General features: G+C 36.5%; 8 protein-coding genes and 1 long non-coding RNA gene across 13 annotated transcripts; 3 read left to right on the forward strand and 6 right to left on the reverse strand.

Moving 5' to 3' along the window:
* Positions 1–11,513: 11,513 nt before the first annotated feature.
* On the reverse strand, positions 11,514–16,151 carry LOC115976323 (nudix hydrolase 13, mitochondrial-like). Of its 4 annotated transcripts, none has more exons than XM_031097533.1 (8): positions 15,867–16,150; positions 15,697–15,770; positions 15,469–15,572; positions 13,911–14,025; positions 13,740–13,823; positions 12,440–12,589; positions 12,054–12,264; positions 11,514–11,941 (listed from the first exon to the last, which is right to left on the reverse strand). In XM_031097533.1, exons 3-8 carry the CDS (start codon positions 15,549–15,551, stop codon positions 11,871–11,873), a joined length of 714 nt encoding a protein of 237 aa, XP_030953393.1. In that variant the 5' UTR covers positions 15,552–15,572; positions 15,697–15,770; positions 15,867–16,150; the 3' UTR covers positions 11,514–11,870. The 4 variants fall into 4 exon arrangements, with proteins under 4 accessions (XP_030953393.1, XP_030953395.1, XP_030953394.1 ...); XM_031097535.1 differs by having other exon boundaries at positions 15,693–15,770; XM_031097534.1 differs by having other exon boundaries at positions 11,514–12,264; positions 15,693–15,797; positions 15,867–16,151.
* A 15,239-nt stretch (positions 16,152–31,390) lies between these two features.
* Positions 31,391–32,875, reverse strand: LOC115976325 (40S ribosomal protein S27-2-like). The gene is made up of 4 exons (XM_031097536.1): positions 32,571–32,875; positions 32,249–32,350; positions 32,103–32,131; positions 31,391–31,808 (listed from the first exon to the last, which is right to left on the reverse strand). The coding sequence occupies exons 1-4, from the start codon at positions 32,571–32,573 to the stop codon at positions 31,682–31,684; spliced, it is 261 nt and encodes an 86-aa protein (XP_030953396.1). The 5' UTR covers positions 32,574–32,875; the 3' UTR covers positions 31,391–31,681.
* Positions 32,876–34,152: 1,277 nt separating this feature from the next.
* LOC115976326 (calcium-dependent mitochondrial ATP-magnesium/phosphate carrier protein 2-like) lies at positions 34,153–37,999 on the reverse strand. 2 transcript variants are annotated; one of them, XM_031097538.1, is made up of 5 exons: positions 37,825–37,999; positions 37,049–37,683; positions 35,200–35,988; positions 34,993–35,086; positions 34,153–34,886 (listed from the first exon to the last, which is right to left on the reverse strand). In XM_031097538.1, the coding sequence occupies exons 2-5, from the start codon at positions 37,446–37,448 to the stop codon at positions 34,694–34,696; spliced, it is 1,476 nt and encodes a 491-aa protein (XP_030953398.1). In that variant the 5' UTR covers positions 37,449–37,683; positions 37,825–37,999; the 3' UTR covers positions 34,153–34,693. The 2 variants fall into 2 exon arrangements, with proteins under 2 accessions (XP_030953398.1, XP_030953399.1); XM_031097539.1 differs by having other exon boundaries at positions 34,330–34,886; positions 37,049–37,458.
* A 4,731-nt stretch (positions 38,000–42,730) lies between these two features.
* On the reverse strand, positions 42,731–46,387 carry LOC115976327. The gene is made up of 5 exons (XM_031097540.1): positions 45,864–46,387; positions 45,604–45,756; positions 44,199–44,691; positions 43,910–44,023; positions 42,731–43,827 (listed from the first exon to the last, which is right to left on the reverse strand). The coding sequence occupies exons 1-5, from the start codon at positions 46,287–46,289 to the stop codon at positions 43,016–43,018; spliced, it is 1,998 nt and encodes a 665-aa protein (XP_030953400.1). The 5' UTR covers positions 46,290–46,387; the 3' UTR covers positions 42,731–43,015.
* Positions 46,388–63,235: 16,848 nt separating this feature from the next.
* Positions 63,236–74,499, reverse strand: LOC115976328. Its single transcript, XR_004088293.1, has 2 exons — positions 74,310–74,499; positions 63,236–63,587 (listed from the first exon to the last, which is right to left on the reverse strand). It is a non-coding gene; the product is annotated as an uncharacterized LOC115976328 (long non-coding RNA).
* A 944-nt stretch (positions 74,500–75,443) lies between these two features.
* Positions 75,444–81,348, forward strand: LOC115976329 (signal recognition particle receptor subunit alpha-like). Its single transcript, XM_031097541.1, has 10 exons — positions 75,444–75,549; positions 76,724–77,713; positions 78,398–78,482; positions 78,593–78,688; positions 78,797–78,949; positions 80,119–80,226; positions 80,345–80,464; positions 80,618–80,743; positions 80,849–80,932; positions 81,033–81,348. The coding sequence occupies exons 2-10, from the start codon at positions 76,743–76,745 to the stop codon at positions 81,156–81,158; spliced, it is 1,869 nt and encodes a 622-aa protein (XP_030953401.1). The 5' UTR covers positions 75,444–75,549; positions 76,724–76,742; the 3' UTR covers positions 81,159–81,348.
* Positions 81,226–82,706, reverse strand: LOC115976330 (early nodulin-like protein 1). The gene is made up of 2 exons (XM_031097542.1): positions 82,453–82,706; positions 81,226–82,344 (listed from the first exon to the last, which is right to left on the reverse strand). Exons 1-2 carry the CDS (start codon positions 82,631–82,633, stop codon positions 81,983–81,985), a joined length of 543 nt encoding a protein of 180 aa, XP_030953402.1. The 5' UTR covers positions 82,634–82,706; the 3' UTR covers positions 81,226–81,982.
* A 6,243-nt stretch (positions 82,707–88,949) lies between these two features.
* LOC115969340 lies at positions 88,950–89,680 on the forward strand. The gene is made up of 2 exons (XM_031088965.1): positions 88,950–89,039; positions 89,162–89,680. Exons 1-2 carry the CDS (start codon positions 88,950–88,952, stop codon positions 89,678–89,680), a joined length of 609 nt encoding a protein of 202 aa, XP_030944825.1.
* A 19,203-nt stretch (positions 89,681–108,883) lies between these two features.
* LOC115978198 (histidine biosynthesis bifunctional protein hisIE, chloroplastic-like) lies at positions 108,884–121,133 on the forward strand. Its single transcript, XM_031100215.1, has 5 exons — positions 108,884–109,009; positions 119,283–119,330; positions 119,426–119,521; positions 119,632–119,783; positions 119,966–121,133. The coding sequence occupies exons 1-5, from the start codon at positions 108,899–108,901 to the stop codon at positions 120,234–120,236; spliced, it is 678 nt and encodes a 225-aa protein (XP_030956075.1). The 5' UTR covers positions 108,884–108,898; the 3' UTR covers positions 120,237–121,133.
* The last annotated feature ends 13,607 nt before the right edge of the window (positions 121,134–134,740 follow it).

Below are 134,740 nucleotides of genomic sequence, written 5' to 3' on the forward strand. Positions count from 1 at the left end.
CTATTATATCATTACATACAAATCTCCCAAAAAATAGAAAACTAGATGAAAAATGAAGGACAACATAATCTGTCGATCCTCTGCCTAGCCAAAATAATAATAACCAATAATATCAATATCAATATATGAGTGTGTGTGTGTATATATATATATATATATATATATATATATATATATATATATAAACCCTCTTTTAAGAAATGAGTTTCAATTGATGGAGATGAAAAACAACAGAAAAACAAGTGGGTTGGCATGATTAGATATGTTAATGGCCATGATTTGCATGTTCTCCTAGATACTCTGCTTCATGATTATTCTCCAATCAAGGCTTACTTTATGCGAATTAATTACTATTTTCCATGGATGTCGACCTCTGAAACTTCACTACAGTCCAAAGTTATTACATGTGATCCTTCCTTTCAACCTTATAGAGTGTACATGAACGGGGAGCTAATCATGGACACTACATGCAATCTAATAAGAAATCAAATCCACTTTTTTTGAGTCTCATCCAAAACCACAAAGCTCACTATAAAAGTCTAAAACTGCAAATTCCTATGATCATTGTGGATGGGAGTACTTCCATTCCATGCCTGTGAGATATAATCAGGCCACATCATAGTGATATGATTGCACCAAACAATGCATAAAGAAAAAGAAAAAGAAAAAGGTTCGCTAATTATTATATGATGCATCTCTTAATAACTTATAATATCATCATCTGGGTCTGAATATTATTCTAGTTTTGGCAAAATAGTAGTTTTTTTTCTCAGCAAATAAAAAATCTGCAGACGTTTTATTAGTTACAATTAAAAGGACTACTACTGATCTTAATTAAAATTCAATCCCTGATATAGATCAGATTTTATGTCACTGACTCTTAAATTAGTTTACTTTATATACTAGATTTGCACATTGATTTGTAGCCTTTCTCCGGCCAAGAATATAGAAATAAGATCATGAAGGCTATCATTAGGGTAACATCTTCATAAATATCTCCCACATGCCCTAGATCAATATTCCAATAAATCTTGTTATAAGATAAACCGTTGAATGATTATATTAATTAACATGTTTAGCCAAATAGATTCCCTCTCGATCTGATGTTAGAGTATTTGCATTGGCTCGATCTAATGAACATTTGTTTCATGGTCTAAATCAAGAACATCAAGTAGGGCTAAGAAGGTTTTTCTGAAGAGTGGAGCTTGCACTGGACTAGAAAGTACTCTTGATATTTTACAAGTGTGATTATAGTGAAAACAGTTTCGAGGAGATGATTATTGGAGAGCTTTATACAAAGACAAACTCACATAAATATAGGTCCCACTTCCAGGTGCAAAACAAAAGATGAAACCTACCCTTTATATATATATAAGAGTAATTAATGTTATGTGTAATATTAATTCCAAATGCATTGAATAATTTTATACTATTATAGCCATTCTCATATTATGAATGATGGGGTATCACATGTAGAGTTGTTCATCAAATCATTTTTAAATTAGGGCAATCTATAACCCGTTGAGTAGCTTTCACTTTTGTGGTCACATTTGGTATTAAATATATTAAAGGTCTGTTTTGATATCACTTATTATTGAAAACTAAAAACACTGTATTAAAATAATTTTTAAATATGTGAATAGTGCCGTGAGACTCAGTTTTAATGAAAATTTTGGTGAAAAAAGTACTTGTGAGTCCTATGAACAATACACGGAACCCACACAAAAACACCAAATGCCAGCCATTGGAAACGCAGATGCTATCCAAACCAGTCCTAAGTTAAATAACTACCATGGGTAAGGTTCAATTTGGTCCCTCAATCATTATTTATATTGATTTAGTTCATCAACTTTTAAAATCAAGTTAATGTAAACTTTGGATTCCTCTCCCTCTAAATTTGAACAACATTAATAGTTGAAAATTTGAAACTAACTTGATTTTGAAAATTTTACACTTTTCACAATATCCTTTTAATGTATGCTCCATTTGCCACTCGATTAAAGATTTTAAATGGAGATGAGGTCTAAGGATGAAATTTACTTGATTTTAAATTTGAGAGACTAAATTAACACAATTAATAGTTGAGAGACCAAATTGAACTTTATCCCATAATGGAGAACTAAATTAGTTAGTTAACCTAAATACTATACTTAATGCATGCTTTTAATTAGGAGATTTGCTATGCAAATATATATATATATATATATATATTTTATACAAAATAGAAAATCTACTCTAACCTAGCCTAAGTATGTATGTATGTGAAGTTCTTTCTTGGAGACTTAAACTCCAGCCTTTTACCCCTCCTCTCTTCCATCTCATAAGAATTTTGTACTTATGGAGTAACCATCATGCAAAGGATGCGTGGTAGTTATATCTTCAATAGTCTCACATTTCTCTCTCCCTAGAATATACATGCTTGATTTGTCATTTGTGGATCCAAGGATGCCTAATGCCAATTGACACTGATTTATGCTATCAGAGAGATTTGATTGTGATTTAAATTTAATGGAATCTGATGTAATTTAATTATGGATTTATTTTATTTGCATGTTTAATGTAATTTGGGGACTATATTTAAAGGTCCATAGTTCACTTTCAGTACTATTGTAAGTAATTGATGAAGAACTTATAAAATTTGTATTTGAAGTTTTCATCCAATTCTTGGTGACTAGGGGCGGCGCCACTTTAAGGCCAAGGTGGTCCCAAGACCACCCTGACTTGAATTTTTTTTTAATATATATTTAATAAGTAATTTTTTTTTATTTGTCTACCTTTCAAAAAAAAATTTGGGAACACCCTCTGTTTTTTTTTTTTTTTTTTTATGCCAATAAAATTAAATTTTGCTCCATAATTTGTTATACATTCAGGGTATGTTTGGATACCGCCTATTTTGCTGAAACTGAAAAATTATTGCTGAAAGTACTGTAGATAAAGGTAAAAGTTAGTTGAAATAGTAGAGTAGAACCCATGAATAGTAGCAAAAATAAACTGAATAGTGAAATGATTTTAATTTTTAATCTTAACCCAAACGCACACTCACTGGATGGATGATTATTTAGTTGTGTATATTGAAAGAGATGTAGCTTGTAGAATTGATAATAAGACTATTAGGTAACGATTTTAAAATATGAAAATTCGTAGAAAGCAATTGTAAACTTTATGTATTTGTGAGTTTTTTTTTTTTATTGTTATTGTTGTCCATATATGAATTTCTCTTTTTATTAAATTGTATAATTTATGTTTCTTAAGAAATACTCTGAGAAAAATTCCTAGAGCCACCACTTTTGGTGACGAAACCTAAGTATTATTATTTTGCTTTGTTCTTCTTTTGTTTCCCAAATACAAATCTCTCACTTAGAGTTTATTATCGTACATCTGTATGTTTATAAGGATTTGTAGATCTTTCTCACCGTATAAATTGGAAAATACCAATTCTTTGAAAACCTATCACCTGACCTAGATTAGACTAATTTGAAGGTAGGGTGCGGTCAATTTCGACTGATCTGGCAATCCCCACTCCTTAGTGGGTCTATGACCCTGTTACTCGATGTGGTTGGTTTGAGGGTCATACGTAAATGAAACCTAATACGAAGTTTCTCGTGATCATCACTAGCTTTTGTCAAAAGCATTAATAATTTTGAATGTATTTACTATCACGTGCTGATGTACATATTACATAATTAAATTCATCAAGCTTTAGTTAAAAATACTAAAAGCATATTTGTAAATTACTTATAGACTTATACCAACCTTTTGTTGTACTCTTCAAACATGTCCCTATAGTTTATTTTGTGATGCTTACCTCCTTTTGCGACATTTTTTTTTTTGCTAATTTTAATAGAACTTGATGACATGACACAAGTGGCAACAACACCCATTGGGAAATATTTGAAAAAAAAAATATCGCTCTACTCTCATATTTCTTATTCTCTTTAACTTTTTCCTTCAATCTTCATTTGGGCTTGTGTGCTGTCCGTTCGCAAGGTATAGATTTAAGGTAGAACAATTTCTTTTCTTTATTTCTTTCCTAATGGGTGTTATTAGCACTCGCCACATTATTAAATTTTATTAAAATTAATATAAAAAATGCCTCATAAAGCAACCACATGGAGGTGTCACAAAATAAACTAAGGTAATTTCATATTTTTAGAGTACACCACAAAAATAGTACGATAAATTGCCTTCTTTTTCTGTTTTTTCTTTTTTTAATTTGTCATACACATAATGTGTAGGGCATTAATTGTATAGGTCAAAAGTTTAAGAACTAAATTGATACTTAACATAAAGTTCAAAAGTGATATTTATAAAAATTGTTTTTAAGTTAAAGTTCAAAAGTGATATTTACAAAAATTGTTTTTAAAAATGACTTGACAAAGGACTTTTAAATGTGGTGTCCCATCAATCATCAATTACAATAGGACGATGCCTTATCATAGTTACTTCCTGTATATACATTTTTATCACAATACCTAACCCTATATATATATATATGGAGTTTGTTAGGTGATGTGTTTAAGTAATATCATTGTTCAGCCATGTGCATCCAATTTGAACAAGAAAATCAATGATAGGCCTACATAGCCTTCTTCATCCAATCCAAAAAGCTTCATGTTACTGTTATCTATTCACCTCTTATTATTATTATTATTATTATTATTATTATTATTATCTGGTTATATATGTCCCTTTTCTCTAACTACAAGGGGAAATATAAAGGAATTTATAGATATGATGGGAAGCCATGTGGTTGTAACACATAGGCATGCCTTTCTTGAAGAGAACAAGGACTAGGCAATAGTTATGTATTGAAGAAAAATGCAAGACTTTGGACTTTGACCAAATGCCCCAAGATAAAGCCCATTATTATTATTATTATTTGCTCAATAAAAAAATGGGTATTTAGTGTGGATTCATCGACCCCACGCCACGTGACGGCAATAAGTAATATCATGTGTACCACACGAGCCTTACTGGGACTATCGTTCAAACCGCTCTTCTCTGGGTGCTAGAATAAGAATTCATACCATCAAGCTACACCTTGTGTGATGATAAAGCCCATTATTTAGGTTTCCTACAAAAAACTATAAAATATTAAATGATAAGTAGGTTAATTACCATATGTTAGTTAATATCATCTTTAAAAAAAGGCTCACAGACCACAGTCTCACTTTAAGATAAGCTAGATTTTCATAAAAATGTTTTGAATTTATTTGGATAAGAAAAGGAAACTTAGTATAAGATTCTCTTAAATATCATCAAAAGAGAGTTTTTTTTTTTTTTTTTTTGGCTGAGTATCTAAAGACAAATTTCATGCAGCAGAAATAGTCAAATAGGCTATGTTTTCTAATGAGGCGAGTGGGGAAAAACACATGATCATGGCTTGTCTGGTTTTTCGTCCTGTTCATGTTGGATTTACAAGATTGGAAAAAGCCTTTCATTTGCGAGTTATATGGAATAGTGCATTTTTGCGCAGAACCTTACAGCTTACATTTAAAAAAAAAATTTAAAATTAAACCTACATTTCTAATAGGAACTCTTGCTTCTATAATCCAAGTTTGGCTCAATTGTAACATTTTACTTTAGAAACCATGAAGTCATGGATCTTTTCTTTTTTTGAGTTAGAAATTCACTCTATCCTAATTGAAGTATATGTGTGTAAAATTTCTTTTTAAAACTTGAACCCTGGCCCTTATCCCCCCACCCCACAAACACTTATACTTGTAAAGTGATCATCACATTAAGGGTACGTTGTGATGAAGCCATGAATCTTTAAATAGTCATTAGAACTCACAAGGAATTACGCTTAATATTTTATTACTACTAACATTAGGGGAAAAAACAAAGGGTCCGAATTTGAGGAATGTTCATGCTTTTCATGAAGAGGGCACACTATTATATGTAGATGGGAATCCTGATGAACCCAAGGCACAATAGGTCAAAATCCTAAGAAAACTTGAAAAATGAAGGGAGTGTTGAAATGAAAATGAAATATAAAATTGTTGTAGAGAAATAAAGTATATGTAAGAAAAAATTGTAGAGTGGAAGCAAAAGAGAAATGAGAGAGGAAAAAGAACACAAAGAGAATTACATGTTTCGACTTAAGAGATTACGGCTATGTCCATAATATAAAACCTCATAGACTACATCTTGTTATATATTTTCTATGTATTTCAATGAACCCACATAAGATTTTGAACATACACTAATGAGGAAGTTGGGAGGAAGTTGCAAAGGTGGTGGTTGGGAGTTAAGAAAAATGGTAATTAGGGAGATAAATTAATAAGAAAAGATATAAATAAATATATATATATATATATATTATCATATTCTTATTGTTATTTTTTATCCTTATTATTACTATTCTCACTTTATGCACATCTAAGTTGATGAAAAGGATAAAAGTGAAATTAAGTTCCATTGGGATTTGGACTTATGGTGCTTGACACTATCCATAATTTTAGCTTTTTGAGATAATTGAGAAGTTTGTCCACTTTGATCGTTGTTTAGTTGGTGTCTACATGCACCCTAGTCAATGATTCCAAAGAGGATTAGTTTCCATATGCAACCATGTTTAATAATTCGAGACTCTATTCAAATGTCACACCAGAGAGAGAGAGAGAGAGATTTCCTGAATGATTCTTCATTAGTGGACTATGAAAACGAGAAGCTTAATTCGTCTTAATAAGAGAGTGAGTAAAATTGAATAGATAATCTGACACATTTTGTCTTAATCGAAAATTGAGCAGTACTAGAAGACATGATTAGGAAGAAGGTATCTCTTGGAGACACAACCTGAAGCTATGTGGGATTTCTTCAAACATTTTATTTATTTCGGTTCCTTCAATCATGAAGTCCCCCTTAATTTTCTTCACGTGCAGGCAAAGTGGGCTGCATTTTCTGGTTGGGCTCCATGTGTGGGAGACTATATGACTATGTAATTTGTAACCAAGTCCCTGAGTTCATTCTAAGTCAGCATTGGTACTAATTAGTAAACTATTGGATTAAAGAATATAAATGGAACAGTCTACTCCATTGGATTCTCAATTTTAAGTCAATTTTTTGGTGCAGGTGGAGCCCTGCCTGAAATTAATGAGGTATAATGGATTTAAGTACTGCCGGCCAAGTTTTACTAAAAGATGTGTAATTAGCTTCAAGGTATAATAATATGCCTAGGCTTCATTTAAAATATAAATAAATAATAAATAAAAAATCCTTCCCTTTGTGTTAGACTTCAAGTAATCACTGACAGCATGGGATGAGAGATATATATAAAAGATGAATTGCAAAGGGTTCTTTAATCTTTATCCAACCAATTAAATTAAATCATCTGTTGATAGAAAAATCTGATTTATACAAGGTCTGTTACTAGTCTGTTAGTAATCACATAGTACGGATTGTATTTGTTGATACAATAGTCTCACAAGTTTCATAAGAAAAATACCAGTAACAATTTCTATATGCGATTTTTGTTACTGGGGTTATACCAATATGATTTGCTTGTGAGTTGAATTTTGTTACATGCTCTTCCTGCAAGTCCTCCCACTTTTTTGGAGTTCCGGAAGTGCTAGGGGATGTTTGAATATAACTTATTTTACTAAAATTGAAAATTTATTGTTGGAAATATTGTAGATAAAGGTAAAAGTTAGTTGAAATAGTATAGTAAGGTCCATGAATAGTATTAAAAAGTGCAATAGGACTATAAATAATAACAAAAATAAGCTGAATAATAAAATAATTTTAATTTTTCATCCTAATCTAAACGCACACCTAGTATATAACTTGAAGAATAGCTATTTGGGAGGCTATTGGTAACTTAACAATAACAAGGACCAAAAATAGTAACAGTAGGTACTTCACTTGGTAGCTAGGCTTAGTGTGGTCTCTTTAATTACTCGTTGGAGTTCATTTATTTTTTGGGTCAAACATTGGCTTGGCCTTCCAAGAAAGGATTACTGTAGTTTTTGGGATGTGAAGTCACTTGTAGGTAAGTGGATGTTATCGTGTTTGAACTTTGAATTGCTTTTTCCAGGAATCCGGTAGGTCTCTCTGTCTGCCATTTCCTTCAACTTGGCAAATGAAGCTACTGAATTTCTGATTATAAACCTACACCATGTTTATCCATATTTTAAGTGTGTCCATTGTGCAAGTTATGATATGCAGCAATTCTAGTGTAAGTGTCAAAGCTCAGATACTAGATTGATTTTAAGAATTATTATGGGTTTAAGAAATATCTCAACAAAAAAAAAAAAAAAAATTGGCTGTAAGAATTATTATGGGCACACAATCAAACAAAAGAGAACAACAAAAATTTATGTGAATCAGCAAAAGTCTACATCCATAGGTAGGAAAGAATAAACTCACTATATTAAAAAGAGGTTGCATAGTTTTTAGATAGTTGTTAGTATCGTACGATACACGATACGTATCATATCGTGTACAAAGAGTTTATATCGTAAAAGCGTATCGTAAGTACTCATAAATCGTTCAATACATAGGTGCATATCGTATAAATCGTATCGTATAAGTGAATCGTACATATCATACAATACTTAGACATGTGGGCTTAAAAATGGTTTTTTGGTTAAAATTTGTGGTTTTATTTGATTTAAACAAGTTGTTAGACTTTTTTAACACAAAATTATTAGGGAACTTAATTGAGTCTAATAAAATAGCAAGTCCATGAGTGTTTTTCCTCCCTTCTCTCACTCCTACAAAATTTAGAATATACTTATAACATTTACTTTCATATGTGCAAATTTATTTCCTATGCTATTAATAATGTATTAAACGAAAATATAATTATTTATTTTATTTTGTTATTATTATTATGAGTCTAAAAAGCTAGAATGCGAAGAAAAAACATAAAGAAAAAATTATTAGAATAAAAAAAAAACCAAAAAAGAAGAAGTAAATGTTGATAATAATGAAGAAAGTGTTTATGAAAAAATAATTTTGCAAGATGCTAAACATAATGATAACATTGACTTAGATGGAGTTGATTAGCCAAGATGATGAAAAGATATTATTATTTTGGTTCATATATCATGTATTACTTCTAAGTTTAATCAATTTGAATGTTCATGTTATAAATATAAGTTAATTTGATTTATTTAGTTAGCTTGGTTAAATTTTATTACATAAGTAATGATTAAATTGGTCATTAATTGAATATATTTTGAATTTATAATGAATATAATTTTTATATATGTATATCTATAATTATTTTACAATTTTATTACGTGTTTGTGTATCTTACAATACATGATTCGATACGATACACAATATAGAAAAATAAAAAATCAATTAACGATACGATTCACGATTTGATAACTATTACACACTCACAAATGACTCACAAATAACAAAATCTCTCAAGGATTTTCTCAAACTAATTCAAAGTCTCACCCCAATTGCGATGAGCTTTGAGCAAAGCTAGCAAACTTTTTGTATTATTGTTTGTTTATAAGATTTCAATAATGATAGATTGGTGAACCAAAAATTGCTTTACTTGTTTAATTGTTTAAACAATAATTAGATTTTCTTTCCACACAATAAAAACCCAAACTATGTCAAATTAGAATTTGAAACAATTTTAACGAATCTCCACCTTGAGTCAAAATTCACAAAGCAATTTCTAAATCAAGTTGAAATCTACAACTATCAACCTTGGCGAAGTTTGCAGAGCACCAAATTCATCAAATTCCTCTCTCAACCTAGGCATTAATTGAGCTACCACATACAAATTCTTAACAAATCTCCACCTTTGTGAGACTTCTATCAAACCACAAATGTGTTAAATGCCAAAACCAAATTATAGTCCAACCAAAAACAAAGTGTCAAATCACCCTAAGCGACCTCCTAATGTGCCAATAAGCACCAAATGGATTGGTGTCAAACCCAAATTAGAGCCAAACCAAAAGGACAAAGTGCATATTTTCCCAAGCGACTGCCAAATGAGCCAATAGGTGCCCAATGCACCAGAATATGATACCATAGGACTATCTATCGATCTTTTCACAATCTTTCAATGACATATTTCTCCCTAATACTAAGATCCATGAACCAATCAACAAAATCGTGAAAGAGAGCAAATTTGAATGCCAAGGTAGCAAATCTTAGCTATAAAAAGACAAATCCAAATGCCTATGTTGTGAACTGTGGCTATGAAGAATAAATCTAAATGCCTAAGTAGTGAACATTGGCTTTGATACTAGTTAGTTGTAAAAGCAAAAGGTCAAGATTGATGGTGAAAATTAATATTAGTTTAAGAAATATTTGTAATAAAACAAAAAAAAATAAGAATGAAGAAAAAACCCAAAAGAAAAATAAACATAATCTTACAAAAGAGAACACTAAAGATTTTTGTGGTTCAATGATAGCTTACATTCACAAGTAGTAGCAGATGATTTCAGTGGCGGAGCCAGGAATTTATCTTTGGGGGGGCCATATATAATTTTTTTTTTTTTTTTTTTTTTTGTGTATGAAATGTAAAATAGTAATATACAATACTTCATAACTCAATTTTTTTTCCCTTTTATGTTCATTCTAAAGATAATGAATGTTTAATTATTGTAATTTGTTTACACATGTATTTATAGATTGCATTTTATTTAAATGAAAATTATATTTATTTTTAGACTTTCTTAAATATGTATGTATGTTATTAGGTATGGGAGGCAAAATAATAAGGTTATTTGAAAATTATCAAATTATTTAAGATATTTTCCAAAAAAAATTATTTTTTTCAAAAATTTTGGGGGGCCCAGGCCCCCCTTGGTCATCAAGTGGCTCCGCCACTGATGATTTGACATAATCAAAGAGTTTTGTTAAATTAATTCAAAGTCTCACTCAATATGGGATATGGGATGACCTTTAAGCAAAGCCACTAAACTCCTTGTATTGTTGTCTATTTATAAAACTTCAATATCCGTCGCCTTGGTGGACAAAAAATAATTTACTTGTTTAAAAATTATAAGACTTTTCTTCCACACTAGGAATTTGAGACAATTTCTAACAAATCTCCCATTGACTCAAATTCCACAAAGCAATCTTCTAAATTAAGTCAAATTTGGAGTTCAATCTTAATCCAAAAAGGTAAGAATTACAAATTGAACCAAAATCTACAACATAATCAAGTATAGCTTTTCCACATATTCCTCTTACACGTTGTTCTGTGCATGCAGACCAGTTCTGTTAAATCAATTTTTTGGATGGGTGCTCACTTTGAATGAAGAAGTTTGAAAGACGTATTAAGGAGTAATAGGGGCCCTTTGCTACATTGGATTGAGTCAGATGATAAGACTTAATTATTCAATGAAATTGAGTTATCTAATTAACGTTCATATATATCATGTTCTTTAACTAAAATACTAAACGATATGAGACGCAATGCATAACATTGTCGATTTTTAATTCTCATCCAAAATCCAGCCCTGTGGTTTCAATTCACATAGTTAAGCCCAGCAAGAGCCAGGTTTTCTTCACGACTCACTGAATATTGGAACAAGTAATGTCACATACCTTTGGGCCTTTTATTCAGAGTAAAAAAGGGAGCCTTACCAAAAATACACTAATAGATGACCAAATTTTTAGGTACGTTGCTCACATAAGGCTTCTTGATGGGTAGCTAACTTGTTGATGATCATTACAAACTAGTCTTTAAGGATGTAAGTCAGCTTTCTTAGCTTGATCAGGAATATTGTGATGTTGTACAAATCTTCGAGAAGAGGAAGATTTGAAACATCTACCATCATAGATTACACAATTTTGTTTCTAAGAACGAAAATTTAAAACTTCAACAGTCAATTAAGATGAAATGTAGATGGTTACATTAAACATTCTAGAAAGGAGTGAGAAAAACAAGTCTATCATTTCGCAGTTTGACCTATCTCCAATTTGAAGAAGTTGCTGGACGCTATTGATTCATTGCAGCAACCTACTGCACAATTTATAAAGGTAGAGACTGAACTCAGCAATACGTCAAAAACTCGTGTCAATGGTAACCTCTTGAGAGGCATATCCAAGATGGAATGAACTAATAGCATTCATACCATGGAGTTGGCCACTAGAGGAATTTACATAGCGGCTTGATGAAATAATTTGACAATCTGCCATGACATTTGACACTGGTGCGGAAGGAGTTTCCCCTATCTCTTCTGACATCTGGATTTTCTGGTCCTCTGCCATAACTCTAAGAAACTCCTCCAATGCCTCACACATCCATTCATACCGGCAGAGTCTAAATGCCTCTTTAATTTTTAGCTGTAGAGGCAAACAAAACATGTCATAGTTAAATATTGAACTGGCAATATATCATGTTTAATCAAAACATTGTTTATCATTCCTGCAGCATGCGATAGGAAGTACCAAAAATACTGGTGAATTTGTTCAACGTGATCTAGAGGATTCCAAAAAAAAAAATTCTAAGCATAATTACCCATTTTCTATCACGATTTTCCCTCTCTGGCCACGTGTCATGCTCCTCAGTGACCTCTAATGCAAACATGTATCCTTTGCAGCCTCCTTCCAGGCTGCAAATGTCCTGTTTGCTTTTGCTTCTGAACACCCACTCTCCCAGGGGTTTTTCCTAAACATAGGGAAAGTCAAATGATTAATTAAGAACCATATTGCCTGATAGCTTGACATCTCCATTATCAAAATCTCAAGAGAAACCAATCGTGTGACAAACAATTGATAACAATAGATATTAGAGAAGACAATATTGGGAAAATGGTTTCTAATTTCTATTACTTCTTGATAGGCAGTACCAACACATGATCTCACATTTATCAAGCATTTATAAGTATCTGATGTTTTTATCAGAAGAAATCAAACTACAAGGGGCTATTCGTACTCACATGCTTGACCTTCCCTCTGTTTAAAGAATATGTTTTATAATAGCAGCAACAACAACAACAACTTATGGAAGCAGGCAATAGAAAAGAGTTTGTATCAAATGCCTACAAAATCTTGGTTGTGGCTTTAACCAAGGATAATGTTTATACCCAACTAAAAGGAGTGCAAATATTCTAACTACTGAAGCCTTAAATGATCTCCAGCTTGATAGTCTAAAATTATCCAGAAACTTTTGGGTACCAAATTGTTAATTATACGAAGGGCAAGCCAACATACATGAAACTCAAAGTGCATGACCACTAATGTAAAATTCCAATCAAAGCATACATGCAATTGCTTATTGCATTTCAATACGTTCCAGCAGACATTGTGCACTTCTTACACAACAACCCCTTAGAGGAAGGACTAAGCAAGGAGGACAGCGGGTAGGAGAAATGGAGCTTTGGGCTCCAGAGGGGTTTGGTGTTTCTCATATTTTACAAGAGATGCTTACTTTTACATCCGATCATATTAGAGCTTGCCAAGAAATACTTGGTACTACCATCATTGGAAGAACTATACCTAAACCTAGAGATGCACCAAGAACTTTTCAATGAACAAGAGCACCATAGAAATCTGATGATTGTCTTTCATTATACTCTGCCTCTAGATACTTTGCAATCTCAAATATTGTCTGGAATATAAAGCTTTTTCTTAGCAGTGCAAGGACATTTTATTTCTATAGCTTAGCTATATGATGGAAGCTATGGCATGTCTACACAGAACACAAACTTTGGAAAGTTTATCCAATTTGTCCAATTAAAGAATTTCCCAATTCTGCTATATTTAATAACAAACAAGCATTTCAAAAAAAAGCTAATACTTTAATTCAGGGAACCTACTTTAAGTTTCCCTTTAACTCCTGCTTCCTCGAAGGCCTCACGGCAAGCAGCTTCTTCTTTTGTCTCATCATCCTCCCATCCACCCTGACAACAGAGCAAGGCAACATTTAGAATATAAGAAAGCATGATTTCATGCAGACAACAGTATAACAATGAAGAAAGCGAATGTACCTTTGGAAAAACTAGGTCATCACGATTTGGAGATGAAACCATGAGAACTTCTATACCATCTTCCTTCTCACCACTGTGCTCATTTTCTTCTTTTGACACCCTGTAAGGAATACACCTGTTGTATGCGTTTCATGAGTAAGCAACTGTAAATAAACCCTGGTGCTTAAAATCATTCAGAGAAATCAACTTTCATAACATCTATGGTTGCATTAAGCGCATAAAATGGTTGAAGAACTTGGCTTCAAAGGTTTTTCTTTGGGAGACTCTGAATCCAATGCTTAAAAAGTATATAAGTAATAATAAAAGAGTAGGGTTCTTGAAGAGAGATTAAAAGCCCACAATAGCAAGACTAAAAACTAATGCTAGTTTATTCTTGAGAAAAAATTTGGCACAAGTTCCTTCTAGTGAATTGACACGAACTGCCATGAAAAAAGAAAACAATCCATATTGTGTTCTGTTGCACTTCAAAATCCTAGTTGCAATATAAATTAGCTTCCACTCATTTCATGAACATACAAGCTATCACATTTTCAATCTTTAAATCAGAGGCCAAGTAATCATCTGTTAAACTCACATCATCTTGCTGTGATTAATTTGATTAGTGAAATCATTTTACATGTTACTTCTGCATACATGAGAGTTTGACAATATGCTGCCATTATCCCTCTTAATCTTGTTGAATTTATTCACAGCCATTTTCATATTAATTTCTCTTTCTGTTTTTCCTCCCATCTTTATTTGTGTTATAAGACCGGTTTCTGCAATGTTTCAATTCAAAGCAAACAATTCAGAAAGAAGGCCTTAGGCCTACCACAACCAGAGCCTAATCTCAGCCCTCAGATTTTCTGAACAGTGGAGAGTTTGAATATGTAGCTCACAGAAAAAGAGATGACATTGGGCCTCATCACAATTAGAAACTTAAAGTTACAATTTAAAATTGTTCCTGTTACTCTATCAGAGTGTTAATTTGGACCTTTGAGTCATGGTCCACCGTCAACATTTACTCCAATTAGGATAAATAAAACTCTGAAGCGGTTAATATATTAAAAATCCACATCCAAAACTTGTCTTTTTCTGTTAAAGAAAAGTCCGTAACAATGATGTAACCCTTAATATCATAATTAAATACTAATAAATACACAATAAAAATAAATAATTAAAATACTAACAAATACCATGAATAAGACAAGATGTATCACGCAAATCGTAAAAATTTACGTCTTTTTAAGTCAATGACGAGGCCCACTTTGGTAGGATTACTTTGATTGGTAAGTGTATGAATTAGAATGCAATTTCTAACATCAAAAACACCAATTATCTTCTAGAAATCTAGATGCTCCTGCTTCTGCTCCTTCATAAAAACATGTTGTTGTTTTGTTTTGGTTCACGCCAAGATTACTTCATATTCCAATCAATGAAAATTTTTAAAAGTTTAAGCAGTAGAGGCAAGCAAAATATCCCAAATTTTACTGCTAAAGTGATAAAACGAAGAATGTCAACAACCCAAGAAGGAAGACTAGGCAAAATCAAAGCTTGGTGTGTGAAAGAGAAGTCTTACCCAGAAACTAGTCGATAATTGCCTTCATAACGTTGCCGAAGTCGACCTGTTCGTGCGGGCTCAGAGGCCATGTCAGAGGCCATGATGTGTTACACAAAGTAAACCTTAAAAACACCCAAGTACACAAAAGTCAAAAACAAAACCAAACTCCAACCCACATAAGTAAAACCAGAGAGACAAAGGTTTCAGAAACAGAAAAAGGAGAAAAGAATAGCGTTGAATACCCACGTGAGGTGAGGTTAAACTTTGAAGTTGAGAGAAACAGAAGAGGCAGCTTCCTTCTCAACCATGCATGTAAGTAACTGAACAAGAAGAACAAGAAGAAGCAGCTGTTGAAGCTTTAAATACTGTGAGTCAGAGACAAACGACCGTATTTATGTATATAAAAAAATACTAACCAATAGAAAGACTCCGATTGGTGGACTAGCAATAAATAAAGGGTCCAGAACTGACAAGCTTTTAAAACATTATTAAACTTCTCATGCTCAGCTCTGTTAATTTCTTTCTCTGTCTTCTTTAACTTCAACGCTATATTTTGTGCAAAACCTCTTTTGTTATGAGAGAGAAGAAGAAGAAGAAGAAGAAGAAGAAGGAGGGAAACAGAACTGCCTGCGTTCCACAGAAACAGAGAGGGGAGAGATTTCAGCGGGGCCAGAACTCAAAGCAACGGCATCCATTTATCATGTAAAGGGTTAAAAAGTTAACGACTCATACAAATAGTAGTTTAAGAAATATTTTTGGAAAGTTTTAAACCTCCTTTTTCAGTTTGATTTTTTGAAAAAAAATTTATATTTTATATTAAAATTATATAAAAAATTTATTAAAATAGTCTATTAATAAATATTTTATAAAAATATATTAACTGAACATTTTTAGTTAATAATTGTTAATGATTATTTTATTTAATTTAAAGTGTTTTTTTTTAGAAGAGAATAGTTTTTTCTACATCAAAATCTCATAATATTTTAATAAATGTTTTAATTTTGAGTCATATGAATGGTAATTTTTATTTTATCTTATGATGATTTATGGTAGGTTCATACTTTTTTTTTAATTATGAAATTTTGTTGATGCACAAGAAGAGCTATTATAGGACAAAAAATTAAAAAAAAAAAATACTAAACTTTATTTTTTATAATAGAAACCCCCTTGTGACGTGTGGAGGTGCGGAACCATGCACCGGCCTGCCTCGAGGCCCGCCCAATGGCCGATGGGTTTTGAACGAAGTCAACCTTATGGGTGTATCTTAGTGGTTGGATTCTTTGATTATTTTTTCTTTTAAATTTCTTTCTCTATCATTAATTTTAGTACTAATGCATTTGGATGCTTTCCAAGAAAGTCTGCATTACTAATAGTCTAATACGTACTACTATTATTGTGGTTGTTATCATTAATCATTTTTATTTATTTATTTATTTCAATAATAACTTACTTAAAACTTGCATGTACTTTTAAAATTAGAAGAATATGTATAATGGAAGATCATGTGTGAATATATATATATATATATATATATTAAAACTTCATATTTAAGTTTGCAAGTCTTTATCTAAATGTATATTTAATAGGTGAAGCTCGATAAGGGATTCTATGATATAGATTTTTGTTTTTCATCATTTTAAAAGTATGTGGTTTCAAAAGCTATAAATTAAAAAAAGAAGAAGATGAAGTTTAAAAAGTTTTACTTTTTTTTTTTTTTTTGGTGGAAATAAAAAGTTTTACTTTGAAAAATTAAAGTTTCCAAATGGTATGCCAAACAGGTATTAGTGTCCAATGTGAGCATATATACTAAGTTGGAGGGTTAATATTGCAAGATTTTGTTATCCACATGCATATCTCATAGGTGAAGCTTTTCAAAAAAAATATATATATATCTCATAGGTGAAGCTCATTAAAGTGTCCAATGTGAGCGTGCCAAGCGGGTTAGAACATTCTCATTGTCCTTTAAAAACAAATGAAATGCAAAATAAATAACGATTTTAGTAAACGAGGGAAAAATCACCATTACATATCACGATGCACCATTGTACAAAATTTTCACATTGCTACAGTATCATTTTTTTTTCATAATGACCTTGTACACACACACAATACCAGTGTTTTGTAAAGGTAATGAGATTAGGTTTACCAACAAACCTTTTAACTTCAGGCATGTCAAGAACAGCACCAATACAAATATAAACAAATTTATAATCTAATAAATTTGAGCATAGCATCAAATCAACACAAATTATTTTATTAGTGCTTTAAAGTTAGTAGGATATCATTTAATTCTATCCCAACTCAATTGATAAATATAAGGGTAAATAATAAAATTATATAATATATTTTTAAAATATATCGATCCGTCAAAATTGATCTAATCCAACCCAACCTGCCAAGTTAAGTCGGCTTTTAGGGGTTTGTGAGTAGGATTGGATTATCAAAAAAAAATAAAAAATAAAAATTACAGTGGGTCGGGTTAGGTTCGGGATAGCAGATTCACGAATCCACCTATATTTAATATATATTTTAAAAATATATTAAATAATTTTATTATTTACCCTTATATTTATCAATTAAGTTGGGATAGAACTATATGATATCCTACTAACTTTGAAGCACTAAAAAAATATTATGTGTTGGTTTGATACTATGTACAAGTTTATTAGCTTATAAATTTGTTCATATTTGTATTGGTGTTGTTCTAATGCTCAATTAAAATTAAAAAACAAAAAATGTCCAACCCATGGTGAGTTGGATTGAAGAAACTCCTCAACTTGGTCCAACCCGACCTATCCACACTCTTACCATTGATCTAGCCTTGTAAGGTTTGTTGGCCATGTGGTGGTCATCGTTGTTGTTGGAATTGTTAATGGTTGCCACGATTGGGTTATTGTAGTTGTTGGTGGTTGTCGCAACTAGGTTGTTGTGGCTGTTTGATCTGTTGTTGGTGGTTGTTAGCATCATTGGTCATTGGGATGGGTGTTGCTGGGTTGGGGTTGGGTTTAGTTTTGGTGGCAACGGTGGCGATGGGTTTGGCCGTGAGTAGGAGTGGTGGGTTTAGTTGTTGTTGTTGGTATGGATAGAAAAATAGATTATTTTAATGGGACATATTATAAAATAAAAAATCAGATGTAAGGTGTATTGTAAAAATAGTTATGTAAAATAGATAAAGTGATTTTTTACAATGCAAAATGCATTTTTTTTTTTAAAGAACTGGTGGAAATGATCTTAGTTAAATTGCAAGATTTTGGTGTTAAATGCAATGTTTAAAAGAGAGAAATTAATCAATTATTTTATATTTATACTACTCAGTCATTTCACTTGAGTAAATTCCATAACACACACATACATCAATCCCCCCTCCTCTTCTTTCTTTCAACTATTACAATCCTCTCCCTATCCTATATTCCAAATCTTGTCAAATGGTGACACATGATCATTGGTTGTAGGATCTTGTAGCCTGTTAGATATATATATATATATATAGGAGAGCAAGCATAACTTAACAATGCAATAATTTCTCTATAATCACAACAACCATTCTCTCAAATTAAGGCGTTGATAGAATAAATTGATAGTATAGTTGCAAATTATAAATCGGGTTAAAGAATATAATGGAAGTTAAAAAAAAAAAAAAAAAAAAAAAAAAAAAAAAAGATAATTACAGTAAACCCACTTGTGGTATGGTCCATTTTCACTTTGTCTGCCCGTGGTTTAAAACTTACACTTTGCCTACTTGAGGTAACTTCCGTTAGCCTTCCATAACCTACCTCTCCGTTTGCCGTTAGAAAAACACATTTTTAGGCAAAAACAAATATAGCAAGAATCAAAAAGCTAGGGTTTCGACTAGACCCTTCACTGTTCAAGGATACAAAGTTCTGGCCCTTTGGAGAATGAACACTAATGTTTTTTGATAAAGCTGCTCTGTTAACACGCTTAGGAATCCTTAAACCACCTTTAAGAGCATCATTTGATATAGTGCCTTTTATCTCAACACCTTGTGAATGCAAAGGAGAAGTGCTTTCAAAAAAATTGAATAAAAATGTAAGGCAAATCTAGAATCAGATAATTTACTCTTGTTGGATCCATTAGAATTGGATAGAGCAGAATTATCTGGGGAATCACTTATTAACCCAATGGAGTCAAGAGTTCTACCCCAAAAATCAGAAGACACAGCATTTGAATCCCCTTGTGAGTGACTATTGCCCAAACTTGAACTACTAGTTGACACACTTTAACTCTCTCCTTCACTACAATCAGGTTTAATCTTATCTAGTTTACTTGATTTACTATGAACACCAACAGAATCGATTAAACTAGCAAACTTTGGAGATAACTTCTTGATTTGGTTCATGTTGTCAACACGAGTGGTCTCAAGCACATTGAGGCGATTATCAATAGACACATTTACATCCGATCACCTTCAATCATTGACACCACCTTAGCGACAAGCTCCTCCTCCTCAGCGGCGAGCTCCTCCATCGGACCTCCATGGTCGACCCTTCAAGCTCCCACAATAAATCTCACCGAGCCCTCTCTCTCACTCTGAACCCGAGCTCAGTCTCTCTAAGCTCTTGGCCTGAGCTCTCTCTAAACCCCTATTCTCTCATCTCTAAAACTCTCTCAAACGACTATGACTTCAATCCGCCTCTCTCTATGCTATCTTATTTTCTTTGCTATAAGTGTAGTAGGTCTGTGTTTGTGTTGCTAGGTGTGGTGGGTCTGGGTTTTGAAGAGGGGTTTGCTTTGGTTTTGGTTTGAGATTTGAGAGAGAATTAAGGTGAAGCCATGTATGATTTTTGTGAATGACTGAAAGGATTTTTGTGAAATTAGAGTAGAGAACTTTCAAGTGTAGGATTTTTGTAAATGTTTTTTTAGGATTTGTTCAAATATGAAAATTTTATTCAGATTGATTAGCTGTTCATACCAAGAGGAAGTGTGTTCTTGAACCCAAGCTACAAAACTCTCTCTTTGATCTTGTTTGTTTGAGTTTTCTCTGTTATTTTTTGTTTTTAGAGGAGAGAGACATAAAAGTGAAGGTAAAATACATTTTTACCCTTGATTTTCATATAGTTGGGTAACGAATGAGTAACAGATTGAAGTTCAGGTGGGAAAAGTGTAAAGTTTTAAACTACGGGTAAGCAAAGTGAACCTGTGGTATTACTGTAATTATCCAAAAAAAAAAAAATAGTTATGTTTCTTCCTACATTTTTTGACTATGCATTGAGTGGTCTTATCTTTTCTACATTCTTTTATGGTGATGATCACTTTACACGCGGCTGTGCATATTTGTTTTCTTTTTTTTGTGGAAAACTTCATCAAAAGGATGTCTATCTATGAACAGTCTAAGCACGCCATGACTCTATATATATAGTATGATAATAATATATACATAGTTTACCAAAAAAAAAAAAAAAAAACAAGATAATAATATATACATACGAATACGATGATTCACAAAAGTTTCTATTATAAAAAGTACGTATATCATTTGAGTAATGGGAGGAAAGCGAATCAAAAGGTAGACAAAAGTGGCTAAAGAAAATGATAGACGAAGCTTCTCTAGCAAATGCAGATTACAGGAACATGAAATTTTTTCAACGACCTGCAAATAAAATAATATGGGTTCATGACCTGCGAATAAGACTATTTTAAAGTAAATTCTATAATTTAGAGCCGTAATTATATGGTTTTAAATAAAGTTTTCCCTAACAATTTTTCTAACAAATCTGCATCATTAGGTACTAAGGATCTGCATCATTAGGTACTAAGGACCCGCCTATGGTTCAAAAATTCAAAGGCATAAACTTTATACAATTGCAAGCCCCTGCAGATATATAATATGGGCAAAGGGAATTTTTATTTTAGGAGACATCACATTTCACAAACCAATAATTTAACCCATTATTTATTAATTAAATTGAATCTTTTTTTTTTCTTGGGGGCAATAAATAGAATAGAAAAGAGAGAGATAGAAAAACAAGAATAGTACTATAAATGAGGCCCATGCATCATATTAAATGTGACAGAGACATTTCACAATCTTCACATGCATGCCGACATACGTGTCGCACCTGGACTCTTCACATGCTCAAATTAAGCACATACATTTTCTAATGTCTTGGTAGATTATTATTACTTGTTTTTATTATATTCTACCCTCGATTTTAAGAAATGCATGTTCTATATTTCTTTCTTTTCTTTTTTGGGGGTGGGTGGGTTAATCGGCATGTTCTCATCGCATAAAAAAAAAGGGGTAGTACACTGTTCGGCTGTTGTTTGCTTGGAATAAAAATTCCCGGCTGATATCTTGTTGCTTCAACAAACAGAATTGACTAAAACCGATCAAGAAACATTTGAGAGTTGAGAATGAGAGATATCAAATTTGAGGTTTGGCAATAATGGCAATTTGCAATGCATCACCCATGTGCGAGCTTTGGTAGCCACATTTATTAGTGGTCATGCATGTCATGAGATTACCCTACAAATGAAAGTAAAACAAGTGACTGGACCATGGGTTGCAGTTGCAGGGCCTCTATTTGTGTAAATTTGGGAGTAGCGATGTGTGACAACACTTTCGCAACAAACTTAGATAACAAGATACAATATTTAAGTTTACCACTGATATTATTTTTTATTTATCATTAATAACTTGTCATTTATGGTTTGTTGTTAAGATGTTGTGCCTGTAACCTAATTCAAAATTTATTGCTTATGTGTCTTAGTTGTTATTATTATTATTATTATTATTATTATTATGGAGAATGTTAACCAACACCGCTCGGTGCTAGTTAAGGGCAGAAAAGACAAAAAAAAAAAAATTGTCCGAAAAAGTCAAAAAAAAAAAAAATTCAAACAGTACCTACAAAACTGAAAGTTCACATAAACTGGAAAAAAAAAAAAAAAAAAAAAAACAAAAAAACAAAACTTGTGTCAGAAAAAAGTAAAATTTTTTGTGCTTAACGGGCACCGCCCCTTATAATGTCATGAATCAAGGTATATCAAAAACACGTGATTCAAGCATAATCAGTAACCCTTATAAGTCAACCATCCGTATACCCTATATTGCTTTTTATGATACATAATTCCAAATGATAAAAATTTAATCATTGTGGGCTTTCTGTGAACCACATAAGCCCTTACTTTTACTATTAATTTTCCTTCTCTGTCAAAATCTTTTATTTTCTGCCTTTTATATTTTAACATTTTCTAGAGCCACTTTCTCATGGCTTTCGACAGGGTTTAAGTATTCCACCATTGATCATCGCTTAACTCAGTCACTGCTAAGTTAGGACTGACTATCGTTCAAGTTAGCACCAATGACCCTCGTTCATCCGCATTCACTGTGCTAGCATCTTCTATAACTTCTTCTCTTCAAGCATGGCACTTTCCTAATAGGTTTTTTTTTTTTTTTTCTTTTGTGGCTCAGATTTCAATTTTGAGATATGTTTTTCCTTTTGAGGCTTCCAAGTTATACTAATTGGTGCATCATTCATTATTTTGGGGGTTCAATCTATGCGAAATCCACCATCCTCAAGCCATAGTAGCCAATTTTTGCTCATTGTTTTAGCCATTCTCTAGTTGCCAATCTTCTTTGTTTGTTGCTATGGCTAGCATTTTGCATGGTTCATTCCACATTGTACCCGATACATTATACATCCGATTTGATCATTGTCATGATTTCCTTCATGAGATTAGAATTTCAACCTTGAGTTTGAAAGGGTATCTCAGTATATGCACATGTTTTATATGACTTGACGTATATACTCTCTTTGTTTTATATTGTACATACTTTAGTCACGAACCCTTGTTATACCTTGAATCATGGCATATCAATTATCCTTAAGTCAAGCATAATCAATGGAATTGTACAGGTCAATCATTGTATGTGGATATACCTTATATCGGGTTCTTGTAATAAACATTTCAAATAATAAAAATGTAACCACTAAACATTTTCTATTGTGGACTTAAGTCATAAGGCCAAATTACACAAATCCATGCTTTCACTCTCTCCTTTTTCTCTACACCTTTTATTTTCTTCCTTTTGTTTTAGCAATATGGGACCATTACTAACACAACCATTTTTTTGGATAGATAGATAATGTGGAAAGGCAGGAGGTGGGATTCAAAACACAAATGTAGGACACTACAAAGAATATCACACTGGGCTATCACTTGAACCTCGTCACTAACACTGCTTTTATTATGTCATCTGTTGTTATACAATTTTTTTTTTCTTTTTGGTATCCCTATACATATTGTAAATTAATTCAGTTTTATTGCTTGCAGAGTTCCTCTCTTGCTTGCAAGTAGAATGATTAATCTATATCCCTATGGTTAGTCATCCCCCACTTTTCCCTCAAGAACCTAACCGATAATCTCGGTTTAAATTTTTAAGATGATAAATGTTGCCTACACTATAAATTGCAATTAGTCCCTTCTCTTTTCTTTTTTATGAGAAGAAATTGCAAATTACTATTTAATTCTTTCTCATCAAAGGAAAACAGCACGCGTACATGCTCCTTTGCAGGGTAACCCATAATGTCTTAGGATTATATCACTTTTGCTAAAGGTAAAATATATGGAACTGAATAAAGTTATAATAATACAAACAAAAATTCTTAAATTGACACGGTGCTACAATTTGCTAAATTTCTAGTCACAAATCTTTTTTTTTTTTTTTTTTTGGGGGTGCCAATAAGCCCTGTATGAAATCTTTTTGTACTCATCAAATAATTATATTGCCGTGGTGGAGAATTAATTCTAAAGCACTATAGTACTGCATGAAATGTAGGATTTCCATAAGTGTTACATGAATAATTCAACAATATCATTTCTATCTAAAGTCACTTTTTGGCATGACTTTATACGTTGCTTTGGCATCAATTCTCCATTTTTATAATCATGGGGCAACTTCCCTTTGCATCTTTTGAAGGGACTGGATGATTGTGGTCTTCCCTAAGAATCGTCTTTTTCATTATTGGTGGGAAATCAAATTATTTGAAAAGCAGTAATGCAATGGAAAAGAATAAAGAGAATAATTTTATAATATTTTTTGCTTTTTTTATTTGAGAGTTTTAATGGAGAGAATGAAAAGTTCATTCCCTTATTTGAGAATTTAAGTGAGAATGAATAAAATAGGTAGGATGAAACATTCATTCATCTTTATATTTCCTCAAAATCTCAAATTTTCATTCTCCAAAATTTGGAAGGAATTGGAGGGAATAGAATTTGATTTAATGAATTTTTTTACTAAAACTTCCAAAATACCCCTATATATTCAACCATTTTATTTTAAAATAAGAGTCTAATAGTAATATTGCCATAAAATGATTTCATTTCTTTTTCTCTATGTTAATCCCAAATAAAGTTACTCATCTTTCATTCTTTTCCATTCCTTTATTTTAAAACATCCAAATAAAAGTTACTTAATTTTATTACATTCCTTTCATTTCCATTCATTTCCCTTAATTAAATAGATTCCATTCCATTCTTTTATGATCAATTCATTCCATTCTTTTATAAACTCCCAAACGAGGGCTAAAGCACATACGCATTCTTTGAAGAGAGAGAAAGTTGTGCATAATATTGATCTTATAACAAATGACATTTGAACAAAAATAATATGGATAGGTTGTTGTTAAAGTAGTAATCCTCTTCTGAGAAATCACTTTGAATATCCGACTTCTATAAATCGTAGATCTTAAAGTTTTACATTTTGTATGGAAAAATTGGACACTTTGCAGTTTAATTTCATTCGAGAGTTTAATATTTTTTGTTCAAATGTTTAGGTGATTAAATAGACATTGAAGTAAAATTTTCTTTTAGCAAAACACTCTAATGCCAAGGTGTTAGTCCCTCGAGAGCAAGAGAGGGCCGTGTGGTGGCACTTTGCACTCATGCTAGCCACACAAACCATGGAAACGTCACAGTTTCAGTTTTTTTTTTTTTACCATGTGTAAGACAGTTTGTATAATAAATACAATCCCTTTTGGATTAGGCTATAACAACATTGCATGGACTTGGGCACGAGCAGGCTGTTGTAGATTGAGCGTGTCATGCTACTTGTGTGCAAGGCAAGGCAGGGTTACTTTGAGTGTAAGACATTGTTTCGAGAAAAGGGTCATGTTTATTACACACAATTTTACACACGCCCAATTTTTGAATTATAATTGTGACTTGAAATCATATTTTCTAACTTAGAACAATTCAAAAATGAGATATGTAAAATTGTGTGTAACAGCTTGTGTGCGACAAATATTACCTTAGAGAAAAATAATGTGACATGGATTGTGAAATGCTTGACAAGCATGGCTAGATGCATATGGATGTTGATTAAGCTGTGGGATGTGTGTCTAAGTTCTAAAGGTGGCATCTGCATGGACCAAACCCTCCATATGATGTGCATGGACTAGGAATTTGTGTCCTTAGGTAGTTTCCCATTTTTGTGCAACAAGTCCAAGAGGGAAGTTACTTGGTAATTGCCAATTGATAGCTATTTCCTGCAATATTATCCATAAGGTTGTTGGGGGTGTTAATAGCAAGTGAGATAGAAACAAAGAGAGTGGGTTGTGTGGGTGTAATCCATGAGTGAGTGTTTCGTGTTAAGGCACCTTTGTTGCCTTTGTACTTTGTTGAAAAGTAATAAAGTAATTAAGTAGAACTCTTGAAACAAAAGCAATTCTCAAAGTACTTTAAATTTGAAATTGTTTTTTCATTTTTAGTTAAAGATAAACAAAAAGAGTGATGTTAGATATATTATAAATTCTACTAAATAATCTTTATAAAATGATAACAAAAAAAATATTTATTGTGTTATTGGGAACCATTGATCATATTCATTGTCACGTTAGCATAATCTTGTTGTAAGTTCCATGCCATCTCTCCATTATAAAAATTGCAAAAATAACTCATTTGGAATATCTAAGACAACAAGTTACCAAACAACGTAGGTAGCATACCCTTTCATCAAAAAAACAAATTTAGGTAGCATAATACCCTTTTAAGGTGACAATGCCAGAATAATCATTTAGCAATTCGTATTGTCCATTTGAGACCTTCATCTACTTGTACTTATCCCTTGTAAGATGACAATTCCAAATTCTTTTTCTCAATCTACTTAACCTCACTATCTTATGTTGTATTTTATTTCATTTTTTATCTGTTTGTATAAATTAACATGCTTCAAATTTTCAAAGCACGCGAGGTCTGCCGCCTTTGGAACTTTTTCCATCCACATTGTGACAAAAGAATCCATACAAGCTCACAAGAGACAAATTCTACGGCAATGCCCATGCCAAAACATAGAAATAGAGATGCCACCATTTTTTTTTTCTTATAACAAATTAATTCTTAGTTTCATACCACAACTGGTCAAGAGTCCCTCGTCATATGTAGAGAGAGCCCAGTTCTAAATTAGCAACTTGGATGGTTTTTCTTAAGTTTATGTTGACTGTTGAGAAATAGTTAGTACCCCCCCCCCCCCCCCAAAAAAAAAAAAAGAGAGAGAGAAAGCATTGCCTTCATATTAATGAGAATAGACTGTCAAACAATTGTGAGTTTGTGATCATCCAAATAAAGCTGCTCATAAATCTCTTGCAATGACTTAAACATCAATTTGGTCTAAAGTATACAACTAAGAATCTAGAAACGTGAATGGTGTTCTAAAAGTTCGTTTGCAGTAAGGGCAAAGCTTAACCACTTGCAATGACAGACTTAAACATCAATTTGGCCTAAAGTTTACAACTAGAATCTAGAAATGTGAATGGTGTTCTAAAAGTTTGTTTGCAGCAAAGGCAAAACTTTAGTCCAACGTACGCAAACGAACCAAAGGTTCGTTTGCAGTAAGAGCAAAGTTTTGGTCCAGTGCACGTAAATGAAACCCTTTAGTGATGTAGTGCGCAATTGACATTGAGCCACAAAAGGCAACCACAAAGCACAAAAAACCTTTTGCTGAGTAGGAATAGAATGGGCTCCGTATGCTTTAAAATAAAGAATAAAGACTAACTTCCAACTTTGAGAGAACATTTCCACCGATTTCCATTGATATTATCTAATCTCTTTGGTACGGGAGGTAATAGCATGCATAAAAAATAGTGAAAAGGCTCTTACTTGGGCAATGGCTTTTGAAAGTTTCTCTCCCACAAAACAGGGAATCCGGCCATTGAATATTTTCTTTTTATTATTTGTCCAAAGACAAGAACATATGAAAGAAGAATCTTTAGAGTGATAATGTTAAAATTTTGTACCATTCACACAAACGTTTATGGAGAAATTTAATTCTTAGTCTCCAAACCCGTTAACATCAAATCAAAATTGAGAACCCAACACTCTTTGTGGACCATGTATTGGCGAAATTTTCATATGCGCCTATCTTATAAAGGACGTATAAAATTGACATAAAAAATATATTCCTCCTTATCTTACTTTTTCTCTTTTTTCTCTCTCCCCATCCCTCTTGTTTCTTTTTTTTTTTCTTTTTTTCTTTTTCCAGATCCTAATTGGGATCACTAGCCAACAAAAACCTCATTAAATAGAATTGATAGTGACAAAGGACTAATAAAAACCAATACTACACTAATGGAGTACTCAATATAAGAATCAAAATGATGTCTTAACTATACTAAATTATTGATGATTATAATCTTAATATTATAAATTTAATTATGGTAAAGAGATCACACGTTTGGAATAATCTTTAATTAAACGGAAATAAGAGTATAAGTTTATTGTTAAGCATCCAAAGCCAAACCCCAAAATTTTGAAACTAAAAAAATCGTACATAAATAAATAAATAAACTAATAAAGTGACGTTCAAATGTTTCAATCAAGGCATTATCTTGGATGTCTAAAGACTTGCAAATGGATGATGGGAGTGAAGAGTACGTAGTAGATTTTCATTTCTCAAAAAACAACCTAATAAAGTAATCAAATAAAACTAATCCAAACGCATTGATAGCGACGGGACATCAGGATGAAGCCCGAAGAGGATTAGCCGCAATCTCATTAGTCGTGACCATTTCCTCAATATTTTAAATGTGCGTGTTCGAATTGTTGATGCACTCCATTATCACAATTCATTATTCACAGTCTCACACCCTCCTTTCATCACTAATTTGAATTTCTCTTGACTTCATATACATGTGGTTAACAATCTAATGTATTTGCAAATCAGCCACATTTCTTTGACGAAGTATTCTTGTTCAAACACTCAGTTGCTGCTAGCAAGGAATGCTACAAACAGGAATTTCCGGGTTACCCATTGTCCATTGACTATCTATGTACATGTATATGGTCATGTGAAAGCTATCACCTAGTCTTCAACAAAGTGGTGGGCCTTTGGAATGCTTTATGTTGACGCCAAGTTTCGAAAAGAGTGGTGGGTGGGCCTTCGGAATGCTTCAACTTGGGACCAAGTTTAGAACAAAGTGGTGGGCCTTCAAGCATTCACTTATAGACTCCATTGCCTCTCTCTACTTACTTAACAAGTGGTGGGCCTTCTACCAGCATAAAATTTTATCCCTCCAACCCAAGAACTTAGCTTCTGGGCTTCCCCATGTGATCAACTACCTTTCTTTTTCTTTTTTAATAGAAAAGAGGTAGATTTTTTTCTTCTTGTGCATTTGCCATTTGTATTGGATACATCAGAAAATCTGGTGCCTCTTGTGACCAAACACGCGTATCCTCAACATTTCTGACATATCTAGCAACAAAATGTGGTCTTAATTTCCTATGTTTGGACCTAAGTGAATTCATTAGAGCATTCATACTGGATTATGCAAAATAGCACTTCAACTCAAATTTGCATAATAAACTTTTTTTTTTTAACACCTAAATTGAATTGGGAGTAATACTACTGTCACAAACTATTTTATAACATTTTTATAAACTGTTATTATGTCCAACTTTTTATTGATTTTTATCTAGATCCACCATTAACACCACTTTTTCATTTACCAATAATCACTCACCACATTAGTAATTTGTAAAACTTTTTTTACATTTACCAATAATCACTCACTACATCAGTAGTTTGTAAAAAAATTTGTAAAAAATTTTATATCTCTAGCATCAATGCATCACTCTTGAATTAGCAACTCGTTAGACTAAATAATATTTTGCAACGGTGCTTATTGGATAACATTATAGCTTAGAGAGGCGAATATTTTAACATTTCTTTCCTCTACAGCACTCTCTCTCCCCAATTTCTTTTCCTCTCACCATCGTGGTCCGCCACTGCATCAAACCCAACCCTTGAGGTCAAGAGGCTCGACCTTAGTGCCATCATCATAAGAAGTCAAGGATTTAGTGTGATTTGTGAGGGTTTTTGTCCCAATCTCAGTTTGCTGTGATTTTGGTGGGTTTATAGGCAAGCAAGGCTATGATTTGAGTGGGCTTTTGGTTGAAGAACAGAGGAGAGAAGAATGAGTAATTAAAAAAAAAAATGACAAAAATTGACCCCAAACATATTTGAAGCCCAAGTCTCCAACCACCATTAAAAAGATGACAATTGTCCTTATCATTTGCAATGCAAATTGACTCACTATTATCAGTTAGAGCCAAACATTTTCCTTCCGAAAGTTGTAAGAAATCATATTTTAATAAAATAAAGGCAAATTTTAATAGAAAATAATATTACTTTATTAATTAAATAGAAAGGAAAATATATAATTAGATGTGATGTGTTTTAAGATTGATTATGAAAAAAAAAAAGAGGCTTTTTAGGCTAAATTTGTTAAAAGTTTTGCCGTGTGAATGCTGTTTTTCATCAGAGCTCCCGGAGCCACCCCTTTTCATAGTACAGTGTGGCATATTGCTAGTCAGACAAATATACATTTTAGCGCCTACCGTCATACACAAGATAAACCTGCTGAGACAGTGCAAATGATTGAAACCGTAAAATATTGTCTAATCACATTTTTTTATCCGGCGAATCTTGAATCTTGACCCCACTCTCTATGTTGCTCTTCCAATCACTTGTTTCTACAAAAAGTTCCAGGATCTTTTCCATTAGATTTTATCCAACTTTCAATTCTCTAACCGAAGGGAAAGCTTGAGAGACATCTGATGCACGAAACTATGCTTCTCCGAGCAACTGATGAACTAAATTGATGACACTTTCTTCTCAAAAGGAAAAAAATAAATTGATTACACTATCTCCACATGTCCTCGAGCATTTATCTTGGAAAGGATTAACCTCACTGAGTGGCAGTGTCACATAGACACATCACCCATCCATACATAAGAGTAGAATTGAACAATAATAATAGGGACCCATTAGCTTTAACCCCAACAACTAAAACTCACATGTTTTAGCCGATCACAACTGCATAACTGCTTTCTTCAGCAATTTGAATGAACTTTATCATATGTATTACTATCGCAATAGCAAAGAGTCGTATTTTCTCTGCATTTCCAAAGAAAATACTAACATACAAATAACTATTGTATATAGGCAGAGTTTCTAATAAAACTAGCCACAACTGTGTCAACCATGTACCCCCAGACCTTGTGGTTTATCCTTAATCTTCAACCAAATCCCTTTAGGCCAGAAAAATCTCATCACAGAAAAACATTCTCATATTTCTTACTACTATATGTCCCTAATTAAAAACCATAAAAATGGAAATATACTCAACCAAAATTTTTTTAAGCCAGTGCATTTCAATTTCATGGGCATCCAATCATAACCTTTAACAAGGTCATTGACAATGAAGTTCCAATGAAGAATCACTTGATTCTTGAATGCTTCTGGATTGGAAGACTAGAACCAGGTAAAACACAATGTAAAACTACAGAATATGGTTCACCAATATAAGCCAATGGCAGTACACTGGAGCTGCGAAAAATAAAGAGTAGTGAAGTAGATAGGATAACTAATTTCATTCTTGGGTCTCTTGACCACAAATCCCAGATTAGTATTTGCAAGTCAAAATTGTGAATCACAAATATATCATTCAAGGATGTGAAACATGATTCAAAACAAATACAGCTCAAAACTGGTTAAAAATTATATCATCTTAAAACAAAACCATATCCAATACAGTTGGGAAAAACCAAAAGAGCAACATAAACTAGAACTTGCAAAGTGCCAAGAGTACTAACAAAACAAATATATCATAAGCAAAACAAAATGATGCCCCAATTTCGATACCGGAATCGCCAAGTGAAACCATTCTAATGTCATAATCATAATTGTGTAATGGGAAAAACAGAGCTAAAGCCCTCAGTCACCCTTTTTCCTGAAAGAGCAGCCCTCGGTGAGGCGAGCACGTCCACCAGTTGGCTGGCATAACACAGTCTGGCAGTTACCGCAAACCACCACAGTTTGGGAGTGGCTAAAAACAGTTGTGCTGCAATCCAACAAAACCAACATTGCACAATTTAACATACAAATCCACACCAAAATAACAAATACCTAAGTTCAGGGAAATCTTTTAGGATTCCCAGGACTCCTAAAAGCTAATTCACATGTTGGAAAAACAGTTCCTAAAAGATTCATAAGAATAAACCAAACATACGTCACATTTCCGGGAATCTTAGCAGATTCCTAATCAAACCAATACAGGGAATCCTAAACTCCCAGGCATAACATTAATGTAAACAAACTATTAATCAAAAATAGGAAAAATAACGAAACTACTTACATGTTGAAACAGCCTTGGCATTTCACATCCTAAAACAAAAGGCCAAAAAAGAAAAGAAAAAGACAGACAGAGTCAGAGCCTAAAGTAACTAGTTCAATAAAACTGCCACACATAAATAAAAATACTATATGAGTCGGAATTAGTACCATGAAAAATGAGTTGGGCGACTGAACAAGACGCTTAAGCTTGTGCTTCCTTTTCTCGAGCTCCGCCGGAGGGTTCAGCAAATCAATATCGTTCTGAAGAACCTGATCTCCCACAAAATTTTCATGTTTTTAATAACAAAAACAAAAAACCCATTTCACTAAAACGAAAATCCAAGCTATTCCTATCATCTAGAACATAATAAAAACAATATCAAAGTAAACAGAGAACAAAGTTTTTGGATCTGAAAATTATAGAAAAGCAAGAAAGAAAAACAAATGAAGGTGTTGAAGATGATGAAGAAGACGGGTTGAAGTGACTGACCATTTTGGAAGAAGCTTCGAGGAGAGAACTCGAGACACAGTGGAAAGAGCCGTATTCACAGTATTGCTGCTGCGGATATGGCGAGCAAAGAGTAGAGAGGAGAAACCCTAATAAAGGGTTTGATATATATAAAGCCCAAATGGGTTTCTCTCAGCCGTCCGATTAGTCTCCTTTACATCTTGGCCCCTCACCTTCTTTTCGTATTTAAAGTGTTGTCCACCCAAAACGGCGACGTATCGGTTCTGCCCAGCCACCCATAAATAACCAAACACAACAAAATAGAAAAAATTTTGAAATTGTGAAATCGATTTTCGACGTTAATATAATTTTGTCTAAATTTGACATATTTTTATTATTATGGTATTAGCGGGTAGGTGTTTTATTTATTTTTAAATTAGGAAAATATTTAGAATGTGCATCGTGAATTATAAAAATTTTGTGATGAATAACCTCGTGTGAGAATAATCTACTCATTGATATGAATATGATAATTTCAACACTAATTTTTTTTAATCTATGAATATGGACATTTCAGATTAGTTTCAAATAAAATAATTTAGTTTAAGGCGTATATTTACTCTCTCTTTTTTTTCTTTTTTTTTTTGAGAAAGTATATTTACTAATTTGTCATGGTTTATGATTAATAGTTGAAGTTGCCAATAATTTTAAACTTAACCCAAACAAATAAATAAATAGACCAAATGACTCAAGCTGAAAGGGGAAAAATCTAGTAATTTATTCCTAGCTCTAGTATGGCCATTTCATTAAGTTTAATAAGAAATGCTCCCTATAAAGCCCTCTCACTAACTCACTTATAATCCCCCCGTCCTTATTACAACTCGAGGACTACAATATCACACAAATAGCATATAAGAACATACTTCTCATCACATACAGTGTTCAATTGTTAGATGCATATTTAAATATATGTTAAATTGTTGGGCTTTTATATATATATAATTTTAACTTATATTATAGGCTGTATAATAATTGCTATTTATGAATATTATCAACTAAACTAACTGAAACCCACAATATATGAATTCAAATTCATGTGGTAAAATCAAAGCTTTGGGATAATAATAAAAAAAAAAATTTAGAGTTTTTTTGTTGTCCAAATGGAGAATAGAAACCTTGTTAATTTACATGGAAAATAAGAAACCTTGTTAATTTACATTTACATTCTTATCAACCGTCATAGTCTTATTAACTACCACCCAAATTAGAATCTCAATTTATAGTTTGTTTGGATTGAGGGAGAGAGACTAGAACAAAGTAAAGTAGATTTGATCTAAAATTAGCCTATTTTCAGCCAAGTTTACTATACTCCCCTTCACTCCCTCTCCATCCCCTCAATCCAAACGGCCCTAGAGTTTTGCACTTTCTGTAGCACTGCACTTTCTGTAAATAGCATATCAAAGTCACAATTACAAGTACTTTTTACCGCATAGCATCTTCCCCAATAAATGGAGTCTCACTTCATACAATCAACCAACCACTACAAAATTCCCAATCTTCAATTGGGAAATAATTCTATCAATCAAATACATGATAAACCGAAATAAAATACTCAACACAAAAGTAAGCATTCAATACTTTGTCCTTCATGGTAAAATTCAAATACTTTTTTTTATCAATCTGTTAGTAAATTTATAACCAAAATTACATAACTCCTGGAAAAGAAGAAACAATGCCTGGAAATCCTGGTGAATGGAAAAACAGTATATGAGCATGCTGCAGAAAGCTTGGGACACATGAAGTCTAACATACAAAAATAAATCAAATTCTGCAAGACAGTAATTTTGAATGAATCGAGTCACTAAAAAGAATTACAAAATCGATTTTTTGGTGAATTGTGTCCCGTATATATCTGTATAACACAACAATATGTGCTAATGCATACGAAGTTCGAGCCAATGACAAATAAATCTCACCCTTCAAGTTCAAGATACCCGATCCTAGCAACATTATTTGTGTTCTAACTCCAGTAATTGTTTGAATATTAACTTAAGAGACCTTATTCTTGTCATCATCATCTTCATAATGGAACAATCCTCACCATTTGTCAACTCTACGGTCAGCGTGTCAAAAGCAATAATCATTGAACGAAGCTGCATACTTCTTCATTCCAGATTCAGACTCTTTTTCATGCTCTCGTAAACCATGTAAGTAATACTTGCGGAAGGAACGACTTTCAGCAGATTCGGGAATATTCCTTTGTAGAACCCCCTCAACCCTTCATGTTGAAAGGTTCTCCTAAATACATCAGCCATCCCTTGATAAGGAGTATCTGCATTAGATTGCTGAGCTTGCATTCTGGAAACCAGTAGCAAAATTAGCCTCATATTAGAGAGCCTAAAATAAATAAAAGTTCACGCAAGACTAGATCAACAACCAAGAAAGTGATATAATTATAATTTACCTTGTCCTGACAACCTGCAATGGATAAACGCATGTTGCTCCAAGAGCCCCTGATATTGTCCCACATCCCAATTGCACAACAGGACCTGCTTCAACTGGAAAGCTAACAAAGTTCAATATACAACATAAAGGCAGGTCTGGAAGAAAACACACAATGGAAGCAAGGTTGATGAGAAGAAGATAGCTATTTAAGATACTGGGACCTTACCATCATCCTGAAGAATATACTTCTTGGACAAATCTTTCAAGGTTTCATATGCAGCAAGATCGATGCCAGCATAAGGGACAATCCCAAGAAGGGACGGAACAATGCCCCTATAGAATGCCCGGGGTCCCTCTTGTACCCATATATCCCGTGACAGTTTTCTAAGACTAGGAACTCTTCCACCTTCAAAAGAACATGTTTGTATTCGAGTTTTTACAAGATCCATCGGATAAATAGAAGCCTGTGCCACAGCACCAGCTAAACCACCAGCAAATAGGCGTCCGCTAGTGCCAATATCAGCCTTATGTTCTTCCCCTTTAAAATCCGCAACAAAACCTTTCAGTAATTCATACATGTAGAACCTGATGGCACTTTCAGGGGCCACCTTCATCACATTTAGTCCATTGCCTCGAAAGAATCCCAAGAAGCCACCTTCTCTCAATATCTCCCTTACAGCTGGCATAATGCGAGCCCGTGTTGTTTGTACTTGCAAAACAACCTTTAGACGATCAAGAGGAGCAGTAGCTGTACGGGATGTTGCTCCTGCTACTCCACCAGCAATAAGATATCTACTTGCATGAATATGCTTACTGATGCCCTCTGGGATTACAGTCTGTTCCCCAATATCAACAAGACATACCCTCTCTAAATACTGATAAATGTTCTCAATGGTTGCCTCATGAGGGTAGAGCAGAAGAAAATCTCTCCATTCTTCAAATGTAATAACCCCATTGTTATCCTTATCAACACGCTCAACAAAACGGGCAAGCTCTTCATCATCAATTTCAATCCCTACAAAAGAGAGACTGGTGTGGCTTATAGAATGAAACAACATGTTAAAAAAAAAAATCTAGCCTGACTGCCTGACTACACATTGATTTTAAGTGCACATATATAAAAATATACATTAACAGATAAAAAGGATGCTGAAATGATTGTACAAAACAAAATGCAACCCATATGGATTGCAGACCTGTCACTCAAGCTTTAAGCATTTAATGTTAGAAACACGAGGGGAGAGGAGGGGGAGAGGAAGGAAATTTATGCAGTTTTCCAGAAGATTTCGGAAGAGAAAAATGAGTTGGAATGGAAGACATAAACATGATGCATCTACTTTGTTCTTAATGAATTCAAATAACTGCACATGTGCACCTATAAAGAAGGTAATTTGTCAGCCATTTGAATATTTTTCTAGGAAAAAGATTCAATAAATTAAAAGCAATCCAGCCCTTGTTATTCACCAAGAAAGGATATTATTACTAACACAAAAATACTATAATTCCTTATTACACACAAATAGTTTATTTTATTTTATTTTTAATAAGTACGGACCGATAGTTCTCTACAGTCTACATGCAGTCATGAAGAGGAGCAGTTTTCTCGTATTCCATGTGCATTTTTTACTTATCAATACATTTGTACAGAACTATTGTTCAAAAGGATATGAATGTGTGTTCAAATTATGGTTTCCAAACAAATTTTACCGCAATTGCCAATGAGCTCTAGCTCAACTAGCATCTCCTCCTCCCCTTATAAGTTCTAGGTGGAAGGTGAGGTCATGGGTTCAAAACCTATTGAGTGTGTGTGTAACTTACCAATCAATAAATAACTGCTTGAACGTTAAAGAGGTCTTAATCGAGATGGTGGTTATGCAAACTTGACTGTAGAACAGTCATATAGACATTCTCATAAACTGCCTAAAAAGAAGTAGGTGAACTAAATCTCCATTTGCAATGCCCAATAACCCTTATTAAAATGGTAACATTGTTGTATGCATGAACAAAAATTACTTCACAAATCAGCAGAAGCATAAAAAGACCATCCAGTACAAATAATCAGAGCACGGATTTACCTGCCCTAAGAAGTGCATCCAAGAGCTCTTCAGGCGTAATGCAACCATTATGTTCAACATCAATGGCTTGAAAAATATGGTAAAGCTCGAGCTCCTTATCGTCCATGTACCGCCTAAACTCTTGGTAATCAACACGCCCATCTTTATTGGAGTCGCACACGTTTAACAAATCCTTAGCATACTTATACTCGGCGGGTATTTGGAGAGCAGAAAGGCCAGTCTCAATCAGGGTATAGTCCAAATAGCCAGCATTGGTAGTGTCAAAGAAATTAAAGAGACTTCTGATTCTCACATCCCTCTCTTCCTTAGTCTCTCTCAGTGCCAACAACACATGATCCATCGAAACCGGCCCCGGTTTCTTAACAGGATTGCAGCACTCTTTGTTTGGCTTTGTTTCCATTCTACACAACCTAACATAACACACACTAAATCACTCACACACAAAACCCCCCAAACAAAAATGACCCTTTTGATTTTTATGATTCTTAGACCTTTTTAAATGCACTAACACATCAGATACAGACCCAAATGGATTATGGGTCTAATCACAACCTTAGATTCAGCCCACTTTTTTTTTTTTTTTTTTGCAAAGTACTAAAGATTGAAGTAACTATAAATTCTAAAGGCGATCGAATCTGATTATATATATAGTATACGATGAAAAATAAAGAGGGAAAAAAAAATTAAGGTTAGGGGGGTCGTGTGAGTGAAATTCAACACGGAAAAGGACTGGAACAAAAAAGCAAATGTGAAAAGAAGGAAAAGAATGGGTTTACCGTGGAAACGAAGACGAAGAAGATTCAAGGAAGAAATACCCACGTGTGACTCCACTTTGAATTGGTCATTTTCGCCGGCTATGGAGGAAATCGCCGGCGAGAGAATGAGAATGAGAGCGAGAGAGAGACACACAGAAAGTTAGAGAGAGAGAGAGAGATTTTTTCTATTTTTCCTTTGTTGCTTTTTTTTTTTTTTTTGGGTTTTTGGAAAAAATAGTAATAATAATAAAAATGTGATTGTGATCAATCGGACAATGTGAGACAGAAAAGGAAGGGTTGCAGCGGAGGATATATAAATATAATAATATACTTTTTTCTTTCTTTCTTACTTTTTGATTTTTTTTAATTTATATAAATATATTTTTCATTTTTGAATTAAATTTGAAATTTGTAGAAATAAATTTGGTACGCATATTCTTTTTGATGTCCGTAATAGCGTGAGTTCTGCGGCCACGTTGCCAACCCATTAAGTAAAAGATTCGATTAGACTTCGAATTTTAATTGCGGGTTGACTGGGACTCCAGTACTTTTTAGGGTTTAGGCCCTGCGTAACAGCCCAGCCCATTGGAATTCTCTCACCCACTTAACCCCAACTGGGAAAATTGATATTATCTTTCATGGTTTCCTTACTGTGATGGTCGTATTTTCGATTGTGATATTCAAGTTTCAAATCTCATTTTACTTATCTATCGAATTATGAAATAGAATAAAAGTGACGTCTGATTTCATGAGTTTATGTATTGATTTACTACTTACTCGAAAATACATGTATAATTTACTACATACTTGCATAATGGTTTAAAATAGTCATTTTTAACTTCAAATGGTTGATTTAGTAGTTTTTAATAATCCAATTCGTGGAATGCAAATTTAATAACCCTAAATATCCGCCATATATATAATTATATATACACGCACACTTTTTTTTTTTTTTTTTTCAAGTACGACTTTTGTAAACACCCCATCCACTCGCAAGAGACTGTAAGCATTTTTAGACTTGTTGAAGTGACTCAGGAGTTTATTCAGTAGTACAATGACATGGCCTTTTACTTTTTCTCTTCCTGGTCATCATGTAAAAGAGAAACTTGAAATTGAATACTTCCAATATCACAGTTTTATAACCAGTGTTTGAAGCCCACCAATTGGGCAAGTGGACTGAGTATAACCTTCTCAGCTTTTTAATGGGCTATATAAGAAAAAGAAGAATCCAAGTCATTGCTTGGTACGTAGGTCTATTTTACTATAGGGTTTGCGTAATAGAGAGGCTAAATGGAAACAACTGTATACAATCTTTGTGTTCAAACAAGACCAAATTTACAGTTCGGAGAATGGTAAACAATACAAGCGTGTATAAAGGGTCATTCAGAACAAAATATTTCATGAGCCACGTTTCAGTTCCCAGTTACCAATTGCAGTCCAAGCCTTTCAAAGAGTTGGTAAAGCATTTCTGCTTTGAACAAGAAATAGGGGAATAATGGACTAAGGGGACACATCAATCTACACTATTAAACTGCATAATCACGGTGTATTTTACATTGAAAACTGTTAATATACACTATTACACTGGCATAATCATTGCCGAAGCTTAATCTAAGGATGCCTTTGCTGCATTTTGCTTTTGCTCCCTTTGCTGATGAAGTTTTGTTGCTTCTTTTGCTTCCTGAGATGCAGCCTGCAAACTCTTTTGGGACTCCCAACATATTTCTAGAAACCTCACCTACATAATTCCCTAGTGTTTTTTTTTCCTTCGTTGGTGCTAACTCTAAGTAAGCCTGGTTGTCAATGACGTTAACTCTAAGCAAGCCTAGTTGTCAATTCCTACGCCATCGATCTTTATTTTCCTGTTCTTTAATTATAGTGTTGAATTGTTCTGGTTTACCCAGTGTCACACCTCCATGCTTGATGTTGTTGTGCTGCCTTCTAAACAAAGGGGGAGGACTCTTGAGGATTGACAAATTCCAAGAAACATCCCTCGAAGCCTTCGTGTCACAACAAGATATTTGTGATGATGGCCTGTCAAATTCACAATTAGATATATCAAGGAACAAATATGGGATCAAAATAAGGGAAAATACCTGCCAAAACTATGAATAGGAGTCATAACCAAAGATTAGAGGGATAAAAAAAAAAAACCAAACAAATGGCATGTAAAACCACATTTACAGCAAAAGAAAGTCTGAGGTGGAAGAAATGATAAACATCAAGGAGGGATAGCAAGCTGGCCCAACCAACCCAAAATATGAAGACCTAAAATTACAGATAAAATCTGTCATTGAAAAAAAAAAAAAAAAAAGATCGAAAGAAAGAAATATTAATACAAAATTGACGAGGGTGTGGCAAGTCAACCAGAGAGATAAACTACAAGATACAGTATTTTTTTTTTGGGGGGGGGGGGGGGGGGGGGGGGGTGTGTGGGTAACACAAGAAAATACCTGCAGTAGAAGTGACTCCAGCAGCAGTAATCTGCCTCCAGAACTCTGCCCGTTTGCAATGAATCTCAGCCTGAGAAGTCAGCACAGTTGATTCTTCAGAAAGACATTTGAAGAGGCCTCAACTTGTGAATGGTAATATAGCTTCCACTATCTCAACAATTATTCATTTTGAAGTCACTGAATTAAAGCAGCCCTTACGCTTGCCTTCTCTTGCTCTGGAGTATACATTTGTTTCGAATGCATTCAAGATCTTCAGGAACTGAAACATCTGGAATTAATTTATCTTCCTTAAGTATTTTACACGAAAGTTCTGACCATTATTTTTTAAACCTGAGGAAAGAAAAACTCAAAAGGAAAAAAGCACATAATTTTTAACTATCTTAGTTTAGAGTTGCTAAACAAAGCACAAAGAAAATTAATGAAAGCTCTCCAAATATTATGGGCTTCAGCAAGTATAAGAAACTCTATAGCTTGTCTTGCAGGATCATCAATTTCTATTTTAAGGAAGGAATTTGAGCGACTGTAGAAAAACAATATATAAACAAATTAAAATCCATTTATACTAGCCAAAAGAGTACCCCATTTTCAGTCATATCATAGAATTCTATGACACTATTTGTTGCTGCTGCTCTCAGAAACTTATTTTCTCAAAAGTAGTTCTAAGGGCTCTGTTCTTATATAATTTTGTTCCATCTAGGCGACAAGTACCCATTTTCTAAAAGTAGGAAAAAGGACGTAAGGATGTCTCAAAGTTTTAACCAATATTTGAAATTAATACTTGATCCCCCCGTCACCCCCAAAAGTAATTAAAATAGGCACTTGAGATTGATAACAATAAGTTAGAATTACAGTTGAACGTACTATCATGTATAAGACCTTAGTCAAGAAGGGGAAAATATATATATATATATATATATATATATTAGTCAATGTATAAGACCTCAGTGCCCAAAGGAGGGTAGGCACTAGATCCTAATTTTAGAGATATCAATGTCCAATCCCATTATATTATTAGTCAAAGTTCATTGTATTATCCTAATCCAAGTTCATTGTAGCCATTTGGGGCATTCTACAATAGACATCTGCCTTTAAGGCCGAACTTAATCACTTATGTTTTTTCTCTCTCATTTTCTCTTACTTCTTCCTAATACTTTCTTATTTTAACATTGTATCATAGCTATATGGCTGGTCTTTTCTAACACTTGAAAGTCTGAAACCAACATTTACTTCTAGGGAATCCATTCTGCTGTTTTTAGATTCCCATTCTTTCTTGTACATAATTTTTTGTTTTTCTCTGTTGCTTGTACATATCTTCTTTGCCTACTTCATTTCTTTGATGGAGTAGTTTTTTAATACAACTTTTCTTACCTATCAAAAAAAAAAAAAAAAATCTGTGTTCTTAGCACATTTGTCCAACTGCACCACTCCAAAAGCTTCTTCTAATGCCAAATAAACTATTTTTCCAGTTTATTGATTTCCTACAAGGTTATTCAAATGAATCAAATACCGTACTCTATCAAATTTTACTAAGGAGGAGAGCAAATTTATATACAGGGACTTCATGCACATTCAAAATCTTAAAACAGAAAAGAATAAGCACCATTTTCAGCAAGTGAAAGATTACCTCAAAATCTAGATCCATGGCTTACACAGCACGCAGAATGACGGTGAAAGGTTGGCATGTTCCCATGGCTACCTTTGACTTTCTCACACTTAGATTGTTCCCATGAAATTTCCTAAATAGTGGCAACTCCTTGTATGCACTGCTGATTGGTTCCCACACACAGCTTGAACAAAGTGTTTGCAGGAACACCAGAAGGAATGAGTTTTCTTTGAGGTTTTAGAACTGGGGATGGAAGCAAACTCAGCTGGAGTATATTATGGCCTAAGTTATACTCATATTCATTGATACACTCCCTAGTTCTGAAGAAATCCAAGAATCAGACTGATGTAAGAAAACACAGTTTCCAAAGAAAAAAAGAGCAAAATTTGTAAAGCTGAAGCTGAAGTACCATTACAGATTCTAAACAAGATACGGATGGATCAGACAGTCTCATTACTTTTCTGAGCTTGAAGTTTCTGTTTGGCTGCTCAGAAAAACTGTGGAAAAGAAAAGCAGTTACAGATTCTAAACAACCTCATGCTTGATGTTGTTCTGGTTTCTCAAATGGTCAGCAGAATTCAACATGCTAATTATTGGTATTACACTCAGTTGAACAGAGCCAAACATTTCCTCAAATCCCAATGCAAAATCTAAGTTTCTTTTCTTTTTTTTTCTTTTGATGTCTTTCTACATTTTCTTAGCAACCAAACATATCATAAATGAAAGACTGACTGACAAAAATAAAAACAATTAAGCATTTTCTTTCTATTCAGTATATCTCCATAAGAAAAAGATGAATCCTGTAAGTAACGACCCTTCATCACTGCTTGATAAGTAGGTATATTACTGTAGTGTTGAGTAATGCAGGGGCTAATGGAAACAACTATATACAATCATTGTGTTCAAAGTTCAAACAAGACCAAAAGCACAGGTCAGAGAACGGTTTGCATGTGTGTATAAGCGAGTAATTTAGAACAAATTCTTTCATGAGCTATATTCAGTTACCAACCTTGCAAAAAGTTGGTTAGCGTTTCTACCTTGAAAGAGAAAAGGGGGAAAGGACTAAGGAGACTCATCAATCTACACTATCATACAGCATAATCTACATATATAAACACCATTGTTGTATTTTACATTGAGAATGGTTAATATACAATCACTGCCGAAGCTTAATCCTTGCCATCTCTAAGGCTGCCTTGGCTGCATTACGCTTTTGCTCCCTTTGATGACAAAGTTTTGTTGCCTCTTCTGCTTCCTGAGATGCAGTCTGCAAACTCTTTTGAGACTCCAACATATCCCTAGAAACATCACCTACACGAGTCTCTAGCTCCTTCGTCTCAGCCTCACAACTGGACAATTGATTCTCAATTCGAAGAAGCAACTCTTTGACACAGGAAGCCTCTTCACGAAGTGAGTGAAGACGCTGATTGGTGTCTGTAAATGCGGTCATTATTTCATCGTGGATGCGAGAAATATCATCATACCTTACTTTCTCACTATGGTACCGCTCCATCAACTCTTGAAAAGAATGTTCGTTGTTGATAGACTGCTCTATATCAGCAAATGATGATGCACAGGCAATGAACTCCTTCACACGCTCTTGAAAAGGTGTATAATTAACTAATAGACGATCCAAAACGATAAAAGTAGATTCCACCACCTGTGTCATGGACTCGTGTTCAAGCGGATTCATTGATTCGAGATGGGTAAGAAGCTGATTTTGAACATGCAACACTGTCTGCTCAAGCACATCCACGTTTAAAGTTGTTACGCTGCCTTTTAGCAAAGCAGGAGGACTCTTGGGGATTGACAATTCACTCGAAGACTGAGTGTCACGACAAGATATTTGTGATGATGTCTCATCAAATTCAACAATTGAAGGGCTATGATGCAGGTCAGCAGAGCCTTCACAATTGGACACATCTTTATCTCGAGGAACAGATATGGAATCAAAATTAGGGAAAACACCTGCCAAAAATATGAATCAGAGTCACAACCAAAGATGAAAGAGGGAAAAAAACCAAACAAATGGAATGTAATCTGTATTTACCGCAAGAGAGAGGCCGAGGTGGAAGAACTAATAAACATCGAGGAGGAGGGAAAGCAAGCCGGCCCAACCAACCCAGAATATGAAGTCCTAAAATTTGACTTATACAATCTGTCACTGGAAGAAAAAAAATATATATTAACAGATAACTGATAAGGGCAAGCAGCAAGTTAGCAAGAATAAAGCAAGAGAAACATAAACTATAAAGATACAGTGGGGGAGGGGGGGGGGGGGTTGGGTTGGGCAGTAACTGTAGGATACATAGCAAATGTGTACATACGCAAGAAAATACCTTCAGTAGAAGTGTCTCCAGCAGCAGTAATCTGCCTCCAGAACTCAGCCTGTCCGCAATGAATCTCAGCCTGAGATGTCAGATGGGTAGTTAGGAGTGATTTCTTCATAATGGAACTCAACTCAACCTCCAGCACAACTAGGTCTTGGAGATTTGAAGAGTCCTCAACTCGTGATGGATCAATATACTTTGTAGATGTTAAATTCTCTGAAGTCTCATCATGTTCACTCCTCTCTATGACAGGCTCTTGATCTTTCTCAAAATGTTCATGTACAGCCACAGAAGTTGGGAGATGTTGAGGATTTTCCATCTCTAGTGAATCAAACTTCCTCTTTAAATTATTAATACTCAAATCACCCATTTTAGTGACTAACTCATGGCTTGTTGAAGTAGAATCTACAGATATGCCATGTTTGCTTTCATCTACAAGATCATTAATTGTGGTAATTTCTTGAGTATCCTCCCATTGAAGGAAATGACAAGCTCCTTGTCCCTGTTTCAAAGCCACAATCCATTAATCAGATATCAACTAGTATGTGAAAGAATGGCATTTTAAAATGCTCTATAAGGAGGATACACAAAATGAACAGAGGCTGCTCTCCTAAAATGCTGCCATTGGATCTATATCTTTTCAAGTTTCTTAGTTTATTTTTATCTGTATTGGTTTAAGGACAAGGTGCTGTATAAGTAGTTGGAACTAAGCAAGACCCACTTACAGATGGATGTTTGGCACATTATATTTAATAATATTAATGCCAACAATGAAATAAGCAAAGGACCATGCAATATAAATGCATCATGGATACTGAGAAAATTTATATCACAAAATATCACTACATGCTTAATCACCTATCTCATATGAATTTGCATTACATGCCTAAATTTGTTGGTGATTCAACGGTAGTGATTGTTAAATGGAAAATCCAACTGTGAGTTCAACAAGTATATACTTTTCTTCTATACATGTTAATAAGTTACACTCAATCAGGTATTGCAAGAAGGATTAATCATGCCAACAAAAGCAGATACTAAACCGCAGAGTGCTAGGCCAGCAGTTCTTAAGTTAATGAAATACAATCAAATGGTTCAATTAAGCTAAGCAATTGATATTCCATGAAAAGTACCAAATTACCAATCGGAAACATAGACCATCAAAGAAACCAGGTTTATGAACCCATGTTTTCATAGCAATACAACACAAATTAGTGACTTTTGTTGAAGTTGGTGAGCTTACTCAATGGTTCTATATCTATCACAACTGGGAAAAGAGTTCGTACAATCAAAATCAACATTAGGTACAAAGCCTAAAACAAATTTGTGCATGCCATATATATCAAGAAGCCAGAAATTATAGCTGCAATAAACTAGATTATCTACAAGAAATATTGAATGAGGGCAGGTACACCTTGGGGACTCTGCAGACAAAGTAGCCCCGACCCGCATTGGGACCACTTGTCATCATATCCCATGCACAGGGCCCAGCTCGACAAAAACACGTTTTGGCTCCACCATTTGTTTTGACTTCGTCACACCACTTAAAGAACTTACATTTGGTACCCTGTTAAAAACGTGACAAACAAAAAAGAACATTAACAGAAATCGAAACCCGAAAGTACCCAGATCAAAAAAAGTATCGAAATTGATGATCGTATATGATGTTCTGACATTAACACCAGGGCAAGTGTAGAACTTCCTGCCGGGGTTCTTGTCGGTTTGAGCAACCCGAATGAGACAGTACCGGCCACAACGGCAGCGAAGGAGGGGGAGATCAAGAGCTCTGGTGGGGCTGGGAGTGGAAGTGGACGGCTCAGATTTGCTGGGTGGGGTTTTGAAGGGACAATATATAGCCCAGTGACCTTGCTGATGGCAGCGGAAGCATGTGTCTGCTTGCATTCTCTGTGCAAGTGAAAGGCTTTGTTGGTGTTGTTGATGCTGCGGCTGAGGCTGAGGGTTCACAGTCACACTCCCATGGCTAAGGAATTGGTGTTGCTGATGCTGAGAGTGATAATGGGGTAATAATGGAGTAGTAGTAGTAGTAGTAGAAGCAGCAGCAACAGAGCTTGAACCATGGAACTCGGTTTCAGACATCATGAATTTTTTGAATTTCGATTCTGAGAAAACGAAATGAATATGAAAAGAAAGTTGAAAGCAGGAGGCAGGACTCACTCGTCAGCTTATTACCACTGTATTTTTCTCTCTCTCTCTCTCTTTTTAACCAGAGGAATTGGCCACGTTCCGGTCCAAAGCAACACTATCTTACTAGCTAAGGTGAGTGAGAAAAAAAAAAAAAAAAAATCTAGAGTATATTTGGATACCACTTATTGTTAAAAATTGAAAACTGAAAATACTGTAACAAAAAATTATTAAATATGTGAATAGTACCGTACAACCTGGTTTTAAAATTTTTTTATGAAAAAAAAAAAATACTTGTAGATTCCGTGGGTTCATAAACAGTACATGAGACTTGTAAAAAAAACGTTGGACACTGGATGTTGGATGTGGACGCGCTATCCAAACAATCACCTAGTCACCATTTTCAACTCTTGCAATAGGGAAAGTCACCCGTTTACAGAGTAAGTCTCTTCTACTATAACAATTTCCACAATTTTGGCCATAATTAGCCTATGTGGCAAGTTACATGTAGTGGAAAAAAATGATGAGTCCATCATTTCATCACTAACAAGTTGCCATGTAGACAAATTATGGAAATGATTTTGGTATTACACTTATCAAAATCATTTCATCCATGATTTGTGATAATTTGGCAATCAAGTGACATGTTGGCACCCTGAGTCATGTATTTTGTCATTTCCCAAGTTGGTGTGTGTTAAATAAAAATACGTTAACACTCCAAAGCAACACTGTCTTACTAGCTAAGGAGGGAGAAAAAAAAATTTAGTCACCATTTTTAACTCTTGGAATAGGGAAAGTCACCCTTTTAAAGAGTAAGTCTACTACTATAACAATTTCCACAATTTTGGCCACAACTAGCCCACGTGGTGAGTTGCAAGTGTTAGGAAAAAATAGTGGCGGTTCCAAGAATTTTGTTTAGAGAGGTAATTAAGAAACTTAAATTAAAAAATTGTTAATAAAAAGAGAACTTGAATATATCAAGTTATTAATTTTTTTTTTTTTTTTTTTTTACATTTTCCTTCTACAAGTTTTCAAATTTTGAATTGTTACATGATAGTTCATTATGAATATTTATTGCCAATGTGGGTAGTTATGACCATTTTATTTTGTTAAATTTGTCTAACATTTTTATTTTTATGCAGTTATTATTATCTATTAATTTGTCATTGTTTTTATAAAAATATTTTAAACTAAATGAATAAACATAACTCATTGGCTTTGTATTAATTATTGACACACACAATAACACTCATTCATATATAAAATAATACACTACATGTCTACTTAACCAATCAAATGCTTGAACAATCATTAACTTTACAATTTTTCTTCTTGAATTTTTCTAACTTTATAACAAAAAGTTATTATAACATGATAACAATACATACACATGTAATAAACCCTCTCTATTTCCTAATTATATAAAGTTATATTATATTTACACACAAATATTCACACATATTATTATTCACACAAATAACATTATAACAAAAAGTAATGCACACAATTAATATTAGACACACTAACACTAGGGCTGTCCACGGGCCGGTCTGGATTGGGTTTGTGCCCAACCCAGAATCGGGTGGAGAAAAAAGGCACCCGCCACCGACCCGCCAGAGTAATTGAGTTGAGCGGTTCAAAACATCAAGGGGTGGCGGGCGGGTCGATCGGATTCGGGACGGCAAGAAAATGGTGAAAAAAACACAGATCCGAAGAAAATCTCACCGGATTCAATGAGATTTCGCCAAATCCAGTGAAAATCTCACTGGATTCGATGAGATTTCGCCAAATCCGGTCAAAATCTCATCGGATCTAAGGGAAATAGCGCCGGAATCTGGAAAAATATCATCAGAATCTAGGTTTTTTTGTCGGATTCTGGAAATTTTGGCCGGAATCTGGAAATCTTTTGGTCCGTTCGGGTTTTTCGGGTTTTAAGGGATGAAAACCGAAACCCGACCCGCCGGAATCGGTTTCTGGTGATGAAGACCCGCCGCCAACCTGCTAGAGTAGTCAGGTGGCCAGTTTCGGGTTAGATCCGGTCGGTTCTTTAGGTGGGTCGGGTACTCGGATGAATATGAACAGCCCTAACTAACACACACATAATATAAATTTATAATAAAGAGTGACACTTACAGTTCACAAACACTTACTCATGCTCTTAGAGTTAGAAATACTTGTAGTAAGGGTGTATAAGATTTAAATTAGGGTGTGCAAAAACATATTTAAGAATAAATTAAAGTATTAAACTAACAAAAAAAAAATATTATAATTTTTTTTTTGGCGAAAAACACATTTTGGTCCCTACATTTTCAGCCGATTTCCGTTTTAGTCCCTAAGTTTTTTTTTTACCGCTTTTAGTCCCTCTCCTGAAAAACGCTTCCATTTTAGTCCCTACCGTTACATCAAAAACGGATATTGCAAACGTGGCAAACGGCAAAGTCAAAAAATAATAAACTAATGTCCACGTGGCCTAAATTAATAATAAAAAATATTTTTTAATGCCACATCAGCATCTAAATTAAAAAAATTAAAAACTCTCATAAAAAAAAAATCCTTAAATAAAAAAATTAATTTATTAATTCTAACTAAATAAAAAAAATTAAAAACTCTCATAAAAAAAAATCAAAAACAAATTTAAAACTAAACCCAGCAAGAACAACAAAACCCAGAAAGAACTAAACCCAGCAAGAACAACAAATTTAAAACCCAGCAAAAACAAGATTAACAAAACACAAACACGGCAAATTTAAAACTCAAAAAATTAAATTCAAACCCATATTTGCAGAGAGCCACATTCCTCGTCGGTCATCCTCAAAAACTCGACCTTTTTCATTTGTTTTGTTTCACACCCACGTTGTTTTTGTTTTTTATTTTTTTTTATTTTTAATATTCAAAATCAAATCAATCCCTTTCTCTTATTCTTTGTTTTCAATGAAATGAAGCTCAACTCAATTTTTGCTCAGATCCATGGAAGAGAAAACCCACAAGCTTTCTCTCTAAATACTCCAATAGCTTGGTTGAACGAGACGGGCAAGAATCGGAGCGATATGTTCCCGAACACAACCGACACGCAGAACACGAGGCTCAGCGCCGCGATCTTAAAGAACTGAACCCGGGACCGAATCGTCTGCATAGGCACCATCCTCATCCACGCGATTGCCACGTAGCTGAGCAACGAGCAAGCCGTCATGTGACACATGGTCAAAAAGATCAGGTACTTGAACCCGTAATTGCTCAGCAAGTACTTGTTTAGCAATAGGACTCCAATGTTGGAGGAGTACCATGCTGCGACGAGCCCGATCGTGAAGAATCTGCTTGTACCTTGCATTTTCGTTGATGGGTCTTGATCCGACGGCTCTAAATTTGCCTTCAACAACAACCAAAAAAAAGATTGAATTTTTTTTTTTTTTTTTATAAATATATTTTCAGTGAGTAATCAGAAAACGGTGAGGTTTAGTATAAATGGAAGGAGATAATAATAGATCTGGGCATTGGAGTATTTAGAGAGAAAGCTTGTGGGTTTATGTTCTTGCTGGGTTTAGTTCTTTCTGGGTTTATGTTCTTGCTGGGTTTAGTTCTTGCTGGGTTTATGAAAAAGGTCGAGTTTATGTTCTTGCTGGGTTTATGAAAAAGGTCGAGTTTATGTTCTTGCTGGGTTTAGTTCTTCCTGGGTTTATGTTCTTGCTGGGTTTAGTTCTTTCTGGGTTTTGTTGTTCTTGCTGGGTTTAGTTTTAAATTTTTTTTTGATTTTTTTTTTTTGATGAGAGTTTTTAATTTTTTTTTTATTTAGTTAGAATTAATAAATTAATTTTTTTATTTAAGGATTTTTTTATGAGAGTTTTTAATTTTTTTAATTTAGATGCTGATGTGGCATTAAAAAATATTTTTTATTATTAATTTAGGTCATGTGGACATTAGTTTATTATTTTTTGACTTTGCCGTTTGCCACGTTTGCAATATCCATTTCTGATGTAACGGCAGGAACTAAAATGGAAGCGTTTTTCAGGAGAGGGACTAAAAGCGGTAAAAAAAAAACTTAGGGACTAAAACGGAAATCGGCTGAAAATGTAGGGACCAAAATGTGTTTTTCACCTTTTTTTTTTTTTTTTGAAGTCAGGGGGTTCATTTGAACCCCTGAATAAAGGGTAGAGTCGGCCCTAGAAAAAATGATAAGTCCATAATTCCACCACTCATAAGTTACCATGTAAAAAAGTTATGGAAATGATTTTGGTATCAGACTTACCATTACAAAGCTAACAAGTGTTTAAAAGAGTAAATCTCTACAATTCTATTTGGACTTCACTTTGTAGGTAGTACAATTACAATTTTACACGAAAAGCAGTTATAAGAGGTATGTACTTGTGTGACATTCTCTTACAAATATATTTGAAACCAAATTTGTGGATAAAAAATATTGGGTAAACTATATACTTGGCGGTGACAGTTTGTTAGGTTGTTTTGAGAATTCATGATTGTTGAAGAACAACCCTAGCCTTTGGACTTCAATTACACAAGTGTATATCTTCCTGCTATAAGTAGTTGTTGCTTCTGTAAGAGGCCACATTGATAAAAAAAAAACCAAAATTTTTAAAAAATAAATAAATAAATAAAATGATGTTTTTAGAAAATAGAACAACAACTCTAAAGAACAAAAAGGACATTTGCCTCACATCATTTATTTTAGGCTGACATGGCAGTCCAAGTGGCAATGTTATGTGGCAATAAAACCAATGTTTTTTTTTATTGTTAGCCACGTCAACATTTTTCATTTATAACTTAACGGTAGGTGATAGGCAAAGAATATATTGACTCCTTTGGCAAATTAATTAATTAATTACCCAAGTGAATTGATTGCGTCAATTTAACATGCAATAATGTGGTAGCACAAACAAATCACCAACTAAGTTAAATGTAGCGGAAAATAAATTTGACACAAGTGATTTGTTTACAAATGGGGAAAACCGCCGAGGCAAAACCCTACTGGATGAATTTAAGGTCATCACTCTCGAGAATCCACTATTGTCAAAACAAGCGGTTACAAGTAAAAGAAATCTCAGTACCTAATACCAACCTACAGTTAAACCCTTACTCCAATACCCAATTGAACTTGTATTATAGCGGCAATCTCTTCGTTCAATACACGAATCCCAGTATGTGACTAACACTTCAACTTGAGGAAGATGTTAGCTGCAAAGTTCTTCAGTTCATCAACGATGAAGATTAGGAAGTTCCTTGGTCACAAAACCCTTGGCGTAAAAACACAGTAGCTTTTATAGAGAATATGATGAATTAGGGTAATTTCTGTCTCTGGTCACAATATGCATGGATTATTCTTTTGCAATACCTTGCATCACTTATAACGGCTCTTAAAATAATCTTTATATATGTCTAGGGTTGTGAGAAAATAAACCCTACACAAATACTCAAGGATATGCGTGTAATCAGATCTAGAATTTCTGATTTTGTAATTCCCGGCAAATACAGCTTCTGTCGAGTTTCCGTCGAGTTTCAACATTAAACTTCGATAGAAGTCTTTCTGTCGAGACTGCTATCGAGCTTTAATGACACTACTTCCTTCACTTGTTTCTTGATCCGACTTGCATGGCTTCAATACTAAGTTTGAACACTTGTTTCTTAAAATAATCCTTATATATGTCTAGGGTTGTGAGAAAAGAAACCCTACACAAATACTCAAGGATATGCGTATAATCAGATTTGGAATTTCTGATTTCATAATTCTCGACAGATACAGCTTGTGTCAAGTTTATGTCGAGCTTCAACATTAAACCTTAATAGAAGTCTTTCTATCGAGACTGCTGTCAAGTTTTAATGAACAACACTTCCTTCACTTGTTTCTTGGTTAGACTTGCATGACTTTAATAGTAAGCTTAAGCACTTGTTTCTTGGTCAGACTTGCATGACTTTAATAGTAAGCTTGAGCACTTGTTTCTTGAAGTACTAAACCCATCCTATATCTACCCAATTACAAGTAAAGTGCATTTTGTCAAAGGATTAGCCAATTACATCAAATATGTCCATTTGATAGGCCAATAATGTATTGACCCCTTTGACAAATTAATTAATTAATTACCCAAGTGAATTGATTACGTCAATTTAACATGCAATAGCCTGGTAGCACAAACAAATCACCAACTAAGTTAAATGCAGTGGAAAATAAAATTGACACAAGTGATTTGTTTACGAATGAGGAAAACCACCAAGACAAAACCCCACTGAGTGAATTTAAGATCACCATTCTTGAGAATCCATTATTATTAAAACAAGCGGTTACAAGTAAAATGAAATCCAGCATCTAATACCAACTTACAGTTGAACCCTTATCCCAATACCCAATTGGACTTGTATTGTAGTAGCAATCTCTCCGTTCAATGCACGAATCCCAATACGTGACTAACCAATGATACATGGATCCTAGTACGTGACTAATACTTCAACTTGAGGAAAATGTTGGCTGCAAAATTTTTCAGTTCATCAATGATGAAGATTAGGAAGTTTCTTGATCATAAAACCCTTGGCGTAAAGACGCAATAGCTTTTATAGAGAATATGATGAACTAGGGTAATTTCTATCTCCGGTTACAATATGCATGGATTATTCTTTTGCAACACCTTGCATCACTTATGACGACTCTTAAAATAATCTTTATATATGTTTAGGGTTGTGAAAAAAGAAACCCTACACAAATACTTAAGGATATGAGTGTAATCAAATATGGAATTTCTGATTTCATAGTTCTCAACAGATACAGCTTGTGTCGAGCTTCAGCATTAAACCTTGATAGAAGTCTTTCTGTCGAGACTACTGTCGAACTTTAATGAACAACACCTCCTTCACTTGTTTCTTGGTTAGACTTGCATGGCTTCAATACTAAGCTTGAACACTTGTTTCTTGAAGTACTAAACTTATCCTAGATCTACTCAATTACAAGTAAAGTGTGTTTTTTCAAAGTATTAGCCAATTACATCAAATATGTACCCAACAGTAGGAATCTTTTTGACACAATACTAAAAGGTTAGGGACAAAATTGACACATTTAAATGGTTAAGAACTAAATTGATATTCAACTTAAAGATTAGAAATCAAATATGTAGTTTGTCCAAAAATATTTTACGTATTTATAGGGTATTTGAAAGTAGATTCGATTTCCTAGACTTAAAGAGGAAATCTCTCTAGCCCTTCATATGTGCACAATCAATACATTGACTCCTACCATGGGCAATGTTTTCCCTTTATTAAGAAATTTTTTTGAAATCATTTACACATTTCTCACATGTTAAACTATTTTGTTTTTTTCTACCCTCCTTCTTCATCCCCTAATTCTTCTACCAAAAAAAATTTCTCATAAGAATATATGTTTTCTAACTCAATTTATCATCATCGTGTTTGCTTTTAAATTACAAGTGCTTTATGAAATCCTACTTTATAATAAAACACTGAGCAGTAAATAACTTGTTATTTATTCTTAATAGCTCTATTTATAATAGATAATACAACTCAAGAAGTCATCAACTACATAAATGAGATTTTTCTAACCTTTAGAAAACTCGAAGAAGTCATTAACTGTATATATAATATTTTTCTAACCTTTAGAAAAACTCTCGAACTGAATTTTTGTTTATCGACATCATGACGATACTTGTATGTACACATGCTATAAACTACATTAATAATAATAATAATCAATATCAATATCAATATCTAATTATATATAATAAACGTTAGATCCTAACAGTAGGTTACATATAATAAAAATTAAATCCTAAAAGCCGGTGAGTGTGCGCAACAATAACAAGTGCCCTTCCAAGTTTCAACACACATAAGATACTAACACGTGTCAAAACTCTCATCCAGGGCCGGCTCAACAACTTTGAGGGCCTTAAGCAAAAATTTTAAGTGGGGCTTCCTTTATATTTAAATATTAATAAAATAATATATATTGAATTTTTTTTATTTAAAATATATTTTTCTTGTTTTTTGAGATACAACATTGCTAATTAAGTTTTTGTATTTAAGCTCCTTTAACATTTCTTTTTCAATTGATAATATAGCTAATCCACTTAATCTTTCTTGTGACATAGTAAACCTTAAATAAGATTTAATTAATTTTAATTTTGAATTTTTGAACAATTTATAATTAAAAATGATAATTTAACTAAAAATAAAATTTAAAGTATAGAATAATAGAACTTGGTTATTGCAATTTTTCTAAAGTCGTGACCAGTTTAAAGTCTAAACCTGCACAAATAAAAATTAATTTATTACATGGTTCAATAAATTAGTGTCACTATAATACAAATGAGTTAATATGATACATATCAAATTATTAATTGGTATGATAATTTATAATAATTGTTAAAGTAAGATAACTTGTTGTCCTATGACTGTGGGCTGCACAGCCTGTGCAATGTGCAGTACACAAATGTGCAGCCTATGCTGCTATGCAGTGCGCACTGCACAGTTGCACACTGCACACTACACAGACTGCATAGGCTGCAATGAGATCTTTTTAATGCATTTTATTGACCAATAAAAGTACTTAAATTTTTTTAATTAAAATATATAGATAAATATATTATTTATAATTTTTTTTTTACAAGTGGGGGCCTTATTTTATTTGGGGGCCTTAGGCGATTACATTAATTGCATCACCTATTGAGTCGGCCCTGTCTCATCCAATTCTCAATAATTATTTTAGGACCAAAACTTTGATGTGATAGATTATGAGTAATTGTATATCATTTTCACATGAATCCATCATTTTTCTTTACCACTCATAGTCTGTCATATGAAAGTTGTGACACAGAAAATTGTAGTCCAAGATTTTCTAATTTCTCAATCTTACTTTTCCTTCTTCCTATTCTATTGGAATTTCAAATTAATTTAAAAATAAAAAGACAGTTATTAAAATAAAGATTAATTACAAAAGATAGTTTTAAATGGCCACTAGTACTCACTCTTTTTTAATAGGAAAAAGTTTACCTTTAAACCGAATGGAAACCTTTTTATTTTAATTAAAAGGTTATTTATGATATAACATTTTTTTAATTGAAATTGACATTGATATAGATTTTGTAAGTGTTCTATACTATATGTCTCTATTATATATTGCCAAAATTGATCCACTTTCAACTTAGGGGTGGAGCCGCTTGATGACCAAGGGGGGCCTTGGCCCCTCTAAATTTTTTGAAAAAAATAATTTTTTTTTGAAAATATTCTAAATAATTTGAAAATTTTTAAATAACTTTATCATTTTGGCCCCCCATACCTGATAATACATATATATTTAAGAAAGTCTAAAAATAAACATAAATTTCATTTTAAAAAAATACTATCCATAAATACATATGTCAACAAATTACAATAATTAAAAATTCAACATCTTTAAAATGAACACAGGTATTTTAATAATTACCTCAACAAATAAATGGGGAAAAAATTTCTAATTTTCATTCCAACACATCAAGGGCTTACTTGTACACAACAGTAGAAAAATTGAAAAGTAAAAAACTTTGCTGATGTGCTGCACCACCAAGTCCTCCACACAGTGCAGAAACATTTTGCCTCACACATATGACTTTCTCTTCTGCTCTCTGTTGGTGACTTGGCATTTGCCTTCTTCTTCTTCTTCTTCTTCTTTTCTTTTAAGTTCTTTTCTTTTCCTCCCTCCCACTACTGTTGTAGTTTGTTTAAAAGTAAAAGTTCTATACTAAGTGACTCTAAACTAGACAAGAAAGAGTGAAAGATTGAAGCTTTCATGCCATGGGCCCTTTATCCCTTGACTTTGCAGTGCTCTATGCCCCTAGTTAATCGGCTGACTGCTTTTTTTAACTTTTTCCTAGGTAGTTTGCATTTGCTTTGTTTGGATTTTTTATATTTTCTTTTTTATATTCCTTTTAATTTTAATTAAATACACTTTTATTTATAGCACATATTGAGCCATGAAGTATTGTACATTACTATTTTACATTTCATACACACACAAAAAGAAATTTATATATGCCCCCCCCCCCCCCCAAAATAACCCCTTGGCTCCACCACTAATTCAACTTGTAATGCACTTATTAAGAGTCTTGTAGCTTAACTGGTGATGGGGGCCGTTTTGTTGTGTAGCCACATGTCTTTCGCTGGAGGGGTGACTTTGCTAAAGCCAGATTTGTTTTTGGGAATTCAATTCAGAACTCGATATTGGGCCATATAGACCAATGGCTTTCGGTGCATTTTTAAGCCTACAAAAAGGATAAAGCCCAAAGTCTAAGAATCGTGAGAATGTTTGAAATAAATAAATAATATGTTTAGCATGATAGCTTTGATTAAATGACGAGTTGAATATCATAATTATGTATATTAAGTGATGTCTAATATTAGAGAATAATTAATTAAATGCCATATGTCCAACAATGGGATGAGTCCAAAATAGTCCACATCCAGCTGTGGTTTATGGTTCATATTCAACATAATAAGGTATGTCCAGCAATGGTCTATGTCCAAATAATGTATGTCAAATAGTTTATGTTCAGCCGTGGTTTATGTCCAAATAATATATGTCCAGCAATGGTTTATGTCCAAATAATATATGTCTAGCGGTGGTTAATGTCCAAATGATATATGTCGAGTAGTGGTTTACGTCCAAATAATATACATCTGGTAGTGAGATGATTCAATTTATCATTATATATGTTCATTAATGAAATATTAGTGAATCCATGTTTATTAAATAGTACAATATTATTAGAGTATCTTGCATCTAGTGGTACACTGATGATTAAGTAACACATACTCAATAACACAAATTTAAAGATAAAGATATAGCAACTTATCTTAATATGATTTGTGGTTTCAGCTATAGCATTACTTCATAGGGCTTGTGGCTCCAACCATATAGTATTAATGGACTGATAACATTCCAACAATATAATAACATGAGTCTAGCGATACAATGACAATGAATTAGAATATACTCAATAGTTTAAATTTGGAGATAAAAATATAATGACTTATCATCATAATGTAAGGCTCCAACCATATAACATTAGTGGGTTGATAACATTCCAACAGCCTGATAAAATGAGTTCAGCGGTGTAATATGATATTATGAGTCCTTTCACAGTGACTTCATGATTAAAGGGAAAAAATGGGTGGAGGGAGAGAAAATATATCCTGCCGTGTGCATAGATTGGTTAAGTTTATCCCATTTATCATGCACTTAAATGATTTTCTCTATGTAATGCTCTTTTAGTTTTTAGTCAAATATGAATAGTTTTGCCTTCCATGTTGGGCTTTAATACGATATCTTTGTGCCTTCTAAGAAAAGAGCTTTATGTATTAGAAGTCTATGCCTTCCATAAGAAAGGCTTTTGTACGAATGTTGATATCTCTTGAAAAGTATGGAGATGGTAAGAAATATATATATTTTGTGAGATGTGGTATTTGTAATTTATATGGGAAGTATATATAGATACGTTGTTGAATGTGGATCTTGTATATAGATACTTTGTGAGATATGGAGTTTAAAGATATATGAGAAGTATGCATGGATATTTTGTGAAGAATGTGTTTGAAAAATATATGGAAGTATGAGAGATATTGATGTTAAATATAGTAAATACATAAGATTATCTCTGCTGACAAGTTTTGTGTTATGTTAGTGGGTTATGTTCCTTTGAGAAGAGGTTTTGTAAGAGAAATGGAGAAGGAGATGTTTAGAGATATGGGCAGCAAGATGATGATATTTTAAAATAATAGAGTGTGGGAGAGATGGGTAGTACTCTGTCATTAGTGTGTAGCTTGATCCTCTTTATATAAAGCCAAGTATATAACTAAATTTGAATTAATTAAAGGGAAAATCAGCAAATAAGGAAAGATCTTTAACAAAATAAGTGATTTATTTTGTGAGTTTTTGGTTTTTAGCTAAAAGAAGAAATTATGAGATTTAAGTCTGCTGCTGCAGCCGTACAGCAGCTGACACAATAGTACAACAATAGTTGTTGCAGTTGACAGCTGCACAGCAGTAGTTGCCCTAACACAGCTGGATAATTTCAGCTTTATGATGTCATCTACTGGAGGAAATATTCAGCATTAAATTCACGGGTTTGGTTGAAAATGGTAAGATATCTTTTATGAGATCTTCCTATTTTTGGTACTGGAGTTGGAGGCTAAGGATCATAGCATAAAATGGTATGATTTCTTTTATAGGATCCTTGCTTCTTTGGGTATTGCAGCAAGCTACTAGGATTGGGCATTAATGGGTTGATGATGTTACTTTGGACATGTGTTAGTTGCTGGAGTTAAGGCAGCTTTTGCTAGAGCTGCTACTAATACTTTTTGGCTAAATTTCCTCTTTGGAAAATTATATGTTTAGTCCATGATTTTATTACAATATAAATTCTGGTAAGTAATAAACTCATTTGGTTGATATTTGATGTAGCTTTAGAGATGTAATTATAGTCTCTTTGTGTTGTGACCAAATCTTGGGAAGTTTAATGCTAGATGAGATATTAAATAGATTTCTTATACATAGAGATAGCCAATAAGATTTAGGCATGTGTTTGGTATTGCTTTAAATGAAAATAATAATAAAATTTATATGAGATAATATAATTAGATTATATGATGAACATTAAGTTTTAGGTAAAGAGTAATGAAGAGTTTTATCATTTTAAGTATTATGTGATATGAGAGGCTTACCAGATGTTACCTATTGCACTGACTCGTCAAAGTTCAGGGATTGGAGAAGACATGCCAAGCAACATGTTTTTTTTTTTATCAACTTTGAATCGCTAGAGTTTTACTGAACACACTTCTTGGTCTTCCAAACCACAACTTCCAAAGTTCCCCTGATGAGACTCATGAGCTTGGATTATGAGTTGAAAATGAGATGATATGCCATGAGCTTGAACCATGGGTTTTAATGAGATAATATTGCCATAAGTTCTGGACCATGGGCTTTGAAATTGTTTTGTGTAGATATGGGCTCTTTTTGGCTTTAAAAGAGATTTTCCTAAAATATAGATAATATTGATGTGGTGAGGGTTGCTAATGAAATAAAGTCATGTGGCATGAAATTTTGTCCTCAACATTTAGCCTCCCAAGTGTGTGGGCTTGTTTTGCAAGGGCATGCACGAGTAAAAACTTTTCTTGAATACTTTATGAATGAGTTAGCCTGTGATTCTGGACTGCTAGAGATGATGTGTTGGATTAGGTACCTTAGTAGTAGGCTGATGTAGTTGAAACTTCCATAGCTAGATCAGTAGCTTTGTTGAATTTAAAAAGACTTCATTTGTTTGGTGAAGTGTAGCTCTGGAATGAGTTGTTTTAATAGTGAGAGACCAAGCCCCTAAGTGTAATATCACAGCAAGTTTGGTAATGCATGAGATTGTAAGGGTTTCAGCGTTGCGATGGATATAATTATCATGACTTAGAATATGTGTGGGGCTGCCATTACTTGATGGTGCATGGGGGCTGCCGCGATTGGATATAATAGGACTCCAATGTAGATCTTTGTTGATAAATAGAGCTTCATTTGTTGCTTGTAATTTTGTGATGTATGCCAAATAAAATGTTCTTGAATGAGATTGGTCGCTGCTGGACCAATAAAGTTATGTAGTGGAAGTGCCTCTATTGATATATTTGATATTTTTTTAATCAATACCCAATTGTAGCCCCCAAAATGGAATCCTTTGGATCAATAAATCAAGCCCCCCCCAAGTGTAGAGAGGTGTTGGATGAACATAGACTTGGATGAAGAGCATCATCATTTTCTTGTAGCAAAGAGATGAGCTGAAATCTTCCAATGATGACAATGAATAAGATGGTGGATATTGGAATCAGTAATTTGAATATCTCCTCCAGTTGGTGAAGTGATGTTGTGAACGGCTAGAGTTTATTCTGTTTGTCCAGGTAGACTGCTGGACGTGTTCTCATTTACTGCTGGAGCTAGCTTTTCTTATGTTGAATAAGTGGTTCCTCATTCTCGGTGGCTTTGTGACTTGCTGAATGTAATGATTGTTGAGTAATTGAGAGAATCGGGTCTCCATCTCTTTGTTGGAAGCTTCTAGGAAAGTATGGCTAGTATGAGTTCCAACAGAAAAATAGTATGAGCTAAATTTGCTGCAAGTATCACTGCTGAACCGCTAGCTATTTCTTCTTAACTGCATAGGCTTTGATAAATAATTTTCCATGGGCTCAAACCATGGGCTTCGATTATGAGATTGAATTCCATTGATATAATAGCTTTGCCATGGACTTAAATTATGGGCTTTTAAAATATTGTCAAATAGTGTTGGGCTTTTGATAAGATATTGCCAAGCATTATTCTTCTTGGGCTTTGATAAATAATTTACCATGGGCTTGAACCATGGGCTTTGATTATGAGATTGAATTCCATTGATAAAATAGTTTTGCCATGGACTTGAGTCATGGGCTTTTAAAATATTGCCAAGTAGTATTGGACTTTTGATAAGATATTGTCAAGTATTATTGGTCTTGGGCTTTGATGAATAATATGACATGTGCTTGAACCATGGGCTTTGATTATGAGATTGAATTCTATTAATAAAATAGTTTTGCCATGAACTTGAATCATGAGCTTTTATTATTCAGTGTAATTGTAGAATAAATAATTAAGTTAGTAATATAGTTTTCCATGAATTTTTATAAATATTTTCCATGGGTTTGTAAAATATATATAATTGCCATAGGTTTTGAATATAATTTCTACGAGCTTAATTATTAGTGACACACACTTACATTTCTCCTTGGGCTTGATATATATTTGCCATGAGTTTTGAAAAAATAAGTGGTGTTACATTAGATAGATAATATGGTATAAATATTTGTTAGGATTTTTGGGCTTATGCTTCCTATGAAATTTAATTTGCCAAAGGTTATTAACTTTGGGCGATGTGTTTGTTGAAAAAAAATACATTTTGCCAAAGATTATTAACTTTGGGATTTGAAGAAGATATAATATATATTTTTGGGTAAAATATTATTTTCATTCCTAAACTATCACAAAAGTTTTTTTTTTCGTTCCTAAACTTTCAAAAGTTCTATTTTCGTCCCTAAACTTTGCAAAATGTTCTAATTTTCGTCCTTCCGTCTATTTCTGTTACTTTATGTCTTATGTGGCCTGATAGAGTTCTGATGTGGTACCTGACTTGGACTAAATTATTTTATCGTTAAAAATATGGACACGTGGCAAAGAATTATAGGTACACGTGAAAACCATTTTTTAAAAGTCCAACATTACCCCCACTCTTTTAGGTGACCCACACTCCCTCCATTTGTGAAATCCTTACTCCCTCCATTTGTAAAAACCCACCCACAACGCCAGCCCAATCGGCGACCAAAATCAACAAGTCCAGACCGGCTGAATTTGATTATCTTCTTTGCACTTGCACATACTTTGCTCCCTGCCAATTCGTTCAAGCTGAACTTAACCAACAACAACATAAAACCAAACAAAAAAAAGACTGCCATAATCCATGACAGAAACAAGGAAATAAGATGAAACCATTCATCAAATATAGTTGGTAGATTCCTAGCACAATATAGAACAACACATAATGCTTAGGAAAAACAAAATTATCTCCAAACCCATATAAGTTATCTATTGTAGCAACCAAAAATGGTCCCCAACTTCTTCCTACTCTTCAAACATATAAAGGAAAAGCTGTCATTGTTGGAGTTAGAACGGTGGTTAGACACGGCTTGGCCAAAAATTTCTATCATTTGATCTCAAAAAAATAAAAAAACAAAGAAAAGCCATAGTATATTATGAACAAAAAATTAATAACCCAGAATTGTGGCAGAGCTAACAAGAACCTAAGATCAAAATCAAGCTTTAATGCAGAGCTACCTTCAATTTCATATCTTGACGCAGGCGGAGCTTCAAGGTTTGATTTGAATAGGAGCTATTCTACTAATTGGGGCTGCCAGTTTGAGGGTGGTGGCACCAGAGGGTTTTCATAGTTTAGGAATTGTGGGTTATGGCACACTTGCTTGAGATTTGGAGATTTTGGTCTAAGGGGTAATTTTGGGCTTTTAAAAAATATTCCCACATGTACCTATAATTTCTTTGCCACGTGTCTATATTTTTTCTAAGTAAAATAATTTAGTCCAAGTCAGCTACCATATCATCACTCTATCAAGCCATATAAGACATAAACTAATGGAAATAGATGGAAGGACGAAAATCAGAACGCTTTGCAAAGTTTAGGGACCAAAATAGAACTTTTGAAAATCCAGGGACGAAAAATGAACTTTTGTGATAGTTTAAGGACGAAAATGATATTTTACCCTATTTTTTTCAAGTGATTTTGGCCTTTTCGAAATGATGGTTTGCCAAAAATATTACTTGAGCTTGTAGTAAAATATTTATAATATAATATTTGCCAAGTATTAATAACTTTGGGCTATTGATAAAATAGTGCTACGTAGTTAGCTTAGGCTTTTGATAAAATAGTGCTAAGTAATTAGCTTGGGCTTTTGATAGTACCAAGTATTTAGCTTGAGTTTTTGATGTTGTCAATAATAATTGGGGTTTGATGTTGTCAATAATAATTGGGCTTTGATGGTGCCAATAAGAATTGGGCTTTTGATGGTGTCATGTAATAATGAGCTTTGATGTTGCCAATAAGAATTGGGTTTTTGATGGTGCCATATAGCAATTGACTTTGATGTTGCCATATAGCAATTGACTTTGATGTTGCCAAGTAGTTAGTATCACAACCCAAACCTGTACTTCAGAATTTAAAGCATGACCTACATGTTAATATCAAGTTGAACTCAATACTAACACGAACCAACTAAAGCTAAAGGTGCTTATCAAAATCATTTCTCGTATTCCTTTTTATTTCCTTGCATAAAGACCATAATAAACAAAATTTGTAAAATTTTGAAACTTCATTGCTTCGAACTTTGCAAGATTACAACCTAGTTAAAACTTAAGGTGTTCGTGTAAATATTACATAGCTAAACATTTAGCAAAATTCTTATTTACAAACCTAACCCCAAAGAGATACAACTGGGGTTCAAAACAAACTAAGGTTCCGAAATATAGTTGTGCTCAAAAGGATCAAGTACATTTTGATTCCTCCTATACAACAAAAGAGCTAAACTTCTATATAACAAAAGAACTATACATTCTATCAAACAAGAATCATAGATTCCTTGCCACCTCTAATACTCTCGTTGCTTCCAGGAAAGAAACTGTGCACTGAAATATAATAGGGTGAGCTGCGAAATCAATAAGGTTTTAAGTTCCATGAGTATTTAATAAGAATGCATGTAAATCAAATATTTTATGGATATGCCAGCTTTGATAAATAGTTTTCATGCTATTCTTCAACTAACTTATGAATTTTCATATGAAAATACATCATTTTCCTTTCATATAATAGTAAAAGGACATAATAAGGAACTTAAACATAATACAGTAACTTTATCTTTAAATAGACTATAAAACATTTTGTCATAAACTTTCTATCAGACTTATAATACATTTAACATACCTTCCTTATCATCAAACTTTTCTTATAAATTCAAAATAGCTTAATAGCTCATTCATAAGAGCATTTGCAGCAGTGTAGCTATATTGCTATATTTCTATAATATAGCTACACTGCTGCTAAAATGGTGCTCCAGCAGTGGAGCTATATCCATTTTTTTTAGCTCCACATGAACAGTGCACATCTATCTATAGATGTGCACTGTTCATTAGAGCTAAAAAAAAAAAAAAAACATTATTTTATTCCAGTTTTTTATTAAAAAAAATGCCCCTCTCTCTCTCTCTCTCTCTCTCTCATTCACTCTCACCGTACCCCTCTCTCTTTCTCATTCACTCTCATCTCATCTCTCTTAATCTCAACTCTCTTAGCTCCAGTATCTCTCTCAACCTCACTCTCTCAACGTTGTGCTCCGGTCGCTGGGTCGTGGTTGTGCTCCGGTCGCTGGGTCGTGGTTGTGCTCTGGCCTCGTGGATCAAAATGGCTTCCCTCACCTCCACTCTATTGCTGGGTCGTGGTTGTGCTTCGGTGTGCGTTGGTATCGGGGTTGAGATCGGTATGTGGTTTCGATGTTTGGGTAGCTGGATTTGGGTTTGGTGGATTTCGGCGTTTGGGTTGCTAGATTTCAGGGGTCACGGTGGAGATGGTGGTGGTGGTGGGTCATACCGGCGTGGGTTCAATTTGTGATGGCTAGGTCCGATTTGTGATTTGTGGCTGTAGGTTCAATTTGGGTTGTTTTTTTTTTTTTTTTTTTTTTTTTTTTTTTTTGCTGTGGACTGGTGGCTAGTGGGTGGTTGTGGATTTGTGGGTTTGATTTGGGTTGGGTTTTTTTTTTTTTTTTTTTTTTTTTTTCCTGCTATGGATGGTGGCCCGGTGGTGGTGGTGGTTTTGGATTTGTGGGTTCGATTTGGGTTGGGTTTTTTTTTTTTTTTTTTTTTTTCCTGCTGTGGACTGGTGGCCGGTGGTGGTGATGGTTGTGGATTTGTGGTTCGATTTGGGTTGGTGTGTGTGTGTGTGTGTTTTTTTTTTTTTTTCTACTGTGGACTGGTGGCCGGTGGTGGTGGTGGTGGAGGATGTTTGTGCTGTGTGGGGGTGGTGGAGGATGTTTGTGCTGTGTGGTGGTGGTGGTGATATATTATTTTATTGTAGTAGAAATATTATTTTATTGTGATGAATATATTATTTTATTGTGTTGAAAGCTAAAATAGATCCACTGCTGCAGCATGTGTGTAGGTAAAATAGATAAAGTAACTTTTGGTGGAGCTAAATTGCTAAAAATTTAGCTCCACTGCTGTGGATGCTCTAATATATTAGTCAGTTTAATTGTAAGTCTGTCACAACTTTAGGAGACTTTCAGCACATTGTGCCAGGCATCCAACATTCCTCACATTGCTACGAAATCCCAAGATCATATCAGAAATTATCACACCCCATTTGGGTGATCAAATCATCAACCATGGGGGTCGGTTGACATCCTCCACAAGTTGGTATTTTCCAACAAGGGTGGTTACAACAGAGTCCTCACCACTTTTAATGGCCAATCAATATTTCCATGGAAATGCTCAACATTCCCCACAATGCTACGAAATCCCAAGATCATATCAGAAATTATCACACCCCATTTGGGTGATCAAATCATCAACCATAGGGGTTGGTTGACATCCTCCACAAGTTGGTATTTTTCAACAAGGGTGGTTACAACAGAGTTCTCACCACTTTTAATGGCCAATCAATATTTCCATGGAAATGCTAATACTATAACCCCTATTGGCTGAGTTCTGATCATAATAATGGAATAATCTAAAAACTATATTTTTTTGATAATTATGCTTTTACATAAATATTTCATAACAGTAGCATATCCACTTCATTCTTTTTTTTAATGAGAAATAGCTGAATTCATTAAAGTAAGGAGTTGAAGTACAATAGAGCATGGATAACACTTAAACTGGAAAATTACATACAATCTGCTTGTACAAGTTACTGCACTATTGGAGGAGAAAACCCCTTCCAGACTTGAGAAGCCTCATTCTTCCTTACAAATTGAGCAAGCTTATGTGCCACTCTGTTGTAGTCCCTCTTCACATGCTTAATACTCCAACTACTAAAAGAGGAGAGAATGGAGAGGATTCCTTGGTACACATGACTAAGGCTGCCCTCTATTTCAGCTGCTGAGATGCCTTGGATAGCAGATAAGGCATCAGATTCAATGATGATATGAGAAAGCTCCATATCTCTGGCTAACAAGACACCACACTCTATAGCAAGAGCTTTTGTTTTTGTCACTGAATATTGACCCCGAAGGTATTTGCACCAAGCAACAGTGATCATTCCAGTAGAGTCTCTTATGGCTACTCCAACATTAGAGCTTCTGCCATTTTCAAACGTAGCTCCATCAACATTGATTTTGAAGACCCTAGGATGGGGTTTTGTCCATTTTTTATCTGTCAGAGATTAATGATGAGAGAAAGTTACTAAGGCGCTTTTGAAGTCTTGAAGATATCTTTTTGCAAAATTCCAAATTTGGGTAGGAAGTTGGCAAGAGGATTTAAACACTACTTGATTTCTATTATACCATATTGCCCAGGCTACACCAAAGAAAGTTTCAAGGTCTTGGGTTATGCCACTTTCACAAATTTTCAAAGCCACATCAGTTATATCCATGACTTCAAACAGAAAGTCCACGGGACCATTTACCCAACAATCCCAAATTCTTTTGGCAACCTCACATCTAACAAGGGAGTGGATGACTGATTCTGGCTCCTTTCCACAGCATGGACAAAGCTCACAACCGTTAACTCCTTTTCTGCAGATTCAACATTGTTAGGAGGCCATCCATACACATCTTCCAAGCACAAATCCTTATCTTTGTTGGGATATTTAGGTGCAATAATTTCTTCCAAAGAGGGGTTCTTGGATCACTTGTTGAGCTTTCACCTTTGTTGACGGTTGTTTTGGGGAAGCCAAATAGAAAGAAGCCCATCAACACGGGTAGAAAACAATTGGTAAATGGATAGAAAAAACTATTAAGCCCAAGCAGCAAGAATAATGGATTACAGGTCCATGAAATAGACAAATGGGCCTTGAGGAAGCAAACAGGCTTAAGGAAGCTCGGAAAGAGAGGAATAGCAAACCCATGGGCAGTATATGATGTGGAAAAGTGAGAATGGGCTACAGCAGGCCTAAAGTAATGCAAGCAAAGAAAGTAAGGGGTTGATGGTAGGCCCATGAGCCCCAAGGATGAAGGATAAGATAATTGGGCCGGGGAAGCCCAAAGAAGTAAAAAGCCCATGAGAATGTAGAGTTAGGAAAAAGGCCAAGGAAGCCCTAGGAAAGCAAATGGGCCAAGGATGCCAAGAGAAAACAAATGGGACGCAGGAGCCCGTAAGCAATACAATTGAAAAGGCCCAAATGACTATACTAAGTCATAAGTAACAAGCCCAAAGAGTCCCAGCAGGCCTGGACCAAATAACATCACAGCAGAAATAGCAGAGTGATATGGCAGGAAACAATGGCAAGGCTACGGAAAGGGTAAAAGGATGGGCTAGAGAAAAGGAAGCCCACAATCCGGCAAAGCCCAGCCCCAAAGGGAGCAAAGGCGCAGAAAATATGAGATCAGCAAATAGCCCACACCATAAGAAGCCAAGAATGACCGGCAGAATGTGCAGATAGGTCTCCAGATCACGGCAAGCGCGTGAGCAGCAGGCAAGCTTTGAACGAACATAGAAGTAAAGCACGTGCAAGAGCCAGGCATCACCAGCCTGTACTTAGCCAATACAGGACGTGGTGAAGTCATGGGTCAGAGGTAAGAGGTCATGGTCTGGCGGTAGGGAGAGGGAAAAAACCTATTCTAAGGTTCCTGCTCAGGATCTTTTGGGGGAAATGTCCTGTTAGAATGACATACCGCTTAAAAGAAGTAAGGGTAAGTGGGAACCATTAGGTGCATGCCATGAGGGATAGAGAGAGAGAGCACCCACACTGTAGCAGGTAAAGGTGCCATGGCAGACAAACAAACAAAATAGTTCTCTTTGACTGGTGGTAGGAGTGGCACAGCCAACACAAATAAACCAGCGGTGGTCGGCAAGTACACCCAGATCAGACAAAGGTGGTTAAGGGCTAAAATAGTAAAATTCTATCATGACAAGCACTATAAAAAAGGGGACCCTAGCCGTGCACAGGGATCACGACGACGGAGGGGGTGAGAGGAACTTAAAAGAAAACCACGGAATAGAAAACAAGCATTGAGAAAAGAGAGGAAAAAGAAAGATAAAAGAAAAAGAAGGAAAGAAAAAATAGCAAGCTAGGATCGGCAGGCATGCACCAATAGGTTGATTCCCTCTCTCCCTCTCAAAGTCCTACTCTCTATCAAAGGAAAAGAACCACTGTTGAACATAAACCATTTAGGCCCATTCCCTCAAAGCAATTAATTTCACTCCCGGAGGAGATTATTTGCATTGAGGAAGTGGTTTCCCTTCTCAGTTTCAAGCTCCGTAGTGTTACTCGGTGTGGCAGACTGACTTTCCCCTCTTCTTAATCCAAGAAACCCATTATTATTATTTTTTATTATCTTTTTTTGTATACGGAGGGTACTACCTGCTGCTCCCTTTTTTTTATTTATTTATTTATCTTGACTAGTTTTCCTCTTTTGTTACCTTTATTATACCTGCCTGCCATAACTCCCTGTAATAGCTCTACTTGCCATGGGTATGTGATCAAAAAACTGGCAAAAGGGGCATAGTTTGTGCACAAGCCGGATCAAAGTGAGTTACAGTTGGACCGGTCTCAACTCTCTTACTCAGAATACTTAGGCTCAGTACCACAGGAGGCAGCCCAGCCCAATATTGTAAAAAAGGCCTACTACAACCTTCTTTCGCGACTTCTATAACCTGAATGGCTATATAATAGGCACTTTTCATTGTGAATTCACCTTTTTTGTTACCTACCCAAATAATTTTATCATTTGGAAGGTTGTGATTGAGAGGGATGTTGAGAACTATATTTGCCTCAAAAGGGAGGAAAAGGGATTTTACTAAATTAGCTTTCCACCTTTTGGTGTCTCTATCAATAAGTGTAGAGACCATCGGGAAATCATCGTAAGGCCATTGCAGAGACTATTTTGTAAGATGTGGGGGAGTAGGAAGCCACTTGTCCTCCCAAATGTGAATCATGCTACCATTGCCAACTCTTCATCAGGTTCCTCTCTTCACCGCTTCCATACCCTTCATGATGCTCCTCCAAGTGTAGGAGGGGTTGGATCCAAGTTTTGCTCTAAAGATATCTCTATGTGGGTAGTATCTTGCCTTGCAGATTTGGGCCACAAGGGAATTAGGACTCATCAGAAGCCTCCATCCTTGCTTGGCTAGCATAGCAAGATTGAAAGCTTGTAGATTTCGAAAGCCCATCCCTCCCCTAAGCTTTGATTTGCACATTTTCTTCCAATGTACCCAAGAAATTTTAGATTCCTAGCCCTTTTGTCCCGACTAAAATCTTCTCAACAAGCCTTCAATCTCATCACAAAAGGTTTTTTGGGAGTTGAAAGCAGCTCATAGTGTAGGTTGGGATCGCTTGGGCAATTGCCTTAATGAGGATCTCTCTACCACCCATAGATAGCACTTTCTCTTTCCATCCCGAAAGTTTCTTCTCTACCTTTTCCTTTACCTCTGCAAAGATTTCAATTTTTGACTTGCTGATAATCGAGGGTAGACCTAGATATTTGTTGTGTTGGGTATCTTGCATAGGTCCCAAAATATTCGACTTCTCATTCTTTTTTTCCTTAGGGCTATTTTTGCTGAAAAACACTAAGGACTTTTCTGCATTAATTTTTTGACCTGATGCTGCTTCATATAATTGGAGAATATAACAAGTCTTTGACATTCTTGGTTGTTAGCTTTGCAGAAGAGGAGGCTGTCATCGGCGAAGAATAGATGTGTTACCATGGGGCAGCCTCTACAATAGCTATCCCACTCATACTCTGATTCTTGAATGCATCATTAATAAAGGAGGAAAAGCCATCTTCATATAACAGAAATAGATAGGGTGAAAGCGGGTCTCCTTGGCGGAGACCTCTAGTGGAAATTATACTACTATAAGCAACACCGTTAATAAGAACAAAGTAAGAAACTATAGTAATACAATGCATGATAAGACTTATCCATTTTTCATGAAAACCCATTTTCTCCATCACCCATTCAATGAAACCCCACTCTACTCTATCATAGGCTTTGCTCATGTCAAGCTTTATTGCCATGTAACATTCCTTCCCATTTTACGATCTAGATAGTGCATAAGTTTGAAGGCTACAAGAACATTGTCCGTAATTAGCCTCTCAGAGAGAAAAACACTTTGATTTTCTGTTATGATTTGGGGGAGGATTGCCCTGAGGCGGTTGGCCAAAACTTTTGATATGAGTTTGTACACAACATTGGTTCGACTTATGGGTCGAAATTCTATCATTTTAGAGGGGCTTTTAGTTTTTGGCACCAATAATATTAGTTCTGTTAATGTCTGCCATGGACATATTGGAATTTAAAACATTCAAAACCATGCTTATAATATCAATACCAACTATATCCTAGTACTTTTGAAAGAAAATTGCGGACATACCGTCGGGACTCGGAGCTTTGGTTGGATGCATCTATTTAAGAACGGCCTTAACTTCCTACTTTGAGAATTCCTTGATTAGGCTTTGGTTCATTTTAGGAGAGACTTTTGACGGTATAGTATCGATGACCTCAAACATGCGTGTGGGATGGGGTGTGGTATACAACTTTTCAAAATAAGACATAGCTACATTTGCAATGCTCTCAATGGTTTAACACCAGTTCCCATTCTCATCCATTATTTTATTAATGGTGTTTTTCTTTTTTCTCTCTGAAGCTTTTGAGTGGAAGTATTTTGTGTTGCGATCTCCCAGTCCCATCCACTGCACCTTTGATCTTTGTTGCCATATGATTTCTTCACTGTCTAGTAAGTCATTGATTTCCTGTCTCAGAGTGTTGATTTTGTTACCCCGGCTACCATCTCTGTCTCTAAGAACCAGTGTACTGAGAGTCTTTCTCTTCTTTTGTATTTGCCGAGGGACTTGCACAAAAACAACCTTATTTCACCTTGAGAGATACATTGCTTTAATCCAGTAGCAATACCATTTAGGGTATTTAAATCCCTACAGTTGTCCCACGGCGCTTTAATAATCTTTCTGCACTCTTCCTTTTTGATCCACATAGCTTCAAAGTGGAATCATCGCCTTTTAGGTTGTTGTGGGATAAAAGCATCAATAATAAGCAGGGCACAATGGTCCGAGGTGGAATCCACCATATGGTGCAGTTTTACATCTTTATAGGCATTTATCCACTTAGTGGTAGCTAGAGCTTGGTTTAATCTCAGGTATATTTTATTCTCCCTTTCCTGCATATTACACAGTGTGAAGTCAGGTCCACAATATCCAAGGTCTTTGAACCCATAATGGTGGATTGCTTCCCTAAAGTCATCCATCTGTCTTTGAGACCTTCGAACCCCACCCAATTTTTCCTCCATCAAAACAATTTCATTAAAATTCCCAAAGCATAACCATGGGAGTTGGTATTGTCTGTTTAACTTTTTTAGAAGATTCCAAGACTCCTTTCTATGATGGGCCTCAGGGTGACCATAAAAGCCAGTGATACACCACCTGAAGCCTGAGCTTGGATTAGTGACAAGTGCATCAACATAGTTTCCAGAATAGCCCTGAACTTCCACTGTGATGTCCCTTTTCCATAACAGAGCTAACCCTCCATTCCTACTTGAGTTGGGAATGATCACACTGTTTGCAAAACTAGCTCTTTCTTTCTCTTTTTCCATAAGTTTCTTCTTAAGTTTTGTCTCCGATAAGAAGACAATTTTGGGATCCCACCGCTATACGAATTCACACAATACTCTAACTATCCGAGGGTTCCCAAGCCCTCGATAGTTCCACCCCAAAGCAATCATTGTTCTTGGTGGTGCTACGCAACAGCCACCTCCGTTTCATAAGATGAGATCGCATCTCCATTCGAGTGCCCTTCACACAAACATTTCAGAGTCCTACCTTCAGACTTAAAAAGAGTTTCGATATTCTCATGTCATTTTTTACTTACCTCTTGGATCTGGGCTAACCTTTCCACCTCTTGGGCTTTCTCTCTAGCTATGTTTTTTTTTCCATTTGCCTTTGTTTACTGGCTTCTTCTCATTTTCTGGGCCTAGCCCATGTTCTCTTATATATCCACTTATACTTGTCTTGGTATGAAGCTTTAGTGGGCTTGACACTTCTAACTCTTCTACATCCGGGCCATTCTTTTCTTCAACAACTGACTGGGCATCCTCATTCTCTCTAAACAGCTCCCTAACCAATTTGGTTCTAGTAACTTTTTGTTTGTCACATGCCTCTTGTTCATACCTCAATTCTTGCCCCAACTTTGCAGTGTTGTCCCATTTGTGTAGGCTATTTAGCTCTCTAGGATTTGACTTGCTTGTGCCAATCACTTTTCCCAAGGTATTCCCACCCTCCATGATCTGACAACTATCCTTGCCCTTCTCCTTTCTGCCTTCTGTTTGAATTGGTGAACTTAGCATGTTTACTGCTGGTTGTGAGCTTGTTCTTGTATCATCTGTCCCCATGAAATCCGAGCTTTTGTTGCTGTTTGTTCTAGTTTTTTCACCTCCATTTTTGGTAGCTCCTCCTAACTTTAGCCATTCTTCGTATTATTGGTCTAACCGTTGCTCTATTGGATTTAAAGAGCAGTGTTTTTCATCATGCCCAAGTATTCCACAGATGTAACAAAAGGTGGGAAGTCTCTTATACCGAAAATCAACCCAACATCTCTCTCCCTCTTCATTGGTGACATACCCTCCCCTTCGTAGAGGTTTGTCGATGGGCAAATCAATTCAAATCCTCATGAACTTCTCTTGATCAGCTTGCAGAGATTGTTTGTCTACTTCAATGATCCTTCCAATCTTGCTTCCAATGTCCCTTCCTATTTCTTCAAACATGTGTTCAAATGGAAGGCCCCAAACATGTACCTAGAAAGGAGAATGAGAGAAAGAGATATTTGTAGGTGTAAAACCTTTCCTCCATTGGCAGAGAAGAAGTAAGTTGTTGTCGAAGTTCCAAGGCCCACTTTTTTCAACCCACTCTAGCTAATACATTGAGTTGAACTTGAATTGCAGAATGTTGTTTCCAACCTCAACAATCCTTAGATCAAAACCCATCTTCCACACAGCTCTTAAAGTGTTCTTGAAGGCCCTTTGATTTTGGCGAGGTTTTGTGAGTAAACGCCCAAATAAGCTCAGAGAGCATTCTTCAAAAATCTCAGGTCTGCTGGCTTTTGTAACGAGCATATCCTCCTCTTCTTCCTTTGTGAGCTTCAATTTCTTTAAACAATCCACTACTTCTTGCTCCATATTTCCTAGATTGCGGTGGCTACTATCTATCTAAGAGACTAAGACAGAGAGTAGACCAAGAGAAGACCCTTAGATGAGGTCTAAGGGAGGGAAGAGACTCTTACCTTGACAAGAGAGAAAAAGCTCCTACAGGGGAGAATGAATCCTACAATGTATGTCTATCCACTTCATTCTTAAATATTATATTCGTGATATAGGTAATAACATCAATATGCTAAAAATTATCTTATATATAAGATTCAACAACTAACGAAAATATATCTTTACTTAAATCATGCTTATATGTAATATCTCTAATTAAAAGGTTTTAATGCATAATAAATTTTCTAAACAATTCTTATACTTATCAAACACACATCACATATCCCTTTCCTGAAAGTAGAAGACGTGAGAGATTTGTATAAGAGGAGTTCAAGTGTCCACGTTCTCATTCTCATCACCTAAATGAGGGACAAAACTTATTACTAACAAATCTTCCTAAGTATATGAACTTATACATGAATCACAACCTAACTCTTAAACTCAAGAAAATCTTAATTCCCATCACACAAAAGTTCCCATAGCAACACATATAAACATACATACATATATATATATATATATATATATATATAAATCACATGATTAAAAGAATCTATTATTTTGCTAAAGCAGTAAAATCCATAGACTTAATTTTGCATTTACGAAGCTTTTGCCATACCAAGCAACAAACAGAGAATTCTCATAGCAACATGTTCATGCTATAATTATAAGCTAGCAAGAAAACTTAATCAACTAATAATTAAATTCATAACGAAATAGCATCTTTACATACTAAATCCACATACATAACAGCCTTTAAAATCCCTAATCCATTATCTCAACTCATAGTTTTCCAGGTATGATAAATTAACCATAATATCTTTAATCTTTCAAATTGCTAACACAAAACCACAAATTCCAGCTTCTAGCAATCAAATTAGAGAATTTAGTATGGAAACTAAAGCAAACAATTACATCATCAAAATACCCAAAACAAGATATAGTTTTATTTACTTACCCACAAACTTTGAAACTGAAACTTTAGTGTTAAGATTTTGATTTCTTCTTTAGAGAGAGATATTCGGATTCAGTGAGAGAGAAAAGGCAAAAGAGTGAAGAGGGCTGTTGGTGTGAGAGAGGAGATTTGGCTGTGTAAGAACAAAGAAAGAAGAATAGAGAAACAAAAGGATGGAATTCGGTGTAGCAAAGAAAAGATTAGGGAGAATGTTTTGGGTGGGGCACGTGTCTTGCTAAGGGTAATAGGGTGGATAACTCACCCATATACATTTTCAGAATTTACACTTACCACCCCTCCATAACCTTATATTCTAGAAAGGCCCAATTAATAAAATAGTTATGCCTTTATACCCTTACCTGATAAAACTTCTTTCCATAACTTAAAAAAAGGCCTATATCTTTTATAGCATCAAAATATCAAAGTCTCATGCACTTAAATTAATTAAGATAATAATAAGTATATAGATCCATAAAATTAATTATACAATTAGTTTAGGATTTTATAGTTAGCTTGGGCTTTTGATTAAAAATTTGCCATGAGTTTGAACCATAGGCTCTAGATATGGTATTTGAATTCTATTGATAAAATAAATTTGCTATATGTTTAAACTATGGGCTTTGATTATGGGGTTGAATCCTATTGGTAAAATAGTTTTCCCATGGACTTGAGTCATGGGCTTTTTGAATATTGCCAATATATATTGTCTTGGGATTTGAAAAAATAAGATGTATGCATTGGGTTCAAAAGGTCAATTTTGGGGTTTGCCAAGTGTTGAAAAAAATAGGGCAAGATACATGGTTTTTGGCCTTTTATGGTAATGGTTTCTATTGTGGGCCAATTTGGTAATGAAATAGTAAATATTTGTGGACTAAGTTGGTGGTGGCATGCTTCATTTATTCATTGTAACATGTTTTTCCATTGCACCATGCAATAGTTAATTAATGAATAATGGATGAGATTGAAAATTAAAAATTCAATTTTAACCTTAACCAAAAATTTTTTTCAACTGTTACTCTTTACATTTTTTACTTTTTACCTTACAAACTTTTATATGTCACAACTCAATAAAATACTGGCGTAATCAGACAGTTTACTACTTACTGGTGTCCGCCAATTTTTACTTTAGACAGTTCAACTAAGGAATAAAAACGCCGCTATTTATAGCAAAAAGAATTATATATATTCAAAATTTTGGTGTTTCTTCATTTCTTGGGTTCCTCAGAGTGCCGAGAAAAGACAGGTATTTTGCTCTCTCTTCTCCGATTCCTTCAAATTTTATTGATTCGTGGATTCAATGATCACAAATGTTGTGGTTCGAATAGGATTTGTTTTTTTTCTGTTTCTATTTTGTGAATAGTTTTGATAAATCTGTTCCCTATTTCTCGTAATTGCCAATTCCTGATCTTTCACTTTTAGGGCTTCAAATTCAAGTTCATTTCAGGTTTTTTTATTTATTTATTTTTAAATTTTTTACATGCATGGGTTCTGTTTGGTTGCCGCGAAACTGCAATTTGATTTCTTGTGTATGAATTTTTTTTAGCATTGATTCTAGGTGAATTTGATTCTATTTTTCAAATGCGTGCTTTAAAAATATACTATTCTTATTCTCTCTCTCTTTTTTTTTTTTTGTTGTTGTTGATATTTTCTTGTTTTTATTTTTATTTTTAAAGTTTTATTTGAATATGATTAGTGATAATAATTTTATAATATTCTTGATTGCTTGAAAACCATTAGGCATCAATTCTCATAAAAATGGGTGAAAGAGCAGAAATTGAAATATTAGAATGCATAGCACTCTTCATTTTCTATGTGTAATTGTATTTAGCATTATTTAAGAGTGGTTTTTTTTTTCCTAAGACCCTAAACCATGCAAATTAGAGTATCTAAAATTTAAAGTTGTTTTCTCATTTTGTTAAGAGCCATGTAGCTCAATTGGCACCTCCCCCATTGTAACTATTGAATTATCAAATAAAGTCGTTTTACTTTTGATTGCTTGAAAACCATTAGGCACCAATTCTCATAAAAATGGGTGAAAGAGCAGAAATTGAAATATTAGAATGCATGGTACTCTTCGTTTTCTATGTGTAGTTGTATTTAGCATTATTTAACAGCGGTTTTTTTTTTCTAAGACCCAAAACCATGCAAATTAGAGTATCTAAAATTTAAAGTTGTTTTCTCATTTTGTTAAGAGCCATGTAGCTCAATTGGCACCTCCCCCATCGTAACTATTGAATTATCAAATAAAGTTGTTTTACTTTTCCCCTACATTTGTCTTGGAATCTATGCGAATTGTGGGGGGCGTGGGAGGTTCTATTTTAGATTTAAGTGCAGATAAATTTTTTTTTTTTTTTTTTTTTTTGGGTAATAAATTCCTGAGTTTTTGATATTGAATATTCTGCTGGATTTGATTGCAGGGTACATCCGTAATAAAAGATGTTAGAGCAGTTACTAATTTTTACTCGAGGAGGATTAATCCTCTGGACATGTAAAGAGTTTGGAAATGCTCTTAAGGGATCACCAATTGACACCTTGATCCAATCCTGTCTTTTAGAAGAACGATCTGGTGCAGCATCGTACAATTATGATGGGCCCCAAGGTGCCGCTTACACACTAAAATGGACCTTCCATAATGATCTTGGCCTTGTGTTTGTCGCTGTGTATCAGCGAATCCTTCATCTATTGTATGTGGACGAACTGCTTGCAATGGTGAAGCATGAGTTTTCAGAGATTTATGATCCAAAACGGACGGCTTACAGTGATTTTGATGAAACTTTTAGGCAACTGAGAAAGGAGGCTGAGGCTCGGGCTGAGGAATTGAAGAAATCAAAGCAGATGAGCAAGCCTTTAAGTAATAGTAAGAAGCAAGGACAGGTGCAAAAGAGTGGGTTCGAAGGAGGAAGTAAGAAAAGGAGTGAAGGTGCTTTGGCCAATGATGGTGGGGATGGTGATAGAAGGAAAGGCAGTAAACTGGCGAATGGCCACTCCAATGGCCATCATGTTGATATTGTAGAATCTAAGGTAAATGGTGCAGATAACGGAATAGAAAATATGAGCTCCAATGCTGGGGCGTTTGATGTAAATAAGCTTCTGAAGCTTAGAGCTAAAGGTGGGAAGAAAACAGATACTATTGTTAGCAAGGGCTCCAAGATAGAGCCAAAAAAAAAGATAACAAAGAAGAATAGAGTTTGGAATGATTCACCCCCTCCAGAGAAATTGGATTTTACGGATTCTATGGGTGAGAATAGGAATCATATAGATGTTGTTGCAGCTGATCATGGTGAAAGTATGATGGACAAGGAGGAGATCTTCAGTAGTGAAAGTGAGGATGAAGAAGATGAGGGAGTGGAGAAGGACAGCAGGCCTGAAACTAAGAAGAAGGGGTGGTTTTCATCAATGTTCCAAAGGTAAGTTTAATTGATCTCAGTCCTAGGTTTTTGTTTTATTCATTAATGACAATTTAGTTTATATGTGTAATTTTCTTTTTTAAACTTCTGCTCACTAATTAAGTAGGTGTGTATTTAATTTTATTTTTTTAAACTTCTGCTCACTATTTTGGTTCTTAGTTTCCCTGCCATATTTAAATGAAGGATGCTTCTTGGATTTTTATTTTTTTATTGCAATGTAAATAGTTGAACAGTAATTTAGATGACACAAATTTGTTTTATCAATGGTCCACCTGTGTTGCACCGGTTAACATTTTTATGTTGAAATCTACTTATTTTTTTATTTGTCCATATGATATATTTTTCTTTGAATTATTGAAGGAGTTCATTCGTTGTTTCTGCTTATATATTTAATTTTTCAAATATTGGAGTTTACAAGAGTTCTTCGTTGAGGTTGAACTTATTGATGGATAAATTTTCCAATCTATTGTTGTATTCTGTGATAGCCTAAGGATCAACTGAACTTCAGGTCTTCAGCATATAAATGGCTTTATTATTGCAAATATTCCAACCTGCTGGGTGTGTGCGTAACTTACCAATAAAAATAATTATTGCAGCTGTAGTGTTGCCATTTCCACTGCTTTGAAATCTTTATTAAGATCATCAGATACTTTTGTAATCATTTATTCACTTTCCTGTGCTCAGTATTGCGGGCAAAGCGAATTTGGAGAAGTCAGACCTGGAACCAGCTTTGAAAGCTCTCAAGGATAGGCTCATGACCAAGAATGTGGTATGTTTCTCCTGCTGCTACAGTGATGTGCTTATGTTTCACCTCTTTTATTGGTACTTCTCAAACACCCTGAACCTGCTAATGGGTGTCCCATGCTGTTACAATGATAGGCTGAGGAGATAGCTGAGAAGCTCTGTGAATCAGTGGCAGCAAGTCTTGAGGGGAAAAAGTTGGCTTCATTCACAAGGGTATCTTCAACAGTGCAGGTTTGTGAATCATCACTTTTTCCCTCCAATATTTAATCTAAACTAATTATTTCTCATTATTTCACTTTTTTATAAGAATAATGCCATGGAATGAAACAATGACTGCAGGCAGCAATGGAAGAAGCTCTTGTTCGTATTCTAACTCCTCGCCGGTCAATTGACATACTGAGGGATGTGCATGCTGCCAAGGAACAAGGGAAGCCGTATGTTGTTGTTTTTGTTGGTGTGAATGGAGTTGGGAAATCTACCAATCTAGCCAAGGTAAGAACATCCACAGCAGTGGATCTATAATTTTAGCTATTTAGCACCAATAAAAGTTATTTTATTTATTTTACCTACACACATGCTGCAACAGTGGATCTATTTTAACTTTCAACACAATAAAATAATATAAACATCACAATAAAATATTATAATCACTACAATAAAATAATATATACCAATACCAAAAAAACCCATAGCACCAACTACAACCACCTCTACCATCAGCCATAGCCACAACCACAGTCACAACCACCACCAGCACCACCACCACCACTACCACCACCAGTCCACAGCAGAGAAAAAAAAAAAAAAACCCAAATCTCCAATATTTTTCCTCAGCCACAACCACCACCACCACCAGTCCACAGCAGAAAAAAAAAAAAAACCCCAAAGCTTGGATCGACGGAAAAACCCACGAAACTCACAACGAGGAAGGCGGTGGCGGCATCGACGATGAAACCCAGAGAAACCCAGAGCTTGGATCGACGATCGACGATGAAACCCAGCGGTGGCTTGGGCCGGTGACGTTGAGGCCGGTGGAGGCGTGGGTTGGAGACGTTGAGAGAGTGAGGCACCGACTGGGTGATGGGGCTTGGGGTGGGTTGGCGAGCTGGGTCGGCGGAACAGATTGGTGATGAGGGAGCTAGCCGGCGAGCTAGAGAGAAATTTCTCAGATGGGAGCTTAAGAGTGATGAGAGAGAGGACGGTGAGATGAAGAATAAAAGAATGAAAAAAATAAACAACCCAGTATTATTTTAATCCGGGGGCTGAATAAAAAATTAATTTTTTTTAGATGACTGCTACAGTGCACATCTATAGATAGACATGCACTGTAATAGTTCAGCTAAAAATTATTGCTATGCCTCCATTGTTGCGTGGCCCTTTTTGGTATTTTGGTGGAGCTAAAATAGCATTATAGCTATTTAGCTCCACTGCTACAAATGCTCTAAGCCACGCTTTTTCCCCAATTTAAATGAAGTTTGGAATTTTATTAATCTAGTAAAGGCTAGGCTTAACCCCTAGTTCTTTATAGTAGAGGATGCACGTGTGTGTGTGTGTGTGTGGGCATCATATATTCGTCTTAAGTATTTATATATAGGTCCTGTGGACAGATTAAATTGTATGGATTTTGATCAGATGGTTTCTTTCAAACATGACTTTTCCAGGTTGCCTACTGGCTTCTGCAGCATAATGTCAGTGTCATGATGGCTGCTTGTGACACATTCCGATCAGGAGCTGTTGAGCAGTTGCGGACTCATGCACGAAGACTCCAGGTATAACATTCAATCTGGCTCTCTGTCTTATTTACTTTGAAATGATTAATGTTCACTCAATAAAATGCATTATAAATTGGATGGTGGTTACTGACTTGTTATATTTTCCTCTTGGAAGATCCCTATATTTGAGAAGGGCTATGAGAAAGATCCTGCTGTTGTAGCAAAGGAAGCAATCCAGGAGGCAACACGAAATGGTTCTGATGTGGTTCTTGTTGATACTGCTGGTCGAATGCAGGTATCATGCTTAGCTGGTATTATATCATAAAGTTTTACTAGTGTATATGCTACATGTGTCATTCTAATTACGGGATAAGTAAGGTTTTAAGGTTTCTTACCTGTTTGATCTTTTGCCTTTGTGTTTGTCTGATACATTTTTGATGCTTTTCAGGATAATGAACCATTAATGAGAGCACTCTCAAAGCTTATTAACCTTAACAATCCTGATCTGGTCTTGTTTGTTGGAGAGGCCCTGGTTGGAAATGATGCCGTTGATCAACTTTCAAAGTTCAATCAGGTTTGATTTTTATACCGGGATTGTCATCAATTGTTGTCTGGCTTGTGTTCTCTTTTATCATTATATTTCAGAAGTGAGTTACTTGAGCTACACTTGTGCTTGCAGAAATTAGCCGACCTTTCAGCTACACCTAGTTCCAGATTGATAGATGGGATCTTACTCACTAAGTTTGATACCATTGATGATAAGGTAGATACTCATCAAACTTCTCGGAGTTCTAAAATCCTTTGTTTGATTATTTTATCCAGTCCACTAGTTACATCTGGTGTATAAATTGTTCATGTTGCAGGTGGGAGCTGCACTTTCAATGGTCTACATTTCTGGGGCACCGGTCATGTTTGTTGGCTGTGGACAGTCATATACAGACCTTAAGAAACTCAATGTCAAATCAATTGTTAGGACCCTCCTTAAATGAGAATGTGTGCTGGTTTCATCCCTCATTGCTGTGCTGTTTGTCTGACAGTTATGGACATGTATGTTGCTGCGGAATCCCTGTGTAATCCCTTATGACCCCATGAACTTGTTGGAGGTGAATCAGTCGCTTGCGGCTGCAATTTATGTTGTAGTTATTTTATTTGGTCCATTGTGAGTCTCCTTTGTGTGTATGTGCGCGCACGTGTCTGTCTATTTGTCTTGATGGGTGCAGAGGTAGAGTAAAATTTTTTTTATCAAGGTTGTTGACTTTTCAAAAAACAGCTTTTTAAACTAACCTCTTTCTTTTCTAAATTTCAGCTTTTCCACTTTCAAAAAGTTAAAAAATAAGTTGTATGAGCAGGGTGATCGTTTTGGTTGGTGATGTTATGGACAATTTTCTGCGGATCAGTTGGCTTAATGAAATTATTCTAATGCTCCAGATTGTTCTTTCATCCATGTTTATAGAAATAAATGAAAATTTTTGTTTGCTAGTACCACTTTACTTTCCTGATCGAGTAAGGAATTGATCCTAATGTGCTTTACTATCCTGATGGAGCAAGGAATTGATTCTAATCTGTTGTTTCCTAGTTTTGTCATGTATATTTTCGCGTTATGAGTTGACAAAATGTTTAAAGATTGTATGTGTTGTAGATTTGTAGTTCGATCATAGTATATCATGTATGTAAAGAACAAATATCATTCATATCTAAATTTACTGTTTTCTCAAAAGAATGTCATAAATAGATATGAGAACACAAATATGTCCCGGAAGTCAATTATTACAAAATCAAACCAATCCCACCAATCACTGAAACTAATAGAAATCTACATCAACATCTCCGACAACACCAACCTTATCAAAACTCCAAAAATTGCCATAAAACCGCCCCTCAAGCTTGTGCCATCGCTGGTTGGGGCCATGGCTGGGCCTTCGAATTCCACCGGAGAAGGTGCTGGAGAAACATTGAAGAATTTACGCCTCCCAGACAACACCACAGTGACCAATTTCAGGCCCTTCTCACAGTTGCCTTGTGTTCCACTGATAAAATAGAATGGCCCTGACCTGTCAAGCTTGACCTTGGTGTTCCCATCCTTGTATACCGCTATAGGACTTGAAGTATTGCAGCTATCATAGTCCTTTTTGCTCACTTGGAGTAGAGAGTCTTTGCTAGGATCATAGTTCCAAACTGTAAAAACAGAACAAAACCCAGATGAGTATGCAAATTCTTGGAACAAATGAACAAAACCCAGATGAGGGAGTGCGAGAAAAAGTAAATTAAGTATAGGGATTGTACCTAGTGAATCTCCAACTTGGAAACGTGAGGCTTCAGCCCATTTGTTGAGGGATTCAGATTCTGAGGATGGGATTTTCCATGCATTGGTCTTGCCACCTACCAAGAATTCTCTAGCCTCTGTGAGGGAGATGAAGAAAGATACAAGTAGCATTGAAGATAGTAGAGCTCTGAGTAAAGCCATGGTGGACACTAGTATAATGTTTTGAGGGGGAGAGAGAGAGATATAGGATTGAAGGAGGCCTTTGTGGTCTGTATATAGTGGCACTAGAATGAAAACTAGCCGTTATGGCAAGTTCTGAAAGTATGTGCATATAGCGGTTTGGGAGCTAGAATTATTGCCGCACCTTTTTTTGGTCTACCTACCATTTTACCGTTTGAATTCTCATGGGTTTCGGCACAATAATTTTCACTAGAAAGGTTCTTGTTGATTCTCATAGAGATTCACTATTGACACCACTTAATTAGCAACTTACCACCTCAATAATTTAAAATATTTTGTAAAAATTGCTGTGCCTCTAGAGTTATTGGCTTCCTTTTTACAATCTTCATAATAAACCAAAAAAAAAAAAAAAGTGTGAAATGTAATGTTATAGTTTTGAGCAATACCGCAATGCATTATTTTATGCCCAAAATTGATAGTTCCAAGTATCAAACTAGTTAGATCACCCCCATTTCCTCTTCCATGTTTGTGTGTGTTTGTTATTGTTATTGTTGTTGTTGTTGTTGTTTTTTTTATTTTTTTTTTATTTTTTTTATTTTATTTTTTTAAGTTGGTTCTAAATCACATATTTTAAAATATATTAGATGTGATTTTTTTTTTGAGTTACCATTATAAGAGAGAGGAAAAAAAAATTTCGTGACATTTGGATTAAAATAAAATTAGAGTTTTGTTCAAATTAACGTTTATTGTATTTTGTGGACAAACTTTCATTTAAAACTTACCAAGTAATTTATGATATGGGCTTAGCATAATTTAACCTTAGCTTTTCAATTATTATATTTTAACCCTAAAATTTGGAATAAAAATGAAAATTTCAAGTTGATCTGTGTGGAATACTAATAATTTTTTTTATTATCAAACATTAAAGGTTAAATATAATAATTGTGATGCTGAAATCCTGTGAAGTTAAATTATAATTTTCCGTTTACAAAATATAGTATGAGAACTAGTCAATTTTTTAGTTATTTTTTTGAGGGGGAAAAGAGAACTAGTTAATTAAGTATAAATGCAATAAAGACATGGCAAGACAGGCGGGTCGGGTTGGGATCGGGTCTGATCAATCGGGTTGTGGGTAAAAAATGGGTCATTTTAAGCATTTTAAAAACGGGTTCAGGTCAACTGGGTTGTGGGTCGGGTTGGGTTGACCTGTATTTTTCACATGATTTTTTTTTTTAATAAAGAAAACAACATGCATTTACCATTTGGAAAGTCATGCAACAAATTACTTGATGTAAAATGCATTACTTTGAATTTACCACTTATTTCAAGAATGAACTCAGGTAAATTTAAAAAGGAAAATCTTCTCTCTAGGTCTTCTACGAAGCCCTAGAGGTGAAAAATAGGCTTGCCGGATGGCAAAGATTTTCTCTTCATTTCTAGCGGTGGAAGCTAGTTTTTGGGTAGTAATTGGGGCGTTATGGAGGACATAACGAAGAAGTGCGTAGGGTTACGACTATCAGGAAGAGAAGGGAGTGAGGTGGACCTTAGTCCACTAGAGAATGGAGGGGGTTTTGTCCTCGCAGGAAAGTTTTGCATGAAGAGGAGGGTGAACTTAGAATCAGTGGCGAGGGTTTTGCGAATAGTATGGAGGACAGAGAAGAATTTCGAAGTTAGCGATGTGGGTGAAAATAAGGTCTTGTTCCTGTTTCAGTAGGTTGAGGACTTGGATAGAGTTCTCAGGCCTAGTCCATGGTCTTTTGACAAATACCTCCTAGTACTACACAAACTAGAAGCTGGGGAAGTGGTGAGCCAACTCAAATTTAACAAAGCATCCTTCTGGGTCCAAATCCATGGCCTACCCACCATGAACCAAACAAAAGAGGTCGGTCTACGCATTGATGAGTCTTTGGGAAGAGTGGAGAAGGTGGACGTGGAAAACAAAGGTTTTTATCTGGGGAATTATCTCCGGATTCGGGTGTCAATAGATATATCCATGTCGCTATGTTGAGGTCGACTGGTTCGAATGGGAGGCCCGTCACCATCATGGGTGGATTTTAGATATGAACGATTACCCATCTTTTGCTATTGGTGCGGGATGATTGATCACGATGAAAAAGATTGCATGCAATGGATGCGTAGTAAAGAATCGCTCAAGGCAGAAGACAAGCAATATGGACCATGGCTATGGGCAACGTCGGAGCGTGTTTAGCGGCCTCAACTGGTGGTTGTATCAAAGAATGAGGGGAGGAAGGAACACAAGATAGCGGCGGATGGGGTGTCCACGATGGTGGAGCAGTTGGTTAACATGGGGAGGGAGTTGACGACAGCTTCCATACAGAGTGCACATGAGGATGATGACGTGGCAACATGTAGGGCAGAGGTGGCTTCATTTGATGAGCCAAAAAGGCAGGAGATAATGAGGATTCCTTGTAATCCGCAATGCCCAGGATTTGAGGAGCAGTTAAAGGAGATTGATGATGCAACCTTTGGAGAAGTTTTAACAAAGGAAACAAGTACGAAAAGGATGGCGGGAGAGAAGGAAGCATTGAAGGAGATAAGCCAGCTGGAAGTTACAAATGCCAGCCATAATGTGGGTAAGGCAAACAGGAGTGGGCTGCTTTTAAATCACAATTGTAATGAGGGCCAACATGAGGAGTCTTTGGACCAAACAAATTAAGCGCCTAGGAAGGAAGGATTGGATTGGGCTTCCATGAAGTCTGGCGATATATTCATTATGGGCTTGTGTACGCAAAGGCCCAAAGGGGAAATTAAAACAAGAAAAAGTAAATTTTCGGCTTAGAAACAAATTAAACTGGACAAGGAAAATAATAAGAAGGAGGGTGGCAATGGCATACAAGGAGAGGTAACGGAAATGGAGGTCGTGATGAGGATTGAAGATGATGGAGTGGGAATGAAAAGAAGGGTAAGGACACCGTTGAATGAAATACTAGACAATGGGATGACAGGGAAACGGTCAAAGGTAGAAGGAGAGGTTTTGACTCTCAACAAGCTAATGGCATAGCAACTTGGAGCAGCGGAGGCTGTTGGACGGCCCCGCCGGGAGCCATGAGTTCGATATGTTGGAACTGTCAGGGGCTTGGGAACCCCTGTATAGTTAACACTCTCCAAAAAAAATTTTTGGAGGAAGATCCCATTTTGGTCTTTATAATTGAGACTAAGTTTGAAGTATTAGAGATGGCAAGTATCAAAAGGAAATTGGAGCGGCAACAGGGCTTGGTGGTGCCGAGTGTTCGACGCAGGGATGGCTTGGCACTTTTATGGAAAAGCTCTACGAGAGTGGATGTTCAGACATACTCTCCACGCCATATTGACGCCATTGTAACTGAAGAACAAGGAAATAAGAAGTGGCGGTTCACGAGGTTCTATGGCAATCCGGAAACAAGCAAAAGAGAGGAGTCGTGGAAACTGTTGGAACAACTAAGCAGGTCTTGTGATCTTCCATGGCTATACATGGGGGATTTCAATGAAATAATGCACTCCGGTGAAAAAGAAGGTGGCGGTGCACGTCCAGAGGGATAGATGAGAAACTTTCATGAGGCGGTAGACAGGTGTAACCTGAGGGATATGGGATATATTAGTCTAGATTTTACGTGGAGCAGGCAGTTGGGATCGCGAGGTTGGGTTCAGGAGAGGCTAGACAGAGCTTTTGTGTCCACAAATTGGGCTTCGTGTTTTCCACAGACAAGGCTTCTCCACGTGGCGACGTCGGCATCAGACCATTGCATGCTAGTCCTTAAGACAGACAGTATCGGTTGGCACAATGTTAGGCGGCCAAAACTCTTCAGGTTTGAATCTATGTGGCTGAGGGATGATAGGTGTGATGAGATAGTAACAATGGCTTGGGAGAGAGGGGTGCATGAGGGGTCAAAATGGCCGTTTTCAAACTGCATAGAGGAGTGTCGTACTTCCTTAGTGTCTTAGAACAAAAACACGTTTGGGCATGTGGGGAGGAAAATATCCTCTTTACAGAAAAAGCTTCAATACCTGGTGGAGAGGAGAAGCAACAATGCGGTCATGGAGGAAATCCAAGAAACCAAGATGGAGTTGAACAAAATGCTAATGGTAGAGAAGGACATGTGGCACCAAAGGTCGAGAAATTGCTGGCTGAAGTTAGGGGACCGTAATACATCTTTTTTTCATACAAAAGGATCGAATAGAAATCAAAGAAACATGATCTAAAAAATCATGGACTCTAATGGTGCTTGGCAAGATGAAGAAAGGAGGATAGGCAGCATTTTTGTGGAGTATTTTGAGAAGCTTTTCACGTCGTCGCAACTGGTCGTAAGCAATGAGATGCTTGATGCTTTACATACTAAGGTGACTGATAGAATGAACTCCATGCTCATCCAAGACTTTCAAGCCCACGAAGTAGAGAAAGCATTAAAACAGATGCATCCAATGAAGGCACTGGGACCTGACGGTATGCCTCCATTATTTTATCAGCATTTTTGGCCTACTGTAAACTCTATTGTTATTCAAACCGTTCTTGGTTTCCTTAACCATGGAATAGCACCTCCTAGATTTCATGAAACGCACATTGTGCTCATACCAAAGACTAAGGACCTAGCAAGTGTTATTGACTATAGATCGATAAGTTTGTGTAACGTGGTCTATAAGTTAGCATCCAAGGCAGTGGCCAATAGGTTAAAGGTGGTCTTATGGGACATTGTAGGTGAGAACCAGAGTGCCTTCGTTGTGGAGAGATTTTTCACGGAAAATGTGTTGGTAGCTCATGAATTAATAAACCATGTCAACAGGAAAAGGAAAGGGAAGACAGGTGAGATGGCGTTGAAACTAGACATGAGTAAAGCATATGACCCGGTGGAGTGGGAGTGCCTGCAACAAATAATGAGGAAGCTTAGTTTTCATGATAAATGGACTAGGTTGGTTATGAGCTATGTGTCCTTTGTAACATATGTGGTGCGGGTCAATGGAGTTCCTCATGGACAGATTTAACCTACACGTGGACTGCGTCAAGGGGATCAACTGTCACCCTACTTGTTTCTTATTGTTGCCGAAGGTCTGTTTGCCATACTACACAAAGCTGTCCGAGAAAAGAAGTTGAGGGGCGTTGTAGCTTCGGCAAGGGGCCCAAGAATATCACACTTATTCTTCGCCGACGATAGCCTCATCTTTGGAAGAGCCACTACAATGGAGTGTAATGAGATATAGAGGATACTACAAGTTTACGAGACATCATCTGGACGACAACTGAATTGGAGTAAGACATCGTTGTTTTTCAGCCCTAACACGAAAATGAGCACGAAGGAATCAATTAAAGCCATGTTTGGCACACAAGTTATTCAAGCACATGAATCCTACCTAGGTCTCTTGTCATTGGTAGGCAAGTCGAAAAGAAATACATTTGCTCAGTTGAAACAAAGGGTAGCAAATAAGGTCTCGGGCTGGAAAGAAAAACTTCTATTTAGTGCCGGGAAGGAAGTACTGATCAAGGTAGTGGCTCAAGCGGTGCCATCATACACCATGAGTTGTTTTAAGCTCCCAAATAAGCTGTGTGATGAACTGACAGGTTTGGTGAGACAATTCTGGTGGGGACAGGTGAGGGATGAAAAAAAGCTAGCTTGGATGAGCTAGGAAAAGATGTGCTTACCTAAGGAGAGAGGTGGGCTGGGGTTTAGAGATCTTAAAACGTTTAATCTTGCTCTCTTAGCAAAGCAAGGGTGGCGGTTGTAGACAAACTCATCTTCATTGTTTTACTGTGTGTATAAAGCCAACTATTTTCCTAGGTGTGATTTTGTGGATGCAGAATTGGGTGGACAACCATCTTATGCCTGGAGGAGTATTCATGCAGCCCAAGCACTGGTGCGAAGGGGCCTGAGGTGGCAGGTGGGTAATGGGGAAAATATTAGAATATGGAGGGATAAATGGCTTCCTACACCAAAAACGTACAAAGTAGTAACACTCGAAAGAGGCAACACACGGTTAACAATGGTCTGTGATCTCATAGACAATGAAAGCAAGGAGTGGAAGGTCGACGTGGTGCACTAGAATTTCTTAGCTTACGATGTTGAGGCGATTTTAAGCATTCCGTTAAGTGTTAATGGCGCTCGGGACAAAATAGTGTGGCCAGAGAATAGGAATGGGAGATTCTCAGTAAGGAGCGCATACAAGGTGGCCATGGAGGACGGTTTGGAGGGTGAGGTAGCAAGTTGTTCTAGTCCATTCGAGTTGAGGAGAGTGTGGAAAGGTTTATGGGGAATGAATATACCAAACAAAGTAAAACACTTTGCATGGAAAGCGTGTAGAAACATTTTGACTACTAAAGAAAATTTACGTAAGAGAAATATCACAAAAGATGGTCTTTGTGACTACTGTGGGGCCCATGCGGAGACAGTCAACCACCTTTTCTGGCACTGTGAACATGCCAAAGATATTTGGTCTTCAAGTAAATTGTCCTTACCTTTTAAGGTGCTACCATCGTGGGATTTCATGGAGTTAATGTGTTAGGCGCAGAAATGGAGTGACCTTTTGCTGGGTTTGGTGGAGCAGACTATAATGATTTGCTAGGGTATATGGAAAGATCAGAATGAGATATTTCATGGAGGTAAGGGTAGGCCTGGGAAAGCTGTGGTACATAGTGCTTTAATGCTCCTGGATGAATATCAGAGTGTAAATGAAAGTCTCGAAGCTGCTCAGGAGAGTACACTTGTGACAGTAAAGTGGAGCCCACCGTTGGAGGGATGGTACAAGGTCAGCGTTGATGGCACCGTGTTCACTAAACTAAAGCAAACGGGGATCAGAGTTATTATTAGAGATGACACAGGGGCGGTGGTCGTTGTGATGAGCAAGAAGATAGCAGTCCCATTAGGAGCGCTGGAGACAGAAGCGAAAGTGATGGAGACAGGAGTCCGTTTCGCTGCGGAAGTGGGAATACGGGATGCGATCTTTGAAGGAGATTCAATCTTGGTGTACAACGCAGTGCATGGCTCACGCTTTGCATCTATGGCGATCCAAAATATTGTCACCGGTATACTCCGTCAAGCTCAAGGCTTTAGAATGTTCACTTTCTTGCACGTTAAACGGTAGGGGAATGTCCCAGCCCATGTACTAGCCCAGTATGCAGGCAACGTTGAAGACTATGTCACCTGGCTAGAAGAATGTCCTAGCCATATTGAATCTGTTTGTGCCCAGGATGTACGTGGTTTCTAATTTTCTGAAAAAAAAAGTTTTAGTCTTCTTATCAAAAAAAAAAAAAAAAAACTTATTGATACTTATTCAATAATTTTAAAATTATACAAATCCTAACATTGTTATCTAAAACGAAATAACACAAAGATAAGTAAAACAAATACACAAGTTTTATTTCTACACAATATCAACATCCCAAAATATAAAACAAAATTACAAATGACTTATTAGATAACTTATTTGACAAAGAATAAAAACATATAAGAAATTTACAATCTTGAAAATTAATTTTATAATCTATTATCAATTGTGGTTGAGACTCTATTTCAATTTGAGATATACATTAAAATTTGATTGTTTACTTATTTATATATGGTTTCTTTTATGAATATCATATCATTGTTAAGCAACACACACTTTAGGAAATATCATAATTTATTTTGAAAAGCCGTTTATTTTGAACATAAATTGTTAAAAAATAGGTCTAAACATTCATAATTTATACTGATTTGATACTTTGGCTTTATTATTTTCACACTTGTGAATGTTTCTCACATATGTCTATAATTTTAAATCTATGTTTTTAACTCTACTGTAACTAGATTATCTTGGCATGTACTTTGCTATTTGATATCTAAAAATCTTTACTCATTAAAGAATGCTCAACTATTCATCTTTCAATTAATTTGCATGCAATTATGTAAATGTCTTAATTGTTTCCTTAAAACTCACAACAAACAATTAAATCAATATTGTTTTAATTTTTTTTTTAACCAAAAAAAAAAGTTTTTAAAAATAGTTTGGGTCAGGTTGGGTCGCATAGGTCGGGTCACGGATCAACCTATTTTTGCTTCGGGTCAAAAAATTCGAGTTCAAGTCATGTATTTTTGGGTCGGGTTGGGTTAGGTCAGAAAATTCTGACCCATTTTGCCATAGATTACCATTCGGTTTAATAACTAAGTCACATGTTACATTAGTGGGAGTTACGTAGAATTTAAATGTGATATATTAATGTTAATATATAATTCTCTAATTTTGTAGATTTAATTTATAAATTAATTTTTATTTTTTACAATACAAGTTATCCTCAAATCAAACCTACGAGCTGCGTGCCTGTGAGTGGGCTCGGTTCTAATATTCTTTGGACCAAGAGGCACAAAGTACGTACTATATATTTGGCTTTTTAAATTAATGCTGTTGTGTAATTGAGCCTTTTATTGGATATTTTTTTTTGAGGGACAGCCTTTTATTGGATATGAAATATCACTTTTACCATACTTGTGATTTTATTGTATGACCATGTGTATTTTTGTGAGTTATAGCTCTTATTAATATGCTAAAACACCATAGTTATTCTTTTGTCATTGCAAATAGGTTATATAAATTAAAAAATATATTATTCTTAAAAAAAAAAAAAACTAAAAAATATATATAATAAAAAATTCATCCATATGCCATATTGAGTTATGGAGGCACATATTATTATTATTATTATTAAATTTTTGCTAAAACACATGGAGGTACATAGATCTGCCTTACTATTAAACAGCCAAGTTGTATTATGATGTGGAATTATTTAGATGGATGCAAAAACTAAAATTAAAAAAAAAAAAGGAGAAAAAAAGAACCATTTCACTCAAGGGTTAATTATTTAGTACCCCTACAAATAATGTAGCGTCGGTTATTTTAATTTGAAACAAACCCACAAGCCTAAGCTTGGGTCCCAAACTCTCAATATTAAATAGAGTTGCTTGTTAGTTCATTTGTGTGACTCCCTGTGCTTGAATCAATGGCTTCCTTGAGAATTATATTCCCAGTTTTTACCCTCTTGTTTTTGCTGTTCACGTCCGCCGAAGCCAGAGAGTTCTCGGTTGGAGGCAACGGTTTATGGGCAGCTCCATCGCCTTCAGTGTCTCTCAATCAGTGGGCAGAGACGCAGCGATTCAAAATTGGCGATACTCTTAGTAATCCTCTATCTCAATTCTTAGTAACTTCCAATAATGCTAAGGGCAATTTTTTTTTTTCATAAATAATTTTATAATTACTGAAGTGATCGATTATGAGTAATAGATACAACTAACATTTAGACTCACAATTTTTTTTTTTTTATCACTCACTATCAACCACTTCAAAAATTGTAAAATTAGTTGTAAAAAAAGTTGTATCCGTGCATTATTAAATAACTTTTCTTGATGGATTATAGATTATGTAATCCTCCCTATAATTTGGAGGTGATTTTAAAAAGTCTTAATTAAAACTTAAGCTTTCCAAATGCTTCAATTTAGACATAAAAAAGAGGCTTCCATATAAATGACATATATTACTTTGGCACCAAAACAAATTGTACAAACTATAAAGATAACTTTGAAAAAGTCCAACAAATAAATAAAGTTTAACAAAGATGTGATAATTTTTTTTCCCAATAAAATACCACGTGATGTTTATATTACGGGTCTTTTGGTACTCAAAAATCAAATAAATGTTGTGCAATTTACTTTCATTACTTTCAAATTTTAGTTAACAATAATACTCTAAGGAGGAGAATTTAAATAATTTAAATAGTCTAATGTTTTAACTAATTTCTTTTTTTGGAATTGATTTTGAAATTACCTCCAAATTATAAGGAGAATTGCTGGATAAAAGAGAATGGAACTTCCTTTCTTTCTCCGGACATTGTCACATGCAAAATTTTATCATGCACATCTTTCTACTAATTTCTCCAATTTAATGAGTTATTCACAGTTTACCAATCTGAATTAGTTCAAGTTGAAAGGGCAGAAATTTGAATGATGTGTCGCCGGCACAATGGCCATTCGCAAGGTTGTCTAAATTGGGATCCTATGTAGGATCGTGGAAAGTAGGTGGGATCGTAGATTGTAGAATCAGACCGTGAATTATAAGATTCTAGATATTTTCATATTTAAAGCAAAAAATACATTGATAATGACTTTATATGTTGAATAATCACGTAAATTGTGAATTTAACCATAAAAAACAAAGATTTGCATTATATGATGCAATTTGCATGTCATATATCGCTACGTCTATACTAACAAAACAAATATATTTAAGTTTTGACTTAATGTATCTAAAAAGTTAATTAAATGTTTAATTAGCAACCAAATACCAAAATATTTATCAAAACATATGGAAATATTTTCCAAATTCTAAGTTCCAAGTTCCAAGTTTAAAATCCAAAATAAGTTATCAAATGGAAACTAGCTAACTAAAATATGAAATCCAAAAGCAAGATGCATATTAAAGTGAAGTGAACATTTAATTATTCCCATTCTAGAGTTCTTATAACCACCGTCCTAATCATCATCTATGTAGACATGGTATATTTGCATACTAAAGTTGCAAAAGAGATCAAAATACAACTTCACAATCAACTATTTAAGTTATACCACTCAGGAATAATTATAGAGCATGCTCAAAAAAAATCAATCAATCAATATACAAATACAAGCATACCAATAAAATTGTATATAAGAAAAAAATTTTAGTAATATTAAAACACAAATTAGTGTATTGATCAAACAAATTTAACAATATTATAGCTTAAAAGGTAGCAAAGCCAAAATAAATTCTTCATTTGGAAATGATAAAGCATTCCTTTATTTTGATTACAAGTGAACTAGAAACTCGAAAATATTTACTTAGATTAACATAATTATATAAAAATAAATAAAAGTCATACCATCATAACATAGAAAAATAAAAACCCTTAAAACTTCATCAAAACCAAAAATTTATCCCATTAAAAAAAAAAAAAAAAAAAAAAACCAAAAACGGATGTTTTGGTAGGATCAGTAGGATCCCATACGATCCTACGATTTGATACGATCTTACACGATCCTACATATGATCCTACCATTTTTATGATCCTAATGAGATTCTAAACGTTTTAGTGAGGTGGGATGGGATCGTAAAATCGTGCGATCCTATGATCTAGATCGCGATTTTGGCAACCATGGCCGTACGATTTGTTGAGTTATCATGAATCAGCGATTCGTCAAGTTATCATGAATCAACATATTTCTGCTAATTTATTTCTTATTACTTTTCATATGATTTTATTTTTAATTCTTGCATTTTCTTTCTACTTGTTAAAAGTACATGCCCACCTTAGCAACAACTAAGTGCTAAGTGCTAAGCGCATGGCATGCACTAGTCATCAGGACAGGCAGCCATCAGGTGCAACAGAGAGTGCACCTCATCATTAGGGCAAGGTACAATTAGGTGCAATAGAGAGTGCACCTTAGCATTGAGGACAACTGCAATCTAGTGTAGCATAGCCTGCATTGCATCATCAGGAAAAGACTCAAAGGGAAGTTACAACAAGATGGAGTCATGAAGTTGTAGAAGACTTGATAGAATCCATTCCACACTATGATCAGATGATTAGTTATATGATTTGATTAATGTACACGTGTAAGCTTTAGGTAGATTCTTGATTATAACAAACTTCCCTAGAAATAGGGAATCAATTATTTTTCGATTTTAGCATTAGCATGTATATAAAAGGTAGGATTAGTAGTAAATGTACATTCATTCATTCATAATCAATGAAAACTCAGTTTCTATTTAGAGAGAGAGTCTTGATTTTTTACATGGTATCAGAGCTGTGATTGCCTTTTTCTTCTAGAATCTTCTACTCAGTTCTTTCTTTCACCTTCAAGGTCCTTCAATGGCTTCCTTAGAAATTGATGCTCCCTTTGAACCTCACAACACTCAATCCACACATATAAATGCAAATTCTAATAGTGAATCCAATGCTCCTAATCCATATTTTCTTAGCTCCAATGAGAATCCAGGTAACATTCTAGTCACTCAGCCTTTGCTTGGCACGAGAAACTACCACTCTTGGTTAAGAGTAATGGTGCTTGCTCTCACTGCTAAAAAGAAAATTGGCTTTATGAATGGAACGATTTCAATGCTAAAAGTTGATTCACCTCTGTATGAGGATTGGGAGAGTTGCAACACCATGGTACTTTCATGGTTGATTAACTTTATGCACATTGATGTCTCTAGCAGCGTCATGTACTGTGAGACAGATAGGGAGATGTGGCTCGAATTGAAGAACCTGTTTTCACAAGGAAATGGACCCAAGATCTACAACTTGCAGAGGGAAATTTCTCATATTTCACAAAATCAAATGACAGTTAGTGAGTACTACACCGAATTCAAGCGATTGTGGGATCAATTGTTGAATTTTGAGCCATTTCCAGAATGTTCTTGTGGAATAATGAAGATCTTGAGTGCTTCACATGATAAAGCCTATGTAATGAGGTTCTTGATGGGATTGAATGAGAACTTTGAGACTTTACGAAGTCAGATACTCATGTATGATCCTTTTCCCTCAATGAGCAAGGTTTATTCTTTGGTACTTCAAGAAGAATCACACAAGAACATTGGACATGGAAGTTCAGCTTTATCACGATCTGTTGCAATGGCTATGTACACCAATTCCAAAGGAAATTCCAATTGGAATAAAGGTACTACAAAGAAAGACAAGCCTTTTTGCATTCACTGCAACATGCAAGGGCACACAATTGAGAAGTGCTACAAGTTGCATGGATATCCTCCAGGTTACAAACCTAAAGGGAAGGCTGGAGCAAATGTTAATGTCAATCAAGCTTCTTGCAATTCTGTTAATGGTGTAGAGCAGGCCTTAGTGCCATAAAATAAGGGGCTTATCTCTAAGGCATAATGTGAGCAATTGCTTACTTTCCTCAAATTAGGAGTTGTTGTTGGTGATGCTCATCATGTTGCAAATGTGAGCCCTTCTTACATTGCTACTGGTGAAGAAGGAGCTTCTGGTTTAGCTTCTGATGTGGTTGTACTTCTGCATAAACCAATCTTAACTTCAATTCAGCTCTAATGTCAGGTACTAATCGTAATATGCCTTTTGTTCCCACTTTAGAGCATTCTATTTTTTCAGCTAAGACTATTGATAGAAAAATCTTTAGATAACTGATTGGGTTATAGATATAGGAGCAACTGACCATATGGTCCAATCCATATCATGTTTTATTTCTATTACTGACACTCTTAACACCTTTGTTAACCTTCCAAATGGTGAAACTGCATTTGTAACACATGTAGGAACTGTGAAAGTATTAGAAACACTTATACTTACCAATGTTTTGTGAGTTCCCTCATTTATTTTTAACCTTCTTTCAATTAGACAATTAGCTAAAACCATTCTTTCTTGTCTCATTTTCTTGGGGAATATGTGCTTCATCTAGGACCTTGCTCATTGGAGCACAATTGGTCTGGGTAGAGAGTTCAAAGGCCTATACTTGCTGGAAGAGAGTTTATCAACCTCAAGAAATTGTCCTTTGTAGCTGTTTTGTAAATAATCTTGTTGTTCAGCCAAGTATTTGGCATTTCAAGTTGGGGCATCTATCAAATGCTAAGTTGGCTTTGATAAGAAATAAAAATGTACCTCTTTCAAACACTAATAAAGCGATTCCTTGTGAAATTTGTCCCTTGGCCAAACAGAAAAGGCTCCCTTTTACACCTAGTACTCATATTTCACTTGAATGTTTTGATTTAATCCATTGTGATTTGTGGGGTCCCTTTTCTGCTCCTACCATTGATGGTTGCAGGTATTTTCTAACCATTGTGGATGATTGCTCAAGGTGTACTTGGGTTTATCTGCTTAAGCATAAATCTCAAACTCAGCCTACTTTGGAGCAATTTTGCACTATGATTGAAACACAATTTTTTAAAAAAGGTAAAAATCATAAGAATTGACAATGGTACTAAGTTTATTATGTCTGATTTCTTTGTTAAAAAAGGTATCTTGCATAAATTAAGTTGTGTTGAAACTCCACAGCGAAATGCCATTGTGGAAAGAAAGCATCAACACATCTTAAATGGGGCAAGAACTCTTATGTTTCAATCCGACATGCCTTTGCATTTTTGGGGGCATTGCATTCTCACCTTAGTCTATTTGATAAATAGAACACCTTTCTCATGTTTAGCTCATAAAACTCCTTTTGAGGTTCTTTTTGGTTATGCTCCCAATCATGCTCATTTGAAAGTTTTTGTGTGCCTTTGTTATGCTTCCACTCTTTCACATAATAGATCTAAATTTGCACCAAGGACAAGAAAGTGTGTTTTCTTAGGATATCCATTTGGTATACAAAGTGCTGGATTTAACTACCAGAAATGTTTTCATCTCTAGAGATGTTATTTTTCATGAAATTATTTTTCCTATTGGCAATACTGATGCTAATTTTGCAGATCCTTTTATTTCTGAGGTTGATACCACTTCTGAAGGGTGTTTAGGTCCATTTGTTACTCCTATTAGTATTCTCGATATGCACACTAATCATTTTGAGTCTTGTTTTGAACCTATTCCCTCTTCTTCATCATTATCATCCACTCCTATATGTACAAATCATAATTCTTTGCCTGATCCTTTGCCATTTGATTCCACTTTAGCTTTGTTGGATTATGTACCTTCTATTGTCACTAACCCTACAGTTGAAGATCAACCACTCAGAAAATCCACTACAGTTCATAAACCACCAATGTATTTGCAAGATTATGCTTGCAATTCAGCCTCTGCATTATCACCTGCTTCTGCTGATAGTCATCCTCCAGGGTCACCCTATGATTTATCAGTTTTGTCTCACCTATTGCCATTTGGATCCTTAATACAAATCCTATCTAATGATTGTCAGCCAAGGCCATTCAACCCCTCAGTACTTTTCTCAGGCTATCCAAGATCCCTTGTGGAGAGAAGCCATGGATAAAGAAATTCATGCCTTGGAAACAACTAAAACTTGGATTCTTACACCACTACCTCTCGGTAAGAGGCCAATTGGTTGAAAATGGGTCTATAGGGTGAAGCTTAACCCTGATGGTAGTGTGGAGAGGTATAAGGCTAGGTTGGTAGCTAAGAGATACACTCAAAGAGAGGGTCTTGATTTTTTAGAGACTTTCTCTCCTGTAGCCAAGACTGTAACAGTGAGGGTTCTTATTGCTCTTGCTTCAACTCAGAGATGGCCCTTACATCAGCTTGACATCAATAATGCATTCCTTCATGGTGATCTTGAAGAAGAAGTATACATGGATTTACCACCTGGTTATCACAGTAAGGGGGAGTCCACTTCTTCAGCTCCTATGGTTTGCAAATTGGTCAAATCACTTTATGGTTTGAAGCAAGCTTCTAGGCAGTGGAATACCAAGCTCTTTGCCACCATTTCAACATTTGGTTTCAAACAATCAGAGGTAAACCACTCACTCTTTGTTCATTCTAGTGGTTCTCATTTTATTGCTTTGTTGATCTATGTCGATGACATGATCATCACAGGCAATGATTCAGCTTGTGTAGCCAATCTGAAAAAGGTGTTAGACCAGAAATTTGGTATTAAGGATCTTGGCTCACTCAAGTATTTCCTAGGGCTTCAGATTGCTAGAGGTGCTAAAGGGATTAGCATCAATCAAAGGAAGTATGCACTTGATGTGCTTAAGGAAGGAGGTATGGTTGGTTGTAAACCTGCCAAAACACAAATGGTGCAACAACAAAAGTTGTCTAAGTGTAATGGAGATGTATTCAAAGATGCAGGACAGTATGGAAGGTTGATTGGGAAGCTAATGTACTTGACCTTAAGCAGACCAGACATAACTTATGCAGTGCATAGGCTTAGTCAATTCTTGGCTCAACCTAGAGTTCCACACATGAAGGTTGCAACTAGAATTCTCCAATACATCAAAGGCACACTTGGTCAAGGAGTGTTTTTTCCAGTAGATTCAGATTTGTAGCTTAAGGCATTCTATGATGCAAATTGGGTAGGCTGCCCAGATACCAGAAAATCCTTGACAGGATATTGTGTGTTCCTTGGTGATGCCTTGATTTCTTAGAGATCAAAGAAATAAGATATAGTTTCTGTAGAAGCAGAATACAAATCTATGGCTACAACCACATGTGAGGTGACTTGGTTATTATATTTGTTAAGAGATTTACATGTTCCACATAAAAAACCAGTGTTGCTTTACTATGATAACCAGGTAGCATTGCATATATTAGCTAATCTAGTGTTCCATGAAAAACACATTGAAACTGATTGTCACATAGTGAGGAATAAAATTTTGGATGTAACAATTAAGCCCTTTTATGTTTCATCAAGAACTCAATTGGCAGACATTTTCACTAAGGCACTTGGCGTTGAGAACTTTCTGAGATTACTTGCTAAGTTGGGGGTCATTAATATTTTTAGTCATCACATTTAGTTTCCAGATTCTACAAAGGAAGCTGAGGAGAGCATGGAAGCACAAACATTAGCTTTGCTCTTGAGGGGGAGTGTTAAAAGTACATGCCCACCTCAGCAACAATTGAGTGCTAAGCGCATGGCATGCACTAGTCATCAGGACAAGCTACCATCAGACGTAGCACAAAGTGCACCTCATCATCAGGGCAGGGTACAATCAGGTGCAATAGAGAGTGCACCTCAGCATCAAGGACAATTGCAATCCAGTGCAACATAGCCTGCGTTGCATCATCAGGAAAAGACTCAAAGGGAAGTTACAACAAGATGGAGTCATGAAGTTGTAGAAGACTTGATAGAATCTATTCTACACTATGATCAGATGATTAGTTCTATGATTTGATTAATGTACATGTGTAAGCTTTAGGTAGATTCTTGATTCTAACAAACTTCCCTGGAAATAGGAAATCAATTATTTTTCTGTTTTAGCATTAGCTTGTATATAAAAGGTAGGATTAGTAGTAAATGTACATTCATTCATTCATAATCAATAAAAGCTTAGTTTCTATTTAGAGAGAGAGTCCTGATTTTTTACACTACTTTAACACTAATGCATGCATCCTCGTTTTCTTGCCTACAGTCTTTCAGTATGACCCCAGAGTTGACTCAGTACTAAGAGTGACAAAAGAAGACTACAAGAATTGTTACAAAGTGAAGCCAATTGAAAAATACAAGGAGGGCATGACCAAGATTGAGTTGAACCATTCAGGACCATTCTATTTCATTGGTGGGTCTGAGAGGAAATGAAGTGAAAGAGGTCAGAAGCTAATTGTGGTTGTCTTGTCTAATGGAGAACACAGCCTTCACACTTCGATAACAAATAGTTCTCCGGAACTGGCACCAGCAAATTTACCAAATCCTGGTTATGCTCATGGATTAAGGGCTGGATTTATGACTGTAGTTATGAGAATTGGGACTTTGGTGGTGATGGTGTTACTTTGAGAGTGATAAGTGAACATTTTGTTCTTTTTTATGTTACTTCTTTTATATCACTTTGTTTTGGGAAAGATAGAATAGAGAGATGTGAACTTTGGAAAATAAAGGCTGCATGTTATGGATTTGACTTGTTGTATTTAATGTTAAACTATATTATATATAATGAACTACTTTTCTGATCTTATTTGTTTTTTTGGAGTAATATTCTTCTAGTTTTACATTCTGATAAATTGTTCGAACTTTTTGAAATAAAGTACTCGATTATGATCAATGCTAATATCTTGAGGCATACACAAAATAAATAAACAAATAATAATAAGTTGATGTTAAAATTGCTGCATGTGTATTTTTTTTTTTTCCACTATTGGTATTAGAGCAAGAGCTCTTTTCCATGCTCCCCTAGAAGCATAGAGGAAGAGAGATCAAAGTTTTGCACTATATATGTTTAACTTTGCACATAAACAAGTCTACCGCCTTTAGTCCATCCTCCAGTGGTTTTACAAAGACACCATCACTAGTAGCCCCTAGGAACAAACAGCATGATATTTGGATGTGTATGAACTATGAAGAGTTATAGTGTTAGAGTTTGTATATGGGCGATTAGTGGGATTAGGCATTTGCACTCGGTTCAATTATTCCCTCTACACTCAAAAATATTTTTTTACCACTTTAATTTTTTAACTTTCATATTTTAACTTTTTCTAGCTCACTTTATTTATTTAATGGTTGAGATTGAAAGTTGCTTTTTTTCAACTCTCAATCTTAGCCATTAAGAGTTATTGTATCAGGTACAATACCTAGATCTCAATCCTAATTAGTGAGTAGCGTTTTTTTGCATTGTAAATTCTTTGACTTTTTTGTGCAATTTTTTTATAAGAATAACAAGGGGGTGTATTAAGTGTTACTTTCAACATTGATAAGAGCACTAATCCTATGGAGTACTAGTCTTGCACTGATTTACTTTTTATTTTATTTTATTTTATTTTTAAGTAGGGAGAAGCAATAGTCCCTATAAATACATTGATATGTAGTTTTGATGTGTAAGATAGTTAAAGACAAAAGCATTCAAAAAAAGAAAAAAAAAAATGAAAAGAAAAAACTGTGTAGTTAGGTGCATTAGCGTGAGAGCACTGGTGGGAGTATTAGGGATTTGGGTTAGTTTATGTTTGTGCTTTTATGAAAATAGTTTGGAAGAATGGTTATGATCTTTATAATTGATAGTGGATTTTTTGTTGGATCGTAGGCTTGAAACTAGTTGAACTGCGTTAAATATTTTGGTCGTATTGTCATTTTAATTTTTGTAAGTGCGAAATGCATTTCTGCTGGTCCGAAATCACAATAATAGTTAATTGTGAAAAGAGTTTTTTTTTTTTTTTTAAATGAATCTCACAGGTGGCGTTTGGGTCGGCTTATTGGGCCATGGTTTGGGCCACCCTCCTCTGGAGTTAGACAGCCCAATGGTATTTGGTCAAGAATTTAAGGAGATTCTAGCCTTGTACCCCAATTTTTAAAAATATTTGGCAATATGCCCCTATTTTGAAACTATATAGGTTCGTGCCCTTGTTTCGAAACTTGATTTTATTAAAATCGAGTTTCAATGAAAAACTTTATTAAAATCGAGTTTCAATGAAAAACTTACTTGGTTTAAAATCGAGTTATGCCTGATCAAACTTAAAAAAAAAAAAAAAAAATTGCAAGGAACTCGAGTTCTATGATAGCCACTGTAGGGCTTTAAAACGCCATTATAGGGCCTTAAAACGCCGCTATAGGGCTCCCTGAACCTGGTATATCAAACTTATGAAAAAAATTGCATGAAAACGCCACTATAGGCTTCAAAACGCCACTATAGGGCTCCTTGAACATGGTATAATCAAACTTATAAAAAAAATTGCATGAAAACGCCACTATACGTCTTCTTGAACGCCGTTATAGGTATGGAACTCGAGTTCCATGCAAATTTTATTTTATTTTATTTTTAAATTTTGATCGGGCATAACTTGATTTTAATAAAATCGAGTTTCGAAATAGGGGCACGGACCTATATTGTTTCAAAATAGGGGCATATTGCCAAATATTTTAAAAAATAGGGGTAAAAGGCTAGAATCCCTAGAATTTAAAAAGAGTTGTTGTTGTTGTTTTTTTTTTTTTTGGCAAGTTTAATTTTGGAATAATATAGGAAAAATAGCAGATGCAAGGATTAGTTGATGCTCACTTCGATTTTGCTGACTTTGTTAGTGTTGCTTTGTCCCAACTTATTTAGTTGAAATTGAAAACTTTTTACTGAAATTACGGTAGATAAAGATAAAAGTTAGCTGAAATAGTACAGTGGGACCTATGAATAATACCAAAAAGTGTTATGAGACCCATGAATAGTACTAAAAATAAGCTGAATAGTAAAAAAAGCATGCTTTTTTAAGCATGCCAAATGCACACTCAGTGTTCATTTAGGATCCACTTATTTTGCTAAAACTGAAAATTTTTTGCTGAAAATATTGTAGATAAAGTATAAGTTAGTTAAAATAGTACAGTGGGATCCATGAATAGTACCAAAAAGTGTAGTAAGACCAATAAATAGTACCAAAAATAAACCGAATAGTAAAATAAGTTGGCAAAAATAATCTATGCCAAACGCACACTCTAATGTCTGTTGGCAAGAAAGAAACATACAACAGTTACTAGAGAGAGAGAGAGAGATGGTGTATGAAACAAGCTTCGACTTAGCTTACGAGATACACTTTTTCTAGTTCATCCTTTGTAACTTATCCCACAAAAAAGTTTGAAATAAATATAGTGTCTGTTTGGCTAGGTTATTTTTTGCCAACTTATTTTTCTATTCAGCTTATTTTTGCTACTATTCAAGAATTCCACTGCACATTTTGGTACTATTTATGAATCTCATTATACTATTTCAACTAACATTTACTTTTATTTACAGTACTTTCAGTAAAAAGTTTTTAGTTTTAGCAAAATAAGTGGATCTTAAATAGATCCATAAAATGGTATTGGGTTTTACTTAAAAAAAAAAAAACTTTTTCGATAATTGTTTTTTTTTTTTTTCAATTTTCAATAAAAAACCTTCATAAAATAGATAATTAATGTGGGAACTAACTCAATTGTATTTTGGAAAAGATCCTCCCAAGTTCATTTTATTATTTATATTAAGTGTGCGTTCGGCTACAAATTTAAAAACCAGCTTATTTTACTATTCAGCTTATTTTTGCTACTATTCTGGGTTCTACTGTGCTATTTTAGCTAACTTTTACCTTTATCTACAGTACTTTTAGCAAAAAATTTTCAGGTTCAGCAAAATAAGCAGATCCCAAATAGATCCTAAATGTTACAAAGTAGTGTCCTCAACTTTCTCCATCACCAAAATAGTGTCCCTCAACTCTTGAGTGATGGGTTCTTTTTTTTTTGGATACAAGATAAAAATTCTACTCTAACTTAATTTAAGTGTATATGTGTGTGAAGCTCCTTTCTAGAGACTTGAATCTTGACCCTTGCCCCCCACACCCCACAAGTACTTAATACTTGTGGAGTGACCATCGCAGTGGTGACTCTTGAGTGATGTTGATTGGGTTTTAATTGATTTTAGGCATTTATTTTATTTTTAAAAATTCATTGTAGCTTTTTTTCTTTAATTTTTAAAACTCATGAAACTTAAACTATATATCATTTTTGAGGAGTGTGGTTTGGACATAAGGATTAAATTAAAAACAAGTTAAAGTTAGAAGGATTGAAATGAAGTGAAAAAAATAATATAAAACAGTTAAAGGATTCAATTATAAGAGAATCAATATTAGCTGTGGTAAAAAAAAAAGTGCAATTTTAACATATCAAAAAGTTATTTTTATCTATTTTAATATACCATTTTACAATTCACCTACATCAGATATTCTATTAATCCATACACTACATTAAAATATTATATACGATACATTAAAATAACCTTAAAAAACTCCTACAATAAAAACAAATAAATAAATACAAAACCCATAACTCTCCTCCACCTAATTGAAATATCTACCACCGCCACCACATTCCACCACCATTGCAAATCCATTGCCACTTAAAATTAACCAACCACCACCAACCATTGTAACCAAAACCTGAAATCAACTCAACCACCACCCGTTGCAGTAACCACAACGAACCAAAATTAGCCCACCACAACCCATAAAAAAAAAAAAAAAAACCACCGCCACAACTACCGCAATAACAACTGGCTAATTGAGAGAGATCTAAAGGTGGGTGGTCCAAATGACGTGGTGAACGATGTGGCGAGTTTGACAATGCTATGAGCTTAGCAGATAACATGGAGAGAGAGAGAGAGAGAGAGAGAGAGAGAGAGAGAGAGAGATAGAGATATGAGTTGTCCTTACTGTTCTAATAGTAGGATGGTATTGTAGCAAATGTCAAATTTATTTGGCATTTGGAACATCTGATGTTGGTGGGTTTCTGGTGTTTGGTGTGCTAAATACTAAAAAATTAGTATTTGTCACACCTGATATCAATGCCCTTACACGACAAAATTAAATAGTATAATTTGTAATTTTTTTAATATACTAATTTACTTTGATAGTGTGTTAGTGATTTTTAAATTCTAAATTAGATTTTTCTAACACATATACACTTAGAGCATCTCCAATAGATTAGCCAAAGCCATTTTTTGGAGATTAAACCCAAAAAATCAGTTCTAACAGATTCTCTAAACCCAAAATTTTTCCAATTTTTTTTTGAATTTGCTACAGTAGTTCTCTTAATCTAGAGAACATTGTAGCAACTCCAAATCATTATTTTATCTTAAAAAAAATACTCGGCCGACTGAATAAAAAAATATTCTTTCCCTTTCCTCCTCTCTTCTCTGTTCATCTCTCTCTCTCAAATGTATTAAATGGTAACACAATCAAAACACAAACACAATCTAAAATCAAAATAAATTTAATTAGAACAACAAATCTAAAATCAGAAAAGAAACAACAGATCAAACAACGAAAAAGACAAATTTAATTAGAATAACAAATCTAAAATCAAAACAAAAACAACAGATCAAGAACATGAAAGTCTATCTAAGCTCCCTTGTAACAACAAAGTGAATCAGAACAAGAAAAGAAGGAAAAAAAAGAAAAAAGAAAAGAAAAGAAAAAAGAGAGACAGAAGCTGATCTGAGTCATCTGACCCAACTAGGTTTGAATGCACTTGGTGGTGAGGAGGAGGACCAGTGGCGGTGAGTGGATGATCTCCACGGGCCTTTGCAATGGTGACCTCTCTCTCTCGGTGATTCCTGTGGAATGATTTTTATTTTTTATTTTATTTATATTTTTTTTTCTGAAATAAAAAAGGAAGGGGTAGAGAAAAAACAGAAAACGTGTGTTGTGGTGGAATTGTTTTTAATGATAATAATTATGTTAATTTTTTTAAAGGAAATTAATTATAATTTAATGAATAATAAAAAATAAAAGGAATTGGTCTAATCTGTGTGGTGGGCTTTTTTTTTAATGAAAAGTATGGTAAGTTTTTTAAAAAAGTAATTAATTATAAGTTAATGTATAATAGCAAAGAATTGGCCTGAACATTTGGGAATAATGCAAGAGATACAAATATTTTTACAAAGAAATTTACAAACTACTGATATAGTAAGTAGGTATTGGTAAATAAAAATGTGATATTAATGGTAGGCTTAGATGAAAACTAATAAAAAGTTGGCCACATCAACAATTTATAAAAATATTGTAAAATAGTTTGTGACTGTAGTATTACTTATAAAAATAAAAATCCCTTAAGAAATATTACCATTTGAGAAATTTGATTATTGAAAAATTTGAAGAAGTTTTTATTTTTTTAAAAATATAGTTGTTAAAATCTTTAAAAATATAGTTGTTGGGAATGAACATAGGAAGAATAAATGATGATTAAAAAAAGAATAAAGAATGAATGAAGAAATAATATTTAAATGAGATGGAGAAAATGATAGAGAATCTGTTGAAAAGTGTATTTGAAAATGTTAGTTGGTAAAAAAATTTAGATAAACTACTGGAAATACTTTTAGACTAGGTTAGAGTAGAATTTTCTTTTATATTAAAAAAAAAAAAAACGACTAAATTAACAATAACCAAAAAATGTAAGTTTGAAAAATGGTATTTTCACCTAAATTTAATTCATTGTCACATTTTATATTTCCAGAATGGCCCGAAACTAATGTGAAAAGAGACATTGAGAGCTTACATATTTTTGGGGGTGGGGGGGGGGGTGTGGGGGTTCTATAATGGCGGTGTCATATTTTATCTGCCCTCTATCTCTGACAGTGTCCTCTAGATCCCGTCTTTGCATTTTTATATATATGGTGGTTACAGTTGGGACAGCCATAAGAAGACGACCCATCATCTTGTTTATATTCCATTATTAAACAAGGGAAAGGTCTTTGTCTTGAATCCAAGGTACTCTTCTAAAATAATCTAAAGTTATTGCCTCTAATGTGCTTGTTTTGCTTGAGTGTTTGTTTTGTTATTCATTTGGATTGTTTAGTTGTGATTATCTATTGTATGCATTGGTTGATGCTGTAAGGACTGAATCAATGATTTGATCTTCCAAGTATCAACATGGTATCAAAAGCCAATTGTTTTCAAAAAGCATCTTTCTAGTACACTCTACTATTTCACCATTTCTTTATTAGCTTAGCTTAGTTTATATAAAGCATGTGTATGTGTGGGTGTGTGGGGAATAAAGTCTGGAAATAAGAATGTGGCAATTTAATACAGAAGAAATGTGTTGCATATGATAGGATTTGAACTTACCGTGGTGTCTTTGCAATTATGGTTATGAGTTGCTATCTAAGAAGCATAGACACGGACATAGACACGACATGAGACACGTCAATTCTTGAAACTTTAGGACATGACATGATGGGGATACAAAAATTAATTGGCTTTTGATATTATGTTAGAGTGGTGTTAGTTTAGAGATGAAAAAAAAAAAAAAAAAAACCTGACTGAGAGACCCTTGGCATAAATTGTCTACCAGAATGCACTAATAATCGTACCCAACTAATATCTATTTTATCTTCTCCCAAATTTGTGTTGGTAAAGTTAATGGGGGAGAAAACCCTGTCAAGCTGTCACAACATCATTATCTACTTAATAATGAAAGCTCAAGATTTTACCAGCCATAGTCAGGTGTCTACGGTGGCCATTATGGACTTATGGTAGGTACTGTTACACGTCTGGAAAACAAAATAGGGAAAAGGAAATCTGATGGCTGGGTCCCATTCATCTAATAAACATCTCTTGTAGGTGTCCATTGTTGCATGATTATATGCTTTATATCATTACTCAAGCTACATCTGGGCTCCATACTTATGAAAAAAAAACTGGAGTTCACATTTCGACCTCCACTTTCCCTCCTGTCCTCCAAGACAATCATTTTTGGCCAACTCTACTCTATTCCCCTCTATTCCTCCTCCTTCCCCCTCCATCCAAGCTGGCCAACAATTACATCTGTATCTATGCTTAGTTGCATACCTAAGGGTATTATGCACGTATTATGCACCCCTATAGGTGTGTGTGCTTGCACCTGCACACACGCATGCACATTACTACGCCTTTAGTGTTGCTTGAGCCAGTAGGCCCTGCACCATCTAATTACATACTGTTTGACATCTCGTTTCTTGTTAAAGTCAACCGCGCATGGTTAAGTTTCTATTATGGTCATAGTGGTATGGACCTTCACATTTATGGCAAAGAGAAGACAGATAATACTATTTAAGAATCATGCTCCCAATTTCTCTGTTGTATTTCTCTTGCGGTGTTCATGGTGGCCTGATAATCAACATATATGGGCTCTTGATTTCAATACTGTTGTTGATGTTGGAAAGGAACTTTTATATGAACTTCAGCTGTGTGGGACACCATAAACTTACAATTACATAATTACTTGTACAAGTAGCAACTGGTTTCAATTTTTTCCTCTTTTGTTTAATCTCCCCCCTCTCCCCACCCCCCTTGATTGCATGGATGCATTACCTTTGCTTGTTATTTTTTGAATAAACCATTCTGATAATTCTCATAGGCTTCATCTTATACAAATCTAGGCAGTATACTATTTCATCTTACGGTGAAGCCATAATTACTAAGATTTGGATTATTCAAATTTAAACGCTCCCTTTGTAGTGAAGACATAATTATATAAATTGAATTCTATAGCCCTCTTCCCTTTTTCCTTTTATCACGGTATATTTTGCTTTTGTCACCGTATTTTAACTCAACAAACATTCTCTCTTTGGTTTGTGATGAGTGCAACAATCTTTTCTAGATCTTGGCATCTTGGTTCTAATTAATTGTTGAGATGGTATGTAAATATATAAATATTAAGATAATATGTCAACAAAATAGTAAGCTTAGGTAAGCTGGCTGAGGTCCTCCTCCCACCCCACCTCCCACACCCCCAACGCCCCCCCCCCCTGGGGGTGGGCTTTCTGTCAATGGTATGAGATTTGAGAAAAAATCGATTATATTTGTGATAGTTGGAGCTATTTAAGGCCACCCCCGTAGTTGCAGTTTAATATGAAAGGAAAGGAAGCCTTTAAAGTACTAATGACACTTAAATCTGAAAGCTTATCCCTTATCTATCCATCTATCATTTTTTTTCTTGATTTAACTTTATGTTCACATGGTTTGTAATATGAAAGGAGGTGCCTTATCTATTTTAATTTATTTTTTGGTTCTATTATATTTTCATGCATTCTTTAGTCTCTTTAAGGACTGAAATTTTGCATTTACAAATAAATTGGGAGTGTAATCAAATAGTATTTCAGGTTCAGACATTGTTAGACAGTGTAAAATGGGATTACAAAGGTTTGGCGGTGGCAATAACCCAAAATGTTGATACAGGAGCCATATTAATGCAAGGCCTTGCAAATCGAGATGCAGTCACTACAGCCATTTCCTCTCGGAAGGCAACATTCTATAGCAGATCACGGTCGATGTTGTGGACGAAGGGAGAGACCTCAAACAATTTTGTACGGCACCAAGATCCCAGGCCCATACAGGCCCTGGGCCCAGTCCCAATTGTACAGCGCCAAGATCCCAGGCCCATACAGGCCTTGGACCTAGTCCCATACTGGCCTTGGGCGCAGGCCCAGTAGAAAGGTCCAGTTATCCTGCGCCCTCCTTGAGGCTTCCTTAAAACACAGACAAGTGTAGGGCATTGAGTTCCAAGAGGTGATCGGTCAAACGTTCCCGGTCAAGTATATGAATCGTTCCCGGGAAAATGTGGTATGCACGGGAGATTGAGTTGCCGAACATAATCGGTCCAGATGAAATCAAGTTCCAAGATCATAAATGCAGCACCGCCCTCTCACCTAAACATCCACTTAAATCAAATAATATTGGACCTTCAGTAGCACAAACGGTGGCTGTAATCATAATCTCCCCACTAACCTTGGCTATAAATAGTCTAGTGAGTGAATATCAACTGGGCGTTGCTTTGAGTCTCTCTGCCGAGAACGACCCATAGTAGGAAATCCTCAAGCCCACTACAAATAAATTGTGAGCCCAAGTGATCTAAGGTCCAGAAGTCTTATACTTGGTTCCTACAATTGGCGCCCACCGTGGGGCCCTCCTACAAAGCTGTGGTTCGATTGAGACTCAAACGACAAGAATGTTTGAGGAGCGTTCAGGAGAGTGTGCACCGAGCTGCTCCATGGGATCTTCTCGGGGGTCAACGTGGAGGGAGAGAAGGCAGAAACGGAGGGAAGATAGGGAGCACCCAAGAGGGGAGGAAAGGTCCGGATTGGGAGAGGGGTCGGCTCAGACACACTGGACGGTTTCAGACGTCTCGGCGCATCGACAGTATGACGAAAGGGACCGAGAGCTGGAGCGGTTACGCAGACTGGTAATGGATTTAGAGCTGGAAGCAAGGGGTCGGCGACATGAAAGGAATCGCAACCCCCAGCAAAGGAGAAACCAGGGCGAGGGCTCCAGCCGATTTAGTACGCAGCGATCCCAAGACCGATCGCGTTCCCAAGAGTCACACCGGCAACCACGGGAACCATGTCATCGGCGGAACCGTTCACGGTTGCATGGTTACGATCACCAAGGATCAGAATCGCCGGAGGAACGACTGCACCACAATGCCGCCATGGACGCCATGAGCCGAGCCTTGCGGATGGCAGCCCGGTCACTATTCTCCGATGAAATTGAACGGGCCCCAATGCCGAGCAGATTCACATGACCGCCATTCAATTCGTATGAGGGGAGGAGAGACCCCGTGGAGAATGTTAGCCATTACATCCACATGATGTCGTTGCATGCGCACAACGATGCATTGATGTGTAAAGTATTCCCCTCTAGTCTCGGCTCTACTGCACTAAGATGGTTCAATGGGCTGCGGAAGGGTTCTATACACAGCTTCGCCGAGCTGATTCAAGAATTCGGCAGCAGGTTCGTGACATGCAGCCGAGTGCAATAGCCAGTTGACGCGCTACTTTCCATGAAGATGAGGGTCGGGAAAACCCTTCGAAGTTATGCCAGCCGATACTGGGAACTCTACAACGAGATTGGGGGAGGAAATGAGAAAATTGCAGCAAGCACCTTCAGGATAGGGCTCCTTGAAGATTCTGAATTACGGGAGTCACTGATGAGAAGACCCCCCGAGGATATGAGGCAACTGATGAGACGCATAGAGGAGTACAAACGCCTGGAGGATGACCGGCTACAAAGTAGGGGGAAAGCTCCTTTAGTGGGGAGATCTCGGCAAAGCATTTTGCCGACGAAACTGAAAAGAGATTTCAGAATGCAGGAACCAGAGGTGCAGATCGACGGGATTAATGTGGTGTTTAAAGAGCCCGTGCACAAGATCTTGGAACGGATAAAAAATGAGCCATTCTTCAGGTGGCCGAACAAAATGGGGGGCGACCCATCTCGGAGGAACCAAAACCTATACTGCACCTATCACAGAGACAAGGGGCACACCATCGAGCAGTGTCGGGTATTAAAAGATCATCTCGGACAGCTAGTAAGGGCCGGGTACCTGAAAGAATTTGTAGCAGATTCCATTGACCGAGAAACCGGGCAGGGCACCCAACAGAAAAGGAATCCCCTTCCACCACCCCTGGGGATAATCGAAGTCATCCATGCCGCACCAAGAAGGGCAGCAGCGGCGAAAAGGGTATTGACAGTGGCCTGCGCGGAGGGAGAATCATCCAAGAAGAAAAAAGTTGAACGGCTGTCCATCTCGTTCGGAGAAGACGATTTTGAAGGGACGGTCCAACCCCACGACGATGCTTTGGTGGTGACAGCCCGGATAGGCGGATTCCTGGTGAAGAGGGTAATGATTGATCAAGGAAGTGGGGTTGACGTCATGTACCCGGACCTCTTTGAAGGGCTCGGGTTAAAGACCCAGGATTTTGCGAAGTATGACACACCGTTGGTCTCGTTTGACGGGAGAGTCGTAATTCCCAAGGGGCAAATCTCTCTTCCAGTGGACATGGGAGGCAAGGGAGTTGTAGTTACATTTATAGTAGTCCGATCATTCGCACCATACATCGCAATCCTGGGAAGGCCATGGATTCACGCCATGGGGGCTGTTCCGTCCACCCTTCACGTGAAAGTAAAATTTCCTATTGAGAATGGAGTTGCCGAGGTAAGGGGGAACCAACAGGTGGCGAGGCAGTGCCTTGTTGCCGCGGTCAGGTGGGAGAAGGAACAGCTCGGTCGAGCTGAGGAAAACGAGAAAGACAATTCATAGCAATCACAGAAACCCCAGGGGGAAACTGGGGCGGACGTTGCCGAGGAGGTGCTGAAGGTAAGAATTCTCCCAGATACTGACAGATATTTCCAGATAGGTACAAGCATGAATGACCGGGAAAGGGTAGAGATGTTGTTGTTCCTGTTGCAGAACATAGACGTTTTCGCATGGAGCCCGTATGAAGTGCCCGGCGTAGATCCCGAGTTCATTGTCCACAGACTCAACGTGGATCCATTATTCCCCCCGAAGAAGCAGAAACCGAGAAGAGCGTCAAAAGAACACGTCGATGCAGTAAACCTGGAGGTGCAGCGGCTGAAGGAGGCTGGAGCCATAAAGGAGATATTCTTCCCAAAGTGGTTGGCAAACACTGTCGTGGTGAAGAAGAAGAACGGGAAATGGAGAGTTTGTGTAGATTTCACAGACTTGAACAAGGCATGTCCCAAGGACCCATTCCCGATGCCCAAGATTGACCAGCTAGTAGATGCAACATACGGGTACCCGAGGATGAGCTTCCTAGATGCCTTCCAGGGCTACCACCAGATTGCCTTGGCGCCCGAAGACCGAGAAAAGACAGCATTTATCTCCCCGAATGCAAACTATCACTACGAGGTCATGCCGTTCGGATTGAAGAATGCCGGGGCTACGTATCAGCGAATGATGACGAGAATGTTCCGAGAAAAAATTGGATGCACGGTTGAAGTTTATATCAACGACATGGTGGTAAAAAGCAGAATCGAGTCACAGCATACTGAAGACCTCCGGGGAGTGTTCGAGATACTACGTCGGCACAAATTGCGTTTGAATGCCGAGAAGAGCACTTTCGGAGTGGGGGCTGGTAAGTTCCTGGGATATCTGATATCTACTCGTGGAATAGAAGCTAACCCCGACCAAATAGAAGCCGTGAACCGCCTCAAACCACCGAGCAATCCCAAAGAGGTGCAAGTGCTCACTGGAATGTTAGCCGCCCTGAACCGATTTATCTCCAAGTTTGCCGATCGTTGCCGGCCGTTTTATCAGCTTCTGAAAAAGTGGAAGGGGTTTCGATGGGACGAGAGCTGTGATGAAGCTTTTCGAGAACTAAAGGAATAGTTGGCAAAGGCGCCGAGGTTGACGGCCCTGGAGCCCGGGGAGGATCTGTTTATGTACCTTGCAGTCACCGATCATGCAGTAAGTGCTGTGTTGCTAAGGGACCAGGGATTGCAAATGCCGGTGTATTACGTGAGCAAAACCTTGGTCGATGCCGAGACAAGGTACCTGCCTCTTGAGAAGTTAGTTTTGGCCTTGGTGCACGCCACGAGGAAGTTACCACATAACTTCCAGGCACACACAGTGTTCGTCCTCACCGAGTATCCATTGCAGACACTGTTGAAGAGATCCGACTTCACAGGGTGGATTGCCAAATAGGGGACTCGGCTGGGATCGTTTGACATAAGATACCGACCTAGAAGCTCGGAGAAGGGACAGGTTCTCGCTGATTTCATCGTAGAATTTACACCCAAGAATGAAGGCAAAGTAATCTGTAGTGCGGAGATTCGCCTATGGAGATTATTTGTGGATGGCGCATCAAATGCTATGGGGGCCGGGGCTGGCATTGTCATAATCACCCCTGAGGGTATACGACTGGAACACTCCTTCAGATTGGGGTTCAAAGCCTCGAACAACGAAGCCGAATATGAAGCCCTACTGGCCGGGTTGAGGGCAGTATTGCATCTGGGCGCAAAGGACGTAGAGATCTACTCGGACTCTCGGCTGGTTGTTTATCAGATCACTGGGGACTTTGAGGCTCGGGATCCCCGAATGAAAGCTTATCTAAGTACGGCAAAGCAGATTATCGGCCAGTTTGGAACGGTAAAAATATCCCAGGTAGCCCGGTCACAAAACAAGCATGCCGACTCTCTTGCCACGTTAGCCTTATCGGCTACCGAGTACACACCGAGGCTTATCACGATAGAACTTGTAAGGGAGCCAAGCATCTGTGTGAAGAGTGTTTCTGACCAGGCCGGAGTAGAGGTTGCGCAGGTGGCAGTGGTTGGTCCATGTTGGATGAATCCGATCATAGACTTCCTTTCCGAAGATAAAGTTCCAGAGGATGAGGCCGATGCCAACAAGATTCGATGAATGGCTCCCAGGTACTGGCTATCTTCGGACCGAAAGTTGTACCGAAGGTCCTTCGCAGGCCCTTACCTCTTGTGCCTACATCCCGAAAGAGTCAAAGAGCTTCTAACCGAGTTGCATGAGGGAGTGTGTGGCGGGCATGCTGGGGGACGATCTTTAGCACACAGAGCGATGACACAGGGGTTTTGGTGGCCACAGATGCAGAAGGATGCCGCCGAATACGTTCGGAGTTGTGAACAGTGTCAAAAGCACGCCCCAATGATCCATCAGCCTGCAGGACGTCTAAATCCTGTCAGCAGCCCGTGGCCATTTGCACAATGGGGGCTTGACATCCTCGGGCCATTCCCCCGAGCAACGGGGAACCGCCGTTTTGTGTTGGTGGCTGTAGATTACTTCACAAAGTGGGCTGAAGCTGAAGCCTTGGCTAATACCCGGGATACTGACGTGAAAAAATTTGTATGGAAAAACATAGTCACAAGGTTTGGGGTGCCGAATTCGCTAGTGACAGACAATGGGCTACAGTTCGACAGCAACGCTTTTCGGACCTTTTGTAGCGAGCTCGGCATCAAGAACAAGTATTCAACCCCGGCATACCCACAAAGTACCGGCTAAGCTGAAGCAGTAAACAAGACTATTTTGAACGGGCTCAAGAGAAGGTTGGATGGAGTGAAAGGAAGATGGGCAGAAGAGTTACTAAGTGTATTGTGGGCCTACCGCACGACCCCCAGGAGATCCACGGGGGAAACCCCGTTTTCTCTGACATACGGAGCAGAAGCAGTGATACCAACCGAGGTGAGCTTATGCAGTGCACGGGTCGCCGGGTTTGACCCCGTACAGAACGCCAACCTGATGATGGAGCATTTGGATTGGCTAGAAGAATGCAGAGAGGCCGCGACCGTACGGCTTGCCGAGTATCAGCAGAAGCTGGCCCAATGGTACAACCGAAATGTAAAGGGCAGGGAATTCAGTGCCGGGGAACTAGTGTTAAGAAGGGTAGTGGGGAACATGCGGGACATGGCTGCAGGGAAGCTTGCTCAGAGTTGGGAGGGACCATACAGAGTCACAGCCATCGCGGGTGCAGGGGCCTACTACTTGGAAGACCTTGACGAGAGGCCACTCCCCCGACCATGGAACGCCAACAACTTGAAGAAATTCTACGCATAATCATCGGTGTAAGCCAAAACTTGTATTCCATTGAAATTAAGAGCATGATGAACTTTTTTGTATATGCTGTTTTTGACTCCGTAACCGCACACCAAGAGAATTACAAATAAGGACAGAAACCTGACCCTCGGCTCGATCAATATCGCCGAGCAGGTGGAAACCTTACAAATAAATCACTAAGGACAGAAACCTGACCCTCGGCTCGATCAATATCGCCGAGCAGGTGGATACCTTACAAATAAATCACTAAGGACAGAAACCTGACCCTCGGCTCGATCAATATCGCTGAGCAGGTGGAAACCTTACAAATAAATCACTAAGGACAGAAACCTGATTCTCGGTTAAACTCAAATCTCCGAACAGGTGGAAACCTAACAAGAGAATACTCCAAGGAAGAAAACACGATTCTCGGTTAAACCAAAGCCTGATGAAAATCTAACCCTTTTACAAATACTAAATCAATTAGCGCTCTCAAATTACACAAAGCGCCGCACAACAGGTTTTCGGGGGTACCATTCTATTAAGCGGCCATAGCACTGGCATGATTCAAGCAAAACACATAAATAGATATAAATTCATTCAACAAATTGAAACGGAAAAAGAAAACGGACTACTAATTAAACAAATAAAGGCAATTGTTCAGTCACCACATCCCGGTGACGTGGGCAAATAAAACCAACAAATAAAGGCAATTGTTCAGTCACCACATCCCGGTGACGTGGGCAAATAAAACCAAAAAATTAAGGCAATTGTTCAGTCACCACATCCCGGTGACATAGGCAAATAAAACTAACAAAATAAAAATAAGCTAGCAAATAAAAGTAAAATTAGCTGGGAGGTTGGGTTGGCGGTGTCACTTCCTGCTGGACGGTTAGGGGGAAAGGCGGAGCCTCACTGAGAAGCTCCTGTATAGTCGGGATACTGGTGGCTTCCATTTCCTCGAGCTTGGCGTGGGCATCGATTTGTTCAACCAGCTCCCTCATACTGGCCGTCTCCTCCTCGTCAATAGAAACCGGGGCATCCTGGGCGATAGAAGCAGGGCTCAGGAATGGAATTTGGCCGGGGTCTCTCAGATGCGAATCCTCGGGAACTCCCATTGCTTGGAGAGCGGCAAACCACCCGGCCTCAAAGCCCATATTCCGAGCCCGAGCCACCACCGACTCTACGGAGTTTTCGGCATCAGCAAAACCGACATCGTACCATTTTTGCTCCGCGGCTGCCAAGCCTGCCCTGAGGTCGGCAATCTCCTCGGCGTTGGAGGTGTTAAGGCTGATGGCTTGGGCTAGCTTGACCTCCGTCTCATTCTGCTGAGTCAGGAGCTCCGCATACCTTTTCTCGGCCAATGCCCGGTTCTTCTCCGCAGCAGCAGCCTTTTTCTCAGCGGACTCAGCAGCCTTCAGCTTTTCCTTAGCCGTTTTCACCGCTGACTCCCGCCCCTCCTTCTCGCGCTCGTTTTCCTCGGCAAGCTCCCGTGCCCGGGCAACCATAATGTGAGCCATTTGAGCGGCCTAGCAAGCACAAAGGTTAGAAAAGAAGCAAAAGGAAATCTATATGAAGGAGTAGATAGACAAAAGAATTACCGTAATGGCATGCCACTTTAACCGGCGCCCCACAGACTCCTCATATCCTTCCTCAAAAGCATGCACGTCCTCGGGAAGTTGGAGAGCTTCAGCCAAAGTTTGGGCAATACGGCCGCCCTCGCCCTTATCCCACATCCGAATACAGGCGGTTGAGGGCAATGGCTTGCCGTCCAGAAGGAGCTTTGGCTCCCACGCTGGAGCCACTTGGGAGGAAGACGCGTCCTCCGTGCCAGCTTCGGTTGGCGGCTCGCGGATAACGATTCCACCTGTTGGTCGGGGAGGAGTCTGGACAGCGGCATCTCCCGGGCCTGTGGAAGGTTGATCGGTGACTTTTTGTTTCTTTCGGGCACGTCCGGCCTGCGTGGAGGGTGAGGGCTGAGGCACTTGACCCCGGCCCTGGGAAGGCGGGGGCTGATTAGGTTGCCGGGCACTGGGCACGAACCGTTCTATCGTCATCACCTTCCTTGATACCATCCTACCGCTAGGTTGGATAGCTTCAGCTAGCAGGGTAGCCGTTTCTATCACTTGTTGTTGAGGCACGGCGGCTGGATTCTCGGGAATGGGCTGCTCTTGCGCTTGGCCTTCTTGCTGTATGGCTTCGTGGGCTATCTCCCTGAGGCGCCGGGATGCTTGTTCCGCGGATTCGTCTCGCAAAGGGGCTAGCTCGTCCGCGTAAGTAAACCACTGACCAAATTCCCTTGCTTCCCCGGTTGTAAGCTTCGGCGGCAAAAAGTTTACGTACCGGACGTCTATATACGATAGCAGGGGGCTGTCAACTATCAGTGCCTGCTTGAAAGGCTACCAAGTAGAATAAACCGGCTCCACTCTGAGGATCAAGTGCGAAGCCCGGAGTTGTCCGTCCCAATGCACGTATATCTCTGAACGGAGGACGAAGTTTAAATCTTTGGCGTGGACGGCTCTGAGGTCCTGCACAAACACTTTGCCGTCTGCAAAAGAACAGGTGACGCATTAGTCTCTAATAATAAAATTTTTTACTCCAATAAGAAGAAAAGGAGAGGTGGAGGAAAGCAATTATATGAAGGGGATGGTACGAACCCACTTTACGCCGTGTAAGGGGGCAGGGGATCTCCCCGGCAAACTAATTGCTGCGCACCCTAACGAACTCCCCGGCGGAGTTCCTGTTCGAGTCAGGTAGGCATGATATCAGCCGTACCCGTGCATCTCTTGTCTTTAGGTAATAATTGGTGGCTTTGCTCCCACAGAGGCTATACATTTGGTTAATGTCATGGTGGTCTAACTGTAAGTTAAAGGTGTGGTTCAACTTACTGACACAACTAACTACCCGGTAAAAATTGGGGGGAAGCTGGTCAGGACACAGCCCATAGTAAGTGAGTGTGTTTATCAAGAGGGGATCTACGGGGAACCTGACCCCACCTTCTAAAATGGACATCAAAGGAAAGAAGGCTGTACCCTGCCCTCGGTGGAGTTCAATATCACTCTCATGGCAGTAAGCCACATCCACGTCATTGGGAATGTTAAATTTATTCCTAAAGGTGGCCAAAGCAGCCGGGGATTCTAGAAGGTAAGAGTAACCCATCTATAACGCCTAAAACTACAGAAGTGAACTCAAAGAAATAAAGTTGAAGGAACAGGAAGGGGAAGAAAAACTTACTTTGGGTTCTAAGGAGGAAAAGAACACTGGGCAAGCAAGCGCACAGAAATGTGGTCGGCAGAGAGTAAGCACTAAAGATCAGAGGCGAAGGAAAAATGGAATGGTGTTCAGAGGGGGACTATTTATAGAGCCAAAAAGAAATGGGGGAAGAAGAAGCGCTTAATCAAGCAATAAATGGGCACAGTTTACGAGCAACCCAGCGAATGCCAAGCGTAACCGATTCGTGCGCCGCTTCGGTTCACGAACCGTCAGACAATAATGACGACTGCGCCTGGCGCCGCGAAATGGCGCGTCTTTTGAGATGAATATTAATAAGAAGTAACAGTCATAAGTCCCAGGCTAAAAGGTTCCCGAGGTCAAAAGGCCCAGGCAGCTCCTTGATTCTTCCCGGCGACCGAGTATGAATCAAGGGGGGGCTATTGTACGGCACCAAGATCCCAGGCCCATACAGGCCCTGGGACCAGTCCCAATTGTACAGCGCCAAGATCCCAGGCCCATACAGGCCTTGGACCTAGTCCCATACTGGCCTTGGGCGCAGGCCCAGTAGAAAGGTCTAGTTATCCTACGCCCTCCTTGAAGCTTCCTTAAAACACAGACAAGTGTAGGGCATTGAGTTCCAAGATGTGATCGGTCAAACGTTCCCGGTCAAATATATGAATCGTTCCCGGGAAAATGTGGTATGCACGGGAGACTGAGTTGTTGAACATAATCGGTCCAGATGAAATCAAGTTCCAAGATCATAAATGCAGCACCGCCCTCTCACCTAAACATCCACTTAAATCAAATAATATTGGACCTTCAGTAGCACAAACGGTGGCTGTAATCATAATCTCCCCACTAACCTTGGCTATAAATAGAAGAAAGTTGGGAGAAGAAGGGGTTCAGAAAATTTGAGAGAAAATAGTCTAGTGAGTGAATATCAACTAGGCGTTGCTTTGAGTCTCTCTGCCGAGAACGACCCATAGTAGGAAATCCTCAAGCCCACTACAAATAAATTGTGAGCCCAAGTGATCTAAGGCCCAGAAGTCTTATTCTTGGTTCCTACAAATTTCATCAATATTCACGATATTTTTTTTGATTGTGATCGTGACTATGTATGTTTTGAAGACTTCTACTTGGAAAATCTTAGCTCATTTGTACTTTTCTTCTTCTGAGATTTCATTCGACTTAACTCACAAATATTTGTCAGATAATCTACCTAGGGAAGCCTGATGGGCCTACCTGCCACACAGAGTCAGAAACTTGTTATTATACATCAGTTTTTGATTTAAAAGAACACCAACTGGTTTGAACCTTCAATCAAATTTGATAAGCAATGCTAACATATCTATTCTCTGCATTACTCCAAACATATTTTAGCTTGATTTTTTAAGTAATTCGGACCATTTTTTGCAGGTTGAAGGAAATAAATTGGCATTAAGCACGTTGTACTCATTAGGGTCAACAATCTCCCAACGCAAAGCAGAATTAGCAGCAGAACAAAATGGAAAACCCTCGTGGACAAAGCGATTGTTACTTGATAATAAACTTCTGTGCTCAAAAATCAGGTAGTATAGATTTTATTGGACTGTCGATTGATTTTAGTGGATACTCTCTTTGCTTCCGTCAATGAATAAAGAATGAGTCAGAGAAGAAATCTTCAATAAACCAAAGAGAATTATCTGTTTGAGGGGTATGTGTTTGTGTCTGTGTTTTGACATAAGGTTTTTATGTGAACTTTCATTTGTAGGGAGGAAGCTGATGAGTTGTGTCGAACATTGGAGAATGAAGATAAGTCACGTACTGCCTCAGAGATGGCAGATGTCCTCTATCATGCCATGGTTCTTTTGGCAAATAAAGATGTGAAAATACAAAATGTTATGCAAGTTCTTCGGCAGAGATTTTCTCAGTCAGGTGTCGAGACAAAGAGAGGTCGAATATCTAAGGCTAGGTATGGGCTGCATAGGCTGCTCAGCCTGTACATATTTAGCTTCATATTGCAGCTTCCATTACCATCGTAATGGGTAATTATGATATATGCATGATCACCTGTAGTCCATTTTGAGAGCCCTGGGACTCGCATTATCCTAGCTCTTGCATACCCCAGTCTAGCTGTTTTACTCTGGGAACTGGTTTAGCTCTGGATGACTTTGTTTAAGCTTTTTGGTAAAGACACAAATTTGTTGCAACTATTTTCCTTGGAAATCGATCTGAATTATTGTTTTGGGAATGTATTCAGATTGCTGTGAACTTATTTGTATTTGATTGTGAATGAAAAGAATTTTAAATCAGGAAATATTAGCTACTACCCAGCTTTTGTAGCAGCATTGTGAATAAATATTGTTGAAAAAGAAGTCTGTACAAGTACTGACTACTTCATTGATGGGCATTTGCTCCATTGGTTTTGAAAGTACCTGCATAAGTGGAGTGTAGCATTACTGATTTATATATTTAAGGAAAAAGAACAAGAGAGAAGAAAAAAAGGGGGGAGGGGGGAAGAGTTTCGGCTCATGAACCAAATATAATTGATGAATTCAATAAGAAAGAAATCACCAGAAGACTAGTGTCGTGATTTCATTTTATTCAATGCTCTTAAGCATGATTTATTACAATTATCGTCATTGTATATATTTATTCTGATTCCCGGCTTTGGTTGATGCGAACAGTTCTAACTGAACGCTATAGGATTAAGTTCTTCCCGGTGTATCGGGGATGCTGGTGCAACTAGTAAAGCATGTATTGCCTTTTTTGCCACATGAAAGCAGGCATTGTATTATATCCAGGAAGTCCTTTCCCTTTGACAAACAGTCTGTGAGGCACTTGAACACATCTTGATCACATAAATTACTGCATAGCGCCAGCGAATTCGGGTTTGGGGCTTCTTCATGGGCCACTCCCAAGTACACTAGCAATAGCACTGCAAGAACAGGCACCATCGACTTGGCCGTTAAACCCATGATCAGATATTACCCTCGCCTGTTAATTGATCTCTGACCCTGCTGATTGATTTTAGATTAGAAAAGCTTTGGTTTTTATACATGGGAACACAGGGTTGTCATTTTGATTTCGTTTCAAATAGATCTCATGTAGGTTTCATGTTCAGTATCTAAACGTTGGCAACACGGCACAACTAAAGACACGCATAGTTAGTGCTTCAATTGATAAAGTTTGAAAGGTACATAGATTCTTTGTTTGCATTTTATAAAAACACCTATGACATATATGGAATTTTTATTTTATTTTATTTTTTGATTAGTATATGGAATTTTTAAGAGTAGCAAATTTGATAAAGAAATTAGAGCTCTTAACTGTCTAAGGATTATTATATAGCGTCAGCTACTAATAGACTAGAGAGATACATTTTGTTGAGTAAAATATCACTATACATTATAGGAGTATATGTTAGGTAGAGTTCCGTAGTGTATGCTGCGAAGATAAACTATGACTTTTCCCATTAGAAATAAAAAAAACAAATAAAAGAGTGTAGTTTTATCTGAATATTCTTTTGGTTTCGTAAGCTATTTGTTTTACAAGATTTTTCGATTGTTACTAAAATCTCTAAACCTAGCTACCACCACGAGCATACGTCCAACTAACGCATGGGGTAGCCACAAGTTGGAAGCATGGGACTTTTCTATATGTAATTATAACAAGTCAAGAACGACCGTATAATAATAATAAATCTTATCAATAATAATAATAACAATAATGCTAGTAATAATGCTAATAATCTTTACATGACCAACAGTTTTTGCCCATTTAAAGTGAGAGTAGAACTTGTGAAATGCTAGTAATAAAAAGAAAATGTTCTTTACGTGTCTAATGGCAATAGGACTTGCCCATTCAACTTTCAAGGCAAGAGAAGCCCTTATAAATATAATTAAAGTGCTAATAACAAAAGAGTATGCTTGTTATTTATTTATTTATATAATTGGATAGATATAGTGAGGAGAGAGAATTTGAATTCTAAAAGTTTTGGTTGAAAATATTTTTAGGTGTCAGTTGAGCTACAAATTATGTTTGTGATTAGTAACTCTATTAATGTGTATTGTCGTAAGAAATAAATCATAATAACTTTAGCAAGATTGCAGAGATGGGTTAAGACTGTGGAAAATAATGTCAATGGTCAATTGGATGGGTGCAATGTTCACTTGACTTTTGGTGGTGTCACGATTACACCGACAAGAAACAAAGCCAACCCATTGTCAATCACATTTGTTGAAAATTTGCAATAAAATTGGATAGTTACAATGAGGAAGTATAGAAATCTCCATTAGAAATGTTAACAGGGTGTTCATTGAGTTACAAACCATATCTGCAATTAGTAACTCCTGCAAATGTGTATTGTCTTAAGAAAAAAATCTTAATAACTGCAGCAAGATTGCATAGATGGATAAGACTTGTGGAAAATAATGTCAATTGAATGGGTGCAATGTGATAGATTATGGATTGGCTTTGCTTCTTGTGGGTGTAATCATGGGGCCACCAAAAGTCAAGTAGAACATTGCACCCATTCAATTGACATTATTTTCCACAAGTCTTATGCCCCATGATTACACCCACAAGAAGCAAAGCCAATCCATAATCTATCACATTGATTGTTAAAAACTTGCTATGAAATTGGAGGCTAGAAAAAAGTGTTAATGTTAGTTTACTTTCACTCTTTAAATAAATGACCGTGAATAGGGAAAAAGTTCAATTGTCAATTGGGTGAGTGCTATGTTCCACTTACCTTTTGGGGGTGCCGTGAATAGTGAAAAAACCCACAAGAAGATGGGAGGCTATCACATTTGACTGTTTGAATTTTCCTACATAAGATGGGAGGCTAGAAAAAAAAAAAAAAATGCTATTGTTAGCTTACTTTCGCTCTTTAAATAAATGGCAGTAAATTGGTGATAACTCTTTTTCCCCCTAAGTAGTGAATTAGTTATAAGCTATAACTTGTAACTATTTGAGTAGGTTAGGTATTTCATGTGAAAAAATCTAATAAGATTTTAATTGGATTCTTAATTTTGCGCCATGTGTTCTATTTAATTTTTAATTTTGTGTCGAGTGAATTATTAAGTGTAAAAATCGAAGAGTCCCAATCCAATTAAATTCTAAATTGGAGTCCAATTTTCTGCTATGTTATGGGCGCAAGGGAGAAGTGTCGGAGTCGCCACCTAATTATATGGTTTAGGAACCATGAATATAGTATCCTTTTGAGGAAGGACCTTTGGCCTTACTACCAGAGTATGGGTTCGGAGTTTATGTACACTCTTGCGAAGGTGTTAGGCACCCAAGATCGCCTAAGCCTAAGGTTGACCTCCCATCATTATGTCTTACATCCTAACCTTATTAAAAACATGTTAAACACTTGTATCTATACTCACTCACACACACACACTTGCATACATCTAAGCATACAATCATGGCATAATTCATCCCAAAACACATTCCTATCTACCCTTAAACAAAAGAGTACCAAACACAAAGGAAACCCTAGCATTCATCTAACATATGAAAACCCTATCATATATCTATAACAAGGCAGTAACTTAAACATGACAGCAAGGCATTAACTTATTACAAACCCTAATCAAACATCTAAGCATGTTCCATCATATCATCAAAGTAAAACCCTAACACAAATGCATGGACATTGCTAATGTATGACTTACCCTTTACTTACCTCTTAGTAGCACAACACTTATGGCATCAATGCATGAGCATGTGAATGAATGACATTAAAACTAAGAAAATCCTAATCTAAACTTGTGATAACAAACAAACAAACACGTTAAAAGTCGGACAAGCAATTATGGGGCTTAAAACATACGAAAAAGAGGCTACACAGAACAAACATATGAAAGCAAAAACAAAACGAACAAGAATTTAGGGCTTTTGGGTAATAGCATCACGCACGCTAGAATAAGTCTACGTACGCATGAATTCAGCTTGTGTGTGCAGGCTAGATCATACATTATGGGATTTTCGACTGTTCTCCCTAATCAAATCTATCACAATTCAATAAAATAGTGATTAGCAATTGTACGTGCAAGTTAGATTTGAGCTTATTTATCGATGTGAAATAATTTATCTAACAGTACATCTACATGAGAAAGTTCGAAAAGATGCAAGTTTTGACATGACACTCAAACAAGAAATAAAGAAAGTGATGGTAGGACATGAAAAAGACACACATTTAAACAACAAGAAGAAGTTGATTGTCAAAACAACACATGATGTACATGGAAAACCCTAGAGAAAGGATAAAAAACCACGATTGGAGCAAGGACATAATATTCTTGCTCGGCTCAGCTTGTATTATGTAAAAAAGGAGATTAGTTTGCAATGAAGTTGCCTTTCCTTCCTACCAACTCTCCACTTTCATCTCAAAATATCTAGTTAGGTTCTTGCCTTAATAGCACAGTTGCATATTCCTTTTATACTCTAAGGAATATGGCTGAATACAAAGGACATGTGTCAAGTCATCATATTCTCTCCTTTTGGATCTTTTCACAGTTGTGATATTATCTACTGACTAAGGGATAAGAACTGTGGCAATGTGGCACTGAGACCCGTGGGTAGGTAGCTTTGCCACTGCTTGGGACACAAGTCTTGGACATTGAGAGAGGAGTACTGTGATTGGTACACGTGTTTCTAAGGTGACTCATTGTGCACTCAACCAATAAGGGGTGTTCTTATAGCCTCTGACCTTAGAAAGTCACTATCTCCCTTTTTGTGAGTGCTTGAGTACCATGTCAGGTGTAAATCCTACTTCCTTCCTAAGGCAGTCACGCTTTTAGCATTGACCAAGACAAAATCCTTTAGCCAACGCTTCCTCTGCCTTTGCTCACAGCCGCTCCACGTGTAGAGTCTAGATTTAACAAGTTACGCATTCTCCCATGCCTTAGTGGTGTTATGTACGACAATCTTAAACTCAAAGGATTTGGGCTAGAAAAGGTCCCAATCAAATAAAAAATGACTTGAGGGTGTTTTGTGAAAAACTCCACTTTGATTCACTATTTTCAAGTGAATCTTAAGTTTTTCTTGTGAGATTTCTGTGTGTTTTGAAAATGTACCATGTAAGACTTTTTATAGTGGAAAAAAAAATGGGGTTTGGAATGGCTCCCAAACGATGTGAGATTCGTTTCAAACCTCAGCCATTATTACAGAAAACTTGCCTTTTTTATGCTTCCGAAATGCTAGCTGCGTACATAAGAATGTGCCCTCGCATGCATGCTTTAGCACGTGTATGTAGGCCGTGACTCACATATGCAAGCCGAGGGCCACTTCGGTCATTTAATTTTCCAAAAATAGATTTTTACTTATTTAAAAGGTTACATTTTCCATTTTAACACTCCTCAAGTCAATTTAATATCTAATTGGGCTCTAAACTAGCCTTGGACCTTAGAGTTCGAGCATCATTGGGGAACAGGGACCCGAGTTGTAAGAGGTACAAAATGTGGTGTCTACATATGTGTCCATTTAAGTTTTTAATTTTTGTGACAAGTGAATTATTTGGAGCATAAACCGAAGAGTCTAAAACCAATTAAATACTAAATCATATATATATATATATATATATATATATATTGATGATACACTAAAATCAATAGGTTAAATGCTCCGAGCTACAACAACTGTTTGAGGACTTGAAGTGAAGGAAAACAATTGTCAAGGGTGATCGGGGTGAACCAGCTAAGGAACCTCCGACAGTTAAGTCAGTTTTTCTATCTAGAACACAAGGATAGTGAGTAGATGAATTGTAGAACATACCTTGGGTTGATGGAGTTAGATCCCTTTTATAGAGAGTTTTTAGTGGGTTTACTTATTCGGATCCACTACCATCATGGGAGATGTGTGTAATTAGTAGAGAAAATGAAGCAGATTTCGGGGAATCCTCCCCACGTTCTGGAATGATAGATTATGGTTTGATTACTTGGTGTTTGTAGAAAAATCCTTCAAAATTTACTTAGTGCCATTTAGTTGTCCATGTCTCTGTGTGACATGGATGACTGGGTTACTTTGAACGGTCATGATGTTTGTGGATGAATCCTATACATTATCCATGGTACTATTTATTTGAGCTTCCTTTTTCGTGAACTAGTTTGGATGTAGTTTGGTCATGGATGACCATCATGGACGAATGGAACTTGATTTAGCCCACCACCAGTTGCCCCCATGTTCTTGTGTCGTCCATACCACTGTTGAAATCATTATTTTTATTTTACACACGACAATTTTTTAGTTGTTGATGAGTTTTCCATGTGGCGTTGTGGGGTAGCTTGGGATCAGACGTGCTGGATATCGCCACATGGCTCAATCCTGATGGTTTACACGTCGCATGGTTTTGTTTTTTTGAGAAAATCGCCATGTGGCACTTTCTGGTTGGTCCGCATCGCTTTGGTGTCCCTCCTTGTTGCCTATAAATAGGTTAATACCTTTCCCACCCTCTTACTTTCTCATATTTTCTTCTCTGACATTAGTTGTCCTTCGCCTCGACTAGAAGTTCCCTTTCGTCCTTAGTCCTCTCCATCTAGAATCAAGTATCCTCTTTTCTTCGTCTGTAGGTTTTCTTCTTTAGAATTCTTTACAAATGGTTAAGATTGTAGTGTCCTCGTCTAGTGATAGGGATAAGAGAGAAATAGACGAGTATCACAATGAGAGTAACAGTAGTGGTAGTAGTAGTGAAAGTAATTTTGCGGATGAGCAATACTTGTTTGGAGTTCCTAGGGTTCCTCTAGAGGTCCTTTGGGAGGAGATGAGGAGGAGGGCAGCTTCTGGGTTGTTTACTAGCCCGTCCACAAATGTTGAACCATTCATTCCTTCCCCTAGTGAATAGGTGGACATCATATATAGTTGTGCTATGAATATTCCATCCAGAGTAGATGAAAAGGGACTTTTCATGCTTAGAGATAAATACCAAATTCCTGAAAAAGTTTCCTTGTCTTGCTACCCTTGGTGACTGGTGTTGTACCCCAAATTCTCTTGGGGTTGGTATATATGAGGCTTACCTACTAGGGGGCCTTAGGTTGCTTTTGAATGCCTTTGCTAGAGAACTCCTTCATAGGTTAGGTATAGGGCCAAATCAACTTAACCCCAATGCGTGGAGAACCATAGTGTCTATGTAAGTACAATAGAGAGAGGCTTTCGACGGGAACCTTCCTCTTACTATCGACAAGTTCCCGTATTGTTATAAGCCCTTTGAGATAAGCCAATCCATTGGTTTCTACCAATTCTTAGCTATGGGCTCTAGTTGTAGGTTAAGTAGGTCACTTCCCTCATCTGATAGGAGGTGGAAAATGGAGTTCTTCTTTGTCTCTGGGTGCTAGGCTAGAAACCTTATTGAGGTAGGTAGGGATACCTTCCTTCCTTACACTGGTTAAATGGGTTGTTTATGTTCTCAAGGTATGCTGCTTACTTTTGTTTCATCTTGAATATCTTGTTATCTTTGTCTAACTCTTACTATTTTCTTTTCAGCAGTAGCGCATCCTTCGCTGTGAAAATTTTATTTGAATTACATTAGCAAGCATGCTCCTTTATTGACAGAACTTTTCATTCCCTAGTGACGCTTCATTGTCTATCAACTTGAGGACTTGGGCCTGTTCCTACAAATGTAGCGTTAGCTCACGAGCTCACTACTCATTGACGTAAGTTCTTTACTTTCTTGCACTTTTACTTGTTCATTCTTATTTATTTCTTCTATACTTTGAAAATATTTTCTCTCCTTTTCTTGTATTGTAATGTTAACAATAAATGAGAATAAGGGGAAAGGCCCTGCAAGTGATGAAGTCGTTCAGATAAAGAAGGACGTCCTTACTCAGTCTCATCCAGCAGCCTCGGAGAAAAGGAAGACTATATCCAGGACGTTTGATACTGGAAGTCTTTTCAGCTATCAAGGCAATAAAAAGCCTAAACATGGCTTGTTTACTTTGTCCAAGCTCCCGGTCGTCTAGACTAACCTTTCCATTCCTCATACTGCTTCTAATCAGTCGTCGACGGCCAAAACTCCTTCTTGATGCAAGCTCATCCTTGAAACTATTTGCTGCTGCACCTCCTAAAAGTTGTCCATTAACTCTCTTGAGAAGTGAGGGTCTTGCTTGGGATAGGTTCTAGCAGGTAGTAACAAACAAGGATGTCACCATTTGCTATGACATGTTCGTGAAGGAGTTTGAACGATCTACAGTTCATGATCTCTTCAAGGTATTTTATTTTGTCCATAGTCACTTATGAAAAGTTGAACTTTATTCTTCCTTTTGTTTCACGTCTATATTCCTTAATACAGGTCATGTCTAAGTTCATGCGTCCAGACAAGCCATTAAGTTAGACAAAGAGAGGATTAGGCTAGAGATGAGGGTTCGTGACTTGGAAAAGGTGGCGAGTCGCAAGGTTGGGGAGAAAGTAAAGTTGGAGGACGAGGTAAAGGAGTTGAAGAATCTCGTCAAGGAGTTGAAGGTAGATATCGTCAAGAAAGGAGGCTTGTTTAGATCATCTCTAGAAGTGAAGTGATGAGTTCACTTCCTCTTTGAGCAAGGCTAAGGACGAGGCTATCAGAGAATTTAAGACGTCCAATGAGTTCATTGAACTTTTGGACAAGAACTATACTGCAGGCTTTGAGGACTTTTGTCTAGATGCCATTGAAGCCTTTCCTGGGGTGGACTTCAATTTTATCAAGCTTCCTATTGCAGTTGAAAGTTCTTTACTTCAGTCTAGCTCAGAGGACATGAACATTTAGGACAATGCCTCCTTTCCTTTTCCAACGAAGGACAATTCAAAGTCTGGGGATGTTGTCCCCAGTGGTTTATCCCAGTAGTTTTAATTGTAAGCAAAAATTTATTTTTATTTTCACTTGTGTTGTTGGGGGTTTGTTGTTTTCGACCAGATGTTAGTTTTTATAAGTACATTTGCCTCTTTAGGCTCAAATATTCTAAGGATTTTTGGACGATGGTCATCTACCCTTTTCGAACAAGTTAATTTATGAATATATTCATGGTTGGCCATTCGTCTTTATCCCTTTTCGCTGCTTTTTAAGCTTTAAAATTTTGGATCTTGCTTGTCCAGGATTTGGACTTTACTTATTTATGGATTTTGGAATGTTTGTGTTTGCTCGTCCATGGTTTGGACTTCACTTAGGGATTTTGGCCATTTTCTGTCCATAAATATCGTCTGTTCATTGCATGCATCCTTTGCGTCATCCATCACTCATCATAAGTAGACGAGTATATGTGGGAGGTATTTGTTCCTTCCCTTATTTTATTTTATTTTTACCTTAAGGTTTTATTCCACTATGTGGTGTTTTGCCTTTCTTTCATCTAAAGGAGGCTTATGACAATACATCCTTGCATTTAAAGACTTTACTCGTCTATGGCTTTTAGCCTTTCTTGTGGACTTTAATTTTATAAAGGATTTAAAACACTTAAGTAGAAAATCCAATTTGCTTTATATACAAACTAGGAACTTTGTACATAACAAAATGACGTCTACAAACATTGCACATGCCAGTAGCTATTGCTTTTTAGGGAATTCAAATACTATAAAACATAAAATGCTACTAGAAAACATAAGTGCTGAAAGATAACATAGGTAGGCTATTAGTGGTAACCAATACTCTATAGGGGCTAAGGTCGTCCATGCTGACCTTCTCGACAAGTCTTCACTGATAGTACTTCCTTAAGTTCTCCACGTTCCATGGATGCTCTAACCTTCATCCATCCAAGGCTTCTAGATAGTACGATCCTCATTTTTTGTAGTTGATGACTCTGTATGGTCTTTCCCAAATAGGTCCCAACTTTCCATGAGCAAGATCCTTAGTAGCCAAAGACACCTTTCTTAGGACAAGGTGTCCAATGTTGAATTGCTTAGGCTTTACCATCGTATCTTGGTGCTCAGTCATTTAGTTCTTGTAGTGTGCTACTCTCTGTTCTGCGTCCATCTTCACCTCGTCAATGAGATCGAGGTTTAGATGAAATTGTTTCTCATTTTTTCATCCTGATAGTGGGTCACCTTGTAGCTAGTTAGGCCAATCTTTGCGGGTATCACTGCATCACTTCCATATGCTAGCTTAAACGGGGTTTTTCCAATAGGAGTCCTTATTGTCGTCCTTTATGCCCAAAGGACACTAGATAGTTTTTCTGGCCATATCCTATTTTTCCGCTCAAGCTGAGTCTTGATGATCTTTAACAAGGATTAGTTTGTAACTTCTGCCAGTCCATTGGCCTGTGGGTGGGAGGGTGAGGAGTAGTGATTCCTGATTCCCAGTTGTTCATAGAATTCTTTGAAGGGTTCGTTGTCGAACTATTGTCCATTGTTTGAGACGAGCACCCTAGGAATTCCAAAATGGCAAATGATATTCTTCTAAATGAAGTTTCTGACATTTTGCTTAGTGATCTTTGCTAATGGCTCTACTTCCACCCTTTTAGTGAAATAATCAATTCCCACCACCAAAAACTTCATTTGCCTTGTCCCATTGGAAATGGACCAAAAATGTTAAGTCCCTATTAGGCAAAAGGCCAAAGGGCTATCATCGGGGTAAGATACTTCGATGGTCATTTAGGTATTCTACTAAAGCACTGACATTTGTCACAAGCTTTAATGTAAGCTTGTGCATTTGATTACATTGATGGCCAATAGTATCCTACGCGAACTATCTTGTGAACAAGGGATCTTGCTCCTGAATGATTTCCATGTGCTCCTTCATGTATGTCTCTCATGATGTGGTGGGACTCATCTGGAGTTAAGCACCTTAAGTAGGGCTGAGAGAAGCCCCTTTTATACAATATCTTGTCCATGAGGACAAATTTTGCCACTCTAACCCTCAGCTTGCTTCTTCTCTATCATCGAGGAGGAGTCTGTCCTTGAGGTAGGATACAGTTGGAGTGGTCCAGTTGGCTTCTTTGTCTATTTGGTGTACCTCAGGAACGTCTATGCTTAGGATGTACTGGACTTTAATTTGGTTATCAACCAACTTGTCTACAGATGTTGCCTTGGCTAGGCTGTCAGCTTCCATGTTTTCTTCCCTTGGGATTTGGTGAAACTTTGTCGTTGTGAAGCCCTTGATGCACTACTTAACTTTGCTCAAATATATCTTCATTTGTTTCTCCTTAGCTTTCCATGTTCCATTCACCTAACTTATGATCAGCTATGAGTCTCCTTCAATAACCAATGATTCTGCTCCTAATGCCTTAGCCAGATTTAAGTCCTTAATAAAAGCTTCATACTTAGCTTTGTTGTTGGTCATCAGGAACTGTAGACAGACGACATACTCTAGACGATCCCCTTCAGGTGTTTGCAATACTACTCCAATTCCTCCTGCATGCTGAGTAGACGAACCATCCATATAGACGATCCATTCTTTTGCCCCTTGGTCCCTACGTTACTGGTCATGGGCAGAAGTGAATTCTGCAATGAAATCTGCAAGGGCTGGGGCTTTTATCGCTTCTTTTGGTTGATACCTTATGTTAAACTCACTAAGTTCAATTGCTCATTGAATCAATCTTCCAACTGCTTCTAGCTTGTTCGTGGCCTTCTTGAGTGGATGGTCTGTCAAGACATTGATGATGTGAGCTTGAAAGTAAGGCCTGAGCTTCCTTATTGCTGTTATCAACGAAAATGCCAACTTCTCTATTAGGGGAGGTATCTTCCTTCAGCTCCTCTTAAAGCTTTTCTGGTGTAGTAGACAGGCTTCTGTGCCTTTTCTTCTTCTATGACTAAGGCCAAGCTCACTACATGAGGAGAAACTGCTAGGTAGAGGTATAGTTCCTCACCCGGTTTGGACGGGCTCAACAAGGGATTTGTTGTACGATACACCTTGAGTTCTTCGAATTCTCCCTGACACTCATCCATCCATTCAAACACTTTCCTTAACACCTTGAAGAATGGCAAGCGTTTGTCAGTAGACTTTGAGACAAACCTGTTGAGAGCTACTACTCATCCAGTGAGACTTTGCACTTCCTTGACATTCTTTGGCAGCTCCATGCTTAGTATCGCTTGGATTTTGTCAGGATTTGCCTCGATTCCCCTCTGTGAAAACATGAAACCAAGGAACTTTCCTAATGAAACTCCGAAGGTGCATTTGCTCAGGTTCAGCTTCATGTTGTATCGTCTAAGCGTGTCAAAAGTCTCCTGGAGGTTGTCCAAGTGCTATGCCTCCTTTGCGCTTTTGACTAGCATGTCGTCCATGTACACTTCAACATTTCGTCCAAGTTGTGGATGAAACATATGGTTGACCAGCCTTTGATAAGTTGCCCTTGCATTTTTCAAACCAAAAGGCATTACTTTGTAGCAAAACAAATCTTGGTTTGTGATGAAGGATGTTTTCTCCTGGCTTGCTTCGTCTATCTTGATTTGATTGTACCCCGAGAATGCATCCATAAAGCTTAGTAATTGGTGCCTAACTATTGAATCTATCAGCTGGTCAATGCATGGAGGGGGATAACTATCTTTGGGTCATGGCTTGTACAAATTTATGAAGTCCACGCACATTCTCCATTTGCCATTGGCTTTTTTTACCATCACTATAGTAGCTAGCCAATCAGGGTAGTAGACTTTGTGGATGAACTTTGTTGTTACCAACTTCTGGACTTCTTCTTTGACGGCATTGTCTCATTCTAGGGTGAACACTCTTCTCTTTTGACGGACGGGCTTATAGGACGGGGACACATTTAGACGATGAGAAATCACACATGGGTCAATCCCAGGCATGTCTTCGTGGCTTTAAGCAAAAACATTTATGCTCTTTTTGAGGAATTGGACGAGATCTTGCTTCATCTTCTCCTTCATGCTTGTTTCGATTCTAGTGAACCTTTCCAGGTTGGACTCGTCCAGGGGGACATCTTGGACATCTTCCAATACTTCAATTGGCTCAGCAACTATTCTTCTTTCTTCAATGTTCATCGTCTACATCTGCTCTTCCATTGCTAACATAGCCAAGTAACATTCTCTAGCCGCCAGCTGGTCTCCTTATACTTCTCCAGTGCCATATTCTGTTGGGAATTTAATGGACAAGTAATAAGTAGACGTTGCAGCTGTTCAACTATTTAAAGTTAGTCATCCTATGATGGCGTTGTATGAGGACGAACAATCCACAACAAGGAAATTTACTTCCTTATTGATTTGTCGTGGGTAAGAACCAACCACAATTGGTAAGGAAATTGTGCCCATCGGTAGAACCTTCATTCCTCTAAACCCAATCAAAGGTACATTCACTGGACGAAGTAATTCCTTGCTAACCATCATTTGTTGGAAGGCTGGATAGTAGAGGATATCCATAGAACTCCCATTATCTATTAACACTCTTCTTGTTATGTAATTCGTAATCATCAAAGTGATAACAGTTGCATCATCATGAGGATGATGTAGTCTCCTTGCCTTTTTGCCTGTGAAAGTGATAGTAGGCTCGTCTAGTCTGGACGTCCTTGATGGGCAGCCAGTGAGTTGAACATTTTGAACTACCCGTAAGTAAGTCTTCTTGGCTTTGGACAAACTTCTAGTTGATATTTCTCCTACAATAACCCTTATTTCTCCTAGTGGTTGACGCACTGGTTCTTCTGCTTTTCCTTTCAATGGTAGCCTTTCGTCCTTGTGGCCTCATCGAAGGAAATTCTTCAACTTTCCTTACTTAATAAGAACTTCAATTTGCTGCTTTAATTCGTAACACTCGTTTGTGTCATGTCTCTAATCTCAGTGGAAACGACAGTACTTGCTTTTGTTCCGCTTGCTAGGGTCTTCTTTCATCTTCTTTGTCCATTTCAAGGACGGGTCATCCTTGATTTGCATTAACACTTGGCCATGTTGAGGACGATCCTGCTTTCCTGCCGTCTCGATCTCTTTTTTCTCCCGTCTTGGCCTTCTTTAGACAAGGGCCTTGTTTTGGATGGTGCATGTACCTAGCTTCCACTCGTTTAACCTTCTTCTTTTTCTTGACAATAATCGCATCCTCAGCATTCATGAAACTTTGGTCTGAGTGTATCAACTCGGCCATCGCCTGTGGCTCTTGGTCATACAACTTGTAGATGAACAAATCTGAAGTAACTCTATTGTAAAAGGCTAGCAAGAGGATTTTGTCGTCTATCTCATTTACCAATAGGGCTTCCCTATTAAAACGACTTATGAAAGTCTAAAAACTCTCGTTTTATCCTTGCTCTATGTTTAGTAGGTTGGATGAGGAGCTCTTATGTCTTTGGCCTCCGACAAAGTTGTTGACAAACAGCTTACTTAACTCCTAGAATGAAGTTATGGTGTTTGATGGTAGTTTACCAAAGCATACCCTAATTGGGCCTTTTTGCGTAGTAGGGAAGGTTCTGCACATGATTTCTGGAACGCCTTGGAGGTGCATGGTTGTCTTGAACGTGGCAATGTAATCACAAGGATCTTGCGTTCCATCATATGAGTCCAAGGTAGGCATTTTGAACATGGAGTATAGAGGATGACTCATGATGGACGCGTTAAAGGGAGAGTCAGTTTTGTGGATGAGATCATCCATATGGTTCGCCCTCCTCATGGAGTCCTTCATCTCCTCCATGGCATTCTTCATCTGGTCCAT

This window comes from Quercus lobata, chromosome 2 (assembly GCF_001633185.2).
Source record: "Quercus lobata isolate SW786 chromosome 2, ValleyOak3.0 Primary Assembly, whole genome shotgun sequence".
In the NCBI taxonomy this organism is placed as follows: Eukaryota; Viridiplantae; Streptophyta; class Magnoliopsida; order Fagales; family Fagaceae; genus Quercus; species Quercus lobata.

Excerpts from the sequence above, each read along its gene's own strand:
- LOC115976327 (XM_031097540.1), bottom strand. The coding sequence starts at position 46,289 with ATGATGTCTGAAACCGAGTTCCATGGTTCAAGCTCTGTTGCTGCTGCT. Across the intron at positions 45,757-45,863 it reads ACACTTGCCCTGGTGTTAAT|GGTACCAAATGTAAGTTCTT; the intron begins GTCAGAACATCA and ends CGTTTTTAACAG. Across the intron at positions 43,828-43,909 it reads ACCTCGGCCTCTCTCTTGCG|GTGTTTTCCCTAATTTTGAT; the intron begins GTAAATACAGAT and ends TATTTTTGGCAG.
- LOC115976325 (XM_031097536.1), bottom strand. Across the intron at positions 32,132-32,248 it reads CGCCCAACTCATTTTTCATG|GATGTGAAATGCCAAGGCTG; the intron begins GTACTAATTCCG and ends CTTTTGTTTTAG. Across the intron at positions 31,809-32,102 it reads TGCCAAGGCTGTTTCAACAT|CACAACTGTTTTTAGCCACT; the intron begins GTAAGTAGTTTC and ends GTTGGATTGCAG.
- LOC115976326 (XM_031097538.1), bottom strand. The coding sequence starts at position 37,448 with ATGGAAACAAAGCCAAACAAAGAGTGCTGCAATCCTGTTAAGAAACCG. Across the intron at positions 35,989-37,048 it reads GGATGCACTTCTTAGGGCAG|GGATTGAAATTGATGATGAA; the intron begins GTAAATCCGTGC and ends TCTCTTTTGTAG. Across the intron at positions 34,887-34,992 it reads TTGCAGGTTGTCAGGACAAG|AATGCAAGCTCAGCAATCTA; the intron begins GTAAATTATAAT and ends ACTGGTTTCCAG.
- LOC115976330 (XM_031097542.1), bottom strand. The coding sequence starts at position 82,633 with ATGGCTTTACTCAGAGCTCTACTATCTTCAATGCTACTTGTATCTTTC. Across the intron at positions 82,345-82,452 it reads CCAAGTTGGAGATTCACTAG|TTTGGAACTATGATCCTAGC; the intron begins GTACAATCCCTA and ends CTGTTTTTACAG.
- LOC115976323 (XM_031097534.1), bottom strand. The coding sequence starts at position 15,551 with ATGGCCTCTGACATGGCCTCTGAGCCCGCACGAACAGGTCGACTTCGG. Across the intron at positions 14,026-15,468 it reads AATTATCGACTAGTTTCTGG|GTGTATTCCTTACAGGGTGT; the intron begins GTAAGACTTCTC and ends CGCATACAACAG. Across the intron at positions 12,590-13,739 it reads GAGTTAAAGGGAAACTTAAA|GAAAAACCCCTGGGAGAGTG; the intron begins GTAGGTTCCCTG and ends CCCTATGTTTAG.
- LOC115976329 (XM_031097541.1), top strand. The coding sequence starts at position 76,743 with ATGTTAGAGCAGTTACTAATTTTTACTCGAGGAGGATTAATCCTCTGG. Across the intron at positions 78,483-78,592 it reads GGCTCATGACCAAGAATGTG|GCTGAGGAGATAGCTGAGAA; the intron begins GTATGTTTCTCC and ends TTACAATGATAG. Across the intron at positions 80,465-80,617 it reads ATACTGCTGGTCGAATGCAG|GATAATGAACCATTAATGAG; the intron begins GTATCATGCTTA and ends GATGCTTTTCAG.
- LOC115969340 (XM_031088965.1), top strand. The coding sequence starts at position 88,950 with ATGGTCTTTGTGACTACTGTGGGGCCCATGCGGAGACAGTCAACCACC. Across the intron at positions 89,040-89,161 it reads CAAAGATATTTGGTCTTCAA|GGTATATGGAAAGATCAGAA; the intron begins GTAAATTGTCCT and ends ATGATTTGCTAG.
- LOC115978198 (XM_031100215.1), top strand. The coding sequence starts at position 108,899 with ATGCAAGGCCTTGCAAATCGAGATGCAGTCACTACAGCCATTTCCTCT. Across the intron at positions 109,010-119,282 it reads CGAAGGGAGAGACCTCAAAC|AATTTCATCAATATTCACGA; the intron begins AATTTTGTACGG and ends TTGGTTCCTACA. Across the intron at positions 119,522-119,631 it reads ATTTAAAAGAACACCAACTG|GTTGAAGGAAATAAATTGGC; the intron begins GTTTGAACCTTC and ends CATTTTTTGCAG.